Source organism: Chionomys nivalis, chromosome 21 (assembly GCF_950005125.1).
Source record: "Chionomys nivalis chromosome 21, mChiNiv1.1, whole genome shotgun sequence".
NCBI classification, from domain to species: domain Eukaryota; kingdom Metazoa; phylum Chordata; class Mammalia; order Rodentia; family Cricetidae; genus Chionomys; species Chionomys nivalis.
The window spans coordinates 40,217,403-40,330,196 of record NC_080106.1 but is presented as its reverse complement, the minus strand read 5'-3'; the positions used below and the strand labels follow the sequence as shown (position 1 = coordinate 40,330,196).

The 112,794-nt window shown below is 45.7% G+C and overlaps 2 protein-coding genes and 1 pseudogene across 3 annotated transcripts; 1 reads left to right on the top strand and 2 right to left on the bottom strand.

Annotated features, from left to right (window-relative positions):
- Positions 1–43,714: 43,714 nt before the first annotated feature.
- On the top strand, positions 43,715–77,267 carry Gpt2 (glutamic--pyruvic transaminase 2). 2 transcript variants are annotated; one of them, XM_057753682.1, is made up of 12 exons: positions 43,715–44,022; positions 44,239–44,503; positions 53,993–54,082; positions 56,145–56,253; positions 60,365–60,495; positions 62,351–62,594; positions 66,705–66,784; positions 68,685–68,821; positions 69,981–70,155; positions 72,105–72,260; positions 72,758–72,870; positions 74,978–77,267. In XM_057753682.1, the coding sequence occupies exons 2-12, from the start codon at positions 44,261–44,263 to the stop codon at positions 75,066–75,068; spliced, it is 1,569 nt and encodes a 522-aa protein (XP_057609665.1). In that variant the 5' UTR covers positions 43,715–44,022; positions 44,239–44,260; the 3' UTR covers positions 75,069–77,267. The 2 variants fall into 2 exon arrangements, with proteins under 2 accessions (XP_057609665.1, XP_057609664.1); XM_057753681.1 differs by lacking the exon at positions 43,715–44,022 and having other exon boundaries at positions 44,039–44,503.
- A 4,936-nt stretch (positions 77,268–82,203) lies between these two features.
- Positions 82,204–82,388, bottom strand: LOC130863307 (ATP synthase membrane subunit K, mitochondrial-like; annotated as a pseudogene).
- A 4,196-nt stretch (positions 82,389–86,584) lies between these two features.
- Positions 86,585–109,291, bottom strand: Dnaja2 (DnaJ heat shock protein family (Hsp40) member A2). The gene is made up of 9 exons (XM_057754263.1): positions 109,106–109,291; positions 107,811–107,870; positions 106,929–107,152; positions 97,911–97,991; positions 97,584–97,717; positions 95,667–95,863; positions 89,086–89,230; positions 88,828–88,955; positions 86,585–88,335 (listed from the first exon to the last, which is right to left on the bottom strand). The coding sequence occupies exons 1-9, from the start codon at positions 109,181–109,183 to the stop codon at positions 88,144–88,146; spliced, it is 1,239 nt and encodes a 412-aa protein (XP_057610246.1). The 5' UTR covers positions 109,184–109,291; the 3' UTR covers positions 86,585–88,143.
- Positions 109,292–112,794: the final 3,503 nt, after the last annotated feature.

Here is a 112,794-nt window from a genome sequence, read left to right as displayed (position 1 = left end):
AATTCTAAATGTACACAAACCAAACTCCAGTGTACCCAAGTTTTCTAGAGCAAATGGAGCCATCTGCTAAGTCACAGACATTGTCTGTTATGTAACGGCAATGCAGTAACACCGATACAGTAACAGTGGGTGACTTCAACACCTCTCTGCTAATGGACAGGTCATCGGTAGATACGTTGAAGTTAAATGACATCATAAATCAAATGAACGTAACAGAAATCTACAGAACATTTCATTCAAACACTAAATACACAATCTTCTCAGCAGCCCACAGGACTTCCTCTGAAATTGATCATACATTAACACACAGGGCCAATTTCAACAAACATAGAAAAATTGAAATAATTTCTTGTATTATATCTGACCGCAGTGAATCTAAATCCAGAAATCATCATCAAGAGAAACTATATAAAGCACACAATTCATGGAGATTAAACAACACACTATTGAATAATGAGTTAGTAAACGCAACATACCAAAAGTCTATGGGATAAAATGAAGGCAGACCTAAGAAATAGAATATTAGCTCTAGGTGCCTACAGCAAATAAATTAATCAGGGAAAATTCAAATAACTTAATAGTGCATCTCACAGCGTTGGGAAAACAAGAATAAATTGAATGTCGGGCGGTGGTGGCGCACGCCTTTAATCCCAGCACTCGGGAGGCAGAGGCAGGCGGATCTCTGTGAGTTCGAGACCAGCCTGGTCTACAAGAGCTAGTTCCAGGACAGGCTCCAAAACCACAGAGAAACCCTGTTTCGAAAAAAAAAAAAAAAAAAAAAAAAAAACCAAAAAAAAAAAAAGAATAAATTGAACCCAAAAACAGCAAATTGAGAGGAAATGATTAAGATGAGAGAAGAAATTAGTAAAATAATACAAAACTTGGATATTTTTGAAAGTTTTTTTTTTCGAGACAGGATTTCTCTGTAGCTTTGGACCCTGTCCTGGAACTAGCTCTTGAGGCTAGCCTCAAACTCACAGAGATCCTCCTGCCTCTGCCTCCCAAGTGCTGGGATTAAAGGCGTGCACCACCACCGCCCGGTGAAAGATTTTTTTTTTTTAGTGATGTGTATGTGTGTGCTTCTGTGTATAACTATGTGTCTGTCAATTCTGGTGCCCACAGGGGCCAGAATGTGATTCGATCTCCTGGAGTTGGACTTAACAGGGAACTGTGAGCCACTCAGTGCTGGGAACCAAACACCAGCGCCCCCTACAGGAGCAGCGAGCACTCTTAACTGCTGAGCTCTCTCTCTAGTCCAAAGAGTCGGATTTGTGCACAGATAAACAAGATTGAAAAACCCTTAGCCAAAATAACCAAAAGAAAGTAAGAGAAAAATCTTACAAAATTCGAGGCTAAAATGGAGCTATTATAACAGATGCCAATAGAATTAGAGGCAACAGAGGAGAAGCTCAAGAGGTACCAGTAAAATCCACAAAACCATAAAGATATAACTTAAAAACCTATATTCTGCTAAACTGGAAAACATAAAAGAAATAAATAAAATTCTACATTCTGACTTATCAAAATTAAACTAATAATATGAACAGATATATAACCAGCAATGAAATTGAAGCAGTAGTAATTTTTAAAGTTCCCCAAATAAAGGTGTCCAAGACCATATGGATCCTCTCAGAGTTATATCAAGTTGCCAAAGAACTAACACCAATATTAATATTCCATGAAATAGAAAGGGAAAGAATTGTTTCAAATTGTCTTTACAATGTTACTATTACCCTGATAACAAAACCAGATCAAAGATTCATTACACGCATACACACACACACATACACACACACATACACACACACACATACACACACATATAAAAAGGAAATTATAGACTGACCTCCCTAGTAATACATGCAAAATTCCCAATATGCTTGCCAATTGAATTTAAGAAAATATCTAAAGTACCAGTTTGGCTTCATTACACAGATGGAGGATTGTTCAACACATATAAATTAATAAATGTAATACATTACATAAATGGAATTGAAGACAGAAATCATATGATTATCTCAGTAGGTACAGAAAAGACCTTTGACAAAACCAAACAGCCCTTCATGATAAAAATCATGGAGAGACTAGAGATTAAGGTACCATCTACCAACATAATAAAGGTAGTATATGACAAACCGATAGTCAAGCAAAATGCCAAATAGAGGAAAACTCAAAGCAGTCCCACTAAGACCAGGAACAAGACAAGCAAGTCCTCTCTCTAATCCAATTCAATACAGACGGTACTTAAAGGCTTAGCTAGAGCAAGAAGACAATATAAATGAGTAAAAGGGATATTTATAGGAAGAGAAGTCAAAGTATCCCCATTGAAGAGTATGATACGTGATACATAATAAACCCTAAAATCTTCATTAAAAAAAAAAGAGCCAGCCGGGCAGTGGTGGCGCACGCCTTTAATCCCAGCACTTGGGAGGCAGAGGCAGGCGGATCTCTGTGAGTTCAAGACCAGCCTGGTCTACAAGAGCTAGTTCCAGGACAGACTCCAAAACCACAGAGAAACCCTGTCTCGAAAAACCAAAAAAAAAAAAAAAAAAAGAGCCAGTGAACACTTTGAGCCAGATGGCAGGATACAAAAAAATAACACACAAAAATTTGTGGTCTTTGTCTATACCAATAACAAACCTCAGTGGAAAGAAATCAGTGAAATAATCCCACTTGCATAGCCACCCCCAAGATAATAAAATGTCTGGGAATGAATTTAATCAAGAAAATGAAAAAGCTTCTACAACAAAAGCTTGAAGAAATTACAGAAGACACTAGGAGACAGAAAGACCTCTCATGCTCACGGACTGGAAGAGTTAATATCGTGAAAATAATTTTCCTGCCAGAAACGATCCACAAATCAATACAAAACTCCCAATATGCTTGCACACCGAATTCAAGAAAACATCTAAATTGTCAAGTTGGCTTCATTACAGAGATGCAGGATGATTCAGTCAAAATCCCAAGGCCGTTCTTCACAGGCATTGAAAATTAGTCTTAAGAAGGACAGGAATGCAGCTGGCTGCCGAGGTGGTGCACACCGCTAATCCCCGCGCTCAGGAGGCAAAGGCAGGCACATCTCTTAGTTCTAGCACAGCCTGGTCTGCAGAGGGAGTTCCAGGCCCCCCAGGGCTATGCAGAGAAACCTTGTCTCAAAAAACCAAATCAAACAAACGAACAAAAAGAACATGAATGCTCAAAAGATCAAGGAAAACCAAACAATGCTCAAGAAAAAGAATACTGGCTGTTAGGATAACACTACCTAACTCATCCTAAATTATAGAGCCAGAGGAATAAAAACAGGATAGTGCTGGCAGAAAAACAGACATGTAGATTAATGAAATATGTTAGGAAGTCCATAAATAAATCCACACAGTTACACGCGCCTAAATTTTGACAAAGTTGTCAAAAAACATACATTGGAGAAACATTATTCTTAACAAATAATGGGAAAACTCAATATCGACTTGTAAAAGAATGAAACTAGACTCTGCACAAAACTCGACTCCAAATGAATCAAAGATGTGTACGGAAAGCCGGGCGGTGGTGGCGCACGCCTTTAATCCCAGCACTCGGGAGGCAGAGGCAGGCGGATCTCTGTGAGTTCGAGGCCAGCCTGGTCTACAAGAGCTAGTTCCAGGACAGGCTCCAAAACCACAGAGAAACCCTGTCTCGAAAAACCAAAAAAAAAAAAAAAAAAAAAAGATGTGTACGTAAGATCTGGTGCTTCGAGGGGATGGACACATGGACACAGTTCAGAGCACTGCTGTTCGTCCAGACCAGTGGTTCTCAACCTTCCTAATTCCGTGACTCCTTAATACAGTTCCTTGTGTTGTGGTGACCCCAAACCACTAACTATTTATTTGCTACTTCATAACTGCAATTTTGCTACTCTTATGAACCATAATGCATATATATACTTTATATGCGACCACAAGGGGTCGAGACCCACAGGTTGAGAATCACGTGTTACAGAGGAAGGTTTGGAACTCAGCACCCATGTCAGGCAGCTTACAGCCTGCAATTCCTGCTCCAGGGAATCTGATGCCCTTTCTGGCCTCTGTGGCACCCACACACCAATGACAGTTACACAGACCACACACACATACACACACACACGTGAAAATTACAATAATAAAGGCTAGAGAGTTAAGTTAGCTCAGCAGTTAGGAACACGGGCTGCTCTTACAGAGGACCTGGGTTCAGTTCCCAGCATCCAAATGGCAGCTCACGACCTTCTGTAAACTCCAGTTCCAAGGGATCCAATGCACTCTGCCAGTCTCCCCTGGCAACAGGCACCCATGTGGTGCACAGACATGCATGCAGGTAAAATACCCATACACATAAAAATAAACAAAATAATAATGAGAATAATTTTTTAAAGACCCAATACATTGAAACTGCTAGAGGAAGATTTAAGAACATCCTTTGCGCCGGGCGGTGGTGGCGCACGCCTTTAATCCCAGCACTCGGGAGGCAGAGGCAGGCGGATCTCTGTGAGTTCGAGACCAGCCTGGTCTACAGAGCTAGTTCCAGGACAGGCTCCAAAGCCACAGAGAAACCCTGTCTTGAAACACCAAAAAGAAAAAAAAAAGAACATCCTTTGCCCTACGGACACAGGTGCGGGCTTTCTAAGGAAGGACTTCACAAATGCTGAAATAAAGGCCAGCAGTTGACACACGGGATATCAGGAAACCCAAAGCTTCTATACAACCAAGGAAACTGTCAGTTAAGTGAAGACGCAGCCCACAAAAAGGGGGAAAATCTTTGCTCAGCTACACATCTGACAGAAAAGTAGTTTCTAAAATGTACAAAGAACTAAAAATAAATAAATATGTAAATAAACCTCAGAAAACAAACTAACCAGTTAAAATGGGTATAGAACTGAATAGAGAGTTCTCAGAAAGAGCCATACTCTATAGAGTCCAGAGAGGTGCCTAGCTGGCGCTTGCATTTCTGTTGCAGTGATAAAACTTTCACAAAAGCAACGTGGGAAGGAAATGTTTTTTTGGCTTACAGGTTACAGCTCATCTTCTAGGGAAGCCAACACAGGAATTCAAGCAAGAACCTAGAAGCATGAACTGAAGCACCCTCTGTGGAGGACTGTTTCTTGTGGGTTTTCTCTCTCTGGCTTGTCCAGCTCCTTTTTAAAATACAGCCTAGGCCGGGTAATGGTGGCGCACGCCTTTAATCCCAGCACTTGGGAGGCAGAGGCAGGCAGATCTCTGTGAGTTCGAGACCAGCCTGGTCTACAAAGCTAGTTCCAGGACAGGCTCCAAAGCCACAGAGAAACCCTGTCTCGAAAAACCAAAAAATAAATAAATAATAAATAAATAAATAAATAAATAAATAAATAAATAAAATACAGCCCAGGCCCACCTGCCTAGGGATGACACCACTTACATTGGTCTAGGCGCTCCCATATCAATTAGCAATTAAGAAAATGTGACCCTAGTTTGTGTCAAGCTGACAAAACTAACCAACAGAGCTGGTGAGAGTGTTTGCCACCAAGCCTTGCAACCCGAGTTCAATCCCCAGGAAGGAAAGAAGCCACCGGTTGCCTGCTTACCATCACACAGTGTTGTGGCATATGCACTTATATACAAAACAAACAAAATGTAATTCATATTTTCTTAAAATAGAGAAAGGGGCTGGAAAGACGGCTCCATAGAAGGCCGCTTACTGCTCTTCAGATGGCCTGGGCTCAGTTCCCAGTACCCACGTCAAGAGACACCAAACTACCTGTAACTCCAACTTCAGGAGATCCTCTGTGGGTACCCACACACACATGCATGATGTATAACGAGAGTCACACACATAAAGGGAACTTTTTATTAATTTTTAAAGAGAAGAAATGAAAAATGGTTATTAAACACTTAGAATGTGTTCAACATCCTTAGCTATCAGGGAAATGCAGGTTAAAATTAAGATTCTACTTTTGTGGGTGTGATAGCCAGCCCTAACCTGAGGGCACCGTGTCACTGCCTGCTCTAGCCAAGTGGATTAGTCTCACTTCCCCCAGAGAGTTCAGACCACGTAATAATTTACAAAGGACGCCCCTGCGACAATTAAGAAACCAGGCATTCCTTAAGGGCCTTTGACCTTTGCCAGGAATGTCTGGGAGAGCCCAGCGGCCTGCTGGCGAGGTAGGAATAAGATAAAGGTGTTCCTGCTGTGAGGTGTTTAACCACTTGCTGTCTGCTTTGGTAAACTTTACTTATCGCCACGGGACTTAGGGGATGTGGTCTTTTTACTGCTCTACCCGGACTGAGAGAGAGCGGGCGGTAGTGAAACAGTTCTCTTGCCCAGCTTCGACTCCACAGATAATTGTAATGTACACCTTTGATACCACCTTTACAACCCCTCCTTTAGCCCCTTCGGTGTGGGACGCTGCTTGGCTCTCAGGCTGCCCTTCTTCTGCCAGCAGTAAGAATAAACTCTTTTAATCTAAATTTGAATTGAGTCTAAGTCTTTGGTCTTTTGCAGTGGATTCAACATCTCAACAGCTTCATCCAGTCCATTATCAGGAGCATAAATGACCTTAAGTTCTGGTGTGGATGTGAGGAAGGGGAAGCTTTATTTACTGCTAGTGGGAATTTATTTATTTATTTATTTATTTATTTATTTATTTATTTATTGGTTTTTCGAGACAGGGTTTCTCTGTGGTTTTGGAGCCTGTCCTGGAACTAGCTCTTGTAGACCAGGCTGGTCTCGAACTCACAGAAATCCGCCTGCCTCTGCCTCCCAAGTGCTGGGATTAAAGGCGTGCACCACCACCGGCCGGCTTGCTAGTGGGAATTTAAATTGGTATAGGTACTTTGGAAATCTGAAGTAGAACTAGCGAATGAGGTGGGTAGCATTCCTGGGCATATTCCCGAAGGACTCTCCATCCTGTTACACTGTAGTAACTACAGGGATACTTGCATATCCACATTCATCGCCGCCCCGCCCACAAAAGCCAGGGAATGGAATAAACCAATGAATGGATTGGGAAAACGTGACATTTACATACAATGGAATTTTATTCAGCCATAAATATAAATTTGGTTATTAAAGTTATAGCAAAATGAATGGGTCTGGGGGAAAGTCTACTGAGGGGTGTAACATGGGCCCAGAACATCAAATGCAGCCCTGAATTTTTCAAGATTTCTTCCTCTGCTTATTTCTAGATTCAAATATCTGTAGAGACCTGGAAGTAAGAAAGGGACCACAGTATGTGTGTTGTGCGTGTCGGGGAAAACAGCCATGGTATGTGTGTTGTGTGAGTGTTGGGGGGGCGGATCAGAGGCCTTAAGTGGGGTTTAGATGGTAGAATACATGCGTGTAAAACTGGAGAGAGGACTAGGCACGACAAGATATAAACACGGATGTGTGGTGGGGAAGAAGATGGCCTGTGGCGGTAGGGTTAACCAAAATTATGGCTATATGAAAAACCTACATAGGAACCTAGTACTTTTTAAAAAACTTCTTAAAACTTATTTTTTATATGCATTAGTGGTTTTGCTTTCATATATGTCCGTGTGAGGGTGTTGGATCCTGTGGAACTGGAGTCACAGACAGTTGTGAGCTGTCATGTGGGTGCTGGGAATCGAACCCTGGTCCTATGGAAGAGCAGCCAGTGCTCTTAACCGCTGAGCCATCTCTCCAGCCCCTGAAACCTAGTACTTTATAAACTAATTAAAAAACCTAATTTAGGCCGGGCAGTGGTGGCACATGCCTTTAATCCCAGCACTCGGGAGGCAGAGGCAGGTGGATCTCTGTGAGTTCGAGACCAGCCTGGTCTACAAGAGCTAGTTCCAGGACAGGCTCCAAAGCCAGAGAAACCCTGTCTCGAAAAACCAAAAAAACAAACAAACAAAAACCATAATTTAAAAACAGACTTTGAACAGTCCCTTGAGTGTCCCTTGGGTGCTTAATCCCAGAAGCATGGATTTGCTGTCTGGCTTTTTCCTCTAAACTGAACCATTTCTTCCAGGATGGAAGGGAAGGATCGCAGAGTCAGCAGCAAACAGGAGATCGCAGAAAGCTTCACGTCGGGAAGAACGAAAACTCGAAAGTCTCTCCCCAGCACTATAAAAAGCTGTAACACATACTACCAGACCGAAAAGGAAAGAGGCACTTATTTGGACCGGCAAGCTCCGTGCAAGCTGCACGGGAAACGCCAGGGTAGCAGATTCATCCATGTTGGTGGGGAGGGGGAGCGAGAGCCGGTGCGGTGCTGCAGCTGTTTGGGATTATCCTTCCTCCTTTTAAGTAGCCCCTCACCCCGCAAACTCCTGTTAGTAACCCCCATTAAAAAATAACAACAAAATACAAAAAAGACCTCATTGCTACCTCAGCGCTACCAGCTGGGTACCAAATATTCAAACACAGGTACTTCGGGAGGACATTTCTCGTTTGAACCACCACAGAGGGTCAGGGTCAAAATAGTATACATTTTAGGCCTCAGGACCGAGCATGCTAGTGCCCCTGGAAGGCCAGTTACAACAGTCTTGGAGAACAGCTCAGCTGGTGTAACTGTTGTGTGACGTCTAGATATAGTCTGGCAGAGATTTTTATTTTAAGTAAACCTGATTTAAGAATCAATTTATTGGGGGCTGGAGAGATGGCTCAGTGGTTAAGAGCATTGCCTGCTTCTTCCAAAGGTTCTGAGTTCAATTCCCAGAAACCACATGGTGGCTCACAACCATCTGTAATGAGGTCTGGTGCCCTCTTCTGGCCTGCAGACATACACACAGAATATTGTATACATAATAGATAAGTATTTTTTTTATTTTTTTTTATTTTATTTTATTTTTTTCTTTTTTTGGTTTTTCGAGACAGGGTTTCTCTGTGGTTTTGGAGCCTGTCCTGGAACTAGCTCTTGTAGACCAGGCTGGTCTCGAACTCACAGAGATCCGCCTGCCTCTGCCTCCCAAGTGTTGGGATTAAAGGCGTGCGCCACCACCGCCCGGCAGTATTTTTTTTAAAAAAAGAATCAATTTATTCTTTTCATTAGAAGCTCCACGCACCTTATAGAAACTATAAACAATTATTTTGAAAGGAAGTAATTTTTTTTTTTTTTTTTTTTTTGCTTTTTCGAGACAGGGTTTCTTTGTGGTTTTGAAGCCTGTCCTGGAACTAGCTCTTGTAGACCAGGCTGGTCTCGAACTCACAGAGATCCGCCCGCCTGCCTCTGCCTCCCAAGTGCTGGGATTAAAGGCATGTGCCACCACCGCCCGGCAGGAAGTAATTTTTTCCTTTGGATTCTAGGAGCAGCAAATTTTAGAGAGTCACCTCTGAGGGAGGGCAACTGTCTCCGAGGGCGAAGCTGTACCGGGAGCAGAAGATACTGTGTCCTGGAGTCCAGTCTGTTTTCCCAAGCGACAGGACAGTTTTAGATTGCTTGTGGACCAGAGCCGAGACAACGATGAACTACAGAGCATCTGAGATGCTGCCTGACATTTTTCAAAACTGTCCTTACACTGTGAATTAAAAGGGCTTTGTACTAATGTTGGACTTTCAGTTAAAATAATCATTGGTGTCCAAAAATGAGCTCAACCTGGAATGTGGGAGGATTTCCGGTGGTCAGATAGAGCCAGCATTGCAGATAGAGCCAGCATTGCTCTGGAACTTGTGAAACCAGTTCCCATCTATTCAAAGGTCCCCTACTTCTGGCAGAAGGATTATATGGCTACCTGTGGCCGCTATCAGCTTATCAAGCAAATGCTGGGCTTCACGCCCCCTCAGTATCACAAGTACCTGTAATGTGACCTGTCTCTCCTGCCCTAAGCGCCCTCCAGCTCAGGGGATTCCTTCCTCTAGATACTCACTCCTCTTGTGGCCTTGCTATGCTTGGTATGTGTTCTCTCTCTCTCTCTCTCTCTCTCTCTCTCTCTCTCTCTCTCTCTCTCTCCCTCCCTCCCTCCCTCCCTCCCTCCCTCCCTCCCTCTCTCTCTCTCCATATCTACAATAAAAACCTTCCCCTTAACCATACCATGGAGCGGTCTTGTCTCAAGTTTATACAATTTACTTAAGCTAATTAGATATAATGTAAACAATATAAAATATAGGCATATGTAAATAATATGTGTACACAAGTCATGTGCATAGATTTTTTTTAAGTTGGACAAAATAACCTTGAAAACCTTATTTTTTATTTTTATTTATTTTTCGTTTTGTTTTGTTTTTCGAGACAGGGTTTCTCTGTGGTTTTGGAGCCTATCCTGGAACTAGCTCTTATTGACCAGGCTGGCCTCGAACTCACAGAGATCTGCCTGCCTCTGCCTCCCGAGTGCTGGGATTAAAGGCGCACGCCGTCACCACTGGTTGTGCTGCTAGTTTAAGTCACCCAGACACAAACTGGAGTCATTTGAGAAGAGGGAACCTCAAGTGAGAAAATGTCCCCACCAGATTGGCTGGGGGCAAGCTTGATTGATGATTGATATGGGAGGGCTCTGCTTACTGTGGATGGTCCCCCCTCCAGGGCAGGCGGTGGTCTTGAGTGATAAAGCAGCCATGGAGAGCAAGCCAGTAAGCAGCACTCCTCTATGGCCTCTGCATCGGCTCAGGCCTCCAGGTTTCTGCCTGGAGTTCCTGCTCTGATTTTCCTCAGTGATAGCTGTAAGATGAAATAAACCTTTTCCTTCCCAGGTTGATTTTGGTCATGGTGTTTGAGCACAGCAACAGAAACCCAAACTAAGACAGTGTTAGCAATGTAAGAGACCAGTGACTATATTTTAACTACAGCACAGCCGTCTCTGTTCTTTATAGAGTAAGTTTACATAGATTTTTATCAGTATTGAATCTCCTGTAATCCCCACCATACGAAGGAAATTTAACTGAGTTACTTTTAAAAAACATCATTTTAGATATATTACAACCTTAACTTAAAAACTTAGTTGGGGGCTGGAGAGATGGCTCAGAGGTTAAGAGCACTGACTGCTCTTCCAGAGGTTCTATGAGTTCAATTCCCAGCAACCACATGGTGGCTCACAGCCATCTGTAATGAGATCTGGTGCCTTCTTCTGGCCAGCAAGCATACAGACAGACAGACAGACAGAACACTGTATACATAATAAATAAATAAATCTTAAAAAAAAACTTCAGAGTTAACACTTTTATATTAAGAGTATCTTTTTAGGGTTGGACATGATTTTGCATACCTTTAATCCCAGCCTGGTCCATAGAGAGAGTTCCAGGACAGCCAGGGCTACACAGAGAAACCCTTTCTTGAAAAACAAAATAATTTTTTCAAAGAAACCAATAGCGGGGCTGGAGAGATGGCTCAGCGGTTAAGAGCATTGCCTGCTCTTCCAAAGGTCCAATAATCACGTCTATTGAGCCCGAGGTTCTTGTGTTATTGATTGTTTGGGATCTGGTATTTGTATGTGTGTGTGACAGGGTGGGCTATCAGCTACTTTTCTGCTGCTGGGATAAACACCATGACTAATGCAGCTTAGAGAAGAGTTTACTGGGGCTTGCAGGTTCAGAGGGTCCGACCACATGATGATGGAGCAAAGGCAGACTGGTAGGAGCAGGAACTGAGGGCTCACATCTTGAACCATAAACACCAAATAGAGAGAACACACTGGGAATGGTATGAGGTGTTAATAAATAAATCTCAAAGCCTTCCCTCAAGACATACTTCCTCCAGCAAGACCGTCCTACCAGCTAGGAACCGTGTACTCAACAACTCACATTCTCATTTAAATTAGCACAGTTTCAGGAATAGTCTTTGAGAAATAAAAAAGGAAAACAGAGCAGTAGCTCCGGTGTGAGGAAAAACTCCTGGAGCTTCACAGCACATGAGGTAGTTCTGGAGAAGTTTTCAGCTGGGGAGACGAGTGTTCAAGTTGACCAACGTGGATGAGAACCATCAAGCCAGGAACTGATGTAAATTACAGGTTTATTTTTTTTTAACTGATGAGCAAACAACTTATCAAAATCTAATCACAGGGCCGGGCGGTGGTGGCGCATGCCTTTAATCCCAGCACTTGGGAGGCAGAGGCAGGCGGATCTCTGTGAGTTCGAGACCAGCCTGGTCTACAAGAGCTAGTTCCAGGACAGACTCCAAAACCACAGAGAAACCCTGTCTCGAAAAACAAAAAAAAAAAAAAAATCTAATCACAGGCTTTAAATATCTCCTATAGTAAAAGAATAAAACAAAATCATTGCTTTTTTTTTTTTTTTTTTTTGGTAATGTATTAGAGTTGGCGTGCTGGTGGCACATGCCTTTAATCCCAGTACTGGGAGGCAGAGGCAGGTGGATCTTTGAGTAGGGGACTGTTGCAATACGAGCGGCGGGGCTGCATCCCCTGCACCCGGCCACTCACATGGCTTTACCTGAAATAATTACATGGAAACTGTATTCTTTTAAACACTGCCTGGCCCATTAGTTATAACCTCTTATTGGCTAGCTCTTACATATTGATCTAACCTATTTCTGATATTCTGTGTTGCCCCACGAGGTGGCTTACCAGGGAGATCTTAAGCTGCGTCTGTGTCCGGTGGGAGAATCATGGCGACTGCCCTGACTGGGCTTCTTTCTCCCAGCATTCTGTTCTGTCTACTCCGCCTACCTAATTTTCTGTCCTATTAAAGGGCTAAGGCAGTTTCTTTATTTAACCAATGAAATTAACTCCTCCATCAGGGGACAACCTGCTCTACAGAGTGAGTTAGGCATTCATCGTATTCCGGCTGTTTGACAATCAGAAATAGACAGAATATGGTAATCATCTTAAAAATGATGAAAATGAGAAACTGACGGTTTTCAAGAATTAAATCACCTGTCCAGCTTGAGCTCACCATTAATCCCAGCACTCAGGAAACAGAGACAGGTGGGTCTCTGTAGTTAAAGGCCAGCTTGGTCTACATAGTTCCAGGACAGCCAGGACTACATAGTGGACCTTGTATCAAAATGAAAATTAGGAGCTGGAGAGATGGCTCAGAGGTTAAGAGCACTGGCTGCTCTTCCAGAGGTCCTGAGTTCAACTCCCAGCAACCACATGGTGGCTCACAATCATCTGTAATGAGATCTGGCGCCCTCTTCTGGCCTGCAGACATACATAGAGGCAGAATGTTGTATACGTAATTAATGCTGTATTCATAATGTTGTATACATAATAAATGTTGAGAAAAAAGAAAATTAACACACATTAAATGTTATATACATACACACACACATTTCTTTTTTTTCCTTTTTTTTTCTTTTTTGCTTTTTCGAGACAGGGTTTCTCTGTGGTTTTGGAGCCTGTCCTGGAACTAGTTTTGTAGACCAGCCTGGTCTCAAACTCACAGAGATCCGCCTGCCTCTGCCTCCCAAGTGCTGGGATTAAAGGCGTGCGCCACCATCGCCCAGCTTAACACACACACATTTCTACCCCATCTATACATACCTGTGAACATTCACACGTCTTAAAATCAGGGTGTCACTCTGTCACCTAAAAGCTGTTGTAGGAGGGCACTCTGGGAGCAAGAACCCCGGTGTAGGAGGGCACTGGGGGAGCAAGGGTGGGGGTGGAAGAACCCGGTGTGACAAAGGAATCTGGTAAGCTAGAGCAGCCGTTTGGAACTCCTGGACTGAATAGAGATGAGCTTTAAAAAAGTGTGGTGGGGTGATCAGGGCACTAAGAATAGCACAGACAGCCAGAGGGAAGAGCTTGTCTGTTTTCCAAGGGCTGAGAATTTGTATTTGCTTTGATCTGGAAGAAACTGCCTAGAGGAGCAGATTAGCAGGGAAGGAAGCCCCATAGGCAGCAGTTGTCCTCGGCCAGCGAGAGAGAAGGGTTCCTTCCTTCCTTCCTTCCTTCCTTCCTTCCTTCCTTCCTTCCTTCCTTCCTTCCTTCCTTCCTTCCTTTTTCCTGGAAAGGCCGACCTTTAGCTGTGAAGGGCTACATACACTATGAGAGAAGGCAGGGTTTGTGTGTGGTCAGCGGCGAGAGAAGAACACATGACCACAGAAAATCAGGAGGCGGTTAAGATAGATTTAGGAAACATGGGGAGGATTTTTATGGAGACAGGAACCTGAAAGGCCAAGCCGCATGAATGAAGAGAGTAGAAGCTAAGACAGAGAAAGGTTTAGATGCAGGACCTCAGGTTTATTCCTTTGAGTTAACATAGGTTCTTTTGCATCTAGAAGTAAAATGTGTCAGCCTCTGGCCAGTGATAACCATTGTGGAGGTTATTTAGGTCAGGCCTTGAGTCTTAGTTAGGGTTCGGTCGTTGTGATAAAACAGCATGACCAAAAGCAACCTGGGGAGAAAAGGGTTTGTTTTATCTTACACTTCATCACTGAGGGCAGTCAGGGCCGAAACTCAAGCAGGGCAGGAACCTGGAGGCAGGAACTGAAGCAGGAACCATGAAGGAGCATTGTTTACTGACTCGCTCTCCAGGGTTTGCTCAGTTTCCTTCCTTATAGCACCCAGGACCCCCTTCCCTGAGTGATACAACCCCCAAACTGGGCCCTCCCACATCAATCATTCATCAAGAAAATGCCCTACAGACTTGCCTACAGGCAATCTGATGGAGGCGTTCTCCGGATTGAGGTGCCTCTTCCCTAATGATCCTGGCCTGTGCCAGCTTGGCACACTAGCAGTAGCAGAGACAGTTTTCAGGAGACATGCCAAAAGCCACACGTGCCCGTGACTGGAAGGGTGAGAAAGATCTTTCCTGATTGAAAACAGGTCAAAAGGAAGAGTCATCAGCCAATCAATGGTGCGGCTTGGTAGAAGGGCCCAGCAAGAGGTAAGACATCTCCACTACTCGCAAGGGAGAACAACGGTTCTCTCCCAGGCACCAGGTTTTCAGGAAAATCCACCTGGAAGATGGTCAGAAAGGAATGGTTTCTGGATAAGGGAGAAGAAAAAAATTGTCTCCAAATGCCCCTAAGACTGAGTGAACCCGATGCAGGAGCACAATAGAGAAATGGTCTCTGTCAGACTCTCAAGGAGAAAGAGGGATGAGGAGTTGGGTGGAGAGGAGAAAGGAGCAAAGGAGAACCCCCATGGAGAGCCTGCATCCCTACTTCCCATCTGGGACACCAAGAGAAATGTCAGTGACAAGGCATTGAGTGACTAAGAGCGCAAACTTTTACTGGGGGCAAAGCCTGCGGAGCGGAGCTCTGTAGGAATCAGAGGCCACTGCCCACTTACAAGCTGAAGCAGGTATAGGGCAGCAGGGCAGGGGTGGAGAAGGAGGTTGAACAGTTTCCTGCTGTGGTCCACAGCTGGATTGCAAGGGATAACCAGCAAGCAGTCAGTTAAAGAATGTGACGTGATAAGCATCATTTCTGGCTGGCCATTATTCGGGGCCCTTAGGGCAGGGAAGGCAAGAAACTAGAGAAATAAGCTATTTGATTTCAAGGAACCAAATTACCATAGCTATGGGAATTGTCATAGTCCAACCAAAGACGGAGAAGCTTTACAATCTGCTGTGGCTGTGGCTAACATTAAGGACCTAATCAAAAGCTCATATCTCACTGACTCTAGAAGTCAAACATGTAACTGTGACTTGCCCCTTTGACTGGAGGAGTCATAGGCCACAGGGGTGAGCTTACTACTGTTACCTGGTGAATGGACTTTTTAATCAGAGTCCCTCTTCATCCACAGACTAGTGCTTACCCTTGGTCAAAGTTTCTGTTTACAGTGCACAGCAGTTGACGCAGAGACTCACAAGTGGTTCAGATGAGCCTAACAAGCAACTGTAACTGCTCAGCGTTAAAAGGTGTCCCAGCATCACCCCTCCCAGTGCTCAGGGATGCAGCAGAAAAGGGAGCAGAGAGCTGCTACAGCCAATGATAAGAAAGGACCATGAAATGCCCTCTCATGGCGTGACAGAGGGTTGGCTCTCATGAACCCAGGACAGCTGTGATTACTTATACAAGGCCTACCCGAAGCTGAGCAGTAAACAGTCAGACACAGACGGGGCGAGGGCTCGTGGGGTCTTACCCAAGGGAACGGACAGTGGTCAAGGGCAACTGTAGCGGTCATGTTTCCGTGGATAGCTTTGCCCTTTCAAGCAGCCCTGGTTAAACCCAAACAGTCAAAAGGCAAAGGCAAAATCCCAGCACAGAGAAGGGGCCTTGGCACAGAGTCCCACCACTAACCAAGAAGCTATTTGCAACCAATACCTACTGGGAGAGGGGAGATTGGTTTTCTCTAGTGGAGTGACACTGGGTGTATCAGCCTCATTCTAGGGTGGGCTCCATGCTCAGGCAGACTGGGTGTGTCAACCTCATTCCAGGGTGGGCTCCATGCTCAGGCGGACTGGGTGTGCCAACCTCATTCCAGGGTGGGCTCCATGCTCAGGCGGATCTCACATTCTTCATGTCATCTTTTCTTATGGGATTTTTAATTTTATGGTTTGATTTTCTTTTGTCTTTTTTGGAGGGGTTTTGTTTGTTTGGATTTTGGGTGAGAGTGACCCATTAGCATGTCTACAGATGGGTGTGAGCCACCATGTGGGTGCTGGGAACTGAACCCAGGTCCTCTGCAAGAGCAGCGAGCACTCTTCATCACTGAGTCATCTCTCCAGCACCAAGAGCAAATTTCCAACGATTTGATGCCAAAGATAAGCAAGTCTCACTGATAATTCCTTTCTTTGTTTTTTTTTTCCCTTTTCTTTTTCTTTTTTGTTATGTTTTGTTTCTCAGTGTAGTCCTGGCTGTAGCTCTGGCTATCCTGGAACTCTCTCTATAGTAGACCAGGCTGGCCTCAAACTCACAGAGATCCACCTGCTTCGACCTCCAGGGTGCTGAGATTAAAGGTGTGGGCCACTATGACCCGGTTATAACTGATGATATCTTGTTTTTGAAAAGTTTAAACAGAAGCCAGGCCAGGTAGTGGTTGGTTGTATTCCTGATACTTGGGAGGTGAAGGCAGAGGTATCAGTCTGTTCTCAACTTTGTAGCAAGCAAGGTCAAACTGCGGGAAGTGATTGGAGCTGAATAAACCCCTCTAATGCTAAAAGGGACGTAATTTTGTTCCCTATGCACCTAGAATTACCTGAGGTTCACACTCAGAGAGGAAATATGGGAATCTCAGAACCCTGTCAGTCTTTTATTGAACTCCTCCCTGTCCAGGACAAAGTCAGGGGCACGGATATGGCCATTGGATGGAAGTTGGTCCTTCCTCACGAGGAAGAGGAAGAAGTTGTTGCTCCCAGTGGGACCTCACTTTGCAGGTCTTGGATGCTTATAGCCAAGTGTCTAAAACATCCTGGCTGTCTAAAACAAGACAGACTCCTAAGACCCAAGGTTGATTAGTCACTTAGACTAAACCAGGTAGCCACTAGAGGGAGCCCTAGCGTTTGCAGAGATGAGAGGAACAGCCACAATAGCTCTGGACATAAGTTGGCCAGGTCTTTTGGCTCTTTGCTCTTTTAGCTGTTCTGACTGTTGAAGACTCCTCCCACCTATTAAAGACTTTGAAGACTGTGTCTTATAAAGTAGGGAAAGGAGTTCTGGAGTTGCTGGTCTAGTTTTTGAAGCTTTTGTCCTGTGAAGCACGTATGCCCCAGTTTCTGAAGAGGCTTAAATTGTAAGGTGTACTGTCAGGATGGCTTGGCTTTCTATATTCTCAGGGTCCAGGTTAGTATATGTATACACAGCTTCAGCTAGGCTGGGCTGAAAGAAAACGGGGGGGGGAGGGTGTTTGTTTTTGGAAGCTTCCTGTGTTGACAATGGCCTTTTCCGTTTCCTCTGATATAATATTACAGTTCCAATGGATCCTTCCTTCAGCATTTCCTTTGTCGGTGACCAGGGGAGCTTCGCGCTAGGCAATGGAGCTGACCAGGCTGTGATTGAATGGAACTCATCCGTACAAGTGTGTGTCAAAGACTAGCTTCTCCTCAGATATGCAGCCAGTGGTCTTGCCGAGTTAGGGCAAAAGCAGCAGTAAGCCCTTGGAATCCTTTAGTGGAGGTGGAGGGGATCCTTACTAAATCACTTTAATTGGATTGTATTTGGTATCTGTCGGAAAAGGGTACCAGGATCGCTGTTAGCCACTTCATGAAGAAAGGTGTTCTCCCAGAGGATTCTGTGTTGTTCCCACAGTGTCTAAAAGAGACTGCGTGTGTCTGAGTAAGGAGGAAGTGTGGCTAAAGAGAGCTCCATGGGTGAAGAGAAAGGGGGAATGGTTGTTCAAGAGGGGGTGACCGGAGCAGAGGCGGTGAAGGCAGAGATTGAACAGAGACTTGCGAGGTAAAAATGTCAAGTACGTCATCCGGGCTGAGTTTAAGGGAGACGGGCAAGGTAGTGTAAGTGAGTCCAGAGCACACGTGGCATCCTTTTCTCTGCTCAGGGTTCTGGGGCAAGGCCTGTGGGCTAAGTACCTTTTGTTGCTGTCTTTAAACACTATGACTAAAGGTGACTTAGAGTTCATTTGGGCTTGCAGTTTCTGAGGGACAATCTGTAAGTCCATAGTAGCCAGGCAGCATGGCAACAGGCAGGCCTGGTGGGAGGAGCAGGAAGCTGAGAGATCACCTCAGCTACCACACACAGGAAGTAGAGAGTAAGTTAGAAGCGGGGTGAGACCATTAAACTCTAAGATCAGCCTCAATGACGAACTTCCTCAGCAAGGTGCCACTTCCCTGACAGCACCACCTGTGGAAGACATTTTCTATTTAAGTCTCCACAGCTCAGGTATAAAGGATCTCAGGATCCTAGCCTAAATTATGACCAATGAGGTCCAATTACAGCATAGAGTTATAATCTAGTACGCCAGGGTTCTCAATCTGGGAATAGTATAAAGACCAAATTTGGGGGGAATTTTTGTTTTTGTTTTTTGTTGTTGTTTTGGTTTTGTTTGTTTGTTTGTTTTGGTTTTTCGAGACATGGTTTCTCTGTAGCTTTGGAACCTGTCCTGGAACTAGCTCCTGTAGCTCAGGCTGGCCTCGAACTCACAGAGATCGGTCTGTCTCTGCCTCCCAAATGCTGGGATTAAAGGTGTGGGCCACCACTGCCTGACAAAACCAAATTTTGTTACAAAGAAAAATAAGCATTTGATTTTTTCTCATTTTCAGAGTCTGAGGAACAAACTTAGGCTTGTTTTTGAAAATACATCCCAGGAGTGAGTTAGAGTGTGTCCCAACACACGAATCATGTCAGATGGGACTTAAGTGCCAAGCCAACCAGGACTACATAGTGAGATAGATCTTGTCACAAGAGAAAGAGCCAGTTAGCCCAGCTCTCGAGAGGCAGAGGCAGGTGAATCTCTGAGTTCAAGGTCAGTCTGAGCCACAGAGCTAGAGAAAAGGAGGAGGAGGAAAGAGAAGAAGGGAAGGAAGGAAGCTAGCTCCATTTGGTGAAAATTCCACCTAAGGCAGCAATTTCTGGAATTAAATATGTGCTCAAATTTCATTTTTCCCTAGAAACTGCTTCATTCTGTATTGTTAGCCAATCACATAAGAATGTGAGGCTGGACGCTGACCAATCAAAATGAGACTCAGAGCTCCTTGAGTTAGGAATAAAACCTCTGGACTTTCCCCCTGGGTCTGCTTACTTGCCAGATTCTTCACAGCAGAAGTAAAAGGTTTTTTTGTTTTTTTGTTTGTTTGTTTTTGAGACAAGGCCCCACTGGTGGCACTTTATTTTATTTTATTTAATTAATTAATTTATTTATTTTGGTTTTTCGAGACAGGGTTTCTCTGTGGTTTTGGAGCCTGTCCTGGAACTAGCTCTTGTAGACCAGGCTGGTCTTGAACTCACAGAGATCTGCCTGCTTCTGCCTCCCAAGTGCTGGGATTAAAGGCATGCGCCACCACCGCCCGGCTCTGGTGGCACTTCAATATCAGCACTCAGGAGGCAGAGGTAAGTGAATCTCTATGAGTTTGAGGCCAGCCTGGTCTAAAGAGTGAGTTCCTGAATAGCCAGGGATATACCAACCTTGGACCTGGGTGTCTAGAGGAGAGGGTGTAGTGTGTACCTCATCCTGGGTATCTAGAGGAGAGGGTGTAGTGTGTACCTCATCCTGGGTGTCTAGAGGAGAGGGTGTAGTGTGTACCTCAGTCCTGGGTGTCTAGAGGAGAGGGTGTAGTGTGTACCTCAGTCCTGGGTGTCTAGAGGAGAGGGTGTAGTCTGTACAACCTCAGTCCTGGGTGTCTAGAGGAGAGGATGTAGCCGTACAACCTCAGTCCTGGGTGTCTAGAGGAGAGGGTGTAGTCTGTACAACCTCAGTCCTGGGTGTCTAGAGGAGAGGGTGTAGTCTGTACAACCTCAGTCCTGGGTGTCTAGAGGAGAGGGTGTAGTCTGTACAACCTTTGGAACAGGATGCAGAGGCTCATACTTGAGATCCTCCTAATTTGCAAGCTGAGGCAGATTTCTGCAAATCTGAGGCCAGCCAGGGCCACATAGTAAGTTTTCGGTCAAACTGAGCTACAGAGTGAGATTCTATCTCCAAAACGAAAAAAAAAGAAAAAGAAAGAGAAAGGAAGGAAAAGAAGAAAATAAAGAATGATAGAAGGAAGGAAGCAAAGGGACAGGCAGAGAGGGAGAGAGGACATGGTGAATATAAACTTTCCGCTCCTGGAAATAGTGTGGTTCTGTCCCTACTCCTGGTTAAATGTAAGAATATTTGCTGGTGTCCTCCCACCTTTTTGGACTCAGCAGAGGAATGACATTAGTCAAAGTTGTTACGTTAATAAAGACACTTGGTTACAGATGGCTAAAGCCTTGTGTAAACTAGCTTACACCCAATAGAAAGAGGGGAAATTACTTGGTCAATACAACCATTTGTTGTTGTTGTTATTTTAGACATGGACTTTGCAGTCTAGGCTGACCTCAACACCTTGTTCTCTTTTGTCAATTTCTTAAGTAAGGGGGTCACAGACATTCGCCACCATACCCAGTCAGTGTAACAGCTCTGTAGGCTATGTGAATCCAAACCCAACCATTCCCACATGAGTTTCAGGCACCCGTGGGTCCAGGCATTGCCTCGGTCCATTCCCACCCTTTCTCTCAAGCACAATCTGCCAAGGAAGAAATGTCTTTCTTTACAGTTCTGACCCAAATCCCAGACTTACCTGGGGTCCAAACTCACCACTAAATTACCTTCGTGGAAGGAGGCTTGAGAAACACCACATTCACTTTGGTTATACCACGTGCCCGTTGTTTGAGAGGAGGATCCACAGGGCAGTTCAATGAACCAGCAGGTGCCAAGAGGGCTGGCACCCAGCTCCCTTTCCACTCTTCCATCTGTTTATTCATCCAGCACACATCCAGCACACCTCAGTGTCTTGCCTGGAAGCTCTTCCTCTTGCCTTCTCCACAGATAACAGTCCTTCTTATCAGTCTCCGGGTCCTCCCACCACAAAGTTGTGTGGCATGTGTGTATTAAAGCAGTCATGAGTCCTGGCTGTATGGTGGCATGTGAGCTTATTCACTGAGTGTGTGTCTTTCTTCTATATACTTCCCTAGTATAGTGTTCACAGGGACAAGGATTCATATCTTCAGAATCTATTATAGCAACCGGCACATAGCAGGCACTAACTAAATAACTTTAGTTCATCTATTTGATAATTGTCTATTAGATACCATGATCATTAATATTGTCACTTTGGCAGGCTCTAGAATCACCCACCCAAGAGACAAGCCTTTAGGCACATCCGTGAGGGAGCTTGCAGATTGAGTTACCTCGCCCTAAATATGGGCTGCACCATTCAATGGGCTAGGTGGCACAGGCCTTTAATCCCAGTGCGAGGCAGAGGCAGGTGGATCTCTGTGAGTTCCAGGTCAGCTGAGACTACATAATGAGGCCTTGTCTAAAAATAAAAAACAAAAAGCAAAAACAAAAAACAGACTCATCTGAAACTTTCAAATATTTGGTTTAGTAGGATAAATCTATATCATCGACAATCTATAAATAAATATAGCATGTAAGTAGGATAAATCTGTAAATAAATATAGCATTAGTAGAATAAATCTATAACACTGACAAACATTTCAATGTCTTACAGGTTCAGGAACAGGGTTAGATATCACAAACAAATTACATGCAAGTGTACCTCACATATACAATGACAAAATGCTTATGTGGTCCGAGCAAACAGAAACACACCAGGTTTTCAAATAGCAAGGCTGTCCAGATGCCAGATTTTTCTTGAATGTCCTTTTAAGCGTGCAAACCACTAAGAGGTCAGCATTATACTGCACTTATAATAAAACCTTTTAAGGTTGGAGAGATGGCTCAGCGGTTAAAAACAATGGCTCCTCTCCCCAAGGACCCAGCTTCCATTGCCAGCTCCCATGTGGAGATTTGCAGTCATCTGTAACCCCAGTTCCAGGGACCTGGCGAAGGCACTGCATCCATGTGTTGCGTAGACGCATACGCAGGCGAGACACCCATACACAACACATGTTTAAAGTTTAAACTTGACGATGGAAACTTTCTACAGAGGGATTGACAAAGCTCACAGCTGTCCACTGTAAACAGGCGCTAGCTGCTTTCTGAAGTCGGCAGTTAAAGGAACAAAAGAAAACATGAGCGGAGTCTCCGGAGCAGCGGGGAAAGGCTCTATTATGTGTATCAACATTCCTGCAAGGTTAGGTACAGCTGTGCGGGTGGGAGGCGTTCCGCCTTAGCCCTTGACAGTGGTTTGGGTGAGATGGCTCCCACAGCTTTGACCATTTAAATACTCAGTCCCCAGCTGGTCCTCTGGGGAGGCTTAGGAGGTGTGGCCCTTGAGGAAGTATGTCACAAGTACACGGGTGGCCGACTTGGGGAGTTTCAAAAGAAAGCAAAGTCATTCTGTTTCCTTTCTCTGTTTCTTGCTTTTGCTTCAAAATGTGAGCCCCCTCCTCCTGTGCCTGTCACCGTGCTTGGCACCTCTGCCGTGATGAATTCTCAACCCTCTGGACTGTGTTGTGTTTTGTTTTGAGACGGGTTTTTCTGTAGTTTTAGGGCCTGTCCTGGAACTAGTTCTAGTAGACCAGGCTGAAAGTCAGAAGTAGAAACACAACTCTTTACAAAACTTAAAACGGTGTCTTTTTAGTCAATTACAGGATGTTATGGGGAAAAATAATATCCTTAAGAGTGTTTTGTTTCTCCTAGTGATGCAAGACGGCACTTTCAGAATCTCACGGCTGTTGGAGGAGGGCGCTTGTTGGCTCCTGGCTGCTCAGCCCTGAAATAATCACACAGAAACTATATTAATTAAATCACTGCTTGGCCCATTAGCTCTAGCTTCTTATTAGCTAACTCTTACATATTAATTTAACCCATTTCTTTTTTTAATTAATTCATTTATTTCTTTATTAAAGATTTCTGCCTCCTCCCCACTACCGCCTCTCATCCCCCCCCATTTAAACCATTTCTATTAACCTGTGTATCGCCACGTGGCAGTGGCTTACCGGTACCGGCAAAATTTCGGCATGACTGACTCTGGCAGCCGCTCCATGGCTTCTCTCTGACTCCGCCCTTCCTTCTCCCAGCATTCAGCTTAGTTTTCCCCACCTAGCTAAATTCTGCGCTGCTAGAGGTCCAAAGCACTTTCCTTATTCATTAATGATAATCACAGCATACAGAGGGAAATCCTACATCACATGACTGAGGACAGGAAGATTCCATGACTGACCAGAAAGCCAACACATGGTGTCTCAGCATCAAGGCTCCCAATCACTATAGACCTGCTGGCCCGCCTGACAAATACTGACCATCCTCCGTTAAGACTGAGGAGGCTGTGCTGTGGGGCCAGACGACAGGGCATGACTTTTCCAGTCTTGTATCCACAGAAGTCATTAGACAACTTACAGTAGGGGTGTGGTAAACACCTCTGAGCAACAGCAAGAAAGAATGTCTTGTTTCTTCAGGCATGAGGTGGGCTCTAGTTTTACACCGGCGTCTTTACACTAGGAAATTCACAACTTTTAAATTGGTGGCCCTCATTTTATTAGCTTCTCTCATTCAGCCTTGGTCTAAAAGCTGAAAAGTCTTTCCAGCAAATGCAGAAAAATCCAAGTTTCAATTATTAACACTTAAGTTTTCTTTCAGAGGATTCTAGGCGGACATTGGTGCATTGAAGCCAGTTTCTATTTGCCCAGGTTTCTGATAAATAGATACTCTGTTATTTCTTTAGAAAACCGCTCTCTTCCACCCACTAACTGATTCAGCAAGCTTGTGATTTTCCACAAGCAGTTAATGGATGACTGGGAAAAACAGACGTTTTAAAAACATATAATTGTATTATTTTTACTTATGTCAAGGTATATGCATGTGAGTATATGCAGGTGCCCACAAAGACCAGAGGAGGGTGTTGGAGCCCACAGAGGTGGGGCTTTCGGGCAACTGTGAGATGCCTGATGCGAGAGTTAGACGCTGAGCTCTGATCTTCGGCAAGAGCAGCAGGAAGTATCAACTCTTGAACGCGCTCTCCAGATGCCAACCCTTCCCCATTAATATCATTTATAGTTTGAATTTTTGAAAGGTTGAATTGAGGGAGGACAGAAAGACAGAAAATTTGGGGGAGGGGGAGTATGAAAGAGAAAGAAATCCTCTGTCTTGGAGTCTTAGAAAAATCAGCCCCTTGCCAACAGAGAAGCGGGAACTTCAGTACAATTAATATTTTCTGGAAATAAGAGTTCAGCGCTGAGAACAAAAGTCCCTGGAAAGAAGCTGAGTCTGCAGAGTCTGATTGGCTTGAACGGCAGTGACGTAGGGAGGTCGGAAAGCTGCAGATCCAGCGTAGAGAAGACTACGCAGACCCGGGTTCAAGGCGATTGGAAGTCTTTATTAGCCGGCCTGCAACTACGCTGGGTGTTTGGGACCCAAGTGCAGTCCTGAGTCTTTCTCAGGGTGAGCGTTTAAGTACAAACACCATATTCTGGGTTGATATAGCAATTAGCGAGAACCGTTAGCTAGCAGAACTACGGAAGCCAAAAAGCGAGGCTAGTACAGCTAGGGTCTTTTCCGGAACGATGGTCTTTGATGGAATGGGTCTTTGTTTTAGTTTTGGCAGGTGGTGCTGCCTACCTGCTGGGTTCCATGGACTAAATAGTACTTCTCTCATGGTGCCAGTGTGCTGGGACCCGGTTACACATTATAATTTGGGGGGAACATCTTTAGCCCCCTAATTAGCCATTTCTGGCTCACCTCTGTGTCAGCCCTAACAACCTGGTATTAACAGATAAAACCAGTCCAAAAAGCTAAGAATGTGATTGGTCAGGCGGCCTTTGGCGAGTCTGCTCGGATTTGCTGTCACTCTCCTCTCTGAGGTTTCCATCTGTGTGTTTTAAAAGCGTCTTGATTTCATGTTTTTCTTTGTTCAGTTGCCATAAGAACGTCATGAAACTGCTTCTATGTTGGAACACGGAATTTGTTCACAGGCCAGCTCAAGAATAAATGTCACTATTCCCTTTGAGGCTAGAGTTGTGTTTTTACACGAACAAGGCTGAAGATTTCTTTTACTTATAGGTATTTTATGTTAAAACATTAAGGACTCAGCTTAAGGTCCGAGTGTATATGGCCTCAGGAAATGTCTCATTCCACTCCCTCTGCCCCTGATGTGGTTTGAGGACCTCAGACCATGTGATCACTAAATAGAAGTAAGCCTGCGTTAAAAATATCTTCTCGCCGGGCGGTGGTGGCGCACGCCTTTAATCCCAGCACTCGGGAGGCAGAGGCAGGCGGATCTCTGGGAGTTCGAGGCCAGCCTGGTCTACAAGAACTAGTTCCGGGACGGGCACCAAAGCTACAGAGAAACCCTGTCTCGAAAAACCAAAAAAAAAAAAATCTTCTCAACTCCGCTTTACTCTACTGGCTAGTCCTGAAATTCCTTTCAGCGTCAAAGCTACAAATCCTGGCTAGACTTAAATTGAGGTCTCTCAAATTCTAGGGGAATGTCTCAGCCTCTTATCATAGCAAGTTATGTTGTCTGTGCCTATATTCTTTCACAAAGACCCAAAGTGCACTAGAGAGACGGCTCATGGCTTAATAGCATGTACTACTCTTCCAGAGGACCCAAGCTGGGTTCTCAGTACCCACCTGTAACTCCAGCTCTAGGGGATCTAACCCTGCTGGCCTCTGTGGACACCTACAGTCATGTACACACACATACACACACACACACACACACAGATACACATGATTAAAAATAACAAAACCAATTTTTTTCTGTTTTTTTTTTTTTTTTTTTTTTTTTTGAGACAGGGTTTCTCTGTAGCTTTGGTGTCTGTCCTGGAACTCACTCTGTAGACCAGGCTGGCCTCAAACTCACAGACATCTGCCTGCTTCTGCCACCCAAGTGCTGGGATTAAAGGTGTGCACCACCACAACCTGGTAGCAAAAACTAAGTTTTAAAAAGAAAACAAAACCAGTATTGGATGGTTCTGTTTGACAATTTGACACAAGCTTTAGTGTCATCAGAGGGAGGAGCCTACTTGAGACCCAGTTGAAAGGCATTTTCTCATTTAGTGGTCAATGGGGGAGGGCCCAGCTCATAGTGGGTGGTGCCTTCCCTGCGCTGCTGGTCCTGCCTTCAATAAGAAGATGGATAAAGGGGCTGGAGAGATGGCTCAGCGGTTAAGAGCATCGCCTGCTCTTCCAAAGGTCCTGAGTTCAATTCCCAGCAACCAAATGGTGGGACCATCTGGATTGAGGTCTGGTGCCCTCTTCTGGCCTGCAGACATACACACAGACAGAATATTGTATACATAATAAATAAATAAATAAATATTTAAAAAAAAAAAAGAAGATGGATAAAGCAAGCCAGTAAACAGCACCCCTCCATGGCCTCTGCATCAGCTCCTGCCTCCAGGATCCTGCCCTGTTTGAGTCCCTGTCCTGACTTCCTTCACTGATGAACAGCAATGCTGAAGTGTAAGCCAAATAAACCCTTTCCTCCCCAGGTGCTTTTTGGTCATGGTGTTTCATTGCAGCAATAGAAACCCGAACTAAGACAAAACTCAAAACTTTTTTTAAAAGCCATTTTTCTTTCTAGAACAACCATATAGTTCTAAGATGGCTCATACTCACACAAACTGTCGTCTCCAGTTCCCAGAAGAAAATTATTTTCAGAGAAACTGGGGCAGAAGGAGAAGATGAGCTTAATGCTATTTTTAGGCCTTCTCATTGCTCCATTCTGAATTTAGCTTAAGCTGAAGGGGCACAGAATAATCAAGATAAACACTCTTTTTAGATACGTTTGTCCTTTGAAAACAGGCGTCTCCTCCTCGTAAGAACACACATGTAGCTCCTACAACATCTGGAGGAAGGCATGGGATCCACCCGGAAGAGGACACGGTGTCACAGGCGTCTACTCCTGTTAAGAGCATACATGTAACCCGTGCAGTACCTGGAGCAAGGACACGCATTGCAGGTGTCTCCTCCTGTTAAGAACATACATGTAGCCTGTGAAGCAGCTGGAAGAGGACACGGGATCAGAGGCGTCTCCTCCTGGTAAGAGCGTACACTTAGCCCATGAAGTACTTGGAGCAAGGACATAGCGTCACAGTTTCAAACATACAAAACAGCACCAGAGAGAAAGACCAACTTTTCCAACAAACAAGTTTCAATTCGCTGAAGAAATATAAGTATTTGATCAAAGATCTAGGATGGAGAAGTGGGAACTCACTCCTTGAATTACAAGAAGAAAACAGGGGTTACATGTACGTGGGTACCCACAGAGTCCAGAAGAGGGTGTCAGATCCCTAGGAGTTAGAGCTACAGGCAGTTGTGAGCTGCCAGGTGTGAATACTAGGAAACTAAACTTAGCTCCTCTGGAATAACAAGAAGCACTTTTAGGCCTCAAATCATTTCTCTAGCACTTCATAAGAATATTCTACCTACAAAGGTAAATACTGAGTTTAATAATTCAGTGAACAATAAAAAGAAAACTAAAGATGAACAAAGAAATTTGATAGCATGCACACACAAATATTCACAAATAATAATTCAATAAACATTGAATTTTTGAATTCAATGTTTTGAATTGAAACATTGCCCTTTCGTCAACAGTATTGGTCCTGTCTTATTTATTTTTGCAATGTACATTTATTCCAAACTGTCATTTGGACAGGTGAGAGCCATGATGGGTAAGGACCCCTCCTTCATAGGCACCTTTGAAATGTCCCCCTAGTTTCCATGCAACACACTCAAAAAGGCAAATCCCACAACTGCCCTGTCAAAAGATCCAAGATTCCAACTGAAAGGAAGGAAGTTATAAAATAGTCTTTCTGTACACTGAAGATTTGCCACTCGGATCGGGTTAATAAAAGCTGAACGGTCAATAGCTAGGCAGGATTTTCAGGCCAGAGAGGATGCTGGGAAGAAGGACAGAGATGTGGAGATTCACCAGCCAGATGGAGAGGAAGCAGAGTGGACAGTACAGAGTACAGGTAATAGAGCCACAAGACAAACAGTAGATTGATAAAATGGGTTAATTTAAGTTATAGGAGCTAGTTAGTAACAAGCCTAAACAATCAGTCAAGTGTTTATAATTAATAATAAATCTTTGTGTCATTATTGGGGAGCTGGTAGTCCTAACAAAAAGGTCTGACTGCATATGGCAGTCAACGTGGGGCCACGAATATCCACGTAAGACCAGAGAAAGCAGTGGTTTGAGATTTCACTCATGTAGACAGAAAAGGTTACAGATGTGCAGTAAAGCAGATCCAGACAGAAAAAGCCTCTAAACAGGTTACAGTGTGTTTAACAATGTTAAGGGGGAAAATGAGTATAGACAGCCATAGGGGGAAAAAAAAAAATAGTTTAAAAATAATAAAGCAAAATCTTTTAAAGAGATAGTAAAGCAATAAAAAATAAACCATGTAAGGATGGAAATACATGGGGGGAAGGGGTCTCGATCCTATACGGTTTCTTGTTAACTTTGCATTTTGTAAATGCTATTGTACAAAAAGCAATAGCTGCCTCGGGACACTGGATTAAGAAAACTGCTAAATTAAACCAACCTATATATATTTTAAATGTATTAACTTCAAAATAGGAGTCAGATCATGTATTGTGTTGGAGAAGAAGTTTGTTTCCTGTGGAAACAAAAGACTATGGGTTCCTTCCTGTAGATTTGACCAGGGGAGCTACAGATGTCGGGGAGGGAGCCAAAACCGACTACAGGACAGGTGACATGTAAGCCGATCCCTTGACATGGGAACTGCTCTGAGATGGGATGAGACGTGATGAATCTTGTTGGCTACAGAGTCCTCATGACTTATTACATGCCATCCTTTCATATGGATGGATAGAGATGTATATTACAGTTTGATTATGCAGTCCAAAGGAACTTATAAAGTTGACAGATGCCTTTTACCTGCTCAAAAATAAAACAAAAAATCATCTTTAACTGACTTGGGCACACCATACATTCCATACTTGTGTTAATGCAGATATGTCTGTTACCTTTGAAAGTTTATGTGTTTTCAGAGCAAGGAGACCAGACACCAACGAAAACAGGTGACCCAGGTGATTTAGCATCTCAAATGCTTCTTTTGCAGTTTCTTTAGAGTTCTGCATCTAGAACAGCTTCAAGGCTGCTGGCTGAGAAGGTCCACCCTCTCACAGACTACTCCGGCCGGGATTTCAGATAAACCTTACACTTTCCCATCACACAGAGACTGGACAGCAAATTATACAGCTAATTCTCACAGGACTTGACCATTATCCCAATTTTCTCAGGGTCTCCTAAAGATTCCAACACCCCCAGACAACAGGAAGCAGTTTAGAGAATATGATGTCCACTTTTTAAAGAGGCAGGATGAATGGGTTTTGGTCATTTAAAGGGATATAGATGTTTGTCATCCGTTAAGAATGGTTAGTTACAAGTTGTTATTGGTCTTAGTTGGAAAAAAAGCTAAACAAAGAAGTTAGATTCAAGGATCTCTTTCTGAAAGAAAAAGGGGGATCTAATACAAAAATGATGAGATCAAAGGGTGGATTGTTGAATCTACTTTTAAACAACCACTAGTCTCTATTTTACATTAATATGGATTTTTATATATAAATACAAATTTAAGATTATTTTTGTTATACTATATCTATGTTCCTATTCTTCTTTAGAACCTATGCAGTTCATTTTTTTAAAGTTTTGTGAAGTTTTAGTCTTTAAAAGCTATTTAGAATATTTTTAAAAGTACAGGTTAATAGTGATCTATTACTATCAAGCTTATAGTCATGTTAGGCATGTTTTCAAGTTCATATGGACATATATTTGAGATAGGGAGATGATCTTCAAACACTTCCAAGGTCTACAGAGCATGATTTTTAAAATGCTATAATAAAATGAGACTTTTTATGATAGTAAAACATGTCTTCTCCTGGCAGTACCAGTTTACTTTAAAAGAGGATGATGAGCATCAAAGAACCTCCATATGGAGTTTACTTTCTTTATAGCAAAACCTAGTCATTTGGGTAAGAAACTTCCCTTTCCTCTATTGCTGACAATATGCTGTCCAAACTGGACAGGCAGGATACAAAAGAAAGTTACTGCCAACTTTGTCAAGACAAGACAGTCCTTCATGATTCCTGCTTTGCAGGAAAGTCTGATTTCAATTTTGAGAACTCTGTGGTGGAAGGAGACAAATCTTATAGGTTGTCCTCTGACTTCAACACACATACAATGGTGCATGTGTATGTGTTCACACACACACACACACACACTAAATGTATTATAAAAAGAAACTATTTTCAGCCGGGCGTGGTGGCGCACGCCTTTAATCCCAGCACTTGGGAGGCAGAGGCAGGCGGATCTCTGTGAGTTCGAGACCAGCCTGGTCTACAAGAGCTAGTTCCAGGACAGGCTCCAAAACCACAGAGAAACCCTGTCTCGAAAAACCAAAAAAAAAAAAAAAAAAAAAAAAGAAACTATTTTCCCCTCTAATGCATTACATCCTGACTTAGCTTCCCCTCCCTTCCCTACTTCTTGTCTCCCCCATCTCCCCTCTTCTCTAGATCCACTCCTCCTCTGTTTCCCTCAAAAAAAAAAAAAAAAAAGCAGGTTGGGCTGGCGAAATGGCTCAGAGGTTGAGAGCACTGGCTGCTCTTCCAAAGGTCCAGAGGTCAATTCCCAGCATCCACATGGTAGCTCACAACTATCTATAATGAAATCTGGTGCCCTCTTCTGGGCATGTAGGCATACATGCAGGCAGAACACTGAATAATCTGTGTGTGTGTGTGTGTGTGTGTGTGTGTGTGTGTGTGTACGAGAAAGAGAGAGAGAGAAAGAGAGAGAGAGAGATAAAGCAGGCTTCCCAGAGATAGTTACCAAATATAGCCTAACAAGTTGTACAAACCCTCATATCAAGGGAGGACAAGGCAACCCAGTAGAAGGAAAAGGGTCCCAAGTGCAGACAAAAGAGTCAGAGACAACTTCCACTCCCGCTATTCGGAGTCCCGCAAGAACACCAAGCTACACAACCATAAGTATATACAGAAGACCTAGCTCAGATCCATATAGGCTCCCTGATTGTCACTCTGTGAGTTCCTATGAGTTCTGCTTAGGTCATTCTGTGGGCCATGCCCTTGTGGTGTCCTCAGCTGGCTCCTACCGTCCTTCCTCCCCATCCCCTTCCCCCGGCTCTGCCTAGTGTTTGGTGTGGGTCTCTTCATCTGCTCTCACCGGTGGCTGGATGACACCTCTCTGATGACAACTGGGCTAGGCACCGATCTATGAGTGTAGCACAGTATCATTAGTAATCATTTCATTGATTACTTTTGCCAGTCATATTTGGTTCTATCCTGGGTCTCTGGGAGGTCCTTCCTCTTTTTCCTGGCCATACAGGCGATGTCAGACATGGGCTCCCTCTCATGGTGTGGACCACAAGTTGGACCAGCCATTGGTTGGCCACTTCCACAAGTTTTGTGCTATCATACCCTGGCACATCTTGCAGGCAGGACAGATTGTAGGTCATAGGTTTTGTGGCCGGGTTGATGTCCCAGTTCTACTGCTAGGAGCCTTGTCTGATTATAGAAGATGATCAGTTTGGGCTCCATATTCCCCATAACTAGGAGACTTCATTAGGGCAGTCTCCTAGATTTCCGGCAGTTTCCACAGCAAATGGTTTCTACATTGCCCCCCAAATACCCTCAGTTCCAGTTATTTTTCCCAGCACTCTCTACCCCATCTCTCCTACACACTGCCTGATGCTTCTGTTCCCTTCCCTAATCAAACCAGTTCACCCACAAAATCTATGCTATTTCCCCTTACCAGGGAGACCCACGTATCCCCTTTCAAGCCCTTCTTTTTTTTTTTTTTTTTTTTGGTTTTTCGAGACAGGGTTTCTCTGTGGTTTTGGAGCCTGTCCTGGAACCAGCTCTGTAGACCAGGCTGGTCTCGAACTCACAGAGATCCGCCTGCTTCTGCCTCCCAAGTGCTGGGATTAAAGGCGTGCGCCACCACCGCCCGGCTCAAGCCCTTCTTGTTACTTAGCTTTTCTGGGTCTATGGATTATAGCATGATTATTCTTTACTTAGCAGTTAATATTCACTTATAAGTGCATACATACCATGTTTGTCTTTCTGAGTTTGGGTTACTGCACTCAGAATGGTCTTGTCTAGCTCCATCCATTTGCCTGCAAATTTCATAATATTATTGTTTTTAACAGCTGTGTTTTAACAGCTGTGTTTTAACAGCTGTGTTTTTAGCATTGTGTAAGTGGACCACATTTTCTTTATCTATTCTTCAGTTGAGGGACATGGAAATTATTTTCAGTTTCTAGCTATCATGAATAAAGCTGCAATGAACTTTGGCTGAGCATGTGGACTTGTGGTAGAATGAGGTGTCCTTTGGGTACATGCCCAGGAGTATTATAGCTGGATCTTGAGCTAGATCGATTCCCAATTCTCTGAGGAACTGCCATATTGATTTCTAAAGTGGCTCCAGCAATGGAGAGGTGTTCTCCTTGCTCAGCATGAACTGTTCCTTGTGTTTTTGATGTCCTTTAAAGCATATTGGAAGAAAATGTTACAAAACTTGGCATGGCAGTGGGGGGTGCACTGGCCTCAATTTCAGGATCTCCACTATGCGGAAACTAGAACATTCAGATGCCTTTGAAGAGCAGAGAGCTGAGGGGAGCCGAATCAAAAAGAGCTCTAGAAAAGGAACACAGAGAGGGCCTCTGATTTCAACAGTGTTGTAACAAGGTTTGCAGAAATGAAGATATTCTAGAGACACTTGTATCTCTCAGTTTGACTGTCAGGCTGTTGAACCAAGGTACTCCAAAGACACGAGAATTTCTCCAGGCATCTAACCATGTAGACGGAAAATGTGACAGCCAGTGGGGAACCTCCATGAAGAGATTTCACATAGTTCTAAAAACCTGCCAGTCTCCCTGACAGGAGGAGACCGAATGAAGCCCAGACAAGCGTGGGTCAGTGGTTGGTGGGACCACACTTTGACTGGAACTGCTTAGATGCACATATCGTTGGCCCTCTGCTTAACTATAAAATGATTCCAGGACCCCAAAGACAGACTTGAGGGATTTGCTGGATCTCTTTGTTCCTCTTCCAACTGGGATCACGTACAATGAATCTCCTCTTTCTGCTTTTCACTATCAGTTTGGCTATTTTAGCTGGCTTGTTGACGACAGGTGGTCAAACTTGGCTTGAGGCACAGGGTATGACCTTCACCTTTGTTAACAGTGCCTAAGAGGGGAATCATTATACAGTAATCCCTTAGTAAAGACATGAATGCCTGGATTTAAAACTATGTGATGCTTAAAACAGAGACCAACTCTAGCCAGGTAGATGGTGCATAGGATCCAAGCAGACTCCCAAAGACATGCAGAAAAGGACTGCTGAGGGGGCTCAGTTAGGAAGGTGTTTTGTACCCAGCTCCCAAACCATGACATGGAGATTCATTATTAGTCATAACTGCTCAGCCTTATCTTATGTTTGTCCTACTCTTATAACTTAAATTAACCTGTTCCTCTTCATCTGTGTTTTGCCTCAGGGCTTTCTTTCATTTGGTATGTCTTGCTCCATGTCTATGGCTGGCAGCTGCCCGGCTGACTGACCCTGGGCATCTTCATCTCTTTCTCCATCGTTCTCTCTTTGTCTCATTCTCTCTCCCTCGCCCAGATTCCTCCTCCCACTTATTCTCTCTGCCCACAAGCTCCACCTACCCTTCTACTACCTAGTTATTGTCCATTCCTCTTTTTAGTAGAGCAATCGGGTGCCTTAGGCAGACAAGGAAAGACAGCCACACAGCTTTACATCATTGAACAGAGCATAAACAAAGGTAACACATCTCTACACAGTTAAACAAATGTACCACACCTTTGCCTAGTTAAAGTAATATTCTGTAACAGTGTTTTGTCATGCAAGCAGGAGGAGCACTGTTTGATTTCCTGCATCCATATAAAAAAGCCAGGGGAATGGGGACATATTTAAGTGGTTAAGAGCACCGATTTTTCTATTCCTGATGATCCAAGGTTCAAGTCCCAGCACGCACATGGCAACTCACAACCATCCTCCAGTTTCAGAGGATCCGATACCCTCTTCTGGCCTCCAAAGGCCAGGCATGACGCACAGACAGAGGTGCAGGCAAGAGACCCAAACTCATACAATAACTATGTTGATTAAAAAAAAAAATTAGCCGGGCGGTGGTGGCGCACGCCTTTAATCCCAGCACTCGGGAGGCAGAGGCAGGCGGATCTCTGTGAGTTCGAGACCAGCCTGGTCTACAAGAGCTAGTTCCAGGACAGGCTCCAAAACCACAGAGAAACCCTGTCTCGAAAAACCAAAAAAAATAAATAAATAAATAAATAAACTGGGTGTGTTAGCGGGCCCTTGTAATCTCAGCACTCGGAAGGTGGAGACAGGAGGATCCCTGGGGGCTTGCGGGCCGGCTAGCCTAGCCAAACTACTGAGTCCCAGGTCTCCGTGAGACCATCTGAAAATAAAGCAATATAGACAAGTCTTGAGGGGCAACAGCTGTTGTGGGATATTTGCACCCTGTGAGAAAATGAACTGCTGTGATTGGCGTAATAAAAAGCTGAATGGCCAATGGCTAGGCAGGAGGTGTGGGTGGGGCTTCGGGGGGCGGGGAAGCGAATAGGAGATGAATCTAGGGGTGCCTGAGACGCCAATGAGACATGGAGGGAGTTGGACACACAGAATGAAAGAAAGGTAAAAAGGTGAACACAGACTAATATAAATTGGTTCATTTAAGTTATAAGAGGTAGTGGGACAAGCCTTACGCTAAAGCTGAGAGCTTTCATAATAAATAGTCTGGTAGGTACTAATAAATAATAAATAGGCTGGGGGGACCGAGAAAGACTTATTACAAACACCCAAGGTTGACTTCTTGCCTACACACACATATGCCACCCCCTTCCTCCCACAGAGCAGACCAAAGAAATAAAAGGCAAAAAAAAAAAAAAAAATACTTCAAAAAGGAAGATTTGTGTTACCGTTATGCAATAAAAATGTTCCGAACAGCACATGCTAATATCCGAGAAAGAGATGAGAAGCCTTTGGGGGAAATAAGATGCCAAGCTGGGACACAGGCTCAGAGAATTCAGCATTTGGGTTCTGAAATGAAGACAAGGAACACAATCATCTTTTGTGTCTCAGGCCTAATTAGCATATTTGAGGCTTGGGATTTAAAAAGTCCTATTCAGAAGGAGAATTTGCACTTCGTTATAGCAAATGCTCAGTTGGAGTCCATCATCTTCATCCAACTGTGAGCTGTTTTTGTGAAACAGCTGTGCAGACAGAGAGAGAGAAGGAGACAGACAAATGACAAATGGTTTGTTTGTTTATTGATTGATTGATTGATTGATTGGTTTTTCGAGACAGGGATTCTCTGTGTAGCTTTGGAGCCTGTACTAGAACTCTCTCTGTAGACCAGGCTGGCCTCTAACTCACAGAGATCAGCTTGCCTCTGCCTCCCGAGTGCTGGGATTAAAGGTGTGTGCCACCACCGCCCAGCTGAGAAATGATTTATTAATCAGTACAGTGTATCACACAGCACAGGCTGGGAACAAAACTGTGACTCAGAGTCCTAAGTTCTCAAGCAGCATTTGTGAATCAAACTTCACGTGGGACGGTCCATGAAAGTAATTATTCATCAGCTCTCCTTGAAACTCTAAACCAGACTCAAAACAAACCAAACTCCATCCTGCAAACGTCAGGAACTTGGAAGCTGATTGGGGTGGGGTGGGGGCCCTGAAAGAGACAACGAAAGGGGCGTTTACAGTCCGTCTGTCCCAGACACTCTAGGAATCTGCTTGCATTCCCAATGTTCCGCCTCCCTGGCTAGAGTTGGTCTCTGTTTTAAGCAGCACATACTGGTCTTTGCACAGGTAGTTACGTATTTACTCGGGACTTGCTGTGTAATGATTACCCTATCAGGCCCTGTTACCAAATATGAGGTCACAGCAATGGCAGGGACTTATCTAGACCTTGTCCCATGCCAATCAAGATTCTAAGCATATTAAATCAATCTTGTGTCACAAGGATCTTAAGTGGGGGAGGCTGATAGCTCCCGTTCACACAGAGAAATTTGATACCCTATCAAGGTCATCCATTCTTTTTTTGTTTTGTTTTGTTTTTTGATTTTTCGAGACAGGGTTTCTCCGTAGCTTTTGGTTCCTGTCCTGGAACTAGCTCTTGTAGACCAGGCTGGCCTCGAACTCACAGAGGTCCGCCTGCCTCTGCCTCCTGAGTGCTGGGATTAAAGGCGTGAGCCACCACCGCCCGGCAAGGTCATCCATTCTTACTTGGGAATGCTGGTATTGGAACGAAATGGTCTCTGCTATGGTCCACACTGTCAACCACATGATATGCTTCTTCTTAAGACAGAATGCCATCATCCCTGGCATGGTCCCGTCTGATACGTATGCCTGGTTTTCTACCTACCTCCTCGTTCAGGAGTTTCCGAAGGAGCGGGGTTCTCCATTGCCACTCACAGCAGTGTAGCCTGGGACGAGACCCCAGCTGATCAGCATGCCAGCTGTCCCCGACCCTGAAATTGTCTCGGGATGGAATTCTGACCCAACGAGAGCAGAAATTATAAGGAGCTGCTGCTTAGGCTTCCAAGAAGAAAAAAGCTTGTTTCTTTTCTCCGGGTTTTCAGCCTATGAGGAGCTCTTGCCTTAGCTCTTTGCTGCTGTGTGGTGTATTATCCAGGGGACACAAAACAGGGAAGGCAGATTGGAGAAGAACCCGGGTTCTGCACAGGCTGACAGCACTCAGTTCCAAGAGTCCAGAGCCCCTGGGGTTGCCCAAGGCAATTCCTTCTTTTGATTTGATTTATTTTTTATTGATTATCATTAACATCATTGTTAATTTATTCACTTTTTATTTATTTCTTTGTTTACTTTGGTTCTTTGAGATGGGCAACACTGTGTAGCCCTTGCTGGCCTGCAACCTGCTTTGTAGGCCAAGCTGGCCTTGAACCTGCCTCTGTGTTTCCCCCGCTGGGGACCAAGGATGTGTTGCTACTGCCATCCTCATTCTACTGAACGTGGCCACTTTTTTTTTCTTTAATCCATGAATGGAGAGGTGGCTCATCAGTAAGAGCATGTGCTGCTCTTTCAAATGACCCAGGTTTTATCCCCAGCAGCCATGTGGCAGTTCATAGCTATCTGTGACTCCAGTTTCAGAGGATCCAATGCCATAGTACGACTTTCAGGAATACCAGAGACATAGTGCAGTGCACAGACACACATGTAAATAACTCATCTGTAGTTATATAATAAAATTTAAAAACATATTCATTTAACAGTGTCACATCCTTGACTTCCTCAGTATTCACCCAGAGCCCTGTCTGCCTGTGGATGAACTCCCATATGAGGAAATGTAGCTGTTCTTTAAGCGTCTTATGTCCCCACAGTTTAGTTTTGTCAACCAATATACACTTTTGTTTTTGTTTCTGAGCTTGCTTCATTTTTGCAGTATCAGCGGTTGTACCCAGGGTCTTGCTTATATTAGGCAAGGGCTCTACTACTGAACTGCCATGAGCAGCTCTGTTTTCTTTTATTTTGAGACAGGATCTCCCCAGTATACTTAGACTGACCTGAACCCTGTCAGCCTCTCCAGTAGCTAGGATTATAGACATGGGTCACCACACCTGGCCAACGTATACCTTTTAATGTCGTGTTTTGCGCCAGGGTCCAGGGGGTGTTACACTTTTATCCAGGAAAGCACAGCAAAGACACAGATAATCCTTCAGTGCTGCTCATTCTCGTTCTCATAGCTGTCTTCTGTTAATGTTAACATTCCCCAAGTGCTGTCTCAGCAGAGCGAGGTCAGGGACCAGAGTCTATTGAACACAGAGCAAAGCCAGCTCAGGCATCACAAACAGCTGTCAACGGCGAGGTGACTCGGTAGCAGGTAAGACCACGTGCTGTCCTTGCGGAGGATCCAAGTCTGACCCTGCGTACATTGGGTAGCTCATAATCACCTGTAACTCCAGCTCCAGGGGCTCTGTGGTGGTTTGAGTTAGAGATCCTACATATTCTCTGGCGTTTGAACACTTAGTCCCCAACGGATGGTTCTGGGGATCTTAGGAGGTGTAGTCTCCTTAGGGGAAGGTATGTCGCCGGAGGGTGGCTTTTGAGTTCACTGTCTGCTTGGTCTTCAGGGTGTGAGCTCTCACAGCTGCTCTGCATGCTGCCGTGCCTGCTGCTTCCTCATAATAACCATGATCTTTACCCTCTGGAACCCTAAGCCCAAATAAACCCTCCTTTCTAAAAGCTGCCTAGGTCATTGTGTTGGTCATTGCGTTTTATTACAGCAAAAGAGAAGTGGCTGCTACACGAGCCAATGCCTTATTCTGAACTCTGAGGATATTTGCACACATGTGCATACACACGCGTGGGCGCGCGTGCGCGCACACACACACACAAAGTCTTTTTAGAGATGTAAAACAGTAATACATCATGAACTGATTACCAGACAAATAATTTACACAGCCCCTATTGCACAGTTATTTATTTTATGTGTGTCTGGGTGATGGCATTTGACTTTTAGCTTCTTCCTTCTAAGATAAGGTCTTGCTATGTGGCCATGACTGTTCTCAAACTTGAGGCAATCTGCCTGCTTCCGCACCCCAAGTTCTGGTGTTGTAAGTACATGTATGCTATCATGTTCAGCCATGTCTTAAACTGAGTATGCATTAAAAGGGGAAACAAGCCACCAGTAACTTTATTACTTAAATAAGGATAAGCACTATTCATACCGGGTGATGTACATTTCAGACATTCTTATCTATTCAGATATCCGCAGAGAAGATCAGAATCTCACCTACCACTCTAAGCCCTTTCAGCATCCCTGTGGGGCAGGTATTGCCCCCCTTGGTGACGTGTGAGTCTCACTCTATAGGAAGTTAGTCTTGCAGGAGAGGCTGTGCTGCTTCCGACATTCTTAGAACACTAAGTAGCTCAGAAATCAGATGGATATTCAAGACATTCTGCACAGAGGATCTCAAGGCAAAGACTGGAAGCAGTACTGTCATGTGGTTATGCAGCCATCCTGATGAAAAATTTGAAACCGGAATTCAGACCTTTGATGTACATTTTCCCAGCACGGCTCATCCAATCTGGCTCTGAGTCCATTGTTTTGAACTTTAAGGGCATAGATAATTCCAGCTAAAGGGAATCTGTGTTGGTGGAAGTTAGTGGCTCTGAAAAGGCCTTATCTGTTAGTCACAGGATGCTAGGTGTGACCCAGAGGTGAGCAAGGAACGACTAATTAGGGGTTAAAGCTAGCCTGAAATAATTTGTAATTAGGCTCCGAATCTGCAGCATTCCAGCCCCCCACACCGCTGCAGCCCCCCATACCGCTGCAGCCCCCCACTCCGCTGCAGCCCCCACACCGCTGCAGCCCCCCACACCGCTGCAGCCCCCACACCGCTGCAGCCCCCCACACCGCTGCAGCCCCCACACCGCTGCAGCCCCCCACACCGCTGCAGCCCCCACACCGCTGCAGCCCCCCACACCGCTGCAGCCCCCACACCGCTGCAGCCCCCCACACCGCTGCAGCCCCCACACCGCTGCAGCCCCCCACACCGCTGCAGCCCCCAACCGCTGCAGCCCCCTACACCGCTGCAGCCCCCCACACCGCTGCAGCCCTCCACACTGCTGCAGGACTCATCGATCAGTCTTTGCAAACTCAGCTCCTTTCCAGGGATTCTCCACACCCATAAGAGCTGCACCGACTTATATCCCAGGACCAGCACATAAAAGTTCCCTCTCCTCTTATCGAGGCCAGTGTGTGTGTGTAATACTAGCCTTCTAATTGAATGAGACGACATCCCACAGTTTTGATTTGCACTTCTCTGATGACGATTAGTGATATTGAACACCTTTTCATATGTCTGTTGGTCGTTATCTTCTCTTGGGGGTCTATTCAGCTCGCTCGTCCCTTTTTCTCATGTGTATATGGCATATGCATGTGTGTGTGTACATCTGTGTGCACATGTGTTTGGAGACCCGAAGTTGAAGACAGGAGAAGACTCTTGACTTTCCTTATTGGGAAAGGGACTAGACACAAGGCACTATGCCTGCAAACATGAGTGTTTTGTTGTTGTTGCTGTTATTTTGCTTTCTTTATTTTGGAGAGGAAGGGGGTAGAGAGGTTAAAAAATGCTGCTTCCTGCTTCAAGAAGCCCCCCCCCCCCCCACACACACCACCTTATCAATACTGCTGTCTTCTAGCTTCTCCAAAGCTCACAGGCCACTTCTGGCTAATTCTCCCTCAGGTTTCTTGGCTGTCAGAGCCCTTTCTTCCCAGCAGTTATTACAGTGCAGTGTGTAATCACGTTTGGGTGTGGGATGAGCGGAATGACATCTGCTTTTGTTACGAAATGGCCCTACGCAGGGACAGCGTGTCTGACTTATTGATGTCTCAGCACAGTGCCGAGGACATGGTGGGTCTCCAAAAAGAACTTGTTGAATTAAGGGATGAAGAAAAGTACCAGGTCTTCTGAACACACCACCAACTGTGTGGGCAGACTGCATTTGCTGTATGCTTGCTGTGTTTACTCTGCTTTGGGGAAGGACGTTCATGATCGTTTCAGTCAGGTTTAGTCTCAGTATTTAGGCTCTTGTTCATACTGGTCCCCCACTGAGAGAGAGCAGAAGAGAAGCAAAGTTCATGGAATTGCCACCCCCTCTTACAAGCACCGTGAAGAAACTTTTCAAAGCTTAGCGCATCGCAATCAACTGTTCAAATTTCCAAATTCAGAGCGTTACACAAGAGTGACTCTAAAGTTCTAGCCAATCAGAGGGGGCAGGGGGGCATAGGTGATGGGGGCAGACAGGACGACGTTGTCTGCTTTTGACACTTCCTACTCCACGTTCCTGACTGAGCAAGCTGCTTAACCAGAGACTGCAGCGCAGAAATAACACGCTTGCCCTTTTGTGCTCTGTACACAGTGAAAGGTGGTTCACGAGGGAGGTGTTTGCTTGTTTGTTTGTTCTCAGTGCCCTCCCCTCCCCACATCAGAGTTGAACTCTGGACCATCTACCACTGAGTCACACCCCCAAGCCTGGGGTACTTGCTTATTCCAATCTCAGAGACACAGTGGCACCGGACTTGTTAGGGATATGAACGACTTGTGTTTTGCAATGATGATGTGGGAACCAACGTTAAGTGCGCAACTTGCTGGGTGTTGTTTTCTCAGTTGTACAAACAGCCTTGTGTTTACTTCCAGGAGACCAACTCCCAGATCCCTTATTCTTCCTGGTTAGGATAGAGATAGCTGGGTTGATAGTACAATGGCTCAAAGGACAGTGAATAGGTCAAAGTTAAGTGTGATTTGGAGGTGGAGGGGTGTGTGTGTGTGGCTCCTCAGCTGGTCAGAGTGAGTTAACTGGACGTCGAAGGCAGTGAAGTACTCAGAGGTTCTAGGCCACTGGGGAAATCTTCAACCTGGAGACCGAATGGATGGGCACTGAGACAAAAGCTGGGAAGGAGAGCTGTTGACAGGGGTTCTGGACAACTGAACATCCAGACAGGGGAGTGGAGAGGTGTCCAGTGGTTAGGAGCACTGATTGCTCTTCTAGAGGACTCAGGTTTGGTTCCCAACACTGACTTGGCCCTTCACAACAGTCTGTAATTCCAGTTTCAGGGAATTCGACGCCCTCTTCTGGCCTCCATGGGCACTGCACCCACATGGTGCACAGACAAACGTGGAGACACGACACTAGTACACATAAAATAAGATAAAAATGAAAAGCCGGAACAGCACTTCTTTCTTCTTGCCTTCTGGGAGACGGGCCACAGGGAGAGCCTGGCTCACCTCCGTGCTCCTCTGTCTTAATAAACGATCTCTTTTCTTGTAAGAGAAGAAAGATGATGGAGACAAAGACGATGGAGCAGAAGCAGGAGAAGCAGCTCCTCTGCCACCCAAGCAACTTCTTTGACTTGAGGAGTCAGCCAGTCTGCTAAGGTAGGAACACTCTCTGTGGTTTCTGCTCTCCCTGGCACATTCCTCTCTCGTGAGTAATCAATTTGTTTGCTCAAAACATTTGGGATTCCCTTGAGGAAAGACCAAGAGCGGTGTAGAACTTCAGTATCCACGTCCCGCCAAGTTTCCTCGGAACGTTCTCCTCGTTTGTGCATGGTAGGTGCCTGTTACTCCCATTTCACACATGGGGACAGTAACAAGCTTAATTGAAGTTAGGTGACTCAGAAGTGGTTGTAGGGGCTGAAGAGATGGCTCACAGGTTAAGAGTGCTCTTCCAGAGGACCCTGGTTCAATTCCCAGCACCCACACGGCAGCTCACATCTGTCTGTAACTCCAGTTCCAGGACATCTGGCACCCTCACACAGACCTACTTCCAGGAAAAACACTAATGTACACAGTAAATAAATTAATTTAATTTAATTACATCTCCGATTAAAAAGTGGTTGTCTGCAGTTACTCTCAGCCCCCGATTTCCCGCTTCTGTTTCCCCTACACTGCTGTATTTACTCCGCGTCTCACAAGCTTTGTGTGTTTGTTTGTTGTGGCTGTGCCAAGCCCTGGGCTGTTCCGCCTGAAAACTCCCAGGATCACACAATTTACAGGACAACAAAGATTTTAAAAGACAGGCCATTTAACCTAGTTTATTTTGTAGATGTGGAGAAAGTCTGAGACTGATGTTTGTGGCACAGCCTGGGTGATCCTGCCTTTGCACCAATCGCACACCCAACCTAGTCTGTCCCAAGCTTGCCCCATATGTGTGTGCACCTTGCACGTGTGGAGGAACCCACTGGCTGGATACTTCTGCCCAAAGCAATTAGCACCATGCCCTGTGGATTCATTGTTCAGCAAATATTTACCAAGTGCCTATGTGCTAGAGTTGTGAAAACAGGCAAGAAAGACACTGTTCCTGCCCTTCTGAGCACGCGAGAAGTACTTAAACAAGGTAATTTTAGATGCTGAGAAGGCTAGAAAGAAAATAAAATGGAATTATTATAGGAGAGGTGAGGCTTCAGATAGAGCGGTATTGAAAAACCTTACCACTCGGTGTGTGGTCCTTTCCGATCGCTCAGCCCCCTCCCCCATGTTCTTTGCTGACAAGAACACTGAAATTGAGAAGAAGCCAGGGTGGCATATCAAGTCGCAGTGGCCCTACTCTCTAAACAGCTGCCCCTGAGCGGCCAGTAGAACCAAATGGCCTGGATGATGAAACTCAAGGAGAAAACTGCATCACCTCGCCGTCCACGTCCCCATAGGTGTCGCGAGGTGAGGGTGGAGGGAGGCGGGGTCTGCGTCTAGGGAGAAGCAACCAAGCAGCAAATAAGTAAATTCCAAAAGCCTCTGGAAAGGACAGCTACCGCTACCGCCGTACAGTCGGGATTCTCTGTCCCCCGAGAACCCGCCCAGACGACCGCTCCCCGCCCCCTGCCCAGCCTGGTCCGGCTTGCGCCAGGCCCTAGAGGACTTGTAGTTTATCCAGCTCGTCAGAGCAGCGTTGGTACGGCCCAGACAACTACAAGACCCAGAAGCCAGCGCGCAGGCCCGAGGCGGAGTCAGCGGCAGTGGGTGTGCGAATGCAGGGGGCCAGAAGGTGCGGGTGCCAGGCGCCAGGATGCGGTGGCCGGCCACTCAGCTTGGGAGCAGCCCAGACGCTTATTAACCGGACCGGTGCGGGCGGCTCCGCGGCGACAGGCACGTTGCATTCTCACATTGGGTGCAGCCCGGGCCACCCAGCCGTGCAGCGTCTTGATGCTGCAGAGGCGCGGTGCGGGGTCCCGGTAACCAGGGGGGTGAGAATCCAACCCCGGAGCTAGGCTGGCGCTGCTAGCCGAGAGCCTTGGGCTTTTGGGGGATTGGTGTCCACCTGGGGCTGTGCGCGATGACTTGCTCTTGTTCTTTCTGGGCCAGGGTTATCCTCGGCAGGTTCGCGATGCAGCGGGCGGCGGTGCTGGTGCGGCGGGGCTCCTGCCCCCTCGCCTCGGGCCCCTGGGTCCGTAGTCACAGCAGCGCTGCAGCTGAAGCCTCGGCGGCGCTCAAGGTGCGACCGGAGCGCAGCCCTCGAGACCGCATCCTCACTCTGGAGTCCATGAACCCGCAGGTGAAGGCGGTGGAGTATGCCGTGCGCGGACCCATCGTGCTCAAGGCCGGCGAGATCGAGATGGAGCTGCAGCGGGTGAGCCCGGGGCCTGCGGGGCGCGAGGCCAGGGGCGCTCATGGCGGGAAGAACCTTGGCAAACCCATCTGGGGTCCTCCAGCAGGACCTCCATCCCCGGCGTCCAGCTTTTTCATTGTACCATTTTTTTGGCTGGAACGAGAGAACGCCCCCTCTTTCGCCCGTTACCCACCAGTGCCCCGCATCTGGCACAAAGTGAGGCCTTCCTACGGTTCACTTGTTGAATTGTACCCAATTATTGAACGGCCTATGCTGCCAGGCACTGCGTGTTCCCTGAGTGTCCTCGTGGAACCAAGATCCCTTGGAAGGAGGAAAACAAGTGAATGTAGAAGTGAGAGTTTCAGATAGTGAACAGATGCTTTGAAGAAAGTAAGACAAAGGGACCTGGGGGTGGTGAGAGAGAAACCCTGTTAGGTAGGAGCGGAGGGAGGAAGGTAGGTTGTGTGGCTAGTTTGTTCCCGAACCTTTTTCCAGGCTGCGGCCTGTTGGGTTTTTGCCAGCCACAGTTGCTTGACAAGAATGGCACTCTGCAGAAGAGACTGGCAGAATTCCTTTTGTACCTCGAGAACCGTGACTTCTGTAATCAGAGAGTTGGGTCCTTGTGACCTTAATAAGGGGACCCTGGTGATGCCAGGGATGTTGACTTGAATCCATAGCTGTTGTAAAAATCCTAGGGTGATTTTTCCCTGCCCCAATCAGGGTGGCATGGCTGTATGTAAGACATGCCCTTGGGTGAAACCAAGTTCTTTGTGCTGGAAACAAGGTCTGGCTGTGTAGCCCAGGTTGGCGTTGGACTTCACATTCTCCTGCCTCCACCTTCCCTGTATTGGAACTTACAGGCAAACTCCACAGCCCTGCATCCTAGGATACTGAATTTTAACCTGGGTGGAATTCAGAAGGCAGAGTCAAGAGGGAACATTAAAAGGAAACACTCCTAAGATTAGTAAGAAAATGTTAGCTGAGGGATGGTGGTGCTTGCCTTTAGTGGATCTCTGTGAGTTCAAGGCCAGCCTGGTCTACAGAGTGAGTTCCAGGACAGCCAGGTCTCCACAGTGAAACTCTGTATCGAAGAAAAAAATAAAGAAAACAAAAGAAAATGTTAGCAGATAGTTCTGACCCAGAATGTGAGTTTCTTGATTTTGCTCAGAGTCATCAGGTCCCAGTGTCTCCAGGAGTCAGTATTCTTGAATGAGTGAGAGGTGCTCTTAGGGTCTCCTCTTTCCATGGGGAGTTTGATGAGGCCTCAGACACTGTTTGACTCAGAACAGTCAGTTAGACGAAAGTGAGCTAGCTCAGTGTCTGCTGCTGACCTTTATGGGGATCGGTTTGGGTTTTTTTTTTTTTTTAAGATTTTTAACTTATTTTTAAATATGTGTATATGTAGCTGGGTGGTGGTGGTGCACACCTTTAATACCAGCACTTAGGAGGCAGAAGCAGGTGAATCTCTGTGGGTTCAAGGCCAACCTAGTCTACAACAGCTAGTTCCAGGACAGGCTCCAAAGCCACAGAGAAACCCTGTCTTGAAAAACAAAAACAAACAAACAAAAATGTGTGTATGTATAGTTATGTGCACAGGAGTACAGGTGCCCATGGAGGCAAGAAGAGTTGGATCTGTGTTGGGCGGTGGTGGTGAACCCCTTTAATCCCAGCACTCGGGAGGCAGAGGCAGGTGGATTTCTGAGTTCGAGGCCAGCCTGGTCTACAGAGCAAGTTCTAGATAGCCAGGGCTACAAGAGAAACCCTGTTTCAAAAAACAAAGCAAAGCAAAAGTTGGATCTTCTTGGAAGCTGAAGTTATAGGCACTTGTCAGCTCCCTGATGTGGAAACTAAACTGGAGTCTTTTGCAAGAGCAGAATGTGGTCTCAACCCCTGCACTGTCTCTCCAGCCCACGGCTGTTAAAGGCTGGGCCCAGAGAAGCCTGGCTCCGTTCTGTGCCTGCCTGACACACTGGTGGGCATGGAGCATGTGTTTTCCTCTTCCGAACTTTGGGATCTGGGAGGCTGCAGCTGTCCCTCCTTGAGGCAACAGTCTCCCTGCTAAAACAAAGCTCGGATTAAAGTGTTCCCTGTTTTATCATGTAACAGCTGATTTCTCTGGTTCCAGAGCTGGGAGCGGTTCCAGGAACTCTCTCTACGTTTGCTAAAGAGCAGCTTCCGTGTTGGCTCTGTAAAGCAGAGGATGGTGAGGACCAGGAGGTCCCCGACCTTAGGTTCAGGCTGCTGTATTGTTGTTCCAGTTCCGTCTCACCCAGCTCATTACGGTTTGGTTGGATTTTTCAGCAGGCAGAGGACATGTGAGAATGTTCCAGGAGCAGGTAGTGCTGTGACCAGTGGCAGGGAAGTTGGGAAGTTCTAGTTTTAAAGGAAGGGGTAGATGTGCTTAGTAGGAGTTTGTGTGGCCGAGGGAGGCAGGGTGGATGAGATGGAGGAGACAGAAGTCGTTTGAATGACTCTGGACTTTACCATGCCTCTCGACTGGACATGGGGAGCCGGGAAGGGTTTCCGGCAGTGGTATAGCTCAGGCAGACACATGTCTTGGTCACTGGGTCAGAAGCATCCCTACTTCCTAAACAGACATCCCACACACCCAAGTTTGAGTACCCCCAAGTTAGCTGAGAAGTTCTCTCTGTCCACCTACATTCTCTGATGTTTGTTTTGGTTTTAAGACAGGGTCTCACCATGTAGGCTTAACAGACCTGGAACTTCCTAGGTAGATCAGGCTGGCCGGGAACTCCACAGAGGTTCATCCACCTGCCTCTGCTTCCCAGTGCTGGGATTAAAGGTGTGTGCACCACCGTGCCCTCTCTAGCCGTAATGGTCAACTTTGTCAGCCATATTTGTCAGTTGTTTCTTTCTGTGGGGAGAGGGGAGGGCTGGTGCTGGGGACGAATTTAGGGCTTTACTAATGTTAGGCAAGCCCTCTACCATTGACCTGGAGCTGTGCTGAGCCCTGTTACTTTTTTATTTATTTTCTGTTTGTGTTGGCTTTGCAAGGTTTGTTATTTCTGCCTCTGTTTTGAATTTAGCAATCCAAATTGGATGGGTGTTCTGAGGGGTTTTATCTGGTCAAGAGGTTTGTGTGAAGACTTGGGGAAATTTCCATGTTTTCTCTGGGCATTGTTTTCCCTAGTCTATAAAGGAAGCAAATAGCTTAGCTGGCCCACTTGCCCCATTCTCTAATGCCTTGTCCTTACGGACCTGAGGTGACCTCTATGATGGGTATGCATTTGTGTGAAGGTGTCAGATCCCCTGGAACTGGAGTTACAGACAGTTGTGAGCTGCCATGTGGGTGCTGGGAATTGAACTCAGGACCTTTGTAAGAGCATCAAGTACTACTCTTAACCACTGAGCCATCTCTCTAGCCCTGGGGCCCAGCATCATATGCTGCTTATGGAATCGTTTCAGTGAGTTCTTTGCCAATAGTGCCGGCTGGACACGTGGCCCTGGTGTTTGTCTTCAAGGTGGCTGGCAGGACTTAGTCTCCGTGCTTTTTGCTCCTCTGATAAGGTAGCCTGAAGGAAGAGGGGAAGAGGCTAAGGGGGCCATTTCTCCTCGATAGCAGCTCCACCAAGGGAGAGCCTGTTTTGGGGTTCTGGATCCCATTGTTCATTGGGAGCAGCACTTTAATAAGCTGCAATTAAAGGGGGTTTGAGAGGATCTGACAGTTTCTCAACCTACTATTTTTTTCTCTTGCTTGTTTAAGGGCAGGGATCAGGACTTGGCACAGTAGAGTGAAGGAATGGCTTTACTTTTCCAATTGTAAAAGTAAACACCGGCCAGGTGGAGTATTGGGGGGAGCTATAAATCTAGCTACTTGTCTGAGACAGGGGGATTATTTGAGTCCAGGAATTCAGGGCCAGCCTGAGCATAAACATAGGAAAGTTCTGCTTCAAAACCTACAAATATACAAGTGCTTGCCATATAAGCATGAGGGTCTGATTTTGATCCCCAGAACTCAGATGAAAAAGCCAGGCCTGGGGGTGTGCACCTGTACCCCAGTTTTGGAGAAACAGACAGGAGGATCCCTGGGGTTCCCGTGGCCAGCTAGTAGCCTACTCCAGCCAATGAGAGACCCTTTCTCAAAACATGAGTTGGATGGCTCCTGAGAAGCCACACCCAAGACTGACCTGTGACCTCCCCTTGCACACATACACACACATGCACCTACAGGAACATATACAAAGTAAACAAAACAGAGAAACCACACCCAAGACTGATCTGTGACCTCCCCTTGCACACATACACACACATGCACCTACAGGAACATATACAAAGTAAGCAAAACAGAGAAACCAAAAGCTCTCAAAGAGCAGAAGGTTCAGAATTAGAGAAGTCTGATTACTTGTGTTACCATCAGTGTGTGTTGCGTGTATCGTAGGGCCCTAGCACATGACTGATGTTCGCTGGATTGAAGTTCTAGCCCTGGATGTGCTGAGCACAAGGGGTCTCACTGGTCATCTATAGAGCTGATATAGAACATTTTCACACTGAGGAGGCATCTGAGGATTTGAGACCAACCGGATCTACATAGTGGGTCCAGGCCAGCCAAACAGCCAAGGCTGCAAAGAGAAAGGAAAAATTGAATAATAAAGAAGAGAACTAGAAGATTTCCTTGGCAGGATGAATCCTGCACGCATCCACCCTGTTCTGGCTGTAGACCTGCATCCCAGCCTTTAAAGGCTGTGGCCCTCAAGCAATTCATCCAGACTGTGTTGGCTTGCACACTCTCTTCTTCACAAACTGGTTTGCAGTGTTAGTGACAATGCTTTAAACAGAAGCCAATTAAAATCGTTAGAGTCTTTGTTCTCGGGTCACAGTGCCAGGGCCTGCAGTTCCAACTGCTCGGGCAGCAGAGGCAGGAAGATCCTTGAGTCCAAGAGCTCCGAACCAATCACGGGCAGCACAGCAAGACCCTTCTTTGTTCTGAAACTTTTTTTTTGTTTTTTGTTTTTCAAGACAGAGTTTCTCTGTGTAGCTTTGGCTGTCCTGGAACTCGCTCTGTAGACTGGGCTGGCCTCGAATTCAGAGATCCGCCTGCCTCTGCCTCCTGAGTCCTGGGATTAAAGGTGTGTCCCACCACCACCCGGCTTTTTCCCAAACTACTACGCATTGCTTGAGTGTAAGAAATGGAGATTGCTTGCTACCTCTGAATCTCTCAAAGTGGGGCTTCCCGGGTCAGTTGCCGCTTCGCTGTGATCATGATCCTGAACGGAAATCCTTCAGTTTTCTTTACATTGTTTTTTAGATTTATTTACTTTTAAATGTTTATTATTTTATGTGTGTGTTTTGTTTGTATGTATATACTATGTGTATACCACATGTGTGTCTGGTGCCTGGGAGGCCAGAAGACGGTGTCAGATCCCCTGGAACTGGAGTTAGAGATAGCTGTGACCTGCTGTGTGGGTGCTGGGAACCAAACCCAGGTCTTTGGTAAGAGCAGCAAGTGCTTTTTCCTGATGAGCCATCTTTCCCACCCTGCTCCTTGTAAATCTTGACTTCTCTGATTGTCTGTGGAGGTCAGAGGCTTGCTTGGGTCTCAGAGTTTTCTGTGAGATGCACTTGTTTTCAGGACCCGTGGGATCCGGTGGGATTTTGTCTCCAGAGTTTCTTTCAGGACTTCTGCCTCCTCTAGTCTGGTTAATTGTCCCTTTGAATCTGGGAGCAAGAGGCCTTTCGTACGAGGTTTCTGGGGTCTGGGAAGGCCCCTTTCCCCACTCCTTTCCTGTACCCACTTGTGGTAAAGATTTGTGTGTGTGTTCATGTGTATGTGCGTAGAGGTGCCCACTGAGGCCAGAGGCAGAGAGCTGGAGTCCCAGGCAGTTGTGAGCTGCTCCCAAGTGCTGGGAACCGAACTCGGGTCCTCTGCTAGAGCGGAATAACACACGCTTACCCGCTGAGCCATCTCTGCAGCACTGTACCCTTTCTTAGTCACTTCCAGCATTTGCTTTGGTTTTTCTCATTGGGCCCTGCCTACCGTCTCTCACTCTCGGTCTCCTTATTTGCTGCATTGGGAATGTTTGTTGAACGAAGGGGAAACTGTGGGCTTCTTGAACACAGGCCTCATGAAGTGACTGGGCCGTCCTTTGAACAAGGAAATTAACTTGCTCTTGTCCCTGCCTCCTCTCCTCCCCAGCTCTGTTGGGGGTGTGTAACTGGCAGACACAAAGTGTGCATGATTAAGATGTTCGGCATGGAGGCTGGAGAGACGGCTCCGTGGTTAAGAGCCCATATTGGGAAGCTCACGTCACCTGTGACTTGAGCTCCAAGCGATCTTGATTGTCCTCTTCTAGCTCCTGAGAATACCTGCACGTGCCTCCCAAGCCCTGGGTTCAAAGGCATGTGCCACCACACTGGACTAGCTCTTTTTTAAAAATAGCATTTTTCTTGTGTGTGTGTGTGTGTGTGTGTATACATGCATACATATATTGGTGTAGACACGTGTAGGGTATATGTAGAAGCCACAGAACAACATTGGTGTCATTCTTTGGATGCTGTACACCTTAGATTTTGAAATGGGGGCTCCCATTTGCCTGGAACTCATTGATTCATCTAGGCTGGTGAACCCTGGGAATTCACTTGGTTTCCCTTCCCAGCACCGAGAGTGCAGACCATACACCATTGCACTTGAGGTTTTTGGTTTTGTTTTTATATGCAATTCTAGGGCTTGAACTCAGGTCATTGCGCCTGAGCCATTTCCTCAGCCTTCCCTTTTGTGTTACTTCTTTTATTTTTCCTTGTCCCCGTGCAACTTGTCCACTAGTCTGGTGACTTTAGTGGTGCTGAACTGTGGGCTGGAAAGGACAATGATAAATCTTTTTCTTTTTCCTCTGAAGAAATGCTTCACCACTGTTGACCTACATAAGTCCAAGTGTCAGGAAGGGAGCACCGCCCTCCCGGACCCTCTCTTGGTGCCGCGTGGGATGCAGTTGTGGCTTGGACGTGTGCAAGTGCATCAGACAGAGGAACTCTGGAATGCTAGGAGAGACAACCAAATGCTGCATGCTTGTTAGCCCCTCTGCCAAGGTGCAGAATGGGGGGCGGTGGCACCACTGGTGCACATACCAGGCCTGGATACACACTTTGGGCCAGAATCTTTCTGGGGTACCTTAGTGTTCCCAGCTCATGTGGATCTTGTCTGCCCAGGACACCCTTCTGAGTGGTTGCTCAGCTATGTAGAATAGTCTGCTTGTCTATTCAAGGGAGCCACATCCTGGCCCAAACTCATCCATCATGCAAAGTGTCCATGGTCTGTAGGCACAGTGACCCAAGAAAGGGGGTGCTCAGTGTTCCCAGGCTTTGTGTCAGCAAGCTCTGAATTGGCTAAATAGTGCTAGGGGGCCGGCACAGGAAAGGGACATCCAGGGCTAGATTCCAGGCATTATTTTCTTCTGTATTGGGCTGGCCCATGGCCCAGGCCTAGAACTGTATGTTGAGTCTTGGCCTTCTCGGCCGTGACAGATTTATTTCTTACTGAAGAATAGGCCCTGGCCATACCAGAGAATCACCTTTGTTCAGTAGCTGTGGGCTTGAGAGCTACAATGGTTTAAAGACTGATGGAAGGCTTCTCAGCCGAGGAACCCAGGCCAGTGCTAGGGTGTGCGGGCCTGTCTTTTGTATGCTATGACTTGGGCAGCTACCTCATAGCCCCCACTGTCCTTCTTGGCTTCTACCTGTGGGGTGAGCTTGCAGCTACGTGCCCATCTCTCCTGCTCTCACTCCTGACCCAGCCTGGTGCAGCAAGTGCTGCCACCACCTGCCTTGGTCTAGAGATGTGTGACTGCCCGGGAAAAAGCTCCATCTTGGCCATCTCTGACTAGCTCTAAAGATGGGGCAAGAGGCACTTGCAGGGTCCCCGTCTCCCAGACACACCTTTCAGAGACTTGGGCTCTGTTTGTGACACTCTGAGGCCCTTTCTCGGATTCTCAGAAAAAGAACTTGGTGGGGAACTTGGCCAAAGAGATGGCTCTGTAAGAGTGCTTATCATGTAGGCGTGAGCCTGAATTCAAATCCCCAGTGCCCAGGCGAAAAGCCAGGCCTGGTCCCCCCCTGACCCTGAAGCCCCAGTGCTGGTGGGAACAGGAGCATTAGGGCTGGCTGGCCGGCGGCCTGGCCAAAACCCATCGAGCTCCACAGGCAGTGAGACATCCTGTATCAGAGCACCAAGGGGAGAGCTGCAGAGACTAGTCATGGTCCTCCTCTGGCCTCTGCGTGTTTGCCCATGCTCAAGCACACACCTGAGTGTGGCGCACACATGTGCAGGGACACACATACACTTGTACACATGTGCACACACTCAGGAGAACAAACTTCACCAGTGTCAAAACCGCAGAACTGTATCGTTAAATATTGTATTTGGGAAAGCACAGCTGGAGATGGGGTGGGGGCTGCCAGGCCTTCCCACCCTTGTCCCTCTTTCCTCCACAGTGACACTCAGGGCCTCCTTCCTGGACTAGCTGTGTGAGGCGGGGTTTGTTCCTGATTATCCTCCCATCACCCAGGGAGGTCTTTGGACTTGCTAGTCTATTCCTCCAGGAGCTGATGCTGGGTTTATCAGGGGGCTGTGTTGACTCCCTTTCTTCCACATCTCCGTGGCAGCTGAAGTGTCTCCTCCACTCCCCAGTGACCTCCATCTCTCTTTCAAGCTTTGGCTGTCCTGGAACTCTCTCTGTAGACCGGACTGGCCTCGAACCCATAGAGATCCACCTGCCTCTGCCTCCAGAGTGCTGGGATTAAAGGCGTGCGCCACCACCGCCCGGCTCAAATCCCTCTGAGTTAGTTCCTCTGTGATCCCTGTTTGGTCTTCACTTCATTGTCTCTTACCCTTCTTGCTAAAAAGAAAGAAAAGGAAACTAGCCATTCTGCAAAACCAGGCTTACGAGAGAACAAGGCCAGGACCTAATTCCCATGGATGGATGGATATCTTCTGGAGGGGGCCATGAACTCCGTGTCTCTAGCCCTTTGCGGTTTCAAAGTGAAATTCTGTTTGGGCACAGGAGTGGGGACATCTAGATTCCCCCCCCCCCGACTCTGGGCATATTTTGCTGCTGGCCTCCGCTCTTCCTCTACTTTGGTCCCCGTGCCTTTTAGACATCCCGGTGAAGCAACAGGCTGTGGATCTATCTGTGTCACGATGCCTCAGCCACCTAACAGCTCCTCCGGTTTGTCCAGAAAGTAGGGGGTGATAGAGCAGAGCACACTGGGGGTCTGCCTTCCAGAGTTCAAACCCTAATGCTTGTGTTTATCAGTTGCGTGACACCAAGCGAGTCCGTTAGTCTTTTGAAACCTCAGTTTCCTCATCTGTGAAATGGGGTTGCTCCTAGTTCTTCCTCATGGAAATGGCTGTGAAGATTAAATGGGACCAGCTTAGCGCTGCCTGACATTTGGTGAGGCTCAAAATAGGATTGCTTATTAATATCTTGTGGTAATTCTACAACGTGGCCTCAGGAATGTAGAGTCCTTAAATAACCACCTGCCACCTTCTCTCTGCAGGGTATCAAAAAGCCATTCACTGAGGTTATCCGAGCCAACATCGGGGATGCCCATGCTATGGGCCAGCAGCCAATCACCTTCCTCCGTCAGGTGAGCCCGCCCTCCTGGAACCTGGGAGGGGCCGGTACATCATGCACTAGAATCCCAGAGGGATGTGCCACCAAAGTAGCAGCCCTTTCGGGTACCTGATGTCCCCTGTTTTTCTCTTTCTCAGCAATCCCTTTCTAAGGGTATCAAAAATGCCTAACCCATTTGTGGTGGTCTGGGGTAGGAAAATTCCAGGAAGGCTCTTTTTCCACGGTAGATCTGGGGTCCCGACAGAGAGCTTCCATGAGGGTGTTCGTGTGTGTCTGTGGGGCAGAGGAAGAACGCCAGGGTGAAAACACAGCCCAAAGGGAGCCCCTGTGCTGGAGTGCTGGCTGGCGTTGTGCATTTGCCCAGTGGAGCTCCCTTGAGTGGCAGATGGAGGTCTCCCTCCGGCCCAGCAAAAGCTCAGGTTATAGCAGCGACTGCCTCTGCTCTCGGTTGCCTCCAACATAACCCGCCCCCCTTGTAAAGGCTCCAAGTGGTGGGGGGTTCAGTGTTTATGTCTGAACATCAATGACAAAATGTTGCATGAGCTAACAGTGAAGGATGAGCAGCCAGAAGGAGGGAAAGCATGGTGGGAAAAGGCCCCCGGGCAGTCTGATCAGGGGTAGGAGACCTAGCTATGGAAAGCCTCTTCCTGGAGCAGGACTGGGCCTGTTCTGGCGTACCGTGTGTGGTTATGGTTCACATGCAGGGCAGGTAACGAACTTTCAAAATGGTAGCCTTATTCCCTTTTCTCTCCCTGTGTGACCACCTTTAGAAGTGGCGCACCACGGGGGTCCCCTCACCTTGTCCTTTGGGGCCCCAGCCCCTGTGTGACAGAGGAGAGCATATAGCTGGTCCTGTCTGAGCGATGTCCTGAAGCCATTACTGCTGACCTGTGAGTGAAGAGGAGTGGATTAGGGCCCCGGATGCAGAGGTAGGGGGCCAAACAGTAGCTCCGTCAGAGAAGCAGAGGCAGGCGGAAGGCCGAGGTCCTTGATTGTCAGTAGAGGTTCCAGATGTGGACCTGGTCTCGGGTCGTGAGTGGGTTCCCAACAGTGCTTACCTTCACAGGCTGTCAAACTCATCCCCCAAGCCAACCCAGCCCTGGACCCCAGCTGTCCTAACTTGTCTCAGACGGTGTCAGCTACCTGTAACCTTCATCTGTCTCCTGTGTTCTTCATAATGCCCCTGGGGGAGGGGCAGGCTAGGTTGTTGCTCTTTATCCAGAGGAAGAAGAAACAAGCAGGGAGGTAGTCATGCGACTGGTATCCGCACCATGACCTGTTCTCCCCTCCCCGCAGTGAGCCTGGCGTGGTTCCTCAGCTGCCAGCTTTAGACAGGTGCGCGAGTTTTCCTGGCACCACGTCACACACGGGCTTGGTTAATCCTCTCAGTCTATGTGTTTAGGTGATTTTGTTACAGGGAAGAGAAGCCTTTCCGGCTTTCGGGTCCGAAGTTTAGTCTTGAGGAAAACAGGCTGAGGACTCCAGGCTGTGACCGCACAGACTTCTTCCTGTCAGCCAGATTCTGCTGCCCACTGAGGCCTGGCCCCTTACCCAGAAGACCCTCTAGTTCTTTTTTTTTTTTTTTGGTTTTTCAAGACAGGGTTTCTCTGTAGCTTTGGTGCCTATCCCGGAACTAGCTCTTGTAGACCAGGCTGGCCTCGAACTCACAGAGATCCGCCTGTCTCTGCCTCCCGAGTGCTGGGATTAAAGGCAGGCGCCACCACCGCCCGGCGACCCTCTAGTTCTTAAGATCCTGGGTGTTTGGGTTCAGTGTTCTTCATGGATGGGTGGAGGCCGGGGCTGTGTAGCACCCTCACACTCCGCCATGGCACCCCTTTTGGTACCTCATTCTTGCACCAAGCCTTGGAAGTCGTGCCTCTTAGCCATCAGAATCTCCTGCTGCAGAGAGCCAGCGTCTCCCTCTATGCTACCCTGAACTCCCACAGCCTCAGCTCTCATGGAGAGACGTGCTGTGATGTGGTGTTCGGATTTGGCATCTTCTCAGCGTTCCTTGCCTAGTGTCCTATGGTCTTGGGGTACCATCTTAAAAGCTCAGCTGTACCCTCTTTCTTTAGGTGATGGCACTCTGCACCTACCCAAACCTGCTAAGCAGCCCCAGCTTCCCAGAAGATGCTAAGAAGCGAGCCCGGCGGATCCTGCAGGCTTGTGGTGGAAACAGCTTGGGTGAGGCCCAACTCGCAAAGTCCTCAAGGATGTGAAATGAACGTGGGTTCCAGGATAGGTCTGGGCCCATTAGCATGCAAAGAGCTATGGGGTAGCTGTGCTAAAAGTGTGCACAGTGGCTGATGGCTCGAGTGTGCACAGATGCATGCATGCTCTTTCTCCCCCAATTTACTAAGTCGGTGCTTTCCCTGCCGTCCTGTGGGGGGTCGGATACCCAAGGGCAGATGTTCTAGTCTCTGATTTGGGTTTGTTCCGTGGCCAGCTGGAGGCTAAGTCAAAGGATAGTTCCCAGCTTAGCTGAAGCTTCTTGTGTCTGTGGCACTGTCTGAAGAATGGCTGCTATTTGCCAGGGACAGGGAGCATCCGTGTCCCCTCTGCCCCGCTTTGTTTGGCTTTCTTCAGTTGAATTGTCCTTGGTACCCCTTCCACTCCGTTGTAACCCTTGCATCCCACCCCTGTTCCTCTTTGTGGAGAGCCCAGGCCCAGGCCCAGGCCCAGCAGTCTGCTTCCTGGTAGAGGCAGGTGCCTTCTGGCTCCCAACAAGGAGGTCCTGAATTTGACCTGTGGATGCAACACTGATATTCTCCCTCCCTACCCTGCTTAGAATCCAACTCTTGGCTCTGGCTCTTTGCTCCCATCTCATTTCCTTTCCTGTTTATTTCCCCTTTTCCCCAGTGCCTGCACAGCATAGCTCAGTCAAAAAAAAAAAAAAATGGTTCTTTTTTCATTGTCTGCTTTTTGTTTTTGTTTTTGTTTTGGAGACAGGGTTTCACTGTAGCTTTGGAGCGTGTCCTGGAACTAGCTCTTGTAGACCAGGCTGGCCTCGAACTCACAGAGATCCGCCTGCTCTGCCTCCTGAGTGCTGGGATTAAAGGCATCCACCACCACCGCTCAGCAAAATAGTTGTTCTTAAAGCTTTCTTAGAATGTGCGCCCTAATGTTTTGAGACCTAGAGCCAAGAGTGAAACAGATATTTTTCTAAATTGCTCAATCAGGTCAGAGAACAGCTAAACTGCCCCTTGGTTCCTGCCTCCCTCTCTGCTCCCCTCTCTCCTTTTGTGCTCTGTCTCCTGTGGGCTCCTGCTGGCCATGGTGACCCTGTCAACACCCTTGGTATGGGTGCTGTGGTATCTCTTTTAGGAAGAGGCCAGTGCCCCTGCTTCCCTGCCTGCCAACCTGGGGGCTAAATCTTCTGGTGCAGAGGAATTGCTTTTCCTTTACCCTCCTCCCAGCACGGAGGACAAAAGTATTTCTCAAAACCCTGTGGCCCTGAGGTCTCCAGAAGTTCCACTGGAGAGGCAGGCGAAGAGGAGGGGAGTTTGCTTTGAGTGTGTCTAATGTGAGGGGGTAGGGAGTGAACCTTGGTTCCTCCCACTAACCCTCATTTATTGACTTTTGTTCCTCTTTGTCAGCTAAGCTAGGGGGTAGTAGGAGGCTGTGTCTGTGGAAGGGCTGCCTTGGGGTGTTAGATGAGGAAACCAGTAGACCATAAGGGCTTTGTGGCTTACACTGGGCTCTGTCTCAGGAGCTCATGAATACAGATGAGGGAAACACGTTCTGAGCCTTTCCTTCTTGTCTTTAAACTAGGAACTATTTTGTCTTCTCCTCCTGGACTTGTGAGAAAGGCTGATGTGTCGGCTAGAGCCTCCTGGTAGATGTCGAGATGCAGCCAGGCTCTGCCCGCTGCAAGGAACAATTAGTGTGCTCCTTCTAACGATGATGTTGAGGGGCCAGTGAGAGCAGAGCCTTCGGCAGCCCAAACTGTTTCCCGCCATAGAAGTAAAAGGAAGTGGAATGTGTCCGTGTTTTCTAGGAACATGCTGACCAGAGTACCAATTGCTGAATATGTATATGAAGGGTTTTTTTTTTTTAATTTTAAACATTTTTATTTTGTGTCTATGGGCATTTTTGTCTGCATGTATGTCTGTGCACCGCTTGCAAACCTTGTGTCTGGAGGTGAGGAGAGGGCATGGAATCTCCTGGAACTTGGAATTCGAGATGGTTGTGAGCCACTGTGTGGATGTGGAGAGTTGAAGCCAGGTCCCCTGGAAGAGCAGTCAGTGTTCTCAGCCACTAAAGCATCTCCCCAGTCCATTTTTATCTGTTTTAATGTATGCGTATGTTTATGCCTGCTTCTCTGTATGTCCCCCAGGTGTGTGCATTGCCCATGGGCCAGAAGAGGGGGTTACTCCCCTGGAACCTCAGTTCCAGGCAGCAGTGAACCACCACGTGGGTGCTGAGGATTGAACCTGGGTCCTCTGCAAGGACAGCCAGTCTTCTTCCCTGCTGAGCTGTCTTACTAGACCCCATGTGTGAAGCCTTAGGGTTCAGCCTTGCTTTTCTCATGACTCTTAAAATAGTGTTTTACTCGGCAGGGCGTGGTGACATGCCCTTTAACCCCAGTAGTCACGGTAGGCAGGTTTTTTTGTTTTGTTTTTGAGACAGGGTTTCTCTGTGTAGCAGTCCTAGCTGTACTGGAACTTGCTGTCATAGACCAGGCTGGCCTTGAACTCACGGAGATCTGCCTGCCTCTGCTTCTCAAGTGCTGGGGTTAAAGGCGTGCGCCACCGCTGCCCAGTGAGGTAGACAGATCTTACAAACTGGAGGCCAGCTAGAGCTACATGGAGACCCTGTCCTTAAAAAAAAAAATGCAAGTGAGTTTCTTACTAGTGCTTTCTTTCTTGTCCATATGACAAGCAGTTCTGTCCTTAGGTTGTGCCCTGGCTTTAATATTAAATAAATATTCAATATCTAAATATCCAGAGGCAGTGGGAGCTGTGAGCTTTGTCTGACCTGACTCTGGGCACATAGCATGTCCCAGCTGCTATTCCTCACAGTGAGGGGCACCAGCCATTGAGGTGAATAGTTTCTGTGCTCGTGAGTGTACTGCCACTTTTGAGAGAAGCAAACACTAACAATAGTCAGGGGCTGGAGAGACGGCTTAGCCGCTAAGAGCATGTACTGCTTTTGCAGAGGACTAGTGCTCTGTTCCCAACACCCATGTTAGGCTGCTCACAACTGCCTTTAACTCTTGCTCCGGGGGTAGCGGGTGGGGTGTCCTTCTGGCTTCTGCAGGCACCTGTACTCACGTACATAGATACATACACATTCATGTAATTCTTAAGAAAATAATTACTATGAATTTTATATGTATGTGTTATTCCCAGCCTTCATGACTCATTGGATAAGGGACAGAAAGCTACAGGATTACATCAAGGGGTCCTAATGTAGAGGGAAAGTTTAAGAAGGCAGATTGGAGCTTGACGTGATAGTGCACACACCTTCAATCTCAACACTTCAGGAGGCAGAGGCAGACAGATTTCTGTAAGTTTGAGGACAGTGTGGTTTACATAGTGACTTTCAGGCCAGCTTAGGCTACGTATAGAGACCCTGCCTCAAAAAAACAGGAAGAACAAAAGGGGACAGGTTGGCATGCCAGCTCAAGAAGAGGATGAGCAAAATAGGTTGCAGGTGCATGGCAGACAGAGGGAGCGTGTGGGTAAAGACCTTGGGGTGTAGCACGGTGTGACCCAGTGGAAGGGACCGGGTTATTCGGGGTGGCGAGGCAACCTGGCAGTGGTGGTGTGCCAGTTTGTAAACTGGAACATGGGAGGAGCACTCACTCAGGGAAGTGACTTCTAAGCAGAGGGGCCAGTGGTGGCTAGATACTCCAGGGTCAGTCTCCAGGGTCTGTGTCGGATCCACTTAGAGCCCTGAGCTACTTTAGAGGACTAGAATCAACCCATTCTCTCAAGTTCTGTAGACTCATGAGTAAGCATCTAACTAAAGCATAGAAACTCCAGCCCTAGTGGGTACTGTGTCATAAAGCATGTCTATATCACGGGCATGGGCACTGTTGGCACAGTAGAAGCCAGGACTTACTGTGTAATAGATGCTCAGTAAACACTGGGTGGAAAGATGGGTGGGTGGGTGGAAGAGCCCAAATGAGTAGGTAAGCAGCTTGCTGTAGTTCCAGAGCCTGGAGCCGTGGGAAAGAGGCCCTACTTTGGTGTCCGCAGCCATCTTTACCCCCAGCTAATTATACGGGTGCCACACTCATTTCGTTGCACGAGACATTTTACCTCTAATCATCTTGCTTGTTGTCTCACAGGATCCTACAGCGCCAGCCAGGGTGTTAACTGCATCCGTGAAGATGTGGCAGCCTTTATCACCAGGAGAGACGGTGTGCCTGCCGACCCGGACAACATCTACCTGACCACTGGAGCTAGCGACGGTATTTCTGTATGTACAAAGATGGCCCATTCCTAGCCCAGTATTCATTCGCAAGATGAACAAGTTAGGGCAGGGGGTTTGAACTAACTGGCCAGGAGACAGGCTCGGTGGGCAGAGTGAGTCGCCCTCTGGTATCCCTGTCCCAGTAACTTCTAGTCCCTGATAGTCTCATGGCCCTGGATACCACCAGGGCTTCAGTTTTCCTCCAGAGGATCCACCGGCAGGCCCAACTGGTGGGAGCGATAGGGTGTGAGGGTGCCCCTTGGCCTCCGTTGTGTTCCTCCTCTGCTGGGCGTTGTGCTAGGTGCTGGGGAGACCTTCGGGAACCAGGTTCACTACTTGGCCTTTGCCCACACGCCAGTGTTATGCCGGTCTAGCATTGACACCGCATACATAAAGGTCACCTCCTGAGTTCTCAGTTTCTGTTAGACGAAGTGCTGCCATGGCGGCAGCAGGAACTGTAGAAGGCTCCACTGGAAAAGACCAAAGGATGCAGGAATGGGCGGGGGAAGGTGGGAGAGGGAGAGTTTTCTCAGCTGAAGATCCGTGTATGAAAAGAACTTGGTCCGGAAAGAGGCTTAGTGTTGTGGAGATGAACTCAAGGTGGGTGAGCTTACACAGTGAAGGATAGTGACCAGAAACAGGATCAGGGAAGTAAGTAAGGCTAGTTCTGTGGATCCTAGAGACCGTGCTAGGGATTCAGGTCAGCCTAAGAAGGCTAGGGAATCATTGCCACCTCAGTAAAGGGAGGGAGGCCACACGACTCAGTCAATATTCAGTTCAACTTGGGCCTGGCCAGAAAGAGCCAAGTAAGAGGAAGTGAGGGAGCACGTAGGAGGTGAGAGAAGAGCTGGCTCAGACTGGGAGGCAGTCAGGAGGGCATGGGCATGTGGACTGGAATCGGTGGTTACACGGCTGAAGAGTCAACAATGGCATGAGGGTGGGCGGACTGGAATCCGTGGTTTTGTGGCTGAAGTCTGAAATTCTAGGCTTGGGGAAAGGGCTCGTGGCCTCCTGGGCTTTGTTTGTCGGCTTGTTTTGTTTCCTCTTTAGTGCTGAGGATCAAACCTGACCCTCAGTGTGCTAGGTGAGTGCTGGGCCACTTAGCTGCACACACCCTGGTCCTCCATTCACCTTTGGTGTGTTTCTCTCTGGCTCTGGTTCTGTGCTAAGTGCCATTAGCTCGTGTATTCTTCCTACGTGAGCAGCTGTTATTATCCTTTCTGACTTATTGGGGGCCTTTGTCTCCTGAGCTCACAGGCTCTTGTTTTGATGTTGAGTGTTTGTTTCCCAAAGCCTTTCAAATAGATAGGTTGATCTCCTACCCCCTGGAACCCCTGAGGAAGCAGGCCCAGAGAGAGTGAGATGTCATACTTCCCATTCTGCTGGGATTCTTGCAGCAAGGAACTGAACCTGCTCGCTGGTGGTGCCATTTCAACAGTCTTCTCTTTAGAAGTCCGTCCGGCCATGTGTGGGCAACTGATGGTTATCGATAACATAGAGTTTAAATGAGATTATCAGTGTGAGGCCAGAATAATTCTAGGGCAGGACCAGCTGGGATACTGTTTTAGAAAGGGATTGGTTGGTTGGTTGGTTGGTTGGTTGGTTGGTTGGTTGGTTGGGCTTTTGGAGACAGGATCTCACAATGTAGCCCAGGCTGGCCTCATGGTCATGCCTCGGCCACTGCTGTTATTAAACATGTGTTGCTCCACACCTGTCAAGTGCCCAGTCCTCTACTACATGCCATACATAAGTCAAGAGCTTTAATACATGTGTTTTGTACTGCCCACTTCAGCTCTCGTGTTCCAGCTAAGGAAACGGAAGCAGGCAGCAGGGTCCCTGTAAATGTTACCTTTTGTTGCAGACGATTCTGAAGCTCCTGGTCTCTGGGGGCGGCAAGTCCCGGACAGGCGTGATGATCCCCATCCCCCAGTACCCCCTCTACTCCGCGGTCATCTCCGAGCTGGACGCCGTCCAAGTGAACTACTACCTAGACGAGGAAAACTGCTGGGCCTTGAACGTGGACGAGCTCCGGCGGGCGGTGCGGCAAGCCAAGGACCACTGTGACCCCAAAGTTCTCTGCATTATCAACCCCGGGAACCCCACAGGTCTGTGCGTCACTCTCTTACCGCTTTCTCAGGGGCTCGGAGGAGCTGGTGTGTGGACGCTTGGCCACTAAAAAACTGAGGGACGCAGGTCCTCTCTGTGCCAGTTTCCTGATTCATTTCACATTTGCTAACAGCTATGGAGCTCGCCTCAGGCCACCTCAGGAGATGAGAAGCAGGCAGCTTTTTCCTTTTTTTCTCTTTCTTTCTTTCTTTCTTTCTTTCTTTCTTTCTTTCTTTCTTTCTTTCTTTCTTTCTTTCCTTCCTTCCTTCCTTCCTTCCTTCCTTCCTTCCTTCCTTTTCTGTTTTTGTTTTTTTGTTTTTGAGGGTTGTGTTACCAACAGGACCTGCTCTTTTTCATAGTCTACCTCCATTTGTAAAGTCTCATCTCCTCGAGGTTCTGCACACAAACATCACCCTCCAACCCGGGGCACAGCCCATTTACTTCCTCTTGTTTTTCTCACTGGGTTTCAGAATGCTAGTGTGTGGAGTTTGGTTGTTCCTTTGAGAAGAAAATGCCATATTAAAAACAAACAAACAAACAAACAAACAAACAAAAGCCTGTTTCTAGAAGTTGAAAAAAATGCCCCAAAGTTTGCATGTTTTTCATAGAAAAAAAGTATCCAGCCCTGCCTGTTTTGACCCCCCAAGCTGCTGGTTCCTGTGGCTCCAGGGTTATTTGGATGAGAGAACAGGAACTCCCTTCTCTTTCTTTGTTGAGCTAAGTTGGAGTGGGGCCAAACACATCAGAATTGATTGTGGAATCTGCTTCTCCGAAACGTGAGCTGATGCTTCAATAAGCTGAAAACAACCACTTTAGTTCCTAAATGCAGCCAAGGTGCACCTGGTGCAAACACTGGTGTGCGTGCCCCAGTGACTTGTAGCAGGGATGAAGAGTCTAGTCTACCCATGATGCAGTTCAGGGAAATAGCACAGGACTCTGTTCTCAATCGGGCTGTAGATCAGTATCACAAAGCAAGCTTGGAAAACCTCCCAGGTCAGTCCAGAAGCCAGTGTTCTTAACCCTGAGACCTGCTTCTTTAGGACACCGGCTCCTAAACTTTGAGCTCGTTAAAGTACAGAAGGTGGACTCCGCTCACCCGTATTTTAATGACTGGGGTAGGGCTGGAGAACAGGCAGATCCACCCAGTCCAAGATGACACTTCTGCTGATCCCAGGGCCGCACTTGGAACAGCAAGTCCGGCAGCATTTGTATGCTGAGTCGGCTCTTGAGTCAGTTCCTTTCTGTCTGTTTGTTTGGAGACAGTGAATTCCTATCTGGCCTGTACTGGCTGTGTCATCCAGGCAGACCTCAGAGTCACAGCAGCCCTACTCCTCCGCCTCTGAGTGCTGAGATTACCGGCATAAGCCACACGCATGTCTTCTGAGTCAGGATTTTCTGCCCCATAAATCTTTTTACCTCCCTGCCTGGGAGGACATACCTCCACCAAAGACTTGCCTGTTGTGAGTAAAGGGACTCTGTGAATGTGTATTATTATACGTAATTCATTCTCTCTCTCTCTTGTTTGTTTTCGTTTGTTTGAGGTAGGGTCTCTCTATGTAGTCTTGGCTGTCCTGGAACTAGCTCTTGTAGACCAGGCTGGCCTCGAACTCACAGAGATCTGCCTGCCTCTGCCTCCCAAGTGCTGGGTTAATACGCCACCACCGCCTGGCTTTATAACCCTTTTGAAGAGTGATTTATGAGTAAGCACCATCCGCCTTCTTCTCTGAGGCCTTAATGTTTGGAAATCAGTCAGCTGCTAGGGGAGGGTTGGCAGGAAACGGAAACTTCCCAACTACATACCTTAACCAACTCGGCTAAAGATGTCAACGTAGCTTGAGAGGTTAAGCCAGGGTGCTTTGGGTTTCAAGAGAGAAACCTGGCTCAAAACTGAAAGGCCGTATGGTGGAATCTGACGTCTCGTCATAAAACGTCATCTGAATCAGCTTTCGTGTGGGAAGTACCTCAGTTCACATCTCAGCTCTGCTATTCTCTGAGTCGGATTCCTTCTTAGAATCTGTCCCCAAGGGGCTTTCAGCAACTCCATCCCTTGCTCATCAGGTGAAACCTTAGAGTCCATCTTTCCCTGCGATTTTACTGAGAGTCCTAGGGTAGGTACTTACTGGCCCATCTCCGAACCAGTCCAATCACTAAGACTTTGATAAGACAGATCTTTCCTTTATTCACTCAGAAGTCCGTCTTGGGCTGGCCTTGAACTTGTATCTCTCCTGCTTCGGCGTACAGTGGTTGGATTAGAGGTGTGTATCTAGGCCAGGACCTAGATCTTCTGCTACGCGGTCTTCACAAGACAGCCGTGGTATGCTGCAGGAGGGAGGAGGTAATCACAGATGTTCCTATTGTTTGTAGGGAATTGCTTAGGCCCATCTTCTGATGTGCTGCTCTTAGGGACCAGCTGTTTAGACCTGTAGCAAAGTTGTGTCTTATGTCTCCCCCAGCTGGGCATAGCATGGCCCCTATAAAACCACGTAAATTATTCTCCGTAACTTTTCATGTTTGTCTCTTCAGTGTCTTCATGGCTATGCCCTAGTGATTGCTGGATTCCGGGCCCAGGGTAAACATAAGCTTGTCTTTTATCTTCAAGTGTGCATTGTGTATATCAGTGGAATCTTTGCATCCCTTCAATCTCATTTCCGCCACCAGGCTGAGCCCCTTTCAAGGCTCTGGTCCTTCGGTTTCTCTTTGTGTTCCCCTTAGCATTCTGTGGACACGTGTTTGCACATTCTGATGCTCACATCTCTGCTTGCATTCCTGTAGGATGAGGTTAAGAGATCACAAGACCCACAGAAGGTTTGTCAGTAGGCTCTACCCACAAAGAGGCCAGCCCCTGTCTGCGAGAGCAATGCTGGTTCCGTATAGAAACCAGGGTCTGGCACTCTGCTGGAGTCCCAGAGCCCTGAGCTCTCTGTTTAGGAAGTCTGGTTGGCACTCGATGGCCAAAGAAAAGTCAGTCCCTTACTAAGGAAACTGGCTCATTGCTTAAGTAGTGGAAGGTAGAAATCTTGGCTGAATCATTATAAGATACATTTCTGTTTTTATAGATAGATATTCTCATATCATTCCATAGATAAGTATAAAGACATTTTTTTTTTCTTTTTAGCCAAAAGGCAACAGTCTACATGCCTTTGTGCTTTAGGATGTCTATACATGCAGGAATAATACATGCATATATGTTTATGTTTGTGCATAGATATGTCACACAGCATAGATTTGCTGTACATACAATCAGCAAGCCCAATTGAGCACACCGGAAATCCCTGGTGTCCCACTAAAACGAGGAGAAACTACAGGGGAATGCTCCACCTTCACCTTCTTCCCCTTTGCCCTTTGCCCTCTGCTCTCGTGCTGTGCCCGTAGGCTGCTGACATGCGTGGTGGGTGTCTTCCCTGCCGGTGTTGAGGCACGTCCTGAAGGAAGCCAAGGAGAACCGCAGTGTGCTCTCTCAGGGTCCCCAATGGGGCCAGTTCTCTGCAGTAGCCATTGGCAGGGGACGCCAGCGTGGCTTGTTCATTTGGTCTTCTGCAAGTACTGCTTTGAACACTTGCCAGCTCTGAGGGTAGATGGTGAGCTGGGATGAGCCTGTCGCTTCCTTGTGGGCGTGTGCACCTGCCTTTCTGGGAAGACACCCACAGTTCTTCTTCAGTAACTCCAGCTCAGTTACCATATCAACCAATGCAGCTTTCTGCATTGCTTGCTGCTGGTGCGTAGTAGAGGAGCGGGGAGGTGGGGGAGCCGATGAAGTTAACTCCTTTGTTTTATTTTCCTGCTCACCATGACATGTTCGTGCCTTTCTGTCCTCCAGAAAAGACAAACACATGTGCACACATGTGCACACCCCAGTCGTAAGACTAACGAAAAAGCTAGGTGTGGAATACTTTTCCTTGCCCGTGCCTGACGTCATTAATTTAGGCAGGAGTGGAGCCTGTAGGCATGACCGGGGCTTGGTTTCCCTGCTCTGCAGAGCAACTAGGAGGGCGGTCTCCTGGGATCTCCAGGGAACTTAGGACACCCAAGTGATTTGGGTGGGAGTATTACTTGGGGACAACTTCAGTAGCAATGCAACCTACATTTTGGTTTTTTTGGGGATTTTGTAGGCCAGGTACAAAGCAGAAAGTGCATAGAAGATGTGATTCACTTTGCCTGGGAAGAGAAGCTTTTCCTACTGGCTGATGAGGTAAGAGCAGTCCCAGAGTTGGTGGGCAAGCTCAGAGAGGGAGGGGGCAAGCCTGCTCATCTAGGGGAGGGATTCAGATCTGATCATTCTATAGCCAGAGAGAACTTTCTAGGCAGAATGATTCTGGGCAAGCAAAGATGAGGACGTACATTCTTAACCTATGAATTTGGGACACGAATTATCTCTCTGTTGACTTGGACTCTAGTTATAGTGTACACACACACACACACACACACACACACACACACATGTTCTCCATGTATATGGAGATAGGGAGAGGGTGACTGAGACTCTGCCCTGCTATGTAACCCAGGCTACCCTAGAACTCACTGTGTAGCCCAGGCTGGCTTTAAATTCACAGCAACCCTGGTGCTTCAGTCTCCCGGTGCTGAGAGCTTTAAAGTTGTCAGCTTTAAAGTTGCTTTCAACTTGGAGAATGATGATGATGATGATGATGGGGTCACAGGTCACAGGCTAGACCCTGGACTCAAATTATGTCTTCCGAATCCTTCTTTCATCTCTGTGTGTGAGCCCCATATCTTTCCAGTCTAGCTTTGATCCTTGTGGTTCCAATAAGTTTACGCCTGATTGATTCAACTTGAGCCACGATTATTAAAGCAATCACTGTTGCCTGGGGTTGTAATGTGCAGATTGGGCCAGACCTAGGCAAGGTGCAGGATGTCTGCCCTGCTCTTCCCCAACATCCACCTGGAAAGCCAGGGAGGGCCTTCCCGGAGGGAACTCCTTGGGCTCCTACCTAAGAGCCGGCTGTAGCTGCCCTGCGGCAGAGATGGCCGATGCCACCCCCAGTGTACAGTTCCTGGCCTCTTGGTAGTTCTCACCTTCTGTCTTGTTTACTCTCCAACTGCCGGCGAGCCTGTGAGGACCTCGGGTCTGTAACTGTAATTTCTTGAACCCCAGTCATGACTCCTAGGCTCGTCCATTCTTTGTCCGCTCGGGAAGAAGGAAACCGAGGACCCACCATGTTCCGTTGTCAGTTTATCTTCATTGCTGCATGTTTTCTGGTTAGCCGTAGTTTTGAGCTACTATTTTCTCTCCTCCTTAAGCACTCCGCAGTATTACCACATTTAAATAGTTGTAATTTACCATGGACCTAAAAGCCTTAATTTCTAAAAGGAAAAAAAAAGGCAACAGAGAGACCTCGGGATTAGGACAATGTACTAACCACCCCACTGGTTTGGGAGGAGGGCAGGGCCTCTGCTGTTGAGGTGGAAACTTGCCTGATTTTCTCACTGGTCCCGAAAGCCAGTTTCCCTGGCTATGGAACAGGCAGGGTGGTACATGTAGGCCGTGAGTGCCAGATCTAGACACAGGGGAGAACGAAGCGCGTGGGCCCCGCTCTGGCAGAAAGAGCAGAGGCGAAGACAAGTGATTCCAAACCTGGTAAGTGGCATAAAGCATACCTGACGGAGTGTACCCCTAAAACAGAGAAAGCGGAGGACAGGAGACGGCTGGTGCTTTGCGTCACTAGACAAGTGAACAGTGCTTTAGGAGAAGAATCTGTGTGGGAGGCTGGAAGTACCCGGTGCCATCACTGACCCAATGTGTCAGACAGGCAGGCTGGAGACTGGGTATGGGAAGCGTAAGGAATGTCAGGGAAGCTCCTAAACTCTTAACCTGAAGCATCCAGCCTGAAGCTTTTCCCTTGCTTGGTCTGGAAGGTTCCTTCAGGTACATCGTGGCTTATCTGTGGAATTAGTCTTAGAAGCTGGAGGTTGGTTTGTTCAAGGCTGGACTTTGTGACCTACCTCTGACCGACAGGTTCGTGCGGTGCCTGTGCACCCCTCTTGGGTGTGGACCCTTGGCTGCTCTCAGCCACAGCCTGCGTTTGTCCAGGCCTTCCAGGAGAACTCACTGCCCTGTCATGTTCCCCCTGCAGGTATATCAGGACAACGTGTACTCTCCCGACTGCCGCTTCCACTCCTTTAAGAAAGTGCTTTACCAGATGGGGCACGAGTACTCCAGCAACGTGGAGCTGGCGTCCTTCTATTCCACCTCCAAGGGCTACATGGGCGAGTATGTCGGCCTCCCCTCCTCTGCCACCGCGGGTGGATCTGCTGTCCCAGCTCTGCTCCCTCCCTTCTGCCTGACCCTGTGGCCCACGGGTTGGAAAGCAGCCCCTATCCTTGGCTGCAGCTCTGAGAGTCAGGAGACGGACAGGCCGCACCCCCCTGGCAGATGTAGTGAGTGGTGTAAGAGCAGGGGCTCAAGTGACCTGCAGCTGTGTTCAGACCAGACTCTGGGTAAGGGACAGAAATGAAAACAGTTTCCCGTAGCAGCTCTGAGCCTGGGATCTTCTGCTCTGACCCTGACTGAAGTCTGAGGGCCCGTGAAGAGAGGAGCTGGGTGGACAGGTATCAAGCTCCGTGTCCAGGGCTGCCTTAGCACAGGATTGTAAGGCCGAAGGACCAGTCTGGGGCCCGTCTTTGTTTATTTGACTAGGATTTACTGAGCACCCTGAGTTTGTAGCACTGTAACATACATGTAACATACATGTAGCACTGTAACATACATGTAACACACATGGCCAATATGTTATTGAGGAGTGAAGCGCAAAGAGGAAGGTCATGTGGCAGGTGGAGAGCTGAGGTCACAGACGTAGAAATGCCGGAAGCTGGGACTGGAGTTGCAGAAAGGGAGACATTTGGAGGAAGAACGTCCTAGGCAGAGGAATGGCATATGAAGTCTGAAGGAATATTTTGCCTAGGTCAAGGGAACCGTCTCCTTAGATTGTTCTTGACTTGATTTGATGTAGACTAGTATGTGGATTAGGTTTCAGGCTAAGCAGCTATAACAAAATGGCCCTAAAATATAGAGGCTCCAAAAGGGTGAAAATCTATCTATTTTTGACATAATGCTTCAAAGAATCCAGGAAAACAAGACTGCTCCTTGGGGTCATTCGAAGACTGTGGCTTGCGAGTCTGCTTCCTCAACACGTAGTCTCCATCTTTAGGGTGAGGGCTGTCTGTAGTCTCTGTCTCCAGCTCCCCAGAAACAGGAAGGGAAGAAAGGAAGGCGAGCACTTGCTTTTCTTTGTAGGAAAGTGTCCTCATCCCAATACCTGTTTACCTACCCCTGGCAAGAGCTCAGCCACAGCTGCCTGCCTGGTACTCAGGATGTGGCGGTACAGAATCTGCCTTCCTGTAACTGGTGCTCCCTCTCGCCGATTCTGCAGGTGTGGCTACCGAGGGGGCTACATGGAGGTGATTAATTTGCACCCTGAGATCAAAGGGCAGCTGGTAAAGCTACTGTCGGTTCGCCTCTGCCCGCCAGTGTCTGGACAAGCCGCCATGGACATTGTCGTGAATCCCCCTGTCCCAGGCGAGGAGTCCTTCGAGCAGTTCATCAGGGTGAGTCCACGTGACCTAGCTGCGTCACTGCTATTGTCAGGGTCACGGTTCCTTACCAGCCACATTTGATGGTGTGTCTGTGGGTGTCCATCCACGTCCATCCCTCAAGGATCACCCATGATGTCTCTTGGTGGCTGAACCACTCTCATGAGTTAAGTCCAGAATTGCAACAGAGTGTGTTTAGAAGTGGGAAGAATGTTCTCTTCTCACCTGTGTGCATTGTAAGTGGGGAGGATTCCAGGAGAGCCCCATTTCTGGCAGACATTTTTGTTACTAGCCTGAAAAGAAGGGGAAGTAAGTAGAGTATCAGTTTAAAAAGCAACAATAAAACCATTTTAGATTGTACAATCTAAAAGTCAGTTCCAGACGGTATAAATTCATATCTCTCTCTCTCTCTCTCTCTCTCTCTCTCTCTCTCTCTCTCTCTCTCTCACACACACACACACACACACACACACACTGGAGGGTTTAATAGCCCTGTTTTTGAGTTCACGATCCTACTCCTTCAACCTCTTAAAGGCTAGGATTCCAGGCATACACTACCACACACCCCTTCCCCCTTCCCCCTTTCTCTTTCTTATAGTAAAATATAAATAACTAAACCTTTGCTCTTTTTAAATACATGGTTCTAGCCTACTGTAGTGAATGCCTTTAATCCCAGCACTCAGGAGACAGAAGCAGAAGGGCCTCTGTGAGTTTGAGACCAGCCTGGTCTACATAGTGAGTTCTAGGACAGCCAGAGCCACAGTGAGACCCTGTCTAAACAAACAGTTCAGTTTCATTAAGGAAAGACATTCAGATTGTGTGCAGCCATCTCTCCCTTCCATTTCAAGAACTCTTCCATCATTCCCAGCTGAAATTTCAGATCCAGTAAATGCATAACGTCCTGGAAGCCAGCGTTCTACTAGGTCTCCATGAGTCCCCTAACATGTATATGCAGAGGTGGAATTATACGATGTTTGCTCCTCTGTGCCTGGCTTATTCCACTTGGTGCAGTGTCTCAGAAGAGCAGAAGACTCTTTGGGTTTGAGGACTAGGTCGTATGTCGTTGCATGGCTGTGCCCCCTTTTGTTTTTCTGCTCACCTTCAGGACCTACCTTTTGCACAGTAGTACTTGCCGAAAGTCCGATTGATTCTATTCCGGCTGTGGATGCTTTTCCAGCTCTGCTGACTCTCTTCTCCCTGGGTCTGTGTCCGTGTACACCACACTGACAGAGACTGCAAAGGGATAGTCCCTGGATGACATGATGGGACTGGGCTGGTCTCCAGGAGGACCCATGACTCTCATAGATGTGTTTCTAGGATATTCCTTCCAGGGTCAGGTACATTCAGATTGATGAATGAAAAAAAAAATGCCTGGGAACTGGAGAGATGACTCAACAGTTAAGAGCACTGGCTGCTCTTCCAGAGGTCCTGAGTTCAATACCCAGAAACCGCAACCATCTGTAATGAGATCTGGCGCCCTCTTCTGACCTGCAAGTGTACGTGCAGACAGAACACTATACATAATAAATCTTTTAGGAAGGAAGGAAGGAAGGAAGGAAGGAAGGAAGGAAGGAAGGAAGGAAGGAAGGAAGGAAGGAAAAAAATCACAGCCGGGCAATGGTAATGCACACCTTTAATCTCAGCACTCAGGAAGCAGAGGCAGGTGGATCTCTGTGAGTTCGAGGCCAGCCTGCTCTACAAGAGCTAGTTCCAGGACAGGCTCCAAAGTTACAGAGAAACCTTGTCTTGAAAAATAGAAAAAAAAAAAAAAAGAAAGAAAGAAAGAAAAGAAAGAAAAAAAATCCCTGCAGAAAGCCCTGTCTATCTGTCCCTATCCACCCCTTCCCCTTGCCCTATTTACTGTGCTGTGCACACACAGCTCATTTCTGTCAATGTGTTGAAAGTACAGCCTTCCATAGCCTTACCTAGGGTTATTGATTCTTGTGCTTTCCGTCCATCGTCAGGAAAAAGAATTCGTTCTTGGTAATCTGGCCGAGAAAGCGAAGCTAACAGAAGATCTGTTTAACCAAGTCCCAGGGATTCAGTGCAACCCCTTGCAAGGAGCTATGTATGCTTTCCCCCGGATCCTCATTCCTGCCAAGGCTGTGGAGGCGGCTCAGGTCAGTAGAGGGTCGGCTGTCTTCCTGGCTTCGCTTGAGCTGTCTGGGTCATGGTTGGCGTTTGCTTTGGTGAGCAGCGCTGCTGCTTAGGGGTTCTGAACTCTGTGGGCCTCTTGGACAGATGCAGTTTACTGTGTGTCCTCGAATGTCTAGGCCCCAGAACCATCTTCCTGACCGTGACCTGATATCCTGCTTTATTTTGCAGGCAGGACCGGGGCGGGGGGGGGGGGGCTCAGGCACAGAAAGGAGGACCTGGCATTCCGCATTCTGGTTCTATCTGGCTTTGATGGCCACCTCATGGGGTCTTGATTGCCCAGGTGGGACCGCACTATGTAGCTCATGTTGGCGCTGAATTCAAGTCATTCTTGTTGAAGATTCTCAAGTGCTGGGATTATAGGTGTGAACCAAAACCAGCTCTGGCTCTGGTTTTGGTTTTAATGTGTGCGGGTCTAGTGTAGAGCCAGACAGGAATCTCAAGTTCTGTCCTCCTCCCGCAGGCCCATAAGATGGCCCCAGACATGTTTTACTGCATGAAGCTCCTGGAGGAGACCGGCATCTGTGTCGTGCCTGGCAGTGGCTTTGGGCAGCGAGAAGGCACCTATCATTTCAGGTAAAATATTTTCTGTGGAGGCAGGCAGTGTTGGTCCCTGGCTTGTCCAGGGCAACTTGGGTTGCTGCTTTAGAGACTGAGGGGTCTGAGCCTCTATCCTCCTTGAGTGATCCCACCTTGGCAAGCTGAGACCCTGTCAGAGAGAAGGAAAACAGGGACACTGCACAGCCATCTCCTGAGTGTTCCTGGGCTGTTCTCTCTGCCGCCTCCTGTCCCTGTCACATTCCGTGCGTCTGGGTGCGCGGGGCAAAGCCCGTGTGTTAGTTAGGTTTCTCTTACTATTGTTAGCCCCATGATGAAAAGCAACTCGGGGAGGAAGGTGTTTATTTGGTGTACAAGTTACCATCCACGGTCAGGGGGAGCCAGTGCTGGACCCTGGGGGCAAGACCTGAAACCGCGACCACAGAGGAGCCCTGCTCACTGGCTTGCTTTCCATGGCTCGCTCGGCCTGCTTTCTTATATAATCCAGGACGTCTGCCCGGGGATGGCTCTGCCCGTGCCTGGCTGGACCCTTCCATATCAATCATCACGCCAGTCTGATAGAGTTATTTTCTCAAGTGAAGTTCTTCCCAAATAACACTAGCTTGTGTCAAGTTGGCAGAAAAAGCAACCAGGACAGCCTGGCACAGGACAGGTGCTCTGTAGCCCCTTGGCTGCACTATGGCCGTGGCACTACCCTAGGCCCCAAAGGCTGCTAAGGCACCGCTGACACAGAAGTAGCTCCACATTCTGAGAGGCTGTTCACAGCCCTGGATAGACATGAGCACGGATTCCCAGAGCTGTTCGGCAAGTGTTCCTCCCCAAGGCCAGCTCCATTCAGAATCTGATCATTTCTTCCCCTCTCCTGTGGCGCTGTATCTTGTAGCAGATGCTAAAAAAAGAAACGTCATGAGTGGCTGGCCTCTGGAGCCAAGTCTTTGCTTAGTCAAAGGACACGGGTTGTGCCCTAAGAGGGACAAACTGCCTACCTGACCCTTTTACCTTTGGTTAGGGTCTCTGCTGTGGTTTAAGATCCACCCGAAATGTAGAGCTGAGATTGCGGTGTAGCTCGGTGGTCGGTCATACGACGAGTGTGAGTCCTGGGTTCCATGCCCCACGTGCCACCCAAAGTGTTGATGAGCTGGGAAGCCTGTTGTCGGGACCAGAGGGAGAGCTGGGTTACTGTGGCAACTGGAGATGTCTGTGAAGTGAAAGCTAAGATGTGAGGCTGGCTTCCTGTCAGAAGCTGGATCCTGGAACATACATGCACACCCAAAGAGTCAAATGTTTAATTTCTGAAGAAGGAAAAAAAAAGAGCAAGAGTCATGCTCTAGGATTAGAATATAGTTTGGCCATTTGCCTAGCATCCATGAAACCCTGAATCCAGGACCTAGCACCACAAAATGAGGGGAGGAGGTCATATTCTAGAAAGTTCTATACTAGTCAGAATGTGGTGCTAGCTGGATGTGGTGGTGCATGCACTTTAAGATGCTGAGGCAGAAGAATTACTGTAACCGCAAGGCCAGCCTGAGCAGCAGGGTGAATTCCAGAACAGCCAGTCCCATATGAGACCTTGTTTTATAAAAGAGGAAGAAAAGGTGGGGGTAGGGGGGTAGGGGAGAGTCCAAGGCAGGTAGATCTCTGAGTTCAAAGCCAATCTGGCCTACATAGCAAGTTCTAAGGACAGCTGGGACTACATACAGAGACCCAGTCTTAACAAGAACAAAACCCAACAAGCAAAACAGTGGTGCTGGCCTTCTGCAGTAATGAAAGATACATTTTGGTGAGTTGATCCAAATTCATTGCTTTAGTAGACAGGTCTCACCGTAGTGAAAACGCCTGTGTACAAGCCACTGTGGAGGTATGTGTCTATATTCCCAGCTTCCTGGAGGCTGAGGCAAGAGGGTTGCTGAGGCTCAGGGCTTCATGGCTCTTTTGGACAGCTTGTGAGATGGGGAAGAAGGCCTAGGAGAGACGGTAGTTTCACAAATGAGAGGCTCTCTCTAAATCAGACAATGTGGGCCCTCCCGACCTCGTCACCCTCCCGAACTTGTTGCAAGGAGTGTTGTTGGGGTGTTGTTGTTCATCCTATGAACAGCCCGGCTGATGGTGCTCTCTTTCCTGACAGAATGACAATTCTCCCTCCCGTGGAGAAACTGAAGACAGTGCTCCATAAGGTGAAAGATTTTCACCTCAAGTTCCTGGAGAAATACGCATGAGGACGCCTCAGGCGCCAGAGGGTCTCGGTCCCGATCTCACCCAGGCCTTCCTCTTGGACTCTGCCTCAGACCTCATGCAGGCCGTCAGCCTGGTTCATCATCATGTTTCCCAGGAGACTTTCTTTGTGCCTTGAGCAAACAGTGATTTTGCAATGTCTCGCAGGCCCTGTTGTTTTTTTTAAATGCAGCCAAAGTAGAGTCAACTTGCTCGGCAGATATGGCTGGGATTCTCTGAATCACCTATCCTTCTTGTGTTTGGAAAGTTCCTTTGGGTTTTGAACAGCCAGGGTACATTGAAATGAGAGCGTTCTTACCTACAGAAACAAGCAGGTGTTGGGAATGTGTGACTTTACATGGTGAGGACCAGAAGCCCAGAAATCAACAGTGAGATCCCTTAGCAGCGTGGAGACGTACGTTTTGAACAGTAAACCTGCAAGTCCGGCAAGCACCCAGAGAAAACTTATCATTCTGGTCTGGATATAGACAGCTTCTCACAGACCACAATACTGAAGTCAGTAGTGGCACGGGGTCACATCAGATTCCAGGCTAGATTGTACTGAACACAGCATTGGCAGGGGCCATGACCTTGGGAAAACAGGTTGCAAGTTGAGCTGGGTCTTCTGAGCCAGGTGCGGGATGACTCAGCACCCTGAGCTCTGCGCATGCTTTTGCTGAGACCTTGGTATAAAAGGTCTCCTGGGCTGCAGGGACACCAGGGAGAGCCCTGAAATATCTTGGTGACGCGAGGATCCATCCCTCTGGTTACCTAGGGACAGTCTTCTCCCAAGGGCTTGTCTGAGCCTTTGTACCGATTGCCCCCTGCTGGTGGCAGCAGAAATAAGCAAAGGCTGAGAAGTGCCCTACATTAGGAGCAGGTGGATCTTTTTAAAAATCTGACAGTGCAGCCCCTGCAGGTCTTCTGTTTCAAACTAAATTTGGCTCATTTTGTGACTGTAATTGATGACAGTGCCCGCTACACCAACTGCCAGGAAGGGGTGTGCAGTCTGAGTCAGCAAACTTCTACAGCAGTTTCCTGCCTCCTTCCCCATCTGTGGACCGGGTCCCACGTCATCAGCCATCCTTCCGTGTCACAGAGTAGCCGCCACCAAGCAGGCATAGTCCTTAAATTACTGCACCTGGGTGGAACCAGGTGCATGCCAAGGAGACGGGTGCTACAGGGAGCAGCAGGCCAGGTTTTCCTCCCCAACATCCCTTGGCCAGTCTACCTTCTTCATGAGAAGTGAGGGAAGCCGTGACCAGCTCAGGGACCCATGTACCCAGTGAGTCTGGAAATGCAAGGAGCTAGAGAGAGCGATGCGCAGGGCTGTGGGGGTCCTGTGCTGTGATTCCACACTGGGTCTGTGCAGGGGGGTGCAGTTTTTAAAAGAGCTTCAAGCTGCTAACACGAGATTACTGTGAAGGAAGCAGCCACGGTCTTATCAAAATGAAATGTTCTGGAACTTTCCTTAAAAAGTTGAAAAGCTAGCGTGTATGCTTGCTAGGCATATACATTCTGAGCTATCTCAATGAATGGTTAACTAGAAGCTAGTCTATTTTTTATATTTTTGTAACAATTGCTTTTTTCATGGTGGGGGGTGGGAGGGTTAGTATTTATAATCCTAACAAGTCCAATAATTTTTATAAGTCTCTTCAGATTATAAATAATCCTCCAAATTTTGCAATGTTTACATGTTTTTTTAAAAAGATGATAAATATGCTACGTTTGCTTTTTAAATAAAAGCTTAGGTGTTCTGAGAGATTAATAATGTCAGGTAGGAATACTGGTTGTGGCAGTTTGGGTTTTCTACAGATTCTGTTCCCACGCCTTTTCTCCCTCAGCGTCACTGAAGACAGTTGTTTGTCATTTGGGGTTTCCCTTGGGAGTCGACTCCTGTGAGGTTGTTGTTCCTCCAGAGATGGGGGTGGGTGGTGCTGTGGAAGCCTGGGCCAGGCTGGACCTGGGTCAGTGACACCCAAAGACATTGTTTGCGTTGGGTGCAAGGGCAGGGGCAGACCTGCCTGTTCTCGGCTGTTTCCCGTCCCAGTTCTTCAGGCCTCCCTGACAGAGGTCCTCGGTAATAGCTGTGCCAGGAAGTTCTGAACAATAAACTATGTGCCCAGAATGGTGACTGTTTAGCTGTTGATTAATTCTAAGAGTTGAATGGGGATGAGTGGGATTCAAGTGCTATGCTTTTCTCCCAGCACTGGGGGCAGAGGCAGGCTGGGCATCTGTGAGTTTGAGTCCTGTCTGACCTGTATAGTAAGACCCTGTCTCAAAACAAAATAAAAACAAACAGTAAGTGAATAGGTGAGCGGATTACTAGCTTATATTTGTTCTGAACAGCAAATCTGTGTAAACACCCCAAACTTCAACCAACAGCTTCTGGTTAGGGTTCGGTCCTAAAGACAGAAGTTGCTGACCTAGGGAAGCTTCAGGCCTCTTTGTGTTTTTGCTTTGAATCAGGGTCTGGCTCTCTGGCCGCCTAGCATAATACTACTGCTGTATACCCTGTCTGACTTCAGACTCACTGTACTCCGACGATGACCTTGTGTGTGTCCCCTCCACTTTCTAAGTGAAGGCCTGCACCACCATCCCCTGCCCTAACAAGACATTAAAACGAACATGGACTTGGGCTTCTCCTGGAAGTAAAGTGAGAAGTGATAGAGCCCAGTAGTGTGGCGCACGCCTTTAATCCCAGCACTGGCAGGGGAGGGGGTAGAGGCAGGCAGAGTTTGAGGCCAGCCTGGTCTGCAGAGCAAGTTCAAGGACAGCCAGAGCCACACAGAGAAACCCTTTGCTGAAAACACACACACACACACGTCACCTCATGTCTCTCTCGTGCCTGGTTTTAACAAGTTGATTTTTTTTCTTCCAAACTACTTAAAAGCAAGTTTTAGACATTGACTATTATCCCTAGATAATTGAATGTGGGTTTTTCTCCTACCTCCCACTCCAGTTTTTTTTAGAGGTGGTGTGTAAAGCTGGACTGGATTCACCACGTGTCCTCCTGCTTCAAGGTCACCAGGATTATTGCCGTGCACCATGACATTAAGAAGTTCATTGTGCATCCTTTAAAAGGACGTTGCTTATTTGTTTGAGAAGGGCCTTGTTATGTAGCCCTGGCTGGTTTGGAACACGCTATATAGACAGTGGTCTGCCTCCCAATTGTTAAGATTAATGGTGTTCACCACCTTGCCCTGTGCTTATGTGTGGGATTCTTTTCTTGTGGTGGTTGGTTTGTTGTTTGTTTGAGACAGAGTCTCACTATGTAGTCCTGGCTGTCCTGGAACTTGCTGTGTAGACCAGGCTGTCCTCGAACTCATTGAGATCTGCCTGCCTCTGCCTCCCGAGTGTTGGGATTAATGATTAAATGACCTTTTCATGACTTTAATGCCATTATCACATCTAACAAAATTAACAAACTATATTGTGCATAACCCAGGTTATTGTCAGATTTTTATGAGTTATTTTTTTCACTTTTTTAGTGTGTACATGTATGTGCATATGTCACGGTACACATGGGAAGGTTAAGAACAATTTGGGGGAGTGGATTCTCTCCTTTTTCCATGTGGGTTCCAGGGACCGAGCTCAGATCATCGGGCTTGGCAGCAAGGACCTTTGTCCAATGAGCCATCATGCTGGCCCCTTCACTGTCTACTGCTAAACAACCAGGGCCAGCCCCAGCTTTGTTACCGCTCTGACAAAAGGACCTCTGCAACTGTAGACACAACGGCCACCTCCCAGTTCTCTTAACTAAAAATTAAGCTCAAAGACAAATATTTACAGAGCACTTTTCCCACATGTATGGTAAGGCTGTTTGTCTGAAAACAATGGAAGCTGAACTGATAGGAACAACCACAAAGACTTCATTGGCTCTTCAAATCAGGAAACCAAGAGCATACCTGGTGGCACAGGCCTGTACTCAGGAAGGTGAGGCAGGAGGATTGACAAGCGCTCAATTTGACGGACTACACTAGAGTGAACCCCATCTCTGTGTTTTTAAAATAACAAAGAGGGACAAGAGAGATGACTCAGCAGGAAAAAAAGCATGCTCGCTGCTCTTCCAGAGAACCAGATTCAGTTCCTAGCACCCATGCAGCTAGCTCACAACTGCTGCAACGCCAGCTCCGAGGCCTGCGTGTCACGTGTTGTCGTCTGTGGGCGCCTGTGGGTGCCTGCACTCTTGTGCACATGCCTATGCAGACACACACATACTCATAGTTTTTAGAACTGAACTTTAAAAAGCCATATTGGATGCATTAATAAATTATTCCATCACTGACATCATGTCATAGAACAGTGCGTTCTCTAGTAATCTGCTGTGGATTGATGGGTAGGGATGTCAGAGCTAACCCCTTTGTTTCTAATGTAGTAATTCTCACTTTGCGTGGCCCAAATGCAGAGCACTCCCGACAGGTTCTTAGCGCCACCTGGCACCCAGGAATGCTAAACAGGCGCCCCCTCCCTACGCACATTCTATACTATGGAAAATTGGTATTTCCTCTTCACGTCCCAAATCTTTCTGGGTAACTGCCCCGCTTGCCCTGGTGTGTAGTACGGAGCACTGAATCCAGAGCCTTGCGCATGCTCCCTAAGCCTCGGCTCTGTGGACATGTTGGCGGTGTTACTGTCCAGTCCTGCCGTTTAGGAGAAAATAGCTCTCCCTCAAGATTCCCAGTTGAGTATGTGACCAGTCCTGACTAATCAATGTCCGCTGGCACACTGACCACAGTGATTAGCTCAGGATGGCATGTAACGCACACGAGATCAGTAAGAGCCCCAGTCGAGATTTATCTTGGAAGTTGCTGTTCTCCTGGGGAGGCTGGCATGGCTCTTTGGATGATGTTGAACTACAGGGCCTTTGGAATTCAGACTTGAACTGGAATTTCCTCTTCCTCATTGATCAAGTGACCTTTCTCGTTCCCTTTTAAACATCCATTTATTTTATATTTTACATGTGTGTTTGCCTATATGTATATTAAGTGTGCCAAATGTGCACAGTGCTGCAGCATCCAGAAGAAGACATCATATCCTGGACCTGGAGATACAGATGTTGGTGAGCCACCACATGTGTGCTGGGAACTGAACCCAGGTCCTCTACAAGAGTAGCAAGTGCTCTCAACTACTGAGCCATCTCTCCAGCCTCCTTTTGGAAATTTCTTAATCTCTGAGATGTGGCTTCCTTGCTTATAAACAAAATCAAAATCCTTTATAGGTTGCTGTCAGTTTCCAATGAAAGAGCATGTATAAACACTAAATGCTGAGCTTGGTATGTATAAGTCATTCTATATGCATTGCCTGTTAGACATGGTTCACACCAGCCTATCAGCCCACAGCACTATTGTGCACTTATAAATTTACCTTTTCACTGTCAGTGCGTGTACAAATGAAGTATCTCTGGTGGGGAGGGGGGGCGTAGCCTGGGGTTTGATGAGAAAAACTTTTTCTTAGACATTTGGTCCCACTGACAGAAAATATGGCGGCTTCTGGCCAATGGGGCATAGTCCCTACCTATCTCTGGTGCAGAAAGACCTGTCATGCATGGGCGGTGATTTGTGCTAGGCCTGCCTTCTGCCAGGCAGGACGGCGTTGTTTGTCAAGGGATGGAAAACCTAGCCAGTCAATTACAGGATAGCACTAATTCTCTGGACTGAGAATTTATAAGGTTGTGGTCTCTTCTAACAGAAGTAGGCAAACTTTTTCCCGAGTGAATCAAGATAGTAAAAAGTCTACAGAGCATAGGGTGATAGATGATTTGGATCTTAAATGTCCCCCGAAATGCCATGCATTCAAGCTTGGTCACCAGCCTGTGGCACTCTGAAGAGACGGTGGACCTTGTCGGAAGTGGGCTCTAATGGAAGAAAGTGTGACGTGGAGGGAGGCGTACCCTGGACACACGATGTTGGCTTCCCGGTCCTCGTCTCGCTGTGTAAGCAGAGCCCAGAAGGAGACACCGAACCTTTAAATCCCACCAGATTCGGGCTCTGAAGACATGGGCAGGATATTTACCAGAATGTGACATGAACGGCTCCATCCTCAATCTTCACTGGATCCTGCTGCCCTCTGGAGCCCTGTGAACCAGGCCTCTGTTGTCCTTTCTGTCAGTCTCCAGACTCCTACAGACACGACCCGTTAGACTCTGCTTGCAGGATTCAGAGGGATTTCTAGCCCTGCATGCCAAACACTTCTGCATTTCTCCATCAAACCAGTTCCAGAGCCAAGCACGACACGGCTGCGTTTGTCACGGCAACAGCTCTCCTTCTCAATATTTTTTGTACTATTTTCCTGATTGCCATGATAAAGCACCCCAAAACAGGCATCTTAAGGAAGAAGGGGTTTATTTGGGCTCACAGTTTGAGGGCACAGCCCCTGGGAGCAGGGAGGCATGAAAGCACACTCTTTAATCTCAGTGCTTAGGAGGCAGAGGCAAACGAATCTCTGAATTAGAGGTTAACCTCTTCTAATAACCTCTTCTACATAGTGAGTTCCAGGCCAGTCAGTGCTATGGAGTGAAACCCTGTGTCAAAAATAACAATAACTGGGCAGTGGTGGTGGACACCTTTAATCCCAGCACTTGGGAGGCAGAGGCAGGCAGAACTCTAAATCTGAGGCCAGTGTGGTCTACAAAGCAAGTTCCAGGATAACCAGGGCTGTACAGAGAAACCCTGTCTCAAAAACAAAACCAAGCAAACAAGTAATACAAAAACTTAAAGAAGCACATAACCATAGCAGGGAACTGGAGAAATGGCTTAGCACTTAAGAGGACTTGCCGCTCTTGCAGAGGACCCAGGTTTGGTTACCAGCACCCATATGGTAGCTCACAACCATCCATAGTTCTAGTTCCATCTGATCAGATGCCCTCTTGATCTTTCAGTGGCCCACGGAGGACCTCGACTCCTGGTAGTATCTGGATTGGCACAGGGTTGGTTCTAGGCTTTGAGTGGCTGTCTCACTGAATAAATACCTATCTTTTCTCAGCTACCTACACAGCATTCTACTTGGCTGAATCCTGACTCACCCCACCCTGCACTGCCCAGGCTCAATTTATTGTACTAATTGAGCATCACATAATGGGTTGACATCAGCTTCTTCAGACATGTGACAACAGATGAGGTCTGATATTTTAGAATCTGTTTATGTTGCTTTCACGGCGGGAGTTTTTCTAGGTCTTCGCTTAGAGTGTAAAATCAACAAAGCAGTGTCTCTCTGTGCAGCCATTACACAATTCATTCTACCCATGAGAAAGAAAGTATTAAGAGTTGAAATATTTTTTTAATACCAGCAATGTGGAATTGGCTGTTAGTTTCTGGACCTTCCATGACTTACTTTAATCTTTGTTCAAGTCACAAATTCTGCAGTGTTCTCATGTATCCTCTGAGGTAGACATCGTTACAGATCCCACATTTTATTGGTTTGATTCTATTATAAATTATGTCACAGTTTTCTATATTTAAAATTGTACTTAAGTACAGAAGTGAATAATCACTACTTGTTTGAGAAGTCAAGTATTTCAGCATGAGAACCTTGATGGTTAAAAAAAAAAGTTTATAAAAAAATGCTGGTGTCCAGCACTGCAGGATGACATCCATTTTAAAGGTATTTGAGAGCCAGGCATGATGACACAAGAGATTAGTCCCAGGATGAGGTGATGAAGTGGAGGAATCACTTAGATCCAGGGATTGGGGATCAGCCAAACCCCATCTGGAAAAAAAGTTTCAAGCCTAGAATCCATAATCCCAGCACTAGGAAAGCAAAGGCAAGGGGATCTTCTTAAGTTCAAAACCAGCATGGGCTGCCTCTATAGTTCCAAGTTGGCCACAGGAAACAAAAAGAAACGTGGTTTGTCCTGTCTGCAGTCCTCCTATAATGAAGGGCTGTATTGTTCTTCTAGAATTTGTTTTCAGGTTATTAGTTCATATCCCCCATATCTAAAATTTAGTTTAAAAAGAGCATGAAGTACTTCCATCAGTAAATATTTATTTACACTCTACTTTGTATCAATATTCTGTGCACTAGGAAGTAGTATTGTGTTTGGTTCTGCAGACTCAATCCAGTGCCTTACTCACCCAAGGCCAAGTGCTCTGCCACTCACTGAGTTCCATGCCCAGCCCTAGAAACTTTATAGTCTGGTTCACAAGTGTTTATACCTCCATCCAGGGGAACTGCCACCCTCTTCTGGCCTTTCCACAGACACCAGGCACATAGAACACAGTAGATGTGCAGCAGAAACACACACACACACAAAAACGATGGTTTAAAAAAATAAAGAAGACCTAGTTCTTGTTCCCATCTTGTAAGATGGCAAGTGAGAAAGCCGGGAAGCCACACACAGGATCTAGAAACTTGGAGCCACAGCTGGTATTCACGGTGTGGTTCAACAGAATAACCGTACAGTGGAGAAGCCGAAGACCAGATCCATCAGCATCTTCTACAGAAGAACTGACAGCATGAAAATGATCGTGGATTGGCTTGCGTGGTAGGAAATTGAGGAGGCCAATGAGGGCCAAGAACACAGTAGCTCCTCGGTCCGGAAAGATGATTACTTCAGACGTCTCAGTCTGGCACTGGAAGCCTGCAGGGTTAATTCCTACACATCTGAGTTCAGAGGTCACGCAAGGATGGCAACAACCAGGTCAGCAATGGGCCAGGCACACCCACTTAGCAAGAGCCAGTGCGGGTAGACAAGCAACACTGGTTTTCTTCTGTGCCAGCTGCCAGAGGGTGCTGCCTGCCCTGGGGAAGGGCTTCTCCCCTTATCCCTTCCCACACAGACATGCCTGCCCCAAAACATACTTCTTAGTTACTTAAGACACCATCATGTGGACAATCCGGATTCACCAACACAATGGGAAGTTCACTGAGGGGCACTGTTTTGGTGACATTAATGAAATCTGCCATGCATTCGGGAGGCCCTGCACCAGAGGAAGTACTCAGCTAACTTCAAAGTCGAAAATTAACTCGATTTTGCTACTGTCACAAAACCAGTTGGTGAACAACGGCAGTGCCTAGGGTTAAGTCTTGCAAAATATTATCCTAAGATGTGCCAAGGAAACAAGTGTTGAGTTATGGAAAATCCCTTAGTCAGTGTGAGGAAGCAGCATTTTGACATTGTTACTGAACTTGGTGGTTACAACTTGTGTCCCGAGTCTGGCCACTCGTTCTCAATAAACCAATAAAAAGAGCCAAATTAATAGTGGAAAGCAGAAAAAGATCTATTCAACGTGGCCACATTGGGAAGTGGGGCTGTTAATTTCACTGGTTGAGAATAAGACAAATACCACTTTAGTCAGAAAGCAAGCTTTAAATACTGACCAGACTGATGAACTCTCTGGCCAGGTCCATCTCTGGTTTTCCAGAAAATGGCACCAAGTCACGTTTTGCAGGGGCTTAAAAAGACCAAACCCTTAGTTAACTGCATTTCCCATGAGGTCCAATCAGAGGCAAGCAGACGGCTTGATGTACTTCCTGCTTGCCAGGGTACCTTCCACCTCTGTTCAATCAAGGGAATTCTGACATATTTCCTGCTCACATGTGATCAAGGCCACATCCAGTGCAGATGGGGGCCAAAATTAACTTGTTTAGGGGAGTGAAAACAGGCAGCTTCTTATCCCCCATATAAGAACAGTAGCCTCCAGCATTTAAGGAAGTATCTGTTCTTGGACAAAGAAGCATATTTGCTTCATGGATCTCTTAGGCATAGTGATTAAAACTTAAAAGTTTAACTTTGGCTCTCCCACAGGACAAGAGATTCAGCAACTCCAAGTCCATCTTCAATGTCCTCAAGTGAAATCAAAGTTTATTAAGTAGAAGCAAGAGATTCAGCAAACCCCTCAAGTCCATCTTTAGGGTCCTCAAGTGAAATCTAAGTTTATTAAGTAGAGAGCCAAGGATATTGCACACCTAGGCAGTTCAGTCTCATCACAATTCCCTATGGATACATCGATTCCTACTTCACAAATGAGCTGTGGACACCGTGACAGGAAGGTGAGCCCCTTTACACAGAGAAAAACCACAAAGGTACAGCAGTACAAGGTTAATCAGGTCAGGGACTCAAGATCTTATCCAACTGTTCCTCAGTTCCAGGGCTACTTATTGACCCATTTGGTTCTAACAAGTGATACTTACCTTCACAAATTGATCTATATTTCTCACCAAGAATTTGATATCTTATTGTGTATTATTAGATTTTTCTTTGTTCTATTTTTTTTTAATTGTTTTCAACAAAATTCTTACTTGTTGAGACACAAGCTGCCCAGTCTGCAGGACAAAGAGAGTGGAGAGGGTTTCCTGGTTTTTCACAGCCAGGGAGCAGCTGTGCAAAAGATCCACCCTCCTGAGCTGACGCAATCCACAGACCTACAGCACACACACAATCCAACTTAAGGGAGTAAAGTGCTGGCCCAAAATTCAAAAGGAATTGTTGAGATGAAGGGTAAGAAACTGGACCCAGGCCAGGAGTGGTGGTGCACATCTTTCTTGGGAGGCTAAGGCAGAACTGCCCTGAATTCTTCAAGGGCAGGCAAGGAAACAATATCAAAACCCGAAACTCAAAACAAATACTCCTCAAAAGTGTCTAGAGCCCTCAAAAACAAGGTATGTTATACCAGTCAGAGCCAACAGGAGCCTATGCAGAGGATACAGAATTCTGAAACACGGAAAGGGGCAGTAGGTAAAATACTTCTTCAGATACGTAACAGCCAATTAAAGCACATGGGAATTAAAGCACATTTATTAGTCAGCAGGGAAATAAAATTCAAACTGCTTTATAGCCATTAGGATGACTGTAACCAAAGTTATCTGCTGCCAAGGCTGTGGGGATGTGGGTCACACTGCACACTCTCCCTGCACTGCTGGTGGGATTGAGGAACAGCCACCCTGGTTTGGTAGTTCCTCAGATCATTAGTTACCTTGACCAAATTCCACTCCTGGGTGTGCATCTAAATGAATTTATCCCCCACAAAACTTTCATGCGTCCACAGTTACAGTCTGGATAGTATACTCCAAATGTCCACTAGGAAGTGAGTAAAATGCATGGCATCCTCATACCCAATACTACTTGCTTTTTAAAAAAGTAAAGCTATATGCTGGATAAGAATAAAACTCAAAAACACAATTCAGTACAATATTTAGAAACAGAATTAATAATTGCATAAAGGGTTGGAAGACAATGACATGGGACTAATTAGGACTCGGTGTGCTTTTTGTTTTGCTACACAAGTCTTGATATATGGAAACCATTGAAATGGGCATTTTCTTAAAGATAAAACTTTATGGCATAAAAGCCATAAAATGATGCAGTTAGAGGCACTTCCAGGTCAGAGTTTCCATGCTTGCAAATTTTGTTCTAGTAAAAAAGGTGAGCAGTTGGAGGTTGCTAAGCTGGGAAAGCAGCTGCTTGGTGGATACATGGGCCTGAGTTCAGTCCCCAGCACCACACACACACACACACACACACACACACACACACACACACACACACACACACACACGGCAAAAGAACTGAAGACTGCTGAGCAACTGTTTTATAAACCTTTATTGGAAAGGCTACAAAGTTTCTATTATCACTGCATTGCTTAGGCTTAAAGTGTTGTGGGGAAATAACCTCAAATACAAAACTATTATGCTGCTGAACCTTGCCCAGGCTTGTTGCAAAGTATTTTTGTACAATGGAGGTAGAGCGAATAGGGCAGTAATTTAACCCTCACTGGTCTTGATTAGTTTGGGGACATTTTTTCATCCAGGTTCTAATATCTCTAGAAATGTACCCAAGCACTATTAGGCTCAGAGATGGTATAATAACACTGAAAAAAAAATCTGAATTTCCATTTTTGTCCTGTTGTTCCTTGGACCTCAAATGAACGTGTTTAAAAAAAAAATACTTCAGGGAGAAAAAAAGTAATCACCAGAAGATGGAAACCCATCCTTTCATTTCATTAGGATGGTTGTAATTAACAATAGGTGCTGACCAGGACATGGATCAAACTGAACCCTCTCACCGCTGGCTCAGCCACTTGGTGAATGTTTGCTGACCTAAGAATCTTAGTTTTCTACGTAGATTATCAGTCAATGCTTCCCTAAATTCAGATGTTCAAGTTAACGAGACAGCAATTTTTCATAGTATTTAATAAAAACTGCATTTTAACAGGTCTGTGTAAACATGGTTCTCCTATTCATCTGCCATTACCTTATTTTCAAAAAGTGGGGTACAAGAAGATTACTGAGGCCTGGGCTTGTCCCAATTTTCAGGGTAACCTGGGAGTTAGATGATTGATTTGGATGTTCCTGATGCTACAGAGTATCAACTGAAACCAATAAAGCCTGTTTCAACCAACTTTAGTGTTTGCAAACTATAAAACGGGCAGGCCCTGAAGCTTCAGGCCAATGGATCTTTAGGGCTGTTTAAAACCAGAACCAGAGTTCCTCCTCAGTGTAAGGATACTTGTTTACAGTTCAAAATAGGCTCTTTCTAAAAATGTGACACAGAATAATTTACACCAACTGCTTTTTATTACCAAGTTTCAGAAACCTTTCACAAAATGGTTTTTTTAAAAAAAAGCCAAAAAACTTTACAACCATGGCTAATGTAATTTTTCTACTGTTCCCAGTCAGCTTCAAACCCATCGTGTGCAAAGCCCATTTTTCCATGCATCTAAATGATAGATACAGGCTATGAATTCTTTTTTCTATTTGTAGCAGCTTATGCAGGTGCAGCCAAACACAAAGCTTCAGGACAAATTGTACAAACTTTACAATGCTGGATTTGAGTTTAAAATATGAAACATAAAGTCTACACAAAACTGATAAAAATCAAGCAGATACCAGGACTGAAACTTATAACCCACATGTGAAAGGAGTCTTATTTCAAGTGCTTTACTCTGCTACAGAACAGTCGAGATGAAGATGTAAAGCTTCGTGGTTAGTTTAAATTATACACTCTGTGGATACTATACCAATTTAGAAGTTACACACAGATCAACAGATGTCTGTCAGTTCATCTGGACTCATCAGGTACTCCAGCAGCTGGCTTATCCGGAAAATGTGGAACGAAAATCCACCTGTGCAGCCGCCTGCAGTTTACTGATGGGCACACTGCACTCCAGGTCCATGGTGGCTGCTGCTTTCTTCATCAGAGCTATCGTTATAGGCTTCACGCCTCTGACCACCTCCAGAGCCTCGAGTACTATCAAATTCCTGAAGCTCCACTTCTTCTGTCTCTCCAATTACATTAGGAACTTCTGGTCTAGATGGCAGTAGATCTTCTAATTCCTTCAGGAAACAAAGAACAGGAGACGTGTCTCATTATGTAGCTGACATTCACACAAAATAAACATCCATATTTAAACACTAGAAAACTACATGCAGAAATGTTCCATGGTACTTCTAAACAGAATGCTATCTGAAGGATCTGTTCTCCAGAGAGTTCAAAGACTCTCACCAGCCTGATTGGCCCCATAAACATTTCTACCAGCCAACTTCATCTTCAGAATGACCAGAAAAAAAAAAAAAACCCACCAACTATGGAAACATTTAAAAAAGCCAGCATGAAGACACAGTCTCAAAAAAGCTGGGCATGGTTGGTCACATCTGTAACAATCAAAAGGCTGAAACAGAGGAACTGCCATGAGTTCTAGGCCAGCCCAGGGTGCAGAAAGAAACCCAAGAGAAAGAGAAAAGCAGCACACAGGAAGCAAGGGAGAACGAGAAGCAGCAGAAGGGACATCTATATTAGCTGTGTGAGGAACTGCAAAAACAGCTTACAGAAAGTTTGTCTGGGTTGATCCAGTTGTTTTCAGGAAACTGCACATCAAACTTTATGTAAAGATCACCCTTTTCAAAGGGATTACGATACTGCGGCATTCCTTCACCTCGAACAACACGAACACATCCTATTATTTAAAAAAATTAAATTAGATAAGAATATTACCCAAGAAAGGTATTCAATAATATTCTTTTTTACCCACTATAAATAAAAATTTTAACAATACACGAACAACCTGATCAGATGAAGTCATTTACCTGGCTCAATTACTTTGCCAGGAGGATATTTTACCACAATCTGACGAGCATCAAGATGCTTAAATGTGAACTGAAATCCACATAAAGCTTCAACAAGTCCTATTTTATATGTCATATGCAGATCATTCCCATCTCTCTGGAACACCTATAAAAAAAGCACAAACAAAATATATTTTTAAAAAAGATTATGAAGAGCCGGGCGATGGTGGTGCATGCCTTTAATCCCAGCACTCGGGAGGCAGAGGCAGGCGGATCTCTGTGAGTTCGAGACCAGCCTGATCTACAGAGCTAGTTCCAGGACAGGCTCCAAAGCCACAGAGAAACCCTGTCTCGAAAAACCAAAAAAAAAAAAAAAAAAAAAAACATCCTATTGCACATTTCTTAAGTCAATATCAGAATCTTGGAAGAACCAAAATGCCACTGTCCCTAATTTCCAAAATTATTATTAGCAAAACTAGCTATTCTCAAGGGGTATGACAGAAACTTCTATTAGGACAGCCAACTACTAAGAAAAATGCTGAAGCTCCTAATAGTGCTTTTGCTGCTGCCATTGTATTCCATTTCCTAACACCAAATACATCCTATGGGCTTCAAAAGAACAGAGTCAACCTGGAATGTCCCCCAGACATGGTCTCAATGAGGCAAGAAGAAGTCCAAGTTCAGTGTTCAAAAACCTCAACCAGTAAAGCCCAGTTGTGAAAGCCGTGGCTTCAATTCTGCACTTTACACATGTACAATGGATCTCCACTGCACTTAAAATTCAAACTTGGGCATGGAGATTGTCAGTGGTAAAGACTACTTGCTGCTCTTGCAGAGGTTTGGCTCCCAGCACCCAGAAGGTGGCTCACTACATCCATAGTACCAGTTTCAGAGAATTCAAGGGCCTCTTCGGACCTTCACTGAGCACCAGGCACACATATAGTACACTTTCATACATACAGAGAAAACATGTATACGCATAATTAAAAAAAAAAAAAACAAAAACCTAGTACAGATATAGTGACTGGTTCATGCCTTTAATCCCAACACTCAGGAAGCAGAGGCAGGTTGATCTCTGTGAGTTCTAAGCCAACCTGGTCTACAGATTGAGTTCCAGGGCAGTGAGTACTGTTACACAGAAAAACCAGATCTCAGAATACAACACCAAACAAACAAACACCTTTAAAAAATTCAAACTTGCTTAATGTAAATTATACAGCAAATGCTAAAGTTGGCTTATTCCATCTTACAGTATATGCTTATAGACTATACATGCTGGTGTGACTCAGATACAACCAGAACACTGCAGGTTCAAAGCCTGATGACAATTTACCTTAGGCTACCTAAGTCCCCCAAATTAGCCAATTGCCCACTGCTGTGTCAGACCTAACATCCTTTGACTTTACAGATAAAACCTTTTGGAATTTATTAACAACAAAACTGTAGTTTCTATCAACCCAAGGTTAGGAGTCATGAGAGAAGACTGAGGCCTATGGCTGAGGTTGTGTACTTTGCTGTAATTGTCTACTTTCTCCAATGCATTTGGATAGCACCTTGATTTATGATTTTCTCTGCTCTATTACTGCTCCGATGTTAGAACATGGGTTTTGCTGTAACCACAATCCATATTATAGGTAATAGTCATTCATTTCGCTCCAGAATAGTCTCTTCTTCCCTTGGAGTTGAGTTGTGTTTCTGCACCAACACTGCAAATGTTACTGAATAAATGCTGAGAATGTCCTGAGCTTTGATGTGGGGGGAAAAAAATCAATTTAAAAATATTCAACTTGCAATTTTTACTTAAACTCGCCAAATCTATACTTAAATTTTGAAATTTAAGTTGAAATAAAATTAACTGTAGTGAAAAGGTCACCGAGATTTGAGTGTGCTGGAGCCAGGAGCAGTAGACACATCTTTTCTTTTATTAAGATTCATTTATTTATTGTGTATACAACATTCCTTCCATGTGTGCCTGCAGGCCAGAAGAGGGCACCAGACCTCATTATAGATGGCTGTGAGCCACCATGTGGGTGCTGGGAATTGAACCCAGAACCTCTGTAAGAGCAGAGCAGTCATCTCTCCAGCCCTGACACTGTGTGCTTGTATCAAGTGTTCAGCTGGCTGGGCGGTGGTGGTGCGCGCCTTTAATCCCAGCACGTGAGAGGCGGAGGCAGGTATGGATCTCAATGAGCTCAAGGCCAGCCTGGTCTATAGAGCAAGTTCCAGAACTATTATACAGAGAAACCCTGTCTTGAAAAACCAAACCAAACCAAACCCTCACCCCCACCACCAAAAAGCATTCAAAGTAACTACAACTAAAAAATACCATGGTGGTTGCTGTCATTTGAGGGGCTCGGGGAATGAATGACTTGATAATTTAACACTAACATTTAAACAAATAAATGCCTAACTTCTCCCCTGAAGGACTACCAAGCACCACATAGCAAAACCTTCAGCAGTTATTGAGGAACACAATTAAAACCCTGCACTTGCACTGCACAAAAGGACACCAGACTCACAGAAGAGCAGCACAGCAGGACAAATGCACATGACACAACACTCAAAGCTTTTAACCACATACGTATAGATTCAGCCCTGCACCCACCCAACCTAAATATGGCCTCATCTTCTTCAAACAGCTATTTGGAGTGAAGAGAGAAGGCCCAAAACTTAACCAATGCTTTTCTTGAACATTTAGCAAGTCCTATGTTCTAGTTTAAACTATAGTTAGGTTTGTGCTCTTTTTCTTCTAAGCGAGATGAATTAAGCTGTCTAAACCTCACTCTTGGCTTACACTGACTGCTCTTAACTTCTGCCCTTTACTACTTCCTAGCCTAGGCCATCAATTCCATGCAATCATACCAATTTCAACAATTCTAATCCCAAGAATTGAGATTAAAGGTATTTACAACACTCTAACACCCGTTCCACAAAACACTGAGGTTTAATCTACTTTTAACGATGTAGCTCACTGCTATCTGGTTAGCTTTCCACTTTTTATGTTTTGTAGGTATTGTGGATACTAATATTGAATAAATGAGTAAGTAGCTAAAAAGCCATCAAATAAGAATCTTGAATAACAAAATTTAGAGCTTGGAGATGTGGCTCAGAGACAGAGTATTTTCTTTCTTTCAAAACAAAAAGTGGTCCCTTTTTAAAAAATTTATTTATGTGCATTGGTGTTTTGCCTGCATGTGTCTTTGTAAGGGTGTCAGATCTTGGGAGTTACAGATAGTTGTGAGCTGCCATGTGGGTGCTGGGAATTGAACCCAGGTCCTCTAGAAGAGCAGTCAGTGCTCTTAAACGCTGAGCCATCTCTCCAGCCCGAGACAGAGCATTTTCTAATACCTTCTTCATATAAGACCCAGACTTTATCAAAAAGTAGTCATGAATATTTCATCCTTTATGATGTTAAGGCAGAATTCTGGAAACTGTCTTTCTAAAATATGCCATATCAAAGAAAAGTCAAAAACAAAACAAAAACCAAACCAAACCAAAACAACAACAACAACAACAACAACAACAAAAAACCCAAAAAACAGAAAACAGTAACACCCCTCTTCATAAGATCAGTCCAGGGAGCAAATTGTAATCTTCTGAGGATAGATCAACTTCTACAATGTGCTTTTCAATATAACCTTGTTCTCCACTAAATTTCAACGTGATTTTACTTTTAAAATTGCAGCTTCTTCCTTGGGAAAAAAACCAAACGGTGAATGGACCAAGGCTTGGGAGGTCACAGTGGCTACCAGAGGATCCAGTGCTGGGGTTGTTGAGCACTTGGAGGCAAAGCCCAAGACAAGGAGTGGATCCTGTAACTAAGCTAGACTGCCTGTCAAAGTCATGAAGATCAAGCCCCAGAGATCTACTTGTCCTCTCTGCCCGTCAGAGAATCTGAGATTACTGAACTTTAACTAGCAATTGTCTCTATTTATGCTATGTTAATTGTGATGACTACTCTTGGTTGTCAACATGACTGCCTAAAACTCAAATGGCTGGGCACAAAGATGAGGTTTTTCTCTTTAAATCATTTGAGATGGGAAGATCCATTTCTAATCCCAATCTGAGATTGGGAAGATAAACCTTTAATTCAGATCTTTTGAGATGGAAAGACCCACCTCTAGTCTGGGCCACACCTTCTGCTAGCAGCCTATATACAGGGAATGAAAGAATGAAGCTTGCTCCTTGCTTGCTTGTTCTCGCTCTTGCTGGCCAAGTCCATTCCTTCACTGGCATTTGAGCCTACTTCTTTGGGATTCCCTTCTAGTGTTAGACTAGCTGGACTAAGTTATTGTGATAAATCTTTGTTATACATACACATTCCATAAGTTTAGTTCCTTTAGAGAGTCCTAAGTACATTAATCTTATTTCTATGTGTTTGTGTATGTATGTGTACCACATGTATGCAGGGATCTGAAGAGAGTACATCTGATCCTCTGGAAACGGGAGTTAAAAAAGGTTGAGCCGTGCCAGGCGGTGGTGGCGCACACCTTTAATCCCAGCACTTGGGAGGCAGAGGCAGGCGGATCTCTGTGAGTTCGAGGCCAGCCTGGTCTACAAGAGCTAGTTCCAGGACAGGCACCAAAACTACAGAGAAACCCTGTCTCAAAACACAAAAACAAAAACAAAAAAAAAAAAAGGTTGAGCCGCTATGTGGGTGCCGGGAACTGAACCAGGTTCCTCTACAACAGCAGCAAGTGCTCTTAACCTCTGAGCTATCTTTCCAGTCTCCAGCAAGCATCTCAAGAATGAGGTTTCAAAAGGTCACGCCAGTGCAGAAGCAGACTTGACTTGACCAGCAGACCAAAATCAAGGCTACAGGGAGATCACGATTAGAAATCCCTACACTATTCTATGCAAGGTGATGGGCCCTGTGGATCTGTGTGGTGCACCTCATCCTTGCCCCCGGAGGCCATGGCATTGTCTCTGCTCCTCTGCACAAGAGGTTGTTGCTGACGGCTGGATCGGATGCAGCTACAGGCTGCCGTGGCCACACTGCCAAGGACACCTCTGATGCCATCTTTAGGACCTACAGCTACCCAACTCTGACCTCTGGAAGGAGTCCATGTTCTCCAGGTCTATCAGGAATACACCAACCATATTGTAAGAACACACACCAGTCTCCAGGAACCAGCTGTGGATAGCATGTTTTTTTGTTTTGGTTTTTCAAGACAGGGTTTGTGTTAAGAGTCCTGGTTGTCCTGGATCTTACTCTGTAGACCAGGATGGCCTTGAACTCAGAGATCAGCATGCCTCTGTCTCCTGAGGACTGCAATTAAAGGTGTACGCAACCAGTGCCTGGCTTAATGAGTGTTTTTTCATTTTACATGTTTTATCTGCATGTATGTCTGTGTGACGGTGTCAGATCACTTGGAACTGGAGTTACAGACAGTTGTGAGCTTCCATGTGGGTGCTAGGACTTGATCCCCGGTCCTTTGGAAGAGCTGCCAGTGCTCTTATCCACTGAGCCATCTCTCCAGCCCTGCACATAGGCTATGTATACAAGAAAAACAAAGTGATTCAAGTCTGTCTAAAATAAATAAAACGTAAGTGCAATCTTTTAGAGAACTCTTAAATAAGTCTCCAGTACAAACCCTGTCAAGTGTTCACATCTAAGTACTGTTTCCTGAACAGCTTTATAAACAAAGAGCCACAGACACATTCTTTAGGACAGAAGTAGACAAGATACTATGTAGGGCATTAATTTTGCTTGAGAAGAGTCTCCCTATAGCCCTGGTTGACCTCAATCTTGCTCTCTCCTGTCTTGGCCTCCTAAGTTCTGGGATTATAGAAATGGGCCACCAGGTATTACAAATTACAGGTGAGCTAAGCATGGCGGTTCAGGACAGAGAAAGGAAGTATGATCAGAATAAAAACAGCACATAATGACCCTCACTGCTAGACAGGTTCTTTTGTCTCAATCATAATAGATATAACCAATACACATTCAATCAGGAACTAATTAAAAGATGTTTTAAATCTCTAGAACTTGGGTCAATTAGAAAGCTCAGAAGATAAAAGTGCTTGCCACAAAAGACTGACAACATGTTTGACCCCCAGAACCCACTGTGGGCATAGTGACTCCAGAAAGTTGTTCTATACATTCTGGGACATGAGTAAGACTCGTGCTCCCATCACACCAATAAAACAGATAAAAACAAACCAACAAAAAACAACAACAAAAAAACCCTGACCCCAGCAAACGTAGCAAGTACAGTAAAATTAATGGAGAAGTGCTGAGGAGTGAAGCCTCTATCCACCCACCATGCATCCAAGGAGCTCTATAGTGAAATTATGTTGCCTAACACTACCTAGTTCAATGCTTTATTTACATAAAGGAAAATGAGGTGCAGAGACAATAGGATCATTTAAGGGCAGAGTGCTGAGTTATAGCTATGACAGGGTACAGACTAATAGACTATGTTTCTCTAAGTAAGCCACGCTCACTGTGAGCTAAAAATTAACTCAGTCACATTTCCCTTAACAACTTCATTTGTTTTCAGTTACACTCCAAGGCATTTATCCTATTTTTCACAAGCAAGATCAATTCTGAATAAAACAAAAACGGGGAAAAAAAAGTGAGTAAATCAAAAGTAAATTACCTCATGTTCTTTTTCCTGTAGCAAAAGAACAATATCTCCAGGTTCCACTCCTGGGGCCTGGTCTGCTTCCCCAGTGAATGTAATTCTCTGTCCATGTTTCATGCCTTTGTCTACATGAACTTCAAGAATCTTGACTTCTTTAATCACCTTCTTTCCTTCACATTTTTTACAGCGGTCTTTTTCATTAATGACTTCTCCTGCAAAGAGAGGTCATTCAAGCTTCCAGTAAGAAAGAATACCTCAATCTTAAACTGAGTCTTGACAGTGCCCTTAATTCAAAAAGATACATTTTGGGCACCAATGGTTACAGTTAATGCAAATGACAAAACATTTTACTAAAGGTCACCCAAGGGGTTCAGCTACCTAAGATTATAGAGTCAAACACCCTGACATTTCGTTAGTTCCTGGCTCTACTCCCTAAAACTAATGAACGAGGAAAAGTTTGGGCAGTGAGATGCTGGAACTTCTATAAACACTTCTGCAAAAGTTTTCAGTTCTAACTCCAAGTAGGTTACCATCAGACAGAGACAGCCCAAGTCAAACTTTAATTGTTCTTCCCAGTAGGGGTTAGTGAACCTAAAAGTTTGCTACTGGTCTATATTCAATCCTCACATATCCTTGATGACTTATTACTGAATTGTAAAGTTGGTACTCGAGTTTATTTCAAAAGACTAAATCTTGCTCAGATATTAGCCGGGGACTAGCCCCAGGTCTCTGCACAGGTTCTACCACTGGACTGTCCTCCCACTGCCAATCCTGCCTTTGTGTAGTTTCACTGTAACTGAAAATTCTCAAAACCAACTAGAGCACTGAACACTTCTGTACCAAGGTTAGGGTAACGTTTTTTCTTCTGAAGATATTCCCCTCTAATATTTGCTTATGGTATAAGAAATTGGAACTCCAGATGTATTTAACAATGTATGGGGAAAAAGGCAAGGTTTTCTAATCACGGAGCACTGGCGCACTTGTGTTTAAAAAGGAGTCTTGTATCATTTCTCAGCTGTCCTCCACTCCACTTTTCATGACAGAATCTTTCACTGACCTAGAGGTTAGCAGGTTAGGCTGGCCAGCTGGTGAGCACTTGGGATCAACCTCTCTCCTAAACACGGGGATCTTAAGGGTGCACTACTTGCTTTTCTAACATCGGTTAGCCATGTACCATGGCTAGGTCCTCATGCTAGCGAGGCAGGCACTTTACCAACTAAGTTATTACCTTAGCCCAATATATACCTTCTGAAAATTATCACCTCCAAGAATTTGGGAAAGAGAGCTCTACAACTATACTAACAATTAGCCAAGGGAAAGGCTGGGAGTGTGGCCCAATGGTAAGAACCCTAGGTTTAATTCCCCGTACCAGGGCTTGGGTAAGCATAGTAATGTAATTAGTCAGAATGAGGGCTGGTGTTCAATACTTGCCAAGCACCCTCATGGACTTGGGTTTACTTTCCAATGCTGGTAAGGAAAAATTCTACCACATAAATTAATCTAATTAAAAACTTAATTTCTTAGTTACACTAGACACATCTCTCCTTTTCTTATTAAAGCAACTTCATTTAAAAATCAAACTATTAAAAATAGATTTAGAACTTGATTTAGGACTTTTTAGAATGCCCCCGAAGTTCTACAAGTTAGGTGATAAAGATTAATTTCAGCTGTATTGGAACAATACCTCAGCACTTCAGAAGTAAAGGCAGATTAAGAATTCAAGATCATCCTTGAATACACAGTTTAAGGTCGGCCTAGGTTAGAGGCACTATGCTCAAACAGTAATGGTATAATAATTGCCAATCTTCTGTTAGATACCATTTTTAGAATAAAATGAATATAAGCATACTTAGTAAAATTGTAAACGTTTCCAACTCCTATGTTCCCAACATATTCTATTATAAAAAGCAATGAAAACACTGGTATATTTACCTTCTCCATTGCAATCAGAGCACACAGACTGCATCTGCTGCACCATTCCTGGAGCCAGCTGTCTGATCATAATGCGCACACCTCGACCCCGACAAGCACTGCATTTCTGAACAGCTCCAGACTTTCCACCTTGGCTAAAGCAAAAGTATAAATCACACTTTTGTCTACAAACCACTAGTCATTCAAACATAACAAATTGTGCTTCTCACTCCCCAGTGTAACCATTTTAACTGGTCTTCAGAAGTAACAGAAAATATGTTACCTGGTATAGATTTTGAGCATGCCACTCAAAAAGCAGACAGACAGCCTAAGCAACAGCACACTTACCCACTGCATGCACTACAGAGCACATTCTTGCTAAGTTGTAGTTTGGTTGTCTTGCCATTATACAAGTCTTCTAAAGAAACTCTGCAGAAAAAAGAACATGGTTCAACCAAATTTTGCCAATATTTTTAAAAGATATATAGAGCTTACAGACCAAATTTCACTCTGGCTTTTTAACATAGAACCCAAGAAAATCTTTATGAATTTGGACAATACACTTGGTGTTAACACTGCTCTTCAGAGGCAAGTTTCTCAACCGCACACTGGAACCACCTGTAACTCATCTCCAGTTTTCTCAGGCACTGGTATACACATACTTACAGGGACTATCTGTGTAGCTGCCCCTGGAACTTGCTCTGTAGACCAGGCTGGCCTGAAATTCAGAGGTCCACCTGTCCCTGCCTCTTGAGTACTAGGATTAAAAATGTGTGCTACCATCAACCAGGAAAGAAAAAAAAAATTAAATTCTTGTACCTACAGGGTTGACCTAGCTAGCAACTTGCTGCAAATTATGCACTAATGACCCAAGTCATCAATAACACTATAAAGACAGGACTTTATGGTTCACACTGGCTTCAAAATGCAGCCAAAAATCACCTTGAACTTAATGAATATCCATGCCTCTACTTCCCAAGTGCTAGATTACAGTCACATACCATCTTGCCCTGTTTTATACGGAACAAAGGAAGCCCAGGGACTCATCTGTATCAGACACGCACTAAAGCAATTAAGCTACATCCCTAGCTACTAATTGTAATTATCATCCAATTTTATGTGATATAACTGAAGCAAGGAGAAGTTAACTAACTTGACCAAGGCAGAGCTTTATTGTTGGAGGGGAGGGGGCAAGCTATAGATAATTACATTTGTAATCTAATATGTATTAGATTACAATCTATAGTTATATTACAATTAAATGTATATTATAGCTTAAAATAGGCACTTAGGGAGCTGAAGAGATGGCTCAGTGCCTAAGAGCACTGCTATTCTTTCAGAGGACCTGGATTCAATTCCCAGCAATCACATGGAGGGTCACAACTGTCTGTAACTCTGGTTCCAGGACAACTGACTCTCTGCTTACCTCCACAGGCTTAAGATACATGTGGTACACAGACATGTATGCAAACAAATACTCATACACAGAATTTCTTAAAAATTAAAAAGATGCACTTAATTGTGTGTTTAAAAAGCTACTCACTAGGGCTGGAGAGATGGTTCAGCGGTTAAGAGCATTGCCTGTTCTTCCAAAGGTCCTGAGTTCAATTCCCAGCAACCACATGGTGGCTCACAGCTATCTGTAATGAGGCCTGATGCCCTCTTCTGGCTTGCAGGCATACACACAGACAAAAATTGTATTCATAATAAATAAATAAAATATTAAAAAAAAAAAAAAAAAGCTACTCACTATTGCAGAGACGGAAAGAACATAGCTTCAACAGAGAAACTTAATTTTTTTGGTTTCTAAAGATCTTGCCAAATCATAATAAATATTGTATATCTGAACAACTTTTGTTTATTAATTTTGGTCTCTAAACAATTGACTTCTGCTGGCTATGAGGTGGACGTCTCTATGGGTAGATGAACATAGAACACTATATGCAGCAAGGCTCTAAGAATGGCAGTCCAGATAAGCCAGACCAGTATTCAAGTGAAGACAGAAGCACTGCAGACTTGGTTAGGCAAGTTCAAGTCACACAGCTGATTTAGATCTGGTCTGGGCTGATGCACACGCAATCAGGCCACTAGGTCATATAGCAGCTTGCTACAGGAGTGGCCAAAAGCACTGTGATGTACTGGGTCAGCTTGCTGTACCAGCTGCTGGGTGAGCGAAGAGGAGGCCCTCTGACATGGAGGCAAGGGCACTCTGGTGTTCATGATGAACACTGGCATGGCGGCCATGAACATCTTTTAATGTATCTTCAAAGTATCTAACTAAAAAGGCAAAAAGCAGAATTAAAAAGTACCAGTTGACTGTAAATTCAAACGTATACAATATTTTATATATTCATACCTCAAAAAAGTGGTACAGGAAAAAAAAGGGTTTTAAAAAATAGACATGAAGGCTAGAGAGAAGATTCAACAAAGTTACCTGCTATTCTGAGAACCTGGGTTCAGTTCCAAGCACCCACATGGTGAATAACTGTCTGTGATTATAATTCCAGAGGATTCAACACCCTCTTCTGGCCTCCATGGGCACTCACAGACATACATGCAGGCAAAACATCCAAACACATTTTTAAAAAGTAATAAATGGGGCTGGAGAGATGGCTCAGCGGTTAAGAGCACTGGTTGCTCTTTAAGAGGACCCAGGTTCGATTCCAATCAACCACATGGAAACTGACAACTGTCTATAACTCCAATTTCAAGGGATCAGACACCTTCACACCAATGCATACAAAATAAAGTTAAATAAATTTTTTAGTGGTGGCGCACGCCTTTAATCCCAGCACTCGGGAGGCAGAGGCAGGCGGATCTCTGTGAGTTCGAGACCAGCCTGGTCTACAGAGCTAGTTCCAGGACAGGCTCCAAAGCCACAGAGAAACCCTGTCTCGAAAAACAAAAAAAATAAATAAATAAAATAAAAAAAAAATTTCTTAACAATTTGCTGGGCGGTGGTGGCGCACGCCTTTGCCTTTAATCCAAGCTCTCCTGAGGCAGAGACGGGCGGTTCTCTAGGAGTTCAAGGCCAACCTGATCTATAAGAGCTAGTTCCAGGACAGACTCCAAAAGCTACAAACTGTCCAAAAAAAAAAAAAAAAAAAAAAAAAAAAAAATCAAACAAATAAATAAATTTGAAAAGTATTTGTCAGGTGTGGCAGTGCATACCTATACTGAGACAGACAAACTGTCAAAAGTCCAAAGCCAGTCAAAAGACTGGTATGTAGAAAACTACATACCAAATTCTAGGCCAGCAAGGTTAAACTAAATAAACTATATGGACATGTGTGTATATGTACATCAAAACTTAAAAAAACACAATTCAATTTCCAAACTAACCTCAAAAAACAAAAGTCCCACCCCTCCCTAAGGAGTTATTGGTTGCTGAGGGAGGGGACTTACATTCTCAGCCATGTTGCCAATGGTAAGTTGCCCTTGTTCAAATAAATAACCCACCATCCCTGTTCGTGCAGGAAACTATAAATACAAAGGACCGAGAGAGGAGCAGACAAGAAAGTGGGAGGGGCTTGTTGGGAAGAAAGAGTTGTTCAGCTGGGAGGGAAGGTATAAGAAAAGGTAACAGAACAATCATTTGTGTATGAAATTGCAAAAGAAATTCTAAAAATTATTTACCAATACCATCCATCTATATTACAGTCTAATAATACTCTGTGTGTTGATTGGTTTGTTTGGATCTGGCTCTGGCTGTGTAGACCAGGTTGGTATCAAACTCAAGAGATCCGCTTGTCCCTTTGTCCTTAGTGCTGGGATTAAAGGTGTGAGCAATCACACCTGGCTATTCTTGTGTTTTGAAATCTTTTTTCTCCCATGCTCCTGAGGGTGAACCCAGGACCTCACATATGCTAAGCAGGTGCTCTGCCACTAATCTATGTATAACCAGACTTTAAGCCTTCCTTACTATTTTAAATCCCTTGAATTTAGGTAAAGGAACAAATAGTTCAAAATCTTTCTCCAAGGCACATCATTTTGTGGTGTTCAACCTTTGTTTTTTTCTTTTTTCTTTGAGACAGGGTTTCTCTGAATAATAGCCCTAGCTGTCCTGGAACTCACTCTTGTAGACCAGGTTGGCCTTGAACTCAGAGATTTGCTTACCTCTGCCTTCCCAAGCTTGCCACCACCGCTCAGCTGGTAACAAAAGTGTTACTTTAAGCTCAAACTTTCCTATATTGTGGCAGTATAAAGAAACAATTATAGGAGGGCAAGATGGCTCAGCACTTGCTGGTGACCTAAGTTGGATCATGATGGGAGAGAACCAACTCCCACAAGTCGTCCTCTGACCTTCACACACTTTCCCTGGTTTGTGTGCACACAGTAAACATGTTAAAATCCACTTATGAATGAAAATTATCAACAACACACCATCACACCGAATTTAATGATATACTGATCTACATCTTGAGTCTTACAAAACAAGGAGAAAGAGTAACTGTTGGGGAATATTATTTTCAGGTGTGTTACTTTTGTTTATGCTGCACTTGTGATTCTTGCCTGTCTAAATGGTCCTAATTAAGAGATGAATGGCCAATAGCAAGACAGAAGTAAGGATAGGCGGGGCTGGCAGACAGAGACGATAAAGACAGAAGAACAAGAGAAAAAAAGAGAGGACATCAGGGGCCAGCCAACCAGCTACACAGCAAGCCATGGAGAAAGAAGTAAAGGTACACAAAAATAAAGATAAAAGCTCAGAGGTAAAAGGTAGTTGGGATAATTTAAGATAAGAAAAGCTGGCAAGAAGCAAGCCATACTAAGGCCAGGCATTGTTAAGCAATAATAAGCCTCTGTGTGGTTTATTTGGGTGTTGGGTCCCTCAAAAAGCCAAAAGAGTAAAACAGCCTACAACATTTTGGCATTCCATCATGGGGTTCGAAAAATCCATCTACAGCCTAAGAAAGCTGAAGGAAAAAAAAAGTGGTTCCTTTAAGAGTTTGTGCCTGCTGGCAAGTCCTAGAGCAGCCAGTATGGAAAGAAGTAACAGAAAAGAAAGTAAAAATGCCTGCCACAGCACACATATCAGCATTCTAGAGCTCTAGGAAGGTTGAATACAGTTTCTGGTCATGTACCTCCAACCTGGCTGCAAGTTTTGAGCTGGGCTTTCACAACCCAACCCAGAGTGGGCGGAGCCAGCTACTAGAGCACACAGGTGTAGTTCAACAGTCTAAAGTTTGCTCCTGCGGTCAAAAAAAGGCTAAAAGATATGCAGTAAAAGAGGTCCAGAAGGGAAAAAACCCTCTAAAACAGGTTCCAGTGTATTTTACGTAGAATTAAAAAAGAAAGAAAATGGGTACAGACACTTATAGAAAGTAAGTTTTTAAAAAGTAAAAGTCTTTACAGAGACAGTTAAAATAATGTAAAAGAAAAAGAGCCACGTAAAGATTGGAAACACACAGGGAGTCTGGATCCTGTATAGTACTGTGTTGATTTTGAACTTTTTGATTGCTGAAAAGCAAAGGACAGCTGCTAAGAGACCTGGAGTTGAAAGAGGGAGAGAGGGGCTGCAGAAATAAATGAGCCTCGATACTTTAAAAATGTAAAAAAAAAAAAAAAAACTTTTAAAAAGTCAAGAAATGCACTTGTCAAGTGGAAAGCAAAAATGCTTTGGAGAAGGTTTTGTTTTTCTAAAGGAAACAAGAGGCTGTGGATTCATTCCACATTGATTTGGATCTGATTTGATCAAGGGAGACCTCCTGAAACTTGACAGGTGATATTTATCAACAAAGATTATAACTGCTCTTTCCAAAACTTGGCCATTATCCCAAATTTTCTCTCTGGGACCCTAAAAATACTTCACCCACATTCAACAGGAAGCAGACTAGAGAAAACAATCACATTTCCAAGAGTGGGATGTGGGAAGCTATTGGCTATTTTGTGGGTCATTGATGTTTGTTATAATTTAGGGGAATATAGGAAAAAAAAGAAAAAGAAAAACCAAGTACTCTCAGATATTTTGTCTGGGTATATGGTATATGACTTTGGTATATGGATATAAATTCAAAGTCAAACCTGTTACACTGTGTATATGTTTTTACTCTTGTTTAAAGGATTTTTGTGTATTGATACCAATTTAAGGTTATTTTTGTTACAACACTGTATATATGTTTCTGATCTTGTTTAAGGTATTGTACCTATGCAGTTCATTTAAAAATGTAATTCTAATTTTTGAAAACTATTATGATTTAGGATAATCAAAAAACACAGGTCAGTAGTTAATCATCTATAACATCTATAACAATCAAATTTGTAGATGTTAGGTATGTTTTTCTATATCATATAGAGATATATTTCAGATAGATGATCTTCAAATATTTCAAAGACCTACAGGATACAGCATTTAAAATGTTTGTTAATTTAGGGCTTTTCATGAAGAGAGATATCTGCTCCTAGCAGCACCAATGTATTTCAGAGATGATGGGCATCGAAGAAACTCCTTATGGATTTTGCTTTTAATGTGGCAAGGCTAGCCTTTTGGGCAAAAAATTGCTCTTGCCTAGACTGCTTCACTGTTGTATAAACTGGATATGCAGGACCCACAGGGAAGTGACTGCCTGCAAATTTTGCCAAAACAAGGCAGGATGGTCAGTCAGAGTTCCTGATTCACAGAAGAAACTGCCAGGCATTCTGCAGGTCACAAAAGAAAAGTGACTGAAAAAATGACAATATGGCAGGACAGTCTTTCAAATTTCCTCCTTTACTGCCAGATAGTACGGCCTATAGGCTGAAATGGATGACCCTATGTTGCAAAGGAACTTTAGGTTGACTATCCAAGCAATCAGATGTCACTTTTACTTCTGCAGTTTTTGGAAGTCATTTGCAAATGCACTTTTTATTTATTTAAATACTATTATATCCCTCTGGTGTCTTTGATGGAGTTGAAGACTAGATAGTGATAGATGTAGTTTTTCTTAGATATGATAGCAAGTAAGTTATGAATAAAATTTTGGATTTATTAAGATAGGATAGATAACGAAGTACTTTCTTTAAATTTACTATACAACAAATGAGCTGAAATTTGGTACATTATGAATGTAATATTTATTTGATAATTGTTCTTATTGTGTACAGTTTTACTATGTTGAAGTTAAAACTTCATTTTTTTAGAAAGAAAAAAAGGAAGCATTGGGGAATATTAATTTCTGGCGTGTTACTTTTGTTTAGGCTGCATTTGATTAAGTATAAAGATGTGATTCCTTGCCTAAAACACCTGATGGTCCTAATAAAGAGACAAATGGCCAACAGCGAGGCAGAAGCAAGGATAGACAGGGCTAGTAGGCAGAGAGTATAGAGAAACAGGAACAAGAGAAAAAGGAGAGGCTATCAGGGGTCAGCGAACCAGCTACACAGCAAACCACGGAGAAAGAAGTAAAGTAAGGTATACAGAAATAAAGATAAAAAGCCCACAAGCAAAAGGTAGTTGGCATAATTTAAGAGAAGCTGGCAAGAAACAAGCCACACTAAGGCCAGGCACTCATAAGTAATAATAAGCCTCCATGCAATTTATTTGGGTGTTGGGCCCCTCAAAATGCCAGAAGTGTAAAATATCCTACAAGTAATGATTTGACAGCATTGGCACTCTCCAGTGAGGCTTAAACTAGTAAAATTCCTCTATAAAGCAAACTAACTGTTTGGTTTTTAGTTGTTTTTTAAAATCAGCTTCAAAACATGTATGTTAGCTCAGGAATAGCACCTGTGAAGTCAAGGACAGCCCTGGCCAGTATGATACTCTGCCTCAAAAAAGAAATAAAGCCATGGATGCTTGGCTGGGAATCTGCCAGAGAGAGATAAAACTGTATACAAAGAAATACACAGCAACAATATTATAGGGCCCTGTCCAGCACATAAAAGATGAGTGATTAATCATCATGAAATGAAATCAAAGGACCCAGAAGAACGTCAGTAGGCAGGTATAGTGGTGTTAGTAGAGGGAAAAAAAGTGGGGGCTCTGAAGACAGATCAATTCGTAATGTGTCTACACAGCACAGGCATTAGTATCTGGGTTCAACACTCCAGCACTTGTATAAAAAAAGACAGATACGGTGGGGCTGGAGAGCTTATTCTTACCAAGGACCTGGTTTCGATTTCTAGCACCCACCTGGCAGCTCACAACCACCTGTCACTCTAGCTCTAGGGGACCTGACACCCTCTTCTGAACTCCCTGGGCACCAGGCACTTGTGTGGTGCACAGGCATACAGATAGGCAAGCAAAACACTTCAAAATCAAATAGATAAATCTAAACAAACAAAAACTCAAGACTAGTGAGACAGCTATGGATAAAGGCACTTATCACCAAGCCTGCTCCCTGAGTTCAATCCCTGAAACCCACACGGTGAAGAAAAGAACCAACTCAATTTGTCCTCTGACCTCCATGTGTGCACTACAGTGCAGCTACAGGAAGCACATGACCCCATAACAAAAACCATAACTGAAATATCTTAAATAAACCGAGAATCAGGCATGATCATACACCCCAGTAATCCCAACACTTCAGAAGTAGAAGCACATACCAGAAACGAACTCATAATCGGCCTGGACTACATGAGACCTTGTAAGCATGCCACACAGCACGTGTATGCGCTCTCTCCATTCAGTCTCTAGCATTTGTTACTAAAACCATTGTTCATGAAAACCTTAACAAACTAAAGTGAAATAGCTGTTTTCAGTCTGTAGCTGACCCGTGGAGTCTTAGTTCACAATCAAGGTCCACACTATTTGTACGTTGGCAGGTTAATGCCAGGCTGGCAGCCAGTAGGTTCCATGGAAACCAACTTAGAGTTAATGTTGAGGATCAAGTAATGAGGGACTTTACCATGTAAATAATCTAAGCAAACAACCACTCTTTTTAAAGCTTGGATTTAAATACTTCAAAGAATATAATCTTCACACTTGAAATTTTAAATTCTATAGTTACAATCAACCTCAACAATGTGAAAAACAAATAAATCTCAGTAAACATCAACTATTCTTTAAGATCTTGGCTGTTTTGTTGTGATAGGCTTCCATGTATCCTCAGCCGAGCATATGACTTGGAACTCCTGGTCCTCTTGCCTCTCCCCCCACCCCTACCCCGTGCTGTAATTATAGGTAAAGACCACACCTGATTTATTACACACCACCCAGAATCAAATCCAGAATTTTGGGTGTGAGTTAAGCACTTTACCAAGTGACCTACATTTCTAGAGCACCTCCTCCATCCTGTAAGCTCTGAAGTAAAATAATTCAATTAACAATTTTACTTAGTCACTTAACGAGAACACAGTAAAAATTTTAAAATAAATGAAGTATTCTATAGCAACTGTGCTCTGTGTATCACCACTTGGAAAAGCACTTCATTTAAAAACAAGACTCACTTCAGTGGATGCATCATGTCTTCACCTCTTCTCCTGCCATTTCGACTTCTACTCTGATTGCCCATGAAGCCAAACAATCCTCCACCAAAAATATGTGAGAAAATATCATCCATGCCACCGCCTCCGCCGCTACCTTCCCGCAGACCTTGTTCTCCATATCTGTCATAGAGCTCTCGCTTCTCTGGATTTGACAATACTTCATATGCAAAACTTATTTCTTTAAACTATAAGGGAAAAGTAAGAATGAAAACAATTGGATTTTTAAGCACAAGAACGTAAAAAAGACTTCAGAAACTCAGAATCCATTAATTCTAATAAAAAGCTTCAAGTTACCTTTGATTTCATTTTGGTTCTCTTTATCACTTATTGCTCAAAATCTTAATAATTCTCACTGTAAAACTGAAATATTCTTCTAAAAGTTATCATCATTATTGTATATGAACTGTGCGAGTGTTGGAGCATGTGTGGAGGTGGAAAGACAACTTCTTCTGTCGATCAAGCTCAGGCTGTGCGCTATCAATAGCTGGAACCTCTCTCCCTCTCCCCCCACCCCCTCAGAGACAGGGTCTCTCTATACAGCTCCTAGCTGTCCCGGAACTTGCTCTGACCAGGACGGCCTCTATATCCAGAGTGCAGGGATTAAAAGCATGGGCTACCACCATCACCATCTTCACTGGCTAATTCTTCTTATTTCTAAAGAATATTATAGGCATCAGGTTTCATTATGGCATTTTCAAATAAGTTAAAATAATAACACAAAAGTTTTGCTCTGTAGGCATAAATGGATTTTCCCCCTACTACATTCCTTGTTTCTGAGAGGGTGATTTATTTTAAATTCAGTTTAAAACTAAAACCCCAAGAATAAAACTTCAAATAACTCACTTTGTCTCCAGCATTCGGATTCTTATCAGGATGGTATTCTTTGGCTAACTTTCTGTATGCCTTCAAAAAGAGATTTTAAAAAGTTATACACAGACAACAATTTAAGAAATTCACTTAACGCAACGTTCTAACGTTACAGTCTTCCAAAAATGCCACTTAGTTGTCAGAACTATTTGATATTTTCCATCTCAATACTGTTTCTTTGCTAATAATGTACCAAAACAAAATAAGTTACTGTCGAAAAAGAGATTATACTGAAGAAAAATATAAATAAAACAAAACTACAAAGAAAGACGCTGGAACATTATTCCTTGTTTCTTCACTATTATGAAATATCTCCAATGGTCATAACCAGACCAAGAAGACCGCAATAACCTAACAAATTCCATATTAAGTGACTACATTTTACAGAAACCCAAGCACTTATACAAGTAAGCAAGGGTAGAAGCACCCCTGCCTGTGCTGGCTCTGGCCTGCCCTCTAACAGGAAGAAAAAACCCAGATGGTCCTAGGTGATGTTTTACTAGCACATGGTGGGTTGATTGAGGTCCTAGGTGGTAGTGAAACTACATACTCTCAATTAAGCGATTTGAGCATGCACCATTTAGTCTTCACACAGACTCATGAATTATATAACACAGTCTACCATTTCCGGTAGGGTAACAGGAAGTCTATTTTACTTCGGACTTTACCAATCCCACTGCTTACGGGACAGTCTCGTTTTTCTAGGTTTACAAATTCAGATTAGGTACCGACAGCCAGAGAAGATGCTGCGGGACTTTATCAAGACGTTCAATGCTCTGAAGTCCAGAGATGATTTTGGACCGCTACAAAGGACAACAATGCGATCTTATTTTTAGTGAGTGCACACTCAGGTGTTTGGCTGGGACACACGACTCATCCCCGAAGCTGCCACCGGGTATTTGGATCACCTGCCTACAGAACAATGCTCCCAAACAAACCCACGCCGCTCCGGCTGCCGGGCGAGCGAGGCGGAGGGAGGAGCTTCGGCGCCGGCGACTGCGGCCCTCAGCCCCACACCGGCGCCGGCGGTCAGCTCCTCGCCGGCCGGGCGGCGCGGGCACCGCGGTCCGACCTGTTTTTCCGGGTGGCCCGGGGCGCCGGGCTGGCGGGCCGCGTCGGCGCAGGGAAGGCGGACGGGCGGAGGCCCAAGGTCAGCCGATCCGACTGCGCCCCCGCCGCCACCACCGCGCCTGAGCCCGGCTCAGGCCGCCCCGACCGCGCAGGCCCCGCGCCCTCGCCCCGCCCGCCCGCCCGCCGGCTCGCTCCAGTACCTTCTTCAGCTCGTTCTCGCTGGCGCCGGGAGGGACGCCCAGGATGTCGTACAGCTTCGTGTCGGCCACGTTCGCCATGGCGGCCTGCCGGGCAGCACTCGCGAGCAGGCGGCGGAGCGGAAGGAGCGCGACCCGGACCACGAGCGGCGGCGGCGCAGGCCGAGGAGACGGCGAGGGGACGCGGGCGGGGCTGAACTTTGACCCGGCGCAGCGCCATGACGTAGGCGCACAGGCCCGCCCCCGGGGCCGGGCGGGGCGGTTGGGCGGTGGGCGCCGGTGAGCGGCAGGTGGGGTCCATTTCCTGACGCCGCTCGACCACGCGTGAGCCGCGCCTCCGTGGAGGAGAACTCTGTTCGGCGTTCGGAAGGAACTCTCGGTGCAGCCGAGGCCCGAGGAAAGAAGCCGGCCTGGAATCCTCCTGGGGTGGTACTCCCGGGCCGCGGTGAAAAACAGCACGTGGGTGTGAGTGTGTGAGGCTCCCAAATAGCGTGTGACACCCCTAATGTGATTTTATCAGCACGTTCACCAATTCATTTCATCTCCTTAACTTCCCCCTCAGCATCCCCGCGTAGGGAAACAATTTCATTCATAAATACTCATACATACATACATACATACATACATACATATCTAGCAGACGGATTTTAAAGGCGTAGCCACGCTGTCACATAGAAGAAAGGACAGTTCGTTACACAGTATCAATAGCGCCCTTTTAGGATTGGTTTGGGCTGTCCAGATAAACCAAGGTCACCCTGTCCCACCGGGATCATGTGTTAAAGTGTCTCACTTGACAGCTTTAAAATTAGCTAACAACGAAGGTTTGGTTGGCAAAAGGCAGTATGGCCGCGTGCCGTCGTTTAGTGACTGCCAGTCGATTGTCATTTGCTTTAGCTCAGAAGATGCTGTGCTTCTACCGCGTGACAAGATGTACAGCTTGCCATTCCATTGTTTTTCCGAGAGTAAAACACTCCTGGTCTGTTGAAACCTGAGCTGGTAAGCAAATGCTTGACCAAGTCTGTCAGTCGAGGTAATAATGTTCCTTTCTTGTCAATGGTTCCTGACCTAGTTGTGGAGGGCCTTTCCTGCCATGCCAAGGACGTCTGAAATTTAGCCTGAGAACTTAAGGAGTCTGATGAGAAATTAAGATGCTCCTTTTGCCCATCAAAATGCTCCGTCACCTGTGACATTTTCCTTGATTCATAACCTGGGGAAACTTCCTGTCTTATTTGAGGCCCCAATATGCTTGTTTTGTAGACATCTCTGCTGCATAACATGAAGCTGGTCTCAAATGCAGTCTAAATTCTTTAATAGGGTAGAGATATCTATATGGCCCTGGGAACTTATTTGGAGCTTCCAACAGGGGATCACAGCTACAAATATCCAGTTTCAGGAGGGCACGTGCACAGAGCAATGAAGAGGAAAGGGAACACCCACCTAGACCCTCAGAGCAACCTGATCAACCCTACTGACAGATGTCGAAGCCACATTCACTGACGGCTTTGGCTGTTACAAAAACCCCCAGTAATTCAAGAGCATAAGTCCTATTACTAATCTTTAAAGGCTGGCCAGGGATTCTCCCTCGTGTAATAGTCTGAAATGCCTTTCTCCACTTTTCACCAATTTGAGAGGTTCCTATGAGGCAGTACAAAACTGTGAAGTTATACTCTATAAGCTGGTAGCTTGGTTCTGCCTTCTTTTAAGAGTGAGCTGTAGCATTTTTCTTTTCTGAGGTTATTTCCTTAGTGTAAGACAGTATTTATCAATAGTACCCACAGGTCCAGAGTAATGTGGCTTAGTTGGGAGAGTGCCTGTGTAGAACGCACAAAGGCCCTGGGTTCAGTCTCTGGGAAAGAAGAAAAGGGTAGAAAAAGCAAAGGCAACTTTTGATGCGACTGCTCTAATTTTCTCAAGTAGGCTGTGGCTTTGTGATAAGTTAGTGAATAAATTGGCATTTTGAGGTCCCAAGTTCTGTCCCCAGAACCACAGAAATGCAATGTGGTAGCTCATACCTGTAGTGTGAAGGGTTAACTTCAGTTTGGGCCCACCTTCCTCCTGGTGGAGCCTGCATCCCTGGCTTCCCATGCTTCCTCAACTCTTCCTTATGTGATTAACGCTCTTCCTTCCGTCCCTTCTCATGTTCTAACATTCCCAGATCTCCTGCTTGCTGAGTCTTCTCATTTCTTTTCCCCTTCCAGTCAGTTTCTGCTACACACGGCAGGAAGTACCTTTGTGTAGTTACTATTTTTATCTTATTTCTGTCCATGAACAGTTTGAATAGAGCAGGATTTTCCCTTTGGTTTCACTTTTAGTTTAATTTATCTTTTTTCTTTTTGCTGTGTTGTAAGGGGGAAAAAATCTTCACTTGATTCAGTTTTAGCTTATGATGCTCTGGTGACCAGTGTCAGGAAATTTCCTCAGCTCTGTTACCTTATTTGTTTATTTATTACTTGCCTCTAAACCGTTTTTTAAAATTTATTAATAATATTTTGTTCATTTCTGAGTTGTAATTTTAGTCAGCATTTTATCTGCTAATTTTTTAGGGCCCCAAGTTATTTCAGAATAGTTCTGTGCATCCTCTGACAGACGCTGTCATTCCTGACATCGTGAACCTGAGTTAAGCCTGTGTCAGTGTGAGCATTGTAGCACTTCGGACATTTTCTGAGTTTTCCACATGCTTCTTTAGTTTAGCTCTGTTATTTAGCTGATGCCAGGAAGGAGGCGATACCTTCATCTCATTTCATGTCTCAGGATCAGAAAGTGCCGAGTCACAGTGCATACCGAGGGCTGTTCGCATTATGCAAATAATTTAAGGCTAAGGTGATTTCCGATTTCTGCCAAGCTTCCACTGTTGTTCAGTTCTTTTATTTTGATTCAGTATGCTTGTGTTTGGGTTGAGATAGAGATGGATAGGGACTAGGGGGAGTGTATGAATTACTTCATTATGTTTTGAAGGCCATTCCTGTTTACAGGTAATTGAATGTAGAAGTGTGCAGTGGACTAATTTAGACAGCCCTGTGTATCATTCAGGCTGCTCAGAAAGGAGTTTGCTAGTGCTTTGTTTATTCTGCTTTCACTTTAAAGCTTTGTTTCTCCAAGCCCAACCACTCGGTATGGTGACCCATTGGCTTTCTCTTCCCTATGGAAGACTACTTCTCCCACTCCCAGCCCTTCCTTAGTTGCCTGTAGTTCTTTGTGTGGGGTTGAGGCCTCGCGGACTTTCCCCTGCCCATGTCAGCATGTCTATTGCTGTCCCTGCTGTCCCTGTTGAGCTCATGTTTATGCAGTCATGTTGGTGAGGCTTATGGATATCGCTTCTGACCTTACCGGGAGATGCGGTCTCATAGAAAACTCCTCGATTCTCTAGCTCTTTGCATACCCTCTTTCTCAGTGTCCCCTGAGCCTTAGGTTCAAAAGTTGTTTTGTAGGTATGTCCTTTGGGACTAGGCTCCAAAACTCTATGCTTTGATTGATTGTGGTTTTCTTAATGGTCCCTGTGTGTTGCAAAGAGAGGTTTTGTTGATGAGGAGCTAGGACCACACTTGTCTGCGGGTATAAGGACAAATGTTTAGAATGTAGTTACAGATTATGCTGACTTAGTAAATGGTAGTTATAGGTTCTCCTTCAAGACCAATAACGTCACTAGGACTATGGGAGACTAGGTTTCCAGTACCAGGCATGATTTCTGTTGT

Bases quoted from the DNA above. Each gene is read 5' to 3' on its own strand.
- Gpt2 (XM_057753681.1), top strand. From the start codon at position 44,210: ATGACTTGCTCTTGTTCTTTCTGGGCCAGGGTTATCCTCGGCAGGTTC. The intron at 62,595-66,704 runs GTCTGTGCGTCA...GGGATTTTGTAG, and splicing joins CAACCCCGGGAACCCCACAG to GCCAGGTACAAAGCAGAAAG. The intron at 70,156-72,104 runs GTGAGTCCACGT...GTCCATCGTCAG, and splicing joins CCTTCGAGCAGTTCATCAGG to GAAAAAGAATTCGTTCTTGG.
- Dnaja2 (XM_057754263.1), bottom strand. From the start codon at position 109,183: ATGGCGAACGTGGCCGACACGAAGCTGTACGACATCCTGGGCGTCCCT. The intron at 107,871-109,105 runs GTACTGGAGCGA...CTCTTTTTGAAG, and splicing joins GCGAGAACGAGCTGAAGAAG to GCATACAGAAAGTTAGCCAA. The intron at 88,956-89,085 runs GTAAATGACTTC...TTTAAATAATAG, and splicing joins TGGCAAAGTAATTGAGCCAG to GATGTGTTCGTGTTGTTCGA.